Source organism: Oncorhynchus tshawytscha, linkage group LG03, assembly GCF_018296145.1.
Source record: "Oncorhynchus tshawytscha isolate Ot180627B linkage group LG03, Otsh_v2.0, whole genome shotgun sequence".
NCBI lineage: Eukaryota > Metazoa > Chordata > Actinopteri > Salmoniformes > Salmonidae > Oncorhynchus > Oncorhynchus tshawytscha.
This window is the reverse complement of record NC_056431.1, coordinates 38,466,413-38,610,591: the sequence shown is the minus strand read 5'-3', so window position 1 is coordinate 38,610,591 and position 144,179 is coordinate 38,466,413. Positions and strand designations below refer to the sequence as shown.

Genomic DNA, 144,179 nt, shown 5'->3' with positions numbered 1-144,179 from the left:
GTCTTCAGTTGTGAGGCCGGTTGGACGTACTGACAAATTCCCTAATACGACGTTGGAGGCAACAGCTCTTGTGGACATCCCTGCAGTCAGCATGCCAACTGCACAGTTTAGAGTGGCCTTTTATTGTGCCTCATGCAGCTGGACACATTTCCTTCGGATAGTGTTTATCAGGCTGTTGATTGTGGCCTGTAGAAAGTTGTGCCACTCCTCTTCAATGGCTGTGCGAAGTTGTTGGATATTGGCAGGAACATGCCATCGTCCAATTAGATCCAGAGCATCCCAAACATGTTTGCTGAGTATGCAGGCCATGGAAGAACTGGGACAATTTCAGCTTCCGGGAATTGTGTACAGATCCTTGCGACATGGGGCCGTGCATTATCATGCTGAAACATTAGGTGATGGAGGCAGATGAAGAGCATGAGAACGGGCCTCAGGATCTCATCACGGTGTCTCTGTGCGTTCAAATTGCCATTGATAAATTGCATTTGTGTTTGTCAGTAGCTTATGCCTGCCCATACCATAACCCTACCGCCACTGGAAATGTGTCCAGCTGCATGAGACAAATGGTGGTCACACCAGATACGGACAGGTTTTCTGATCCATGCCCCTAATTGTTTTAAGATATCTCTATTCCCAGTCATGTGAAAATCCATAGATTGGGCCTAATGAATTTATTGCAATTGACTGATTTCCTTATATGAACTGTAACTCAGTAAAATCTTTGAAATTGTTTCATGTTGCTTTAATATTTTGGTTAAGAATAGAAAAAGTATATATACAGTTGAAGTCGGAAGTCTACATACACTTAGGTTGGAGTCATTAAAACTTGTTTTTCAACCACTCCATACATTTCTTGTTCACAAACTATAGTTTTGGTAAGTCGGATAGAACACCTACTTTGTACATGACACAAGTAATTTTTCCAACAATTGTTTACAGACAGATTATTTCACTTATAATTCACTGTATCACAATTCCAGTGGTTCAGAAGTTTACTGTGTGTAATGATCATCTGAGGAAGAAGGAGTAGACCAAAGCGCAGCGTGGTACGTGTTCATATTTCCTTTAATTAACTGAACACTAAATACAAAAGAACAAGAGAATAAATTAAAACCGAAACAGTCCCGCATGGTGCAAACACTGAAACAGAAAACAACTACCCACAACCCATAGGGGAGAAAACAGGCTGCCTAAGTATGGTTCTCAATCAGAGACAACGATTGACAGCTGCCTCTGATTGGGAACCATACCAGGCCAAACACCTAGAAATATAACACACAGAACCAAAACATAGAATGCCCACCCCAACTCACGCCCTGACCTGTGTCTTTAAACAGCTTGGAAAATTCTAGAAAATTATGTCATGGCTTTAAAAGCTTCTGATAGACTAATTGACATCATCTGAGTGGTTTAAGGCACTGCTTCTCAGTGCTAGAGTTGTCATTACAGACCCTGATTTGATTCCAGGCTGTATCACAACTGCCTTGATTGGGAGTCCCATAGGGTGGCACACAATTGGCCCAGCGTCGTCCGAGTTTGGCTGGGGTAGGCCGTCATTGTAAATAAGAATTTGTTCTTAACTGACTTGCCTAGTTAAAGGTTAAATAAAATATATATATAAAAGAGGAGATACCATTTCTCCATTTCAGAATAGTGAGAAGGATTATTTCCTCTGTTTCCAAGGCAGCACCTCAATGAATAAATCCTTAAGACTACTAAATTAGGGGGCCTCTACTGCTACTATTACTGCTGTTTCCAGCACGCTTGGTTTATGTTCCCAAAAGAGGCTTACCCAAGCAGTCTGGCACGGGGACAGATTTAACAGAGGGGAGGAACAGGCACTCTAGGAGGATGATGATGATGATGATAGGTGTCTATATCTATCTGTTTTGTACATGTAATTAAATGAGAATGACAGTCGGTCAGACAGACAGACGAATAGCTCGACCTCCCCCTCGTGAGACAACCAGGATCATTGGTGTCAAGTGTTGGTTGGGTGATTCCTGCTGGATCATGGATGCTGAAATGGTTGGGGATCCCTGGCTGAAAGTATGTGCTCTCTCAGATCTCATTTCTTTAAGAGGATTAGCAGGCCTGGGGCAGCAGAGGGTGAAACCCAGGCCCCCAGGTCTCCAACCAGATCCATGGTGAGGGGAAATCCCTTTACATCATTAGATCACAGGATTAGTGGGGCACCACCGCCAGAGTCTCGCTCCCTCTCTCTCAACGTCCAAGGGCTAACAGGCCTGCTGATTAGAGAACCTTGGCCAAAGCCTCAAAAAGTAGTAATGTTGATTTTGTGGTCAATTTACCATTTCTTTGTGGATTTTGATTTGTTATTGGGGTCATTGTCCTGCTGGAGGATCCACTTGTGGCCCAGTTTCACCTTCCTGGTAGAGGCAACCACGTTTTTGGCTAAAATGTCCTGGTACTTGGTAGAGTTTATGACACTGTTGACCTTAACAAGGGCCCCAGGGGCCTCATTTATCAATATTGCGTGGAAACTATTCTAAAACACTACTTATAAACGGAATGTATAATGTTCATACCTCATAGAAAGTGTGATTTATCAAACAATCCTACAAGCATCACACCCACACCGGTAGAAGATAACCATTGATAAATACCATTTGTTCTCAGCCTCGATGCTCGTGCACGACCTTGGCTATTTGCATTTAGAAACACCCCTAATTAACCATATGGTCAAAATCATCACTTTAAAGCCGTACCAAAAATAACATAGCTACAAAGGGGACCATTAAGTTGCTTTAGTAATGGCACATTCTAGAGCCCTCTGGGTTCTCTATGGTGTTGTTGTTCAGGGTGTGACTAGGGGGTGTTCTAGCCTTTTCATTTCTATGTTGGTGCTCTTAGTATGGTTCCCAATTAGAGGCAGCTGGTGTTCGTTGTCTCTAATTGGGGATCATAGTTAAGGTGTGCCTGTTCCCACCTGCTTTGTGGGATATTGTTTGTGTATGTGCTTGTTCCACTATGTTACTTCACGTTTCGGTGCTTGTTTATGTTGAGAAGTTTCACTTTTAATAAAGATGTGGAACTCAGATCCCGCTGCACCGTGGTCCGTCCATTTCAACAAACGTGATAAATACTTCAAATGAGTAGGCAACCATTCTCATCCCCTGGCATGTGTTTGTCTTTTTAAAGTAGGTCGCAAATGGTTGCAAAAATTCTATAAGATTGGTTTTGGGAAACTATAGTTTATGAGCTAAACTGTACTGCAAAAAAAAGTCCCACCTGTCTCTAAAAATGCGCTCTCTGTGAAATGCAGCATGTGCCAAATCCGCAGAACAAAGCAAGATCAGCCTCATTATCTCAGTCTTTTAATAGTATTTCAACAATGGTTTCACTTTCACACATACCTCTATTTTAAGAAATTACTGTACTTTATATGGATTATTATCGTAACAAATGCACTGATGTGGTTAAATTATACGCCTGCATGAATTCATTTCAGACATTTTCAACATGTATTTTCCCCATTCTACACTTGACAAGCAGTTCCCTTATTCCATCACTTGGCACTGTGCGTACCCATGGTCATATGCACACTCTCAAGCAAATGGTCATAGCGATAAATCTCACACTTTGCGTGGAAATGATTTCATGCATGGTTTACGCACAGATTTGTGCATACACATGATTGATAAATGAGGCTCCAGGACCAGTGGAAGCAATACAGCCCCATAACTTCAAAGACGCCAAAGACCTCTGTTTTTGTCTCATCTGACCATAGCACTCAGTTCCAATCCAAGTGTTATTGCCGTTTCGCAAACTCCAGGCGTTTACATTTGTTGGAGGCTTGCTCTCTCTGGCAACCCTTCCAAAGAGCCTATTGGAGGTTTTTGTCATTTGCCAAAAGTGGCCCTTGGATTTTTCTTTCCCTCCCGAATCATCTTCCTCACTGTGTGTGGGGACAAGATACAATTGTCCTCTACCAGGAACGTTTTTACCCATTGCCTGATTTATGAAGGACGTAGGCGAGCCTATGACGCCCCACTTCTTATGTACCATTTTCACTTTGAAAGAAAACAAGAGGGTTGAGCCCTGAGCAGCTTTGGGCTGGCCTTCTAGGCAAGGTGTGTCTTTGCGTTAATCCCGACATACTCAAATGACCCTGCTACCCCGGAGCTGGAGAGGAAGTGAAAATCACTTGCAACCTAATGTTACAGCCGCCAGAAACAAACAGAGCAGCAGACAAAGCAAACAAGCATCATTCTCTGTTCTTATATCTAAATCAACTCAACCCCAAAAAAGAAAAAGAAGCGAGAAATAGACTACTAATCACCAATCCAGAAACCGGATAAACATCGGAATGAATGTTTAAAGGTGGAAGAGTGATGCCGGAATGGCCAACGTTCGCATGGACTGGTAATGTTAAGTGTTGGGTTGTGTTTTTAGCCTGCTAGCTACCTTAGCTGCTAACCTTAGTGTGTTCAGTGTTCAAGCTAACTAACATAGTAACTTAGTTACAAAGCTTGCTAGCTAACATCTTCTGTATTCTGACTGTGTTGTACTCAATAGCATCATGTAGCTACACTGAAACCCCACAAGATGCCCAATGCCTTTATTTAAACTAGCTAACATTAGCTAGCTAAATCTAGATATGCAGACTGTTGATGTGTTTCTTTTGTAGTTGATAATACTAGCTAGCTAGGTGGTCGACAGCATTTTCGGCCCAGGACCACTCGTAGCTTTAAAAATCGGTACAGTAACATCACACAAACATGTGAAAGTATCTCAGGGAGATACTGGTGGAGACTGTCTGATATTGACGGAACCTGAGGATGTACACGCTGTGGTTGTGCAAAATCCAACACTGAAAGAGAGGTAAGAAATGCTGTATGCATTTTCTATTAAGCTTTGTGATTCAATAATTATTTTGTTAGTGATTGACCAAAATAGTTAGCTATGTTTACCTCTTCAGCACATTTCCTGCCTTTCTACAGCATTGATTCCAACCTAGTGTGAACTACCCACCAGAACGAATGAATGAATGAATACTCAGAGTAATCTGTCAAGTAAACAATGGCTCATCTGCATGGCATGTTGGTGGACTATGGGAGAAAGTCATAGGATGGTCAAATTAGCATATTCCCCCTCCCCCATTTAGCTGTAGTCAACAAAGAATTAATGGTGTATTGGTTGAATACACCATTAATACACCAAAAGTATTGGTTGAATTCCTTAATGGTGCGTACATTCGCTCTATAATTTACTCATTATATACATATTATGTTATCAAAATCAACATTTATTTGACATATGCACAACATAGTGAATATGACATTGCATTGTACCGTGTACTATTGAAGTAACAATTTAAAAAGGTTTTCCCACAGTGCCAACAACCCCCACATTCAGACTCGTTCCTCCTGTCCCACTTAAGACTTAATCTTCAAGAACATCAGTGCAAAGGGCTTAGGAAACCTTTGTTCATAAAGAATGGCAGACATTTTGCACGATACCAGTATTTTGAGTATACTAGAAATTGATATACAATTACTATGGCCAGTACATTACCTACCTTCTCTCTCTCAGGTGGAACCATGGCTAGTCTGTATCTACCTCATCACTCTCAGGTGAGACCATGGCCAGTATATTACCTATACTATATATGCAAAATTAGTAGATTCGGCTACTTCAGCCACAGTCATGCAATCTCCATAGACAAAAATTGGCAGTAGAATGGCCTTACTTAAGAGCTCAATGACTTTCAACGTGACACCGTCATAGGATACCATCTTTCCAACAAGTCAGTTTGTCAAATTTCAGCCCTGCTAGAGCTACCCCGGGCAACTGTAAGTGCTGTTATTGTGAAGTGGAAATGTCTAGGAGCAACAACGGCTCAGACACGAAGTGCTAGGCCACACAAGCTCACAGAATAGGACCGCCGAGTGCTGAAACACGTAGAGCATAACAATTGTCTGTCAATTGTCTCTCAGCTGCAACACTCAATACCGAGTTCCAAACTGCCTCTGGAGGCAACGCAGCACAATAAGTTTTCGTCGGGCACTTCATGAAATGTTTTTTTTCAGGCAGCCGCATATAAGCCTAAGATCACCATGCGCAGTGCCAAGAGTCGGCTGGAGTGGTGTAAAGCTCGCCTCCATTGGACTCTGGAGCAGTGAAAACGAGTTCTCTGGAGTGGTGAATCACGCTTCACCATCTGGCAGTCTGACGGACAAATCTGGGTTTGGCGGATGCCAGGAGAACGCTACTTGCCCGAATACATAGTGCCCACTGTAAAGTTTGGTGGAGGAGGAATAATGACCTGCGGCTGTTTTTCATGGTTCGGGCTAGGCCCCTTAGTTCCAGTGAAGGGAAATCTTAACGCTACAGCATACAATGACATTCTAGACGATTCTGTGCTTCCAACTTTGTGGCAACAGTTTGGGGAAGGCCCTTTCCTGTTTCAGCATGACAATGCTCCCGTGCACAAAGCGAGGACCATAAGGAAATGGTTTGTCGAGATCGGTGTGGAAGAACTGCACGGAGCCCTGACCTCAACCCCATCGAACACCTTTGGGATGAATTGGAACGCCATCCAACAACTCCAAGCTATCCTGTGCATTGTAGGTTGACATTGGGAAAACATGAACAAAATGGTTATTTCAATAGTACATGTTACAATGCAATGTCATATTCCCATATACATCCCACTGTATCCTGTGCATATGCCAAATAAACATTGATTATAATTTGATAACATAACATTGATGGAATAGGAGTACATTTATAAATTCAACCACCTCATCTTCAATGCTCCCATAGTCCACCAATATGTCATGCAGATTAGCAATTGTTTATTTTATTGATCACACTGGGTATTCATTCACTCATTCTGGTGGGTAGTTCACACTAGGTAGGAATCACTGCTGTAGATAGACAGGAAATGTGAACAGGCGAACGTAGATAACTATTTTGGTTGATCACCAACAAAATAATTGTGGACTCAAAAAACATAACCAATCTACCTGAGAAATACAGTACAATCGGAAAGTATTTAGACCCCTTTACATTTTCCATATTTTGTTACGTTACAGCCTTATTCTAAAACGGATTAAAATGGATTCGTTTTTTTGCTCATCAATCATATACAATACCCCATAATGACAAAGCAAAAACAGGTTTAGAAATTTCTAAAACATATCAAATAAAAAACAAATATTACATTTACATAAGTATTCAGACTCTTTATTCAGTACTTTGTTGAAGCACCTTGGGCAGCAATTATAGCCTCGAGTCCTCTTGGGTATGACACTACTAGCTTCGCACGCCTGTATTTGAGGAGTTTCTCGCATTCTTCTCTGCAGATCCTCTCAAGCTGTCGGGTTGGATTTGGAGCGTCGCTGCACAACGATTTTCAGGTCTCTCCAGAGATGTTTGATCAAGTCTGGGCTCTGGCAGGGTCACTGAAGGACATTCAGAGACTTGTCCCAAAGCCACTCCTGCATTGTCTTGGCTGTGTGCTTACGGTCATTGTCCTGTCCAGTCTGAGGTCCTGAGCTCTCTGGAGCAGGTTTTGATCAAGGATCTCTCTGTACTTTGCTCCGTTCATCTTTCCCTCGATTCTGACTAGTCTCCCAATCCCTGCTGCAGAAAAACACCCCCGCAGCATGATGGTGCCACCACCATGCTTCACCGAAATTTTTTGGTAGTCTTCCCCAGATCTGTGCCTTAACACAATCTTGTATCTGAGCTCTAAGGACAATTCTGTTAACCTCATGGCTTGGTTTTCGCTCTGACATGCACTGTCAACTGTGGGACCTTATATAGACAGGTGTGCCTTTCCAAATCATGTCCAATCAATGGAATTTACCACAGGTGGACTCCAATCAAGTTGTAGAAACATCTCACGGATTATCAATGCAAACAGGATGCACTTGATCTCAATTTTGAGTCTCATAGCAAAGGGTCTGAATACCTATGTAAATAAGTTAACTTTATTTATTTTTAATACATTTGCAAAAATGTCTAAACCTGTTTTCGTTTTGTCTTTCTGGGGTATTGTGTGTAGATAGATGAGGATTTTTATTTAATCATTTTAGAACAAGGCTTTAACGGTACAAAAATTGGGTAAAGTCAAGGGTTCTGAATACTTTCCGAATGCACTGTACATGTTTGTGTGATGTTACTGTACAATTCTATATCTAGACGCATTTAACATTAGGTTGCAAGTGACTTTCACTTCTTCTCCAGCTCCGGGACAGCAGGGTGATTCAAATAGGCTGGATTAGCGCAAAGACTTACCTTGCCCAGAAGGCCAGCCAAAGGCGGCTAAGGGCTCAACCCCCTTGTCTTCATTCAAAGTGAAAACATTACACAAGGAGTGGGGCGGCATAGGGTCGCCACTGACCTGTGGAGTCCTGCTTTAAACAGGTTAACTTAAAAAAAATAGAATGTTAATACAGATTTTATTTTGTTCTATTTTTTTATTAGAATCGTTAGGGTGCCAATAATTGATGCTCTTTTTGAGAATTGTTTTTATTACTTGTTAAACAAAATATATTGCTCTGAGTAATTGTATTAGTATAAAATAATATATATATTTTTTGAATGTTTGTATAAAATATAGCTCAGTATGTGTATTTATTTCAGTCTTTTTTGCTCAGCTTTAACAAGGTTGCCAATAATTTGAGGTGACTGTACATTCCATCATATCAACAGATACGTATGTCACATTTTGGCCAGAGAAACACACAACATGCCATAAAATCTTTATGTTATGCAGTTAATTCATTCCGTTTAGTGAGAATCCTTCCCAGCTGTCTCTCTAACCATAAGGCCTGTCACCTACAGCAGCCAAAGATCTGACTCCACCTCAGGCGAGGCAAACAACTTCATTAATGGCAGCTCCTCAAACACCAGAGAGTTGACATAAGGACACCAGCGATAAAAAAGCAATATCAATCTAATTCAACTCAAGTGGGAAGAAGTTCAAAAGCGTTTGGTTTGATGTAGCACAAGATTTGACAACCTTGGTCTGCTGGTGCTGCAGGGTGTTGTTCTAACCAGGCAGTTTTCCATTGCAGAATATTTTGCTACATTGTGCACGAATTAACACGACCCAGCACTGGTCAACCAGACAAACTCTTACCTGGGCGACTGTAGGAATCAATTGTTGGGGTACCATTCCTGAGAAGACTGATGAAGAGGATGAGGAAGACGACCTCAGTACTCCTCTGGGGGGTGTAAGGTGAACACCATCGACTGTCCGGCTGGATGAACACTGCAAGGGAGAATATGATGAGGGAGGAGGGAGCGTCTCAAGGGCTCATTCTAGACGACACAGCTTTCAGGTGGTTGCAGTTGGCTTGCTTCTCCACTCCCATAAATTCAACCTGTCAAGGGCACATAAATACACAAGTTTAAATGAGGTTAGTCATATGTGGACCAAATATGCTCCCATACAATTCAAAGTTTAAGAATACTATATAGGCTACTTAACAGTGTACAAAACAGGAATTACCTTCCTAATTTTGAATTGCACCTCCTTTTGCCCTCAGAACAGACTCAATTTGTCAGGGCATGGACTCTACAAGGTGTCAAAAGCTTTCCACAGGGATGCTAGCCCATGCTGACTCCAATGCTGAAGTGGATTTCACAAGTGACATAAATCAGTGATCATATCTTTCACCTAGATTTACCTGGTCAATCTATGTAATGGAAAGGGCATGTTTTGTACACTGAGTGTATATACTATTTAGAATGTAAAAATGTATTACGTAACAAACAAATATCAACATACTAGGCCCACCCACACTGAGAATGCATCATGTAATGCACAATTGTGTTGTTTCCCACTATTCGTTCATTTTGGTACAGCCTGTCCTCATATCTGATTATCAACTGTTGTCAAAAGAAAAGGAGCTCAGATGCAATAACTGAATAACTGAATAACCAACGTTGACAGACAAGCTGTCTTCATCAGGGTATAATGACACCCACTTCCCTTGAAAAACAGTTTGCTCTACATCCAATTCAGTCGAACCAAAAGAATTTGCAAAAAACAATCAGATTTCGACAGAAATATGGCTGAGACACAAAGAAAATACAAGGAGAGGGGGTACAAAAATGGTCAGATTAATACGGCCATTGAGAAAATCCAAAACAAATCGAGACATGATCTCTTTCAAGGACAGCCTCGCAAAAAGAAGCATTCTTGCATCCTCACTACCCGTGCTCTGAACCGATTAAGGGAATCGTTCAAACATTGGCACATTCTAAGATCCATTCTAAGATCCGATGACAGTATCGGAAATGTGTTTTCGGACCCTCCCTTGGTCGTATTCTCGAAGAGGCAGAAATCTCAGAGATCAATTGGTAAACTCTGATTTACCACCCCAAAACACCCCAGCACAACATCTATTTGCGCCTCTACCGGATGGAAACTACAAGTGTACTTCTAGAAGGTTATCCCATCTTCACAGAGGAACTCTGGAGCTCTGTCAGAGTGACCACTGGGTTCTTGGTCACCTCCCTGACCAAGGTCCTTCTCACCTGATTGCTCAGAGTGGCCGGGCGGCCAGCTCTAGGAAGTCTTGGTGGTTCCAAACTTCTTACATTTAAAAAGGGTGGAGGCTACTGTGTTCTTGGGGACCTTCGATGTTGCAGACATTTTTTGGTACCCTTCCCCACATCTGTGCCTCGACACAACCCTGTCTCGGAGCTCTACGGACAATTCTTTCAACCTCATGGCTTGGTTTTTGCTCTGATATGCACTACCAACTGTGGGACCTATATATATATATATATATATATATATATATATATATATATATATATAAAATCATTTGAGGTTTGTCACTTAGTTATCATGTTTATATTACATTTTACAAACCAAACATTACAGTATATATATATATACACACACAGGTGTCTGCCTTTCCAAATCATGTCCAATCAATTGAATTTACCACAAGTGGAGTCCAATAAAGTTGTAGAAACATCTCAAGGATGATCAATGGAAACAGAATGCACCTGAGCTCAATTTTGAGTCTCATAGCAAAGGGTCACAATATTTATGAAAATAATGTATTTCTGTTTTTTTTTTATATATATACATATATATATATATATATATGCGCAAACAATTATTTTAATAATTCACTGTCAATTTGGGGTATTATGTGTAGATTGAGGTGACAAAATGTGTTATATCCATAACAAAATGGGGAAAAAGTCAAGGGAAAAAGTCTATGGTTCTGAATAATTTTCGAATGCACTGTTGGTCTGAAAAAACACTTCTCTTCCTCAATCACGTGCAGCAAATTCTACTAGATGAAATGCCGAAATGAGTATGACATCCTGGCATTTAAAGAATACTACATTTTTAAAATGTCACATATTACAAAACATTCTATTTTCGCATTCCCAATCAGCCTACTATTTAGAACGCAAGTTCAGGTTTTTGGACACAGCCACTGTCTCAATCTACCCCCTGGGCTCCACTATAATAGTCAAAACTGTCAAACAAGAAAAATAATTTAGTTGTCATCACTCATTTACACACAACACATAATTTCTACTTTTTCTGGCATGACACACAGTTTTTTCCATCCCATCCTTAACATTCTTCCAAGCAAGCTATTGTCCAATTGATTATTGATCATGTTATAAGTAAAATACTTGCTCTTTAGTCCACCTATTGAAGTCATTACCCAATGGGAAATCTACAGGTAATGATCATGTGGACAATATTTAGCTTCGCTATGCTGCTCCCCCTATTGCAGCTCCACTGAAACTCAGATTTAATTGGTCATTGGAAAAAAAGAGTCATTTTCGAGATACGTCACTTAGTTATCATGTTTATATTACATTTTACAAACCCCAAACATTACAGCACTGCTATGTGCATCCGTGCATCAACACCGGTATATGGTAAAATATGGTTTACCGCCCAGCCCTAGTCTATACTAGAGAAATGTGAAGTTTGCTAATATGGGTGATTGTTAATGGGACAACTGATGGCTACAACCATCAAACTAGTAGCAGTAGTTAAAGGATAAAAAACGTATCCTTTATTCAATTCAGACAATTTATCACAATATGTATTTTTGTCCATATTGCCCAGCTCTAGTATAGTCATATTTAACTGACAGTCCATATTAAATGGGTATTTTTTCTCCCCTCGTGCTTTAGTAAAATTGCACAGGGCAGCTGCCTTGAGCCGCTTCTTTATTTAATATATACCAATTACTTTTCTTATGCCCTATCTGGAACTCATTCTACTATATTTGCAAATAATACTACAATGTATACAGCAAGACAATCTGTTCAACAGGTACAGGAAGCTCTACAAGTGGCTTTGGGAAATATCAGGGAGTGGGTCTGTTGGAACAAACTTGCTTTGGATGCTAAGAAAACCAAAGTTATGTTGGTCTGTTTTATCAGGAAAAGGGTAGACAAAACATGGGATGTGATTAAACATGAGGCAAGAACGAATTGAGGAAGTGTCCAAAACTAAACTACCAGGGATGCAGCTATACAACTACTTATCATGCTCAGCTCAAATAACTAATCTATGCATGAAAAACAATTATGATTGTGTGCATGGTCAGAAGGATAGCTAAGTATCTTCCGTGAAATATTCTTAAGACAAACAACCCAAACATTTATTGGGAGTCAAGAGAACTACAGTTATGTGGTTGGGGGAAATGCATCAGCATGTGAGATTAGGTGGATGCAGATTGCACAGAATAAAGCAGCCAAGATTGTTCTAAAGTGGACATATGATTCTTCTGTTGTAGTCATGCACAATGTTCTTGGGTGGCCAGCAATAGACAACATAATTAAAAAGAACATGCTCACTTTATTTCACAAGAATACACCATTTAAAACAGCCAGTTGTTAAGCGACCAACATTCAGTCAATACATGGAATAGGATCTCCACCATATGTCTTACCCCAGCAGAGAAGACATATAAGGGGGTGGGGGGAAACATTACAATTCAGAAAATGTAATAGTTTATATGAGAACTTTAGGACCACTTGAAAATAATAGACTGATGTTGTTCATGACTATGGTAGATGACTGAACCAATCTCTATGTTTTCAGATTGCCAGAGTATTTATCATCATCATATTTTAGGTTTTTCTTATTTACTTTTGTATATAATATGTTTTTACATTTCAATATGTCAGTGTATATCTGTTGTTTGCAACAGTGTTATTTGTGAAAATGTAATTGTATTGTAAATTGTATTTTAAAGTTGAAAGATTAAAAGAGACCCTAATAAAATGAAAATTAAACATTGTTTTGTTCTCTCTACAATACACAATACACCCCCCTCCCCCGAAGTGTGCACTCGTTCACTCCCGTTTATGGATTTACAAGGAATGGACAGGTGTGAGCAATATGGTTAAAGTAACTCTCCAGTGAAAATATTTTAAAAGTCAATATTCTGTTAACTCATACCCAAATTACTCAGATGTGGCCAAGCAGAACATGGAGGGAAAAAATACACTTCAAAAACCCCACCTCAAACTTGCATCTCAAACAGACCGTTTCAAAAAGGCTTGCCATTTCCTCATAGAGGGGGAGCTGGCCAATTAGAGGTCTACTCGCACTAATATTTTGAATGACCGGTAAACACCCACACCATTCTGTTGTTGGGTCACACTGTCACGCCCGAACCTTAGAGCCTTTTTATTTCTCCTTTTGGTTAGGTCAGGGTGTGATTAGGATGGGCATTCTATGTTTTCTATTTCTTTGTTTTTGGCCGAGTGTGGTTACCAATCAGAGGCAGCTGTCTATCGTTGTCTCTGATTGGGATTCATACTTAGGCAGCCTTTTTCCCACCTGTTTTTTTGTGGGTAGTTATTTTCTGTTTAGTATCTGTTACCTGACAGAACTATTCACTTTCATTTTGTTACTTTGTTCGAGTGTTTCTTTGATAAATAAAATCATGAACACTTTCCACGCTGCGCTTTGGTCCACTCATTCCGACGAGAGCCGTTACACACGCACACACCATTCTAACACTGAAACCCTGCTTTTTACCTACTGAATTACAATTTTTTGGAAGGAAAACTATTTCACTCATATTGTAATTCATTCTAGGTCATATTTCATATCACTCTGGAAACACTGAACACTTACTTTAAGCCCATGCTTACACCAATCCAACTCTTTGAAATCAATGAGGGAGAGTGAACAAGTGCACACTTGGCTTAGAAGGGTAGAGTTTGTAGAGATAGAGATTAGAGATTGCAGCCCTGGAACATCTGCCATTCCGTTTCCTCAAGCAATTTTCTGTGGCAAAAGGCTTTGGTACGGTGTGCACAACTCCATTTAATACCACTCAGGAGGAACGGGTCATGTTGAGCATTTGTGAATAGACTAGGCTTCTTGACAAACAAGGTCATTATTGCACTGTAAAAAGCCAATTTGTTCTTAATGACTAACCTGGCTGAAGCAGGTTAAACAAAATGTGACACTCCAGTGTGTCATGGCAGATCATATCCAAAGACATTAATGATTGAGTGAACTAATAATGATCAATGCAAGCCTCTCCTTTCCTTCTTAATTCTTCCAGTTGTATGTCTTTTTGACTGATGGATAAGACAGACTGAACATGAACAATATACCGGTCTGAAAATGTCTCATGTCACTTGACAGAAATATGGCTTTTGCAGCACAGGGGTTCATTTCCCCAGCGCTCCAAGTGGCACCAAAAGTAATCATGTCTGCATAAAAATAACATGTGCTGGAGATTGCGAGCGGTAAACAACAATTAGGGGTGTGCGGCACGCCAAATGAATCATTGAAATGCACTTCTGGTGTTCGACAGCTGCTGCCTGCCTCTTGGGCCTAATTGACTATGAATAATTCACTCAGGGACCACGATTAACGGTAGTCTACATGCCTGCACGTGTTTATCGAAAAAATTATGCTATAGCAGATTGACACGTTACTGTGTTGTCGTTGTTTAAGTTTTTCCTCCATCTATTGACAAATGACACAACGGCCACTGCAGATCCAGAGACGCCGACTGACAAAGGCAGGCAATGTGACTCCTCCTGAATGGTTTTGTTAAGGCAAGGGTTGGGTTGTGTTGTAAAGGATCTCGGTGAGTGTTTAGTGCCCCTTGCTAAAATAATTGGGATTTCTCTATCATAAGTCTGGTCTAAACAGGCTCATTTAAAATTGAGAGCACCAGTGCACCTACAAAAACAAAACAAAATTTGCCCAAATAATTGTTGTTATGATTAGGCTGCTTGTTTCTAGCCCAAACAGTTAAAAAATGTATAACCTGGGATGCTCTGAGGTACCGGAACATACGAGAAAAAATGTGAACAATTCAGCAGAGCAGCAGACAAATCACAGGTAGGCTACTATGTTGTTGCTGAAATGTACAGCACTTTCTAAGGTGCTGATTCATTCAAAGCATTTTAGACATCACATGAAAACCTATACCAATATTAGAATTTATGCATAGAGCACAAGCCTGGGGGGAAAAAAATAATAACACAGCCTACCATATTATGCACAGCAGTACAATGTAAACATGTAAACAAGCCCATAGATTGAAGATGTCTTTGATACACAATTGCTTTACAGCAAAATTAAACAAACTCTAGTAATAGCATTTGAGTGTGGGCTGCATTATTATGCATATGGGAAGGGCATAGCCAGAAATTCCCTGGTGGTTGGACCTACAGAAATGTGGATGGCCCAATACGGGTGTGAGGGGGTTGGTGGTGAGGAGTAGTTTAAAAATAATAATAATGTATTTGATTTTGCTCAATCTGATTGAGTGTGCCTGGCAGAGACTGGCTCCCCAGTGGATGGGCCTGTGTCTGTGTCATCCCAGACCTACGCCCCTGCTGTATGGACTGTTTGGCTTATGCTAGGCTCTAAACTTCCTATCCATGAGGATGGTAGAGAACACTATAGCGATGATGTTTTCTCATTGATTGTAGTTAGAGTAGTTGATTTTGAATAGTAATAGTTCCTGTTTTCTATTGCGAACACATTACCTTACGGAATATCTCACCACCACCACCATATAAGCCAGCAGTGAGGTAGGCACCACAGCAACGGCCACTCAAAACATAGGTTACAATGCGCAAGCCATAAGCCTGGGAACGGTCAGGCTTAAATCAACTCTGACTATCAAGCTCAGGCAAAAAAAAATGTTTTAAAGTATCTTTTTCGGGAGGCAGAGGAATCAAGGAGTCAACCTGATTTTATCATTTTATATATTTTTTTAAAGAAATTATTGCAAACAATGATTATTTTTGTTCATGCCATGAGAAGTATCGGATCCTGCATGGCAAATAGATTCCGGAATGCCAAGGTATAGATTCCGGAATGCCAAGGTAGCTGCCACTCACATTAAGCCACTTACATCACAGATTTAAAAATTTAAAAAAGATAAAACAGTACATCATAACATTATTATACATATCTACAATACAAAATGTATAATATACAACAGTATTACACTGCATGTGTGTATAGAGTGCATGTGCTAGCGTGTGTGTGTGTCTGTTCCTGTGAGTGCGTGTGTGTGTGTGTCTCTTCACAGTCCCCACTGTTCCATAATGTGTAAGTCGACAAGAACAAAACATGAGCACGAATGATTTCTAGTCAAACAGATGGAAAGGGGGTCTTAGAAAATATCTGGCAGAAAAAATACAAAAGAAGAGTATTAAAAATACATCAAAACACAATAATATTTAAGTAAAGGCCCCTGCCAACTCAACATTTATATTTAGTTGTGCCGAAAGTATTTGCCTTCTGTAAATTTAAGAAATATTGCCTAGTGTCTTATCATTCTCTTACCAAAAACACACATATATTTAAGATATTTTCTCATTTCTCTCCCTCATGAGGGAGGATAAGGAAAATTCACAGAAGTAAACAAGTAAAGATTAAACTTTTTTTTTAAATCATCCATAGCCTGCACTCAAATAGCGAATGGAGATTATGTGCAGATACTTTTTTTTAAATATGCCAGTTAGGCTACATCATTTGTAAAGTGGATTAATGTGCTTAATTTTAAAGAATTGAGAAGAAAATATAGCAGCACAAGAAAGCTGGGATCCGCTTTTATTAAATAGTGTCAATGACTAGGCTTATTGTGTAATGACGACTGTGCAATGACTAGGCTTATAAGAACACGTTTCACTAGGCTTTGTCGGCCAGGGTCGGCCAGCGTCTTGGGCCTTTAGGCTACGGTTGGAGTTATTTGGCAACGTCAGTTGTGATGCAAACCTTAGAAAAACATTCAACTTAACCCATATGCCTATATGGTGACTATTATTTGAAAAAGTCGCAGAAAAAATGCATGCGCTGTGCATCATCACCAAATTCTCTAAAACAATGTTGGAGGCGGCTTATGGTAGAGAAATGAACATTCAATTATCTGGCAACAGCTCTCGTGGATATTCTTGCAGTCAGCACGCCAATTGCACGCTCAACCAAAACTTGAGACATCTGTGACATTGTGGTATCTGACAAAACTGTACATGTTAGAGTGGCCTTTTATTGTCCCCAGCACCTGTGTAATGACCATGCCATTTAATCAACTTCTTGATATGCCACAACTGTCAGATGGGTGGATATTATTAGCAATGGAGAAATCCTCACTAAGAGGGATGTAAACAAATTTGTGCACAGAATTTGAGAGATAAGCCTTTTGTGCGTATGGAAAATGACTGAGATTTCATTTCAGCTCATGAAACATAGGACCAACTCTTCACATGTTTATATTTTTCATTTATATGATCTCTCCCGCTCTCTGCTCTGATAGACGTGAGCCTGCAACTCTCTTCTCTCCAGCTTTGCACTTCACATTTATTTCCTTAAAAAATCATAGCCGCTCGGAGTGTTCTGGAGGAGCTGCAACACCCCTGATAAAATGAAATACATTTGCCAAAGTTATATAATTATTGCTGTCTGTTCAGAAAGAATTCAGAATAGTTCATAATTCATAATTCAGAATAGCCTACCACACCATGAGAAGGCCTATAATATAGCCGCAGAGGATCAATAGCTTATTTTAAAAGATTGCCTGGCCATGGGTTGTGTGTAGCCCAATAACAGGGCATATCCTACAGTAGGGAATGCACGGCAAATCTGTCAGTGAACAGTATGCAGAAATAACCGGGCTTTCGCAATATTTCAAAATAAAACTGCAAAAAAAGTTTGAACGCAAATGGCTCCTGATGAAAAGAGAAGACTAATCCATATGCTACTTTACAAAGTAAAATATTGTTTTATAAAGTAAAACAAGAGTGCATTGGCCATCACCAGCAAGTGAGCTGCGCATCATTGAGTGAGTCAGTGAAACTGGAAAGCATTTTTAGGACTATAATTTCCTCATGTTGCAGCCTACAATATGGATTCAAGACAAGGTCGTTTTTCATTGAGCTCTGATTCTCAGTTTTCAGTGTCAAAGTAGCATATCATTTTGATAATTTGTGCGATATTGAAAAAGATTCTACCAGTCTGAACTACATCCACAGGTACACCTCCAATCGACTCAAATTATGTCAATTAGCATATCAGAAGCTTCTAATGCCATGACATAATGTTCTGGAATTTTCCAAGCTGTTTAAAGGCAGTCAACTTAGTATGGGTAAACTTCTGACCCACTGGAATTGTGATACAGTGAATTATAAGTGAAATAATCTGTCTGTAAACAATTGTTGGAAAAATGACTTGTGTCATGCACAAAGTAGATGTCCTAACCGACTTGCCAAAACTATAGTTTGTTAACAAAACACACCTACTCATTCAAGGGTTTTTATATATCTGATAATAGATAACAATGACACATCAGTTATGTGTTGAGAGGTGGTGGCTTCTCAACTTCCTCTGGCTCCTTGATCTCATTCTCTTCATCCTCGTCTTCTCAGAGTAGCTCAGCATCAACGGCATCTTACTCTAAGAAGGATACACCTTCTTGGTCCTCCACATCCTGCAGGCCTTCCGGAGCACATCTGCCTTCAGTGTCCTCCACCTCATGGACATGGACTGCATCATTCCCTGGTACTGGTCTCCTCTGACCATTTCTAAAATGCAAACATAAAGAAAAACAGTTCAAATTAACATTTCAAATGTAAATTGGTGACAGCCCTTCCAAAGAATAGCCTAAAATTGACAAAAAGTTTTATTCAGAATAATCTTCCATACATAAAAAAAGGGAACCATCTATGAAAGTGGATAGCGTATCCACAAGTTATCCACAAAGTTAACTTTTTGGATAATAAAATGTTTCACTATAACATTTGAGAAAACATGTCATATAATTGCATAACTGAACTATTATGATCACGTATAAATGTAAGTAGCAAAGTCACAAACCAGCTAGACCAGGAACATTTAGTTACCAAGTTGACCACCACAAAGTCATTATTTATAAGCTATTATCATAAGGATTAGGCTATAACCTTACATTCATTCTTGCAATCAACAGCCAGAACGCTTCATATTTTATAGGAATCTCATCACAGATAAACAGACACCTAATGAGATATAGCCATGTAGTCATCAGGGAATGGCTACATGGCTATGGGGATATGACTAACTTAGCTAGTAAAATATAGCTATCCAATCCTTCACAGCACCCCTCTCGTTTGGCTGCTTAGCTATGGACAACATAATCACTAGCCAGATGTTTTTAGCTCTAATACCAACAATTGCATTTTATTTTGTACAGTTATCAAAGAAAACATTATCAAAAAAGACAAGACAAGAGTTAATCAAGTAGGCTATCTTGCTCCGTCTTGGGTGACTGACTTGACCAACACTGGCTAACAGCATAGTTACATAGGTAGCTAGAAAGCAATCTAGCTATATGGCTAACATTGAGGTTTCTAAAAAATCTCTGATTCACTTGATAACGCTCTCATGTACTTTAAAAATATCGACGTCATTTATGAGATAATATGAATTTTGACCTCAGATAGAAATTGTCAACTCACTTTCAAGTTGATTCTGCTTTTCAAGTCTACTTGACTTGGCAGCTAGTTAGCTCACCAAGCTTCAAAAGTTCTAATCTAATCAAATCGGTGAAATTACTCAAATGTTAATATTATCATGACCAACATTAAAACGAATTATGTACAGTTTCTTACCTGGATATTGTTGTCCAAATCTGAATGTTGGCGCTGAGTGTAACCTAGCTGCGGCAGCAGGGTCAAATTAAACATTATTTTCATGTTGAGTTTTTCCATTTGAGAGAAAGCCTGATGAACCAATCATATCATTAATGCCGACATTGTTACCCAAGAGGGGTTTTATGAGAAAAAAATGGTGATTGTAGCACAGAGATATTGATGTGAGAACCATCAGAAAACATGTTTCCGCTTTTTGAATGGAAAGGGTTAATGCCACCTCTACCGACACATGAGCCTCCTCACTGTAAACTGCCTTCAGTGAAGTACACATATTTTTTTATTGAAAATGTATTTAACTAGGCAAGTAAGTTAAGAACAACTTATCTACAATGACAGTCTAGGAACAGTGCCTAGGAACAACTGCCTTGTTCAGGGGAAGAACAACAGATTTTTACCTTGTCAGCTCAGGGATTCGATCTAGCAACCTTTTGGTTACCGGCCCAAAGCTCTAACCACTAGGCTACCTCCCGCCCCTATTGTACAGTAAAGAAATGTATCGTACAGTGCCTTCGGAAAGTATTTAGACCCTTTGACTTTTTCCACATTGTTACGTTCAGCCTTATTCTAAATGGATTAAATATATATATAATCCTCCCGCAATCTACACACACTACCCCATAATGGCAAAGTGAAAAAAGGTTTTTAGCATTTCTTAACACATTTATTAAAATTTTTACAAAATTGAGCTCAGATGCATCCTGTTTCCATTGATCATCCTTGAGATGTTTCTACAACTTCATTGGAGACCACCTGTGGTAAATTCAATTGATTGGACATGATTTGGAAAGGCGCACACACCTGTCTATATAAAAGGTCCCACAGTTGACAGTGCAAAACCCAAGCCATGAGATCAAAGGAATTATCCATGTCAGGATTGTGTTGAGGCACAGATCTGGGGAAAGGTACCAAAACATTTCTGCAGCATTGAAGGCCCCAAGAATACAGTGGTCTCCATCATTCTTAGATGGAAGAAGTTTGGAACCATCAAGACTCTTCCTAGAGCTGTCCGCCCGGCTAAACTGAGCAATCGGGGGAGAATGGCCTTGGTCAGGGAAGTGACAAAGAACCTAATGGTCACTCTGACAGAGCTCCTCTGTGGAGATGGGAGAACCTTCCAGAAAGACAACCATCTCTGCAGCACTCCACCAATCAGGGCTTTATGGAAGAGTGGCCAGACAGAAGCCACTCCTTAGTATAAGGCACATGACAGCCCGCTTGGAGTTTGCCAAAAGGCACCTAAAGGACTCTCAGACCATGAGAAACAAGATTCTCTGGTCTGATGATATCAAGATTGAACTCTTTGAATTGAATGCCAAGTGTCATGTCTGGAGGAGACCTGGCACCATCCCTACAGTCATGGTCAGTTGTGATACAGCCTGGAATCAAACCAGGGTCTGTAGTGATGCCTCTAGCACTGAGATGCAGTGCCTTAGACCACTGAGCCGCTCAGAAACCCTTAATTCAGGTGTGGCTTCGGAACAAGTCTCTTAATGTCCTTGGGGGGCCCAGCCAGAGCCCAGACTTGAATCTGATCGAACATCTCTGGAGAGACCTGACTATAGCTGTGCAGCGACACTCCCCATCCAACCTGACAGAGCTTGAGAGGATCTACAGATAAGAATGGGAGAAACTCCCCAATTTTGTAAAATTTTATTTCACCTTTATTTAACCAGGTAGGCCAGTTGAGAACAAGTTCTCATTTACAACTGCAACCTTGCCAAGAAAAAGCAAAGCAGTGCGGCAAAAACAACAGAGTTACACATGGGATAAACAAACGTACAGTCAATAACACAATAGAAAAATCTGGAGTGTATTACAGGTGTATCAAATATAGGTGTGCGAAGTTTGTGGCATCATATCCAATAGGCCTCGAGGCTGTAATCGCTACCAAAGGTGCTTCAACAATGTACTGAATAAAGGGTCTGAATACTTATGTAAATGTGAGTTTTTTATTTTTATTTTTAATACATTTTCAAACTTAATTTTTTTAACTGTTTTTGCATTTTCATTATGAGGTATTGTGTGTAGATTGAGGGGGAAATAAACAATTTAATTAATTTTAGAATAAGGCCCTTACGTAACAAAATGTGGAAAAAGTCAAGGGGTCAGAATACTTTCTGAATGCAGAAATCCATTCAGGTGTATTTTGTGGCTTTTGGCAAATGCGTTCTAATTATCTAAAGTCTCGCTGTTGCAACTGCACAGTCCAGTTCAAAGTGAATGATGGCAGGCCCATGTGGCAAATGGCTTGTTTGTATAAAGGTCTACTGTAGCTCTGATTGGCTATAGCGCACCGGTCTATGTGGACTCCGGTCCTGGACAAAACAGATGTTTTTAATCCGGTCTAATTGTCCAAACACACGGCCGCTTTCCCTCTCTATATTGCTATAGAATTTTCCCAAATGCCTTAGTATACATAATTCACAAACATTCTTAAGAATGTTTTTATTTTTTATTTCTTTAATTACCATATCTAAGTGGTGGCTTGTCAGAAAATGTTTTAAAGTTATCATATTCTTCCTGGGAGTATATTAACAGATTTAATGTTGCTAAAATGTTGTCAGTTCCACTTTAAATGTAACAATGTTTCACAGACAAGTTCATTTCAAAGAGATGGCTAACAGCAAGCCCGCTGCAATACAAAACACAGTTCCACTCACCAGATGGTGATAATTTGAAACATAACTTCTTGTTGAAAGGTATTCTTGAAAAGAGAGAAGCTAACAAATTAGCAACAACATCCTCTTAGCAAACTAGCTAGCTAGGCTGTGGGGAAACTACTGCTCGCTATTGTGCAGTGACCTGATGGCCTTCAAGAAGGTAGAAGTTTCCATACGTTTTTGTAAAAACGGTCCCACCTATTAATATGTCAAAATGTGATTGGTTGATTCCACTGTCAGTCCAAAATGTTGTTCTAATACAGTTGAATGGCATTTGCCTTCATCTAATGTATTTTCAGATGGCCTAGCCAATGGCTGAATTAGCTAGCTAGATTTACTGTATCTCCCAAGAGACCAGCAAAGAAAAATCCTTATTGGATATTTTTTTCTCTTCAGTGTTAACCCTTTCCAACACAAAGAGATTAAATCAGAAAATCTATGAAAATAATTATAATTCTATATATCCTTAGCCCATCTCTGAAGGTGTAGAAGGCCCATTGTTCCCCACTGTTTGGGTTAGTAATAATTTGTAGAGTTGCTCTATTTTCCCCTCAGCATTCACTTTTTTGAATGTCTAAAGAATCCATATGTTGTTCTGAAATAGGAACACAAAAATACTGGAGATTTTTTACTCTTATTATGGCGGTGATTTCACAAAATTACAATCATGTCTTGAATTGGTCTTGGTCTTGACTCGGACTCGATTTGCTCCGGTCTTGCTTCAGGTGGTCTTAAACTGAACACTGCAAAGTAGTGATCATGGAGCAACATGTTGATCTACGGACTGATTTCTGATAACAGTCCCTCTTAATTTTGGGACAGCATAACTACAACGTCAGGGTAATTTAAACAACCTAAGCAAGCTGTTTATGTCAGTAGAGCTGGCTAATAGTCAGTATGGTAGCTAGCTACAACAAGTTGGTTAAGCAGCTGGTCAGGCACTGATGAACGACATGGTTGCACATATTTTTGCCGTTTTTCAAATTATTAAGTCACTGGCACAATGTGTGTAGCTAATAATTTAGCTAGCTACTCTGCCTATTTCATACAAAGTCATGAGAGCAGAGCGATGTCATGAATTAGGAACAGTAAACACTGTTTCCACACAACCTTTTTATGTGAGTAAAGTACATGTCGAATAAAGAAATTCATGGCAGGACTGATGGAAAAATGTGTTGGTAAACTTCCTAATGTCCATAAAACAAAATACACTAGACAAGGTGGGATCTTTTTGTGTCTGTAAAATGAATTATGCGAGAAATGGCGGTGGAAGCGATTTTCTGTGCAAATATTGATATGATAACCATAATATCGAAGTAAATTGGAGTCACGCGATGACATTGTGTGGTCCTCCTACTACTATTCGGGAAAGCATGCAGTTTTTGGCTACAGATGAAATAAGTTATGATAAACGTCACAGGGTGGTGAAAATGCACAGTGATGAACTTGATGGTAATTTCCAATTAATATCGAGGGTCTTATTCTGGTGACATGATGATCGATGCTTGGCTGCCGTTTGACAAATAAAAATAATCTAGCTCTTTTGTCCATAATAATCTCATCATGTAGGCTATACCCGCACTGTATCTGCGAGCACGAGCTGTTGGCTAGAGCACACGTGCCAAGACCAGAGTGGACATATTCTCTATGCAACGCAACATTTTTGGGGGGACAAAACCATCAGTAGAGCTGTTAAATGGCTTTCCATCCTATTTTCTTGTATGTTTTAACCGAATGTATATTTTGCAAATCCGTAACACATCATACAAATTTTAATTCCTAACATATCATACGAAACAGATTGACATCCACAAATTAATACATACCATACGAAATGTAACATATCATACTAAATGGAGTGTCTTGGATTTACGTGCAGAATAATCTGAAATACTCTGAGACCATGTAGCTGCAACAAGTCAATTTGATGGATACACATCATTGGCGGGAAAATGCACATATATCCGTCACCAATTGGATGGGAACCAAGCTCATGTTTTCATTTTGAATGGCGGGTGCACAGGAATATTACAATTTTAATATGAGTTCCACGACCTACCAGACTGGTAGGTTGAGGGACGAGCATCACGTAGGAGTGACGCCACCTGTCGAAAGACAATGCCAAGCCTCAGCATTTTTTTATTTAACCTTTATTTATACAGGTTTTTCTCATTGAGATAAAAATCTATTTTTCAAGACGGACCTGGTCCAATAGCAGCAGGGGGGAACAAAGTTTCAGACAAAACAACTTACATTAACTAACAACATTGAACAAAACTAAAATGTTCAGGAGATAATTCCAGGACCTCGGAGCTGAGTAACTAAAACTATTTCTACCATGACCTGTTCTAATTCTTGGTACTGTTAAAAGCAAATGAGAATGGGACTGTAATTGATATTTCTTTTATTTAAAGAAAAGAACAGAGATAAAGTGGTATTTTACCCAGTATGGCCTTATAAATCAGTGTATACCAGTGTTTACGCCTACGCAAGGTCAATGACGACCAGCCAACGGTGCTGTAGAGATCACAATGAAACGTTTTTCACAGTTAGACGTTTTTGATTGGTAATGAACCTGAGGGCCACATCACTAAAATCTAAATCCCCCAGTAGTGTACATCGTACCAGCCCCTTCGTACCAGCTCCTTATGCCGGTAATAAAAACCTATTCTCAGCTTGAGCTTCCTTATCAAGTTCTCCACGCTTGTCATCAACCCACACACCCAAATATTTGTACACTTTTACTTGCTCTATAGTATGTCCATCCAATGTAGTAATGACATGATTAGTAACATGGCTAGCATTTGAAAATACCATGCATTTTGTTTTACCCAAATTCAGAACCAGCTTCAAATCATACAGATTATGTTGTATGGTGTTAAATGCTCTTTGGGCATTTTCAAAAGCTAAAGATAAACTACCTTCACTTAAATAAAGAACAGTATCATCTAGATAAAATGAACATCCGCTGTTTCAATATGATCCCCAATGTTGTTGATATACAAAATGAACAACGGTGGGCCCAAAATAGAACCTTGTGGAACACCTGAGCACAACTCTGTGGACTCAGATTTACAACCATCCACCATTACACATTGGTTTATAAATGACCTATCAAATTGTACACAATCTAGAGCATGACCAGTAATTCCACAACAACACAGCATGGTCCACGGTGTCAAATGCCTTTGACAAATCAATAAAGGCAGACACACAATGTTACTTCTTGTCAAGAGCACAGTGGATGTCATTTAAAACCTTCAATGTTGCTGAAACAGTGCTGTGGCCAGACCTAAAACCTGATTGCATTCCATGTAATATGTTGTTTTCTTGGAGGTAGGCCTTCAGCTGCCTACTAACTAAGGACTTCAGTACCTTTTACAGTACAGACAATTTTGATTTGGGTTGATAGTTGTCAAGTAGCGAAGGATCTCCACCTTTCAGGAAAGTCAGTACAAAAGCAGATTTCCATAACTTGGGGATTTCCTTATAACGTCAAGCGTGAGGTTAAAAATACATGTTAAAGGGGAGCAATGATGTCTGCAGCTAGGTGTAGGAGACGGGGGTCTAGATCATCAGGGCCTGGGGATTTTTTTCTATCAATTTCTTTCAGGGCTTTACGCACTTCTGAAACAGAGAAGGACGAGAAGGAGAACTTGGCCAAGGAGTGCCTAGGAGTGTCAGGTAAATTCACTGGGGGCTCATTTATACCTTTTGACCTTTTCAAATAAACTGCCTGCATTTATAAAATGCTGTGTATCTTTCCAAACCTTTCAAGCATTGAATTGTTACCATTGACAAACTTAGCTGAGGTGGTTCTCTGTAGTGGGAGCACTGACACCCCATGTTGGGCCACGGCCACAAAAAGCCTGTCTATTTTCAGCCATACAAAAAGCAGGGAGTGAACACTTTCCCTGCCATCTGCCGAGCCTTCTACATGACAGCCCTGTCAAACTTGCCCTCTCTCTCGCTCTAGCTCCATTTCACCATCACTCTGTTCTCTCTCTCTGCCCCCCTTCTTTCCTCTTCCCTCCACAACAACTCTATTAACATGTTCTCTTCCCTTCTCAAACTCACATTACCACTCACCCCATCGTTCTCCTTCCTTTTCTTCATATCACCAGTCTTTGCAGCACTCGAACAAGCAGCAGAATGAAGGAGAACGAGGCAAACTAGAGTTTACTCTGCCCTGCTGATACGCGTAGGCGTCATGTCACCTTGTCTCCGGGCCATTAATAGACCATTAGCATTCATTAGAGTGACAACATCAACAAACGACCGTTCTAATTGACAACTCTGCCTAATTGCCCATTCTTGGGGACTTTTTTTAAAGCGTCTGGAACAGGCCAAACGAACAACAGCCGGGTCGGAGTTCAAAGCAGCTCAATGGGATGCAAAACTGTCTGATAATAGGGCTAAGGGGGCAATGGGTACAAGAGGATGAAGCCAGGACAATTCTCAGAGCCCCTGGCAAAACTCTATAGGCTACCTGAATCTGAGAACCCTTCTATAGGCTACCTGAGTCACGTTCAGTAGGGACGTTTTTGTTCTGGCCGGGTGTTGCTATGGAAAATACACATCAGATGGTACAATAATTTTTTTAACTTATTTTTACATCTCTCGTAAAACATACCATACAATACATACAGCACATGCTTTGAGCAGTCCCAACATAATACAATCAAGCTACCCCCGTATCAAATGCTGTCAATGGATGCATCCTTAAACTGATGAAACTTTACTACTCCATTCAGTCCCACTCCCGAGATTGAGTCGTCACTAGTAATGTGCAGTTCGCAAACGATTTTTGATTTTTTTACTGACTCGTTCATTTTAGTAATTGATTTGGCCTGATGTTAATATACACTCCTCTGGCTCAATAAGCCCCATATGGTGAACGACATGTGAAAGAGAGGCTCGTAGAATCATGACTCTTCAGAGTTCAGTTCAACATTCACCATTAGGGGATCATGCATGCTATGGGCATTACTGACTCAAATGAATGAAATGTATCGAAAGATTAGTTATTTTGACTGAACGAGTCCAAAATATCAGCGTCATTAAAAAGAGTCGAACATCCCATCACTAGTCGTCATTAAAGATCGGCCCACTGTCAGTGCCAAATTCTTGGAAGGCTGCTCTTTTTTACAATTGATGAACGCCAGTCCTTGGGAACTGGAACATAGAAGGAATATCTATATGCTAGGAGCAAGAGCTTACTTAGATTAGAGTTAGTGTGTTTACAACTCAACTTGAGGCCTCTGGTCCCCCTCTGACCTTCTCATCCAATGATTTTGAGAAGGATGAGAGGAGAGAGGATGCGAGGAATCAAGGCAATGCTATTGAAACTCTCCCTCCGACTCCAGTTTAGCTAACCCTTATTCTCCGATTTCACCTCCTCACTTCACAAACGCACTGAAACACAGACATAGGCCTACAAAAGTACCAACACATAACCCCAATGACTCAAGTTCAACACATGCTTAAACAAACTCTGGCATGCTCTAACAAGTGAGCAAATCACTAACATAACATGATAAAGAAGGAACAGAGCCTATTCCACTTGTGTAGGCTAATGGCAACTGCTCAATCCCATTTGTATGCCATTGCAATGCAAATAGCCTGAAAAAACAAGTATTGGAATGAGGTCAAGTTAATACAATGTTGTTACAGGTTTAAGAGCAACTTAAAAGGGCAATTTAAAAGTTCAAACAACAAAGATGTCACCCTGATACTTTTTTGGTAAACAGCCGAGGGATGTGGCTGGAGAAATGTAATCACTCGTAGACAAGGCTTTGGATGCAAGGACTGACCATCCATAGTATCAACATTGTAGTTTTAACCATCTTGGCGTTTATACAGTGTTTGTTTACAATTACACTATTTACGAACAATGTAGTAAAACAAGCTCATATTTTATATTCTTCAAGAATAAGTGGGTAGATATCATTACTTTATATCTCCAAAAATGTATGTTAGCAACTGCTGATTGGCCCTTTAAAGTGCAACTGGATGTATTAACCCTTTATTACTCATCTGTAGAACCATGTCGAGTGTAAATGTCCCAAATCACACTCAAAATAATATTTGGAAATTTGAGGTTCCATTTAATTAAAAAACTAAAGCCTGACACCCATTAGTGCCATGACAGAAAACATTAGCGTGAAATGATGTGTAAATGTCAGAATCCTTAATTGCATTTGGAGCTAAGAAAATGTTATCTACATGACTGCATGTTATGGAGTAGCCTACCACAAAGCACTTTTGAAACAAATACGACATCCATGCCACAGAAAACTCAAGCAATTACTGAAGTAAACATGTCACTGCCTAGCCTAAATAGATGTGAACAGCAGGATGTGTTAAATGCAATGGTTTATATAAACCCTGGTTTGCTGATGCTACTATGTATTGACCAATGAGAGGCTTTGACGCCTCTGCTCACCATATTTGCACTCCTCAGAAAACCAGTCCTCCATAGGAATTAATGGAATTCTACAATATTTAATGTAAATGTATCAATAACAAAGTTACATGTACTTAAGTATTGTTTTGTTGTAGTGGGAACAATAACATTAGTACTTTCTAAATAGTTTACTTTAAGGGCTTTTTTTATATTTATTTGTATGTTTAGCTCACACAAAATATTTACAAGTATGCATTAAGGTGTCTGTAATATAATAAACGTGGCAAAAACAAATGTAGACATTTATAAATGCATTTCTATAGAATCCTAAATAAATATGTTTTACAATTAAATAAAGGTTCAATAAAATAAACAATGGTGGAAGAGTGCCATAATGGAGGCGCGGTGGCTTCAAAACAGCGAACCCTGTTAAGTCATCTAGTATGTATATAAATCATTGGTTAAAATTTAATGTCACCTTTGGAACCGTCGTGGGAAATCCGATATAATTAGCAACCCAGCGTTGAAAAATGTTTGTCTTTCGGATATGAGCCGTAAAATAAACGAATTCACACAAACGTCAAGTGCAATAATCTCAATTTACAACATGCATAATCAGCAACAGTAACCCAAGTATCTTATTTCATGTAGTTACAAGGTAGCTCGAACGACAACAGTATTCGTATATTCCTATGGGACTAACGTTATGCTGTATCCGATTTGACAATTGGACCACATGGAATCGCCTGTATTGCTACAATATATCGCCCGTGTATGTAATGTAGCTAACATTATGACAGTTGGACATGATCTGCTACACATCCACCAACTTTCGAAATAGAGTTATTTACTAGGCGATACTTTAAATTGAAAAAGAAAGTCCAAACCATATACAGATAAAGAGCCCGCGATAACAACTTCGCCTCCGTCTGAATAGTTGCAATTCTATCAAGTCAAGCAAACACGGTTTAAAATGTCTCATCTCGCTTGTATTAGCTTGTCATATCTGCGTTCAAAGAAAAGCTACCTGAACAAACACCCTCATGAATGTGGTGATTTCTATCCAGTCTCCGTACGAGGCAGCAGCTCCACTCTATCCAAAGTGTAAAGTTTAGGACCCGTTGGAGAAAGCACCAGTGCGAGAATCATTCACAGATTTCGCCATACTTGATTTTTGGCAGATAAATCACGTGTTGCGCGCTCCTGAATTTTTAGATGGCGGGGTCACATCATTTTGTTGGGCTGCTTGTTTGAAACTGGAGTTAACTTCACGTTTCCACAGAATGCTCATAGCATTTTTAAAGTACCTTCTAAACTGAGGGGAGTCCCCTTTCACAATATGTAACATGGCAATTGTAGTAAAACAGACACATTTCACAAATTGCTTTGTTTACAAGAATATTGATTTGATAAAGACTTTCAGGGTCTGCTCCTACTTGAGAAGCCAACCATCATGAAGTCATGGCATATTTATCAACAATGTGCAAGGGTAACACTTCCATTAAGGTGGCCTACTTAAAAATAATTTCCAAAGGGGTTTATAAGTATACTGACCAAAAATCCTAATGCAACATGCAACAATTTCATTGACTTTACTGAGTTGCAGTTCATATGAGGAAATCAGTCAATATAAATAACTTCATTGGGCCCTAATTCCATGGATTTCACATGACTGGGAATACAGATATGCATCTGTTGGTCAAAGATACCTTTAAAAAGAAATGGGCCTCACGATGGGCTTTAGGATCTCTTTACGGTATTTTTGTGCATTCAAATTGCCATTGATAAAATGCAATTGTGTTCGTTGTCTGTAGCTTATGCCTGCCCATACCATAACCCCACCACCACCATGGGGCACTCTGTTCATAATGTTGACATCAGAAAACTGCTCGCCCACACGATCCCATACGTGTGGTCTGCGATTGTCAGGTCGGTTGAACGTACTGCCATATTTCCTAAAATGACGGAGGTTGCTTATGCTAGAGAAATTAACATTACATTCTCTGCTAACAGCTCTTGTGGACATTCCTGCAATCAACATGCCAATTGCACGCTCCCTCAAAACTTGAGGCAACTGCGCGTTTTAGAGTGGCCTTTTATTGTACCGAGCACAAGGTACACCTGTGTAATGATCATGCTGTTTAATAAGATTCTTGATATGGCACACCTGTCAGGTGTATGGATTATCTCGGCAAAGGAAAAATGCTCACTAACAGGGATGTAAAGAAATGTGTGCACAAAGTGAGAGAAATAAGCTTTTTGTACATATGGAAAATGTCAGGGATATTTTATTTAAGCTCATGAAACATGGGACCAACACTTTATATGTTGCGTTTGTATTTTTGTTCAGTGTAATGTTGTTTAAAATATGTCATAAACAGTTATAATACATTGGTTGAAATTGTGCGCTTGTCATTTGGCTGCTTGCCAAATACTGATCTTAATTATGGCTGCACTGGCAATAATGACAGTAATAATCAATAACGGTGCAGTCAAACATAATAATGACAAAGTGGCTAGTAACAGTTTAAACAAATGAACCTATTCCTCTTCCTTGTTGGGGTCATTGACATCCGCCATTATCTGATGACTCGCTTCACCACTCAGAAAATGATGGAATGGCGTGGATTAACAAAAAGCACAAATTTAAAGCAGCTTTAGAATGTTCTTAATGCATGTCATAATCTCATAGAAAGCCAATGTATTTTCATGTGGTCCATGCTCACATAAACACACACACACACATTATGCCTGTGCTCTGCCTGTCTATTATTTTTCCTATTTTCCAATTGATCCCTTTCGCCCACTCTTCTTTTCTCTATCTCCTCTTTGCTTTCAAAGATGGCACGACTGCCAATAATGATACAGAACCTAAACAGCATTGCTATAAATAATGACAGGTTTGATCAACATCCAATTATGTACATATTTACTCATATAAAATAATTATAGATTTCTGCTTCATATGTTTGCAAATTAACCGCATCTGCATGATTATACATTAATATGATTTTTGCCTAATGCTGCAGAAGTATTTGAATAAAAGAAGGGGAATACCTAGTCAGTTGCCACCTGAATGCATTAAACCGAAATGTGTCTTCCACATTTAACCCAAACTCTCTGAATCTGAGAGGCTGCCTTAATCGATGTCCACGTCATCGGCGCCCGGGGAGCGGTTGTTGTTGAGGGTTAACTGCCTTGCTCAAGGGCAAAACAGCCGATTTTTCCACCTTGGGGATTTGAACGAGCAACCTTTCAGTTACTGGTCCAATACTGTTAACCGCTACGCTACCTGTCGCCTTACCATTATTTTCGGCTGGCGCTAAGGAGGCACGTGTCAGGATGGTGTATTGGAGGCGAAGTCAAGTGCAGGAGAGCAGATACAATGAACAGGCGCACTTTTATTATAGTTCCAAAAACGAGAGCACTACATGAAACAAACGCGCTCAAAAAAACGGAACATAAAAGTAGCGCGCGTAAACTAACAATACCTAACATGAAAACAATTACACACAAAACATGATGGGAAACAGAGGGTTAAATACAAGTAGATTAATTGGGGAAATGTAAACCAGGTGTGTATGGAAACAAGACAAGACAAATGGATATACAAAAAATGGAGCGGCGATGGCTAGAAAGCCGGTGACGTCGATCGCCGAACGTCGCCCGAACAAGGAGAGGGGCTGACGGGACATTTTAAGACCCGCAAAAAGCAGGTCTTACAGATAACACAGATGATTTTGGAATGGATTTTCAGTGTGGAAGCGCAGCGTATCAAGTCATGACGCACAGCGCCCATGGAAGGGGAGATTTTCCTTTTGTGCCGGTGAATCTCATATTTAGAAATACAAAAAACAAATCGCTTTCTCCTCATTTAGATTCATTTGATTAAACACCAAGCATAGGACTCATAGGACTCACCAAGCAACCCTCCCTTAATCAAGGTTGATTTAGTATTTTTATCCAGGCCATTAGCCAAAATAAGCCTCTGAATAAAGGGGTTTTAAATGGTATTTTGGAGGTTTTTGCCCTCATGCTTTTTCATTATTTACATACCTGTATTTCACTTGTTCAAGTAGGCTACCCATCCCCATTTTCAAAGAACGCCTCATCAGTTCTACTAAGCTAACATATGGAACTGTTTTAAGGTGGCCATAACAAGAATAATTTAGCTATTTGAATTTGAATTTTAGGACCCTTTTATGTATCAAAAAAGTATATATATTTTTTAAGTAATAAGGACTTATTGCTATTTGACCATAGAAATGCATTAAATAACAGATTCATAAATAGAAAAACAGATAGTCAAAAAATCTATAAGAAGAGATCAGGGTATTATATTTATTTTTGGAGACACATTTAACCCCTTTTTATGCACTAAACTACTTCCATATACAAAGTATACAAAACATTTAGAACACCTGCTCTTTCCATGACATAGACTGACCAGGTGCATCCAGATGAAAGCCATGATCACTTATTGATGTCACTTGTTAAATCCACTTCAATCAGTGTAGATGAAGGTTAGGAGACAGGTTAAAGAAGGATTTTTAAGCCTTGAGACAATTGTGTATGGATTGTGTATGATTGGATTGTGTATGATTTAAGTGCCTTTGAACAGGGTATGGAGGTACGTGCCAGGCACACCAGTTTATGTCAAGAACTGTAACGCTGCTGGGCTTTTCACGTTCAACAGTTTCCCATGTGTAACAAGAATGGTCCATCACCCAAAGGTCATCAAGCCAACTTGACACAACTGTGGAAAGCATTGGAGTCAACATGGGCCAGCATCCCTGTGGAACACTTTCGACACCTTGTAGAGTACATACCCCAACGAATTAAGGCTGTGCTGAGGGGGAAAGGGGGTACAACTCAATATTAGGAAAGTGTTCCTAATGTTTGGTATAGTCTGCATACTTCCATTAATTTCTTAAACCGGTACCAGTGTCAGCCTAGTGGTTAGAGCATTGGGACAGTAACTGAAAGGTTGCTGGTTTGACTCCCCGAGGTGGCAAAATCTGCCATTCTGCCGTTGAGCAAGGCAGCTAACCACAACTTCTCCCATGGCACCAAAGATATGGAAGTTGATTGAGGCAGCCTCCTGCACCTCTCTGATTCAGAGGGGTTGGGTTAAATTGGTGGGAGACACATTTCTGTCCCAGAGCAAAACAACTGACATGTACATAAGTGTCTCCATTTTCCATAGTGGGGTTAAATTAGTCTGTAGCCCAAACTGCTTGGTGGTACTGATGTTGGATGAGTCCTGTGATGCTTGTGTGGGGGAGCCAAATGGAGAACTCCATTGTTTTTGTTTGAGTCTCATCTTTCCATAGTAGTTTGTTGGCCAAACCGTTCAGACACAGGCATTTTCAGACCTGCGCACATTTTGCGTATCAACTACGCAATTCTCTGTCCATGTATGCAGGTACGAGATCTGAGTTAAAAGTACGCAGAGATGAATAGGGTCTCTTTTTAAAACGTTTTAATTCAAAATAAATCCACTGAGTAAATCTATCCTGATTCTCGAGCTGCAACACAGACATGTACGGAGTTTGTGTCAATGGACATGGAGATGAATACATCATTATTCGATGTAGCTACCCCGAAACTGCCCCTTCACCTGTTTGTTGTGATGCTGAGTTTGCCAACTGTCAGCTGTATGTAAACACATGGACAAATCCGTTCTCGACTCCTTGTGTTATGGAAAAGTAAACACTAATTGTTTCAAGCTAATGTTAGCGAACATAAGATGGACATTCAGTGGGCTCTAAAGTGCCAGCAGTTCACTTGCGTTTGCTAGTGAAAGAAATAAAATGCAAATATGAAAAATAACTGGTCGCCGTGTGCGAGCGTGATTTACATTTAATTCTCCATCCCATTAGTTGTATTTTCCACGTAACATTATGAGGATCACGCAACCTGATAGACTAACTGTAATTATGATCCACGTCACAAAAAGCATAACAAAAGTATAATCAAAAATAAATATTAACATCTTGGCATTAAATGGAGTCGGGAGTTTAGAAGACTGCGTGATGAAGAATGAATAAGTGTCCGGTATTAGCTATAGAGGCAATGCTTCTATAGACTCACAAACAGGGCGAGCTCGAGCGTGCGAGGGAAAGAGAACCCCAAATCGACACGTGCTCTTCGCATGAGTTGAATCTCCAATTTGCCACTTGTTTCTGGTACTCTAAAAAGTTGGACAGGTTTGGCAGGTCTGCATTTTTCATGAGAACAAAACGGATGTCTCATGGTTTGACAAACACTCTGCCACCTTTCACCACATATGCGGAAGGCCGTCATCGGCAGATGCGGTTGATTGAGACGCAGCCCATGCAAAACAGACGGATTTTGATGGAGATTCTATTATTATGCTAATTCGATTTCCACTGGGGGCGCGGACATCAACTCTAGGTTACTCAATGTGAGGGGGAGCACTGAGCTAGCCTGCAACGTCACTTCCTGGAGTAGTTCAAACTGTACATGTTATTGTCGCGTTCAGAACAACTGGGAACTTGGAAAAATACGTGGCTTATCATGACGTCGGTGATATTCAGGTCGGAAAGTCGGAGTCTTAGAAAGAGGCACAAGATTCCGAGTTGGAATTCCGAGTTGAGTGACCATTCAAATAGATTTTTCCCAGTCCGAGATAGTTTTTTTCAGACTTCCCAGTTGTTTTGAACCCGGCATATGTCTCCAAGAGACGCCAACTTAATTTGGCTTCAATGCACTTCAATTAGTTTTTTACAGAGGACTGAATGGTGTCACGTGATCATTGGCTTCAGATGTATTCAACTCTTAAATTAACCGGAGCCTGCTGGTTTTCTGTTCTAACTGATAATTAATTGCACCCACCCAATGTCCCAGGTCTAAAGTGAGTGCAGCTCTGACTCTAGGGCGAGTGCGTCCTGGAGAGCAACCGCCATGTATGACTAGGACCAATGTGATTTGCAGCGTTTAAGCTTCTGGCTAATTCTGACCCTGTAGGATAACATTTTATTTTTCTTAGTAAAACCCTCTTTGTTTGCACCACACTCCTGTCTCTTGTGCCTTCACCTTTGAGTCATTGCATATTCCCGATCCCCTAGACCAGGCGTGTCAAACTCATTCCATGGAGGGCATAGTGTCTGCTGGTTTTGGGGTTTTCCTTTCAATCAAGACCTAGACAACCAGGTGAGGGTAGTTCCTTACTAATTAGTGACCTTAATTCATCAAACAAGTACAAGGGAGAAGCAAAAACACACAGACACTAGTACCTCCATGGATTGAGTTTGGCACGGACTCCAGCCACCCAAGCCATAGACTGTTCACTCTGCTATTATCCGACCAGCAGGCTCCGAGACAGCTTCTACCCCCAAGCCATAAGACTGCGAAAATGCCACACTGCTAAATAGTCAATTGATGGTACCTGAACTATCTGCACTGATTCTATCTTGCACTGGCCCTACGCACACTCACTAGACGTTATATATACACCACATACACACTCACTCCCACACACTACACTGTCACTCCCACACAAATCCCTCACACATTCAACCACTACATATATACACACACACACACACACACACACACACACACACACACACACACACACACACACACACACACACACACACACACACACACACACACACACACACACACACACACACACACAATACACACACACACACTTTTACACTCATAATTTCCTGCTGCAACTCTGTAATTTAATTTGACTTATTATTATCTAAAACAGATGCCTAGTCACTTTACACTGCCTTCATGTACATACAATTTAATTTGGAAGTTTACATACACTGAGGTTGAAGTCATTAAAACAAATTTTTCAACCACTCCACAAATTTCTTGTAAACAAACTATAGTTTCGGCAAGTCGGTTAGGACATCTACTTTGTGAATGACACAAGTAATTTTTCAAACAATTGTTTACAGACAGATTATTTCACTTATAATTCACTGTATCACAATTCCAGTGGGTCAGAAGTTTACATACACTGAGTTGACTGTGCCTTTAAACAGCTTGGAAAAGTTCCAAAAATTATGTCACGGCTTTAGAAGCTTCTGATAGGCTAATTGACATCATTTTAGTCAAATGGGGGTGTACCTGTGGATGTATTTCAAGGACTACCTTCAAACTCAGTGACTCTTTGCTTCACATCATGGGAAAATAAAAAGAAATCAGCCAAGACCTAAGAAAAATAATTGTAGACCTTCACAAGTCTGGTTCATCCTTGGGAGCTATTTCCAAATGCCTGGAAGTACCACATTCTTCTGTACAAACAATAGAATGCAAGTATAAACGCCATGGAACCACGCAGCCGTCATACCGCTCAGGAAGGAGACGAGTTCTGTCTCCTAGAGATGAACGTACTTTGGTGCGAAAAGTGTGAATAAATCCCAGAACAACAGCAAAGGACCTTGTGAAGATGCTGGAGGAAACAGGAAGAAAAGTATCTATATCCACAGTAAAACGAGTCCTATATCGACATAACCTGAAAGGCTGCTCAGCAATGAAGAAGCCACTGCTCCAAAACCGCCATAAAAAAAGCCAGACTGCGGATTGCAACTGCACATGGGGACAAAGATCGTAATTTTGGAGAAATGTCCTCTAGTCTGATGAAACAAAAATAGAACTGTTTGGCCATAATGACCATCGTTATGTTTGGAGGGAAAAGGGGGAGGCTTGCAAGCCGAAGAACATCATCCCAAAGCATGGGGGTGGCAGCATCATGTTGTGGGGTGCTTTGCTGCAGGGGAGACTTGTGCACATCACAAAATAGATGGCATCATGAGGCAGGGAAATTATGTGGATATATTGAAGCAACATATCAAGACATCAGTTTAAGGAAGCTTGGTCGCAAATAGGTCTTCCAAATGAACAATGACCCCAAGCATACTTCCAAAGTTGTGGCAAAATCGCTTAAGGACAACAAAGTCAAGGTATTGGAGTGGCCATCACAAAGTCCTGACATCAATCCCATAGAAAATCTGTGGGCAGAACTGAAAAAGCGTGTGCGAGCAAGGTGGCCTACAAACCTGACTCAGTTACACCAGCTCTGTCAGGAGGAATGGGCCATAATTCACCCAACTTATTGTGGGAAGCTTGTGGAAGGCTATCTGAAACGTTTGACCCAAGTTAAACAATTTAAAGGCAATGCTACCAAATACTAATTGAGTGTATGTAAACTTCTGACCCACTGGGAATGTGATGAAATAAATAAAATTTGAAATAAATCATTCTCTCTACTATTATTCTGACATTTCACATTCTTAAAATAACGTGGTGATCCCAACTGACCTAAGACAGGGAGTTTTTACTCAGATTAAATGTCAGGAATTGTGAAATACTGAGTTGAAATTTATTTGGCTAAGGTGTATGTAAACTTCTGACTTCAACTGTATATACCTCAAGTACCTCTGCACATTGATCTGGTACTGGTACTCCTGTAAATAGCGCCATTCTTGTGTATTTTATTTCTCTTCTGTTAGTTACGATTAAATGTTTTATTATATATATTTTTTAACTCTGCATCATTGAACAAGGTTCGTAAGCAAGCACTGTAAAGTCTGTGCAGGCTGTATTTGGCCCATATGGACCACTCATATGTTCACTTTGGAATCAACATTGATTGACAATAAATTGCACATGCTGTTGTGCAAATGGAATAGACAACAGGTGGAAATTATAGGCAATTAGCAAGACACCCCCAATAAAGTAGTGGTTCTGCAGGTGGTGACCACAGACCACTTCTCAGTTCCTATGCTTCCTGGCTGATGTTTTGGTCACTTTTGAATGCTGGCGGTGCTTTCACTCTAGTGGTAGCATGAGACGGAGTCTACAATCCACACAAGTGGCTCAGGTAGTGCAGCTCATCCAGGACGACACACCAATGCGAGCTGTGGCAAGAAGATTTGCTGTGTCTGTCAGCGTAGTGTCCAGAGCATGGAGGTGCTATCAGGAGACAGGCCAGTACATCAGGAGACGTGGAGGAGGCCGTAGGAGGGCAACGAACCACCAGCAGAACCGCTACCTCCGCCTTTGTGCAAGGAGGAGCACTGCCAGAGCCCTGCAAAATGACCTCCAGCAGGCCACAAATGTGCATGTGTCTGCTCAAACGGTCAGAAACAGACACCATGAGGGTGGTATGAGGGCCCAACGTCCACAGGTGGGGGTTGTGCTTACAGCCCAACACCGTGCAGGACGTTTGGCATTTGCCAGAGAACACCAAGATTGGCAAATTCTCCACTGTCGCCCTGTGCTCTTCACAGATGAAAGCAGGTTCACACTGAGCACGTGACAGACGTGACAGAGTCTGGAGACGCCGTGGAGAACGTTCTGCTTCCTGCAACATCCTCCAGCATGACCGGTTTGGCGGTGGGTCAGTCATGGTGTGGGGTGGCATTTCTTTGGGGGGCCGCATAGCCCTCCATGTGCTCGCCAGAGGTAGCCTGACTGCCATTAGGTACCGAGATGAGATCCTCAGACCCCTTGTGAGTTATATTCTGGTGCGGTTGGCCCTGGGTTCCTCCTAATGCAAGACAATGCTAGACCTCATGTGGCTGGAGTGTGTCAGCAGTTCCTGCAAGAGGAAGGCATTGATGCTATGGACTGGCCTGTCCGTTTCCCAGACCTGAATCCAATTGAGCACATCTGGGACATCATGTCTCGCTCCATCCACCAACGCCACGTTGCACCACAGACTGTCCAGGAGTTGGCGGATGCTTTAGTTGAGGTCTGGGAGGAGATCCCTCAGGAGACCATCCGCCACCTCATCAGGAGCATGCCCAGGCGTTGTAGGGAGGTCATACAGGCACGTGGAGGCCACACACACACTACTGAGCCTCATTTTGACTTGTTTTAAGGACATTACAAATCAAATCAAATCAAATTTTATTTGTCACATACACATGGTTAGCAGATGTTAATGCGAGTGTAGCGAAATGCTTGTGCTTCTAGTTCCGACAATGCAGTAATAACGAACAAGTAATCTAACTAACAATTCCAAAAAAACTACTGTTTTATACACAGTGTAAGGGGATAAAGAATATGTACATAAGGATATATGAATGAGTGATGGTACAGAGCAGCATAGGCAAGATACAGTAGATGATATTGAGTACAGTATATACATATGAGATGAGTATGTAAACCAACATCAATGTTGGATCAGCCTGTAGGTTGGTTTTCCACTTTAATTTTGAGTGTGACTCCAAATCCAGACCTCCATGGCTTGATAAATTTGATTTCCATTGATAATTTGTGTGTGATTTTGTTGTCAGCACATTCAACTATGTAAAGAAAAAAGTATGTAATAAGAATATTTCATTCATTCAGATCTAGGATGTGTTATTTTAGTGTTCCCTTTGTTTTTTTGAGCAGTGTATTTATTTAAAAAAATCTCAGTATACATTGGAGCGTTATGTTCAGTAGTTCCAAAAACATTTTGCAGAGACCCACATTTAATTTACAAAAATACTCATAATACATTTTTATTAAAATACAAGTGTTATGCATGGAACTGTAGATACACTTTTCCTTAATGCAACCGCTGTGTCAGATTTCAAAAAAGCTTTTTGGAAAAAGCAAACCATGCAATAATCTGAGTACGGCGCTCAGAGACCAAACAAGCCAAAAAGATATCCACCATATTGTGCAGTCAACAGAAGTCAGAAATTACATTATAAATATTCACTTACCTTTAAAAAAAAATGTACCCCCTTTTTCTCCCCAATTTCGTGGTATCCAATTGTTAGTAGCTACTATCTTGTCTCAATGCTGCAACTCCCGTACGGGCTCGGGAGACACGAAGGTTGAAAGTCATGCGTCCTCCGATACACAACCCAACCAAGCCGCACTGCTTCTTAACACAGCGCGCATCCAACCCGGAAGCCAGCCACACCAATGTGTCGGAGGAAACACCATGCACCTGGCAACCTTGGTTAGCGTGCACTGCGACTGGCCTGCCACAGGAGTCGCTGGTGTGCGATGAGACAAGGATATCCCTACCGGCCAAACCCTCCCTAACCCGGACGACGCTATGCCAATTGTGCGTCGCCCCACAGACCTCCCGGTCGCGTCCGGTTATGACAGAGCCTGGGCGCGAACCCAGAATCTCTGGTAGTACAGCACCCTTAACCACTGCACCACCCAGGAGGCCCCATATTCACTTACCTTTGATCTTCATCAGAATGCGCTCCCAGGAATCCCATCAAATAGCTACTTTTGTTAGCACGTTCTATAAACAAATCCAATCTCACGAAGCGCATTCACTAGGAGCAGACGAAATGTCAAAAAGTTCCGTTACAGTCCTTTGAAATATGTCAAACGATGTATAGAATCAATCTTTAGAATGTTTTTAACACAAATCTTCAATAATGTTCCGACCGGAGAATTCCTTTTTCTTTAGAAAAGCAATGGAACGCGAGCTACCTCTCACGTGAACGAGCTTGTGCCACTCTGCCAGACCACTAACTCAAAGAGCCCTTACGAGTCCCTCCTTTACAGTATAAGCATCAAACAAGGTTCTGAAGACTGTTGACATCTAGTGGAAGCCTTAGGAAGTGCAACATGACCAATATCCCACTGTATCTTCAATAGGGAATGATTTGAAAAACGACCAACCTCAGATTTCCCACTTCCTGGTTGGATTTTTCTCAGGTTTTTGCCTGCCATATGAGTTATGTTATACTCACAGACATCACTCAAACAGTTTTAGAATCTTCAGAGTGTTTTCTATCCAAATATACTAATAATATGCATATATTAGCAACTGGGACTGAGTAGCAGGCAGTTTACTCTGGGCACCTTATTCATCCAAGCTACTCAATACTGCCCCCAGCCATAAGAAGTTTTAAGAACTAGGCTATAACAGACTAACATTCAAATTGGAGTTGATGAAAATGCAATATACCAAAGACCATAAATACACAACTTGAAGCAACCACATATTTAGCCATGGAGCACATTTTGATTGACCAGTGAGACAACTTGTTTATTCATCAAAACCCGGCCCTTTCGCGCCCCCGCCAGCTAATGCGCCCATAATTCCAGGTTATGAACATATTAAATACTTCTGACAAACCGCCTACCGCCTGCGCTAAGATGTACCATTATGCTAGGTTTGTTAAAATAGAGCCCAATGTCCAATAAACTGTTTGATTTCTCGAATCACAAGTCAAGAAACAACACATTCAAACTCCTCTCAAGATGATGGGAAGTACTCAGTTTTGCTCTATGCATGAAAGAACCAGTTAATCCTTCAGTGTATTGCTCAGTGAATGCACATCACTGCGACGATATTAAGCTCTCAGAGATTCAAAGGAGCACAGCATCAAACATTAAGCTTCTCTGTTTTGGCAATGGATGAATAAAGAGATGGATGTCACTGAAGGGAATGGAGGCATGTTGAGATCTGAAAGCGAGGCCTATTATCTTGGTCTCATTTGGAGCAAGAGATGAGGATTTTTTTCCCCCTGTGAGGCTTCTGCTTTCTCTACCAGGGATACTATGCCACACAGGCCTCCCATCCACTAACAGTCCTTCCAAAGCAGTTGGGTTGAGTGCACACAGCAGCTTCATATGCCTTGCTCCAGCCATAAAAACAATGGCTTGTGTTCTCTTGTCAAGTCCTCTCACAGATCATGGCTTCTCACAGATCGTGTTGAACAACATTGACAAAAATCTGTTTCATGTCAGAGATTTACATTCAATTTACAGTGTTTTGACAGTAATCTGAGACATGTAGCTATAGGCCTACATGAGATGTGTCTGCCCTGATGGACTTGTCTGGACAGACATTTCTGTTGCTACTGTGAGCATTTATCATGGCTGTATGGCAATCCCGCTAATTGAATAAACTCTCCTCACAGCAGGAGCAGTAGTGACACCGGCGGACTGAATTGTAAAGACAACACTGAGAATATAACAGATGGGCACGATACCGTTATCAGCTCAAACAACAAAACTATCCTGGGGAAAATTAGCTTAATTAAGCTAACTGAAAAGGGCACAGAGCTGTGAATATTTTCCTTTTTCCTAAATGCTTTCTTGGCAAGTTGTTTTTCATCAAGAGAGTTCCAAACGCACTCAATAATAGAAGAAAACATTCTGCGGAGCTGATAAAAGGGATTGGACTGTTGTGTTGATAAAGCTGGACTCTTTCATCATCAAAGCAGAGCGACATAATGCAGACCACCTTCTAGACAAAGGAGAACAGAAATGAGAAGAGAGCGAGGGACTGTGACTTGGTGACATACTGTCCCTCAGGTTAGAGCACACTGCCATTTATTGGGCAACTGGAGATTCTCTACCAGACATAGTATGAGCACACCATGAAACCTAAAGTATGCTGTAGCACTCATCAGACAGAGACTTAATTTAATTAAATCCTGTGTATTAGGACAGACAAATCTGCTTTAGATTACATGCCAGCTTTATTTGGGTAGGTGGTTCCATAAAGTCAGCGAGTTTCAGCTAGGTAGAAACAGAGGGTCGGGGTAGTGGAAGGTACAGAGAAACACCATTCACAACCTGTCTTTTTTTAACTCACTAGGACTAAATATCCCCAGCATCTACCCGATCTCTTCCAACCCCAAAGTTGCTATGGTATTATGCCAGGCTTGGCTTGGCTCAGTGTGAAACAGTTATTGGTGGTCTGGGTATAATGCTAACTAGGCTGCCTAAATATGGGGCCATAAGTTAGTTACGAAGACTATGACAAAGGCTTCCAATAAAGCGTTGACTGTAAATGTATGGGAAGAATTTCAACATGAAATTCGTGAAAAACTCTCTCAGCCTGCCTGCCTGCCTCCCTTCCGCATTCTTTTCTTTTAAATGCTATCAATCAAATGTACTGACGGCATTGCTTTAGATGGGTCAGTTAGCATGAGTCAAGATCGTAATTAGCCGACAGGTACAAACAGACAAATGGAAGAAGGACAAAAGGTTTCTTACAAGCCAATACAAAAACACTGGAACACCATTCAATGGAGACAGTCTCGGCAGTTACAGGGATTGTGAATCCATAAATGAATTAATAGAATACAAGAAGATGCCGCTTTTGGTCTCCTTTTGAACAGTGTGGTTCTACCATATTAGTGCCCAGTCAGTATATTCCCCCCTCTAGCCTAGAGGTTAGAAAGGTGTGCCAGTAGACAGAAGGTTGCTGATTCAACCCACTGGACCCACCATGTCATTTCAACGTGGAGAATTGGGTAATATTTGGTAAATATGTTGATCAATGACATTACAACCTATTTTTCACCCACTCAAAAATACTTTGTTGAATTCCCAATGTGTTTCCGCAATGATTTGAACTATCTAAAAAGCAAAACCAAATTCCAATGGAAAATCAATGTCTGATTTTTGGTTTAGTTACATAAATGAGTTTATATATATAAAAAAAATATCCCACAAAATGGATGATGTAGTACACAAAAAATGGGGACCTGTTTTGGCTCGTTGTAACGATTTTCATTGGTGGAAGGAGAGGAGGACCAAAGTGCAGCATGGTACGTATCCATAATACTTTTAATCAAGAATGAATACACAAACAAAAACGATAAACGAACAGTTCTGACAGGTGCAACAAACACTAACCAGAAAATAACTACCCACAACCCATAGTGGGAAAACAGGCTGCCTAAGTATGGTTCTCAATCAGAGACAACGATTGTCAGCTGCCTCTGATTGGGAACCATACCAGGCCAAACACATAGAAATAGAAAACATAGAACAAAAACAGAATGCCCACCCCAACTCACGCCCTGACCAAACTAAAACAGAGACATAAAAAAGGAACTAAGGTCAGGACGTGACACTCGTGAGCATCACCTTCAAAACTACTGGCTGAAATGATGCAAAGGTTCCGGAGCATCCCTTTAATGTGTTCTCACTGTGCTTCAACTAATAGAACAACCAAATGATCTGGAATGAAGTTGAGATTACATTCAAATGCCGTTCGGGATTCTGTGCAGATTATTATAGCAAATGTGAAGATTTCCACAGACCTGCAGCCTTTGCATGCTATCTTGAACATGCACAGTTTATATGATTACATAAGCAGACATTTATTTTTACATTAACCTCAAAGTGTGTCCATGGATGTATTACTCACTTTAAGGTTGAATAAATACTGTTAAATGTGTTTTTAAAATATCCTTAACTTATTTACTGTATTGCAAAAGTGATAGTGAATTGTGTTTCGTTGTCAAAACAACCAAACATCAACATTTGAAGAAGTTGTATCTGCTTGGATAGTTCCATCTGTGCCCTGAGTCTGGCATTAATTCCAATTTGACTACAAATTAATAATTGATATGTTGGATTCATGTCCCTATTTCAACCAAAAATCTAAGGTAAGGCCAGGCTCATCAGACTGAAACTTTACCAATTGAAAGTATACATATATACAATATATTATTGTATTACAAGTTTTATTTATTTTAAAATTAAAATATGCAAATGAGTCAAACCCCCCTTAAATATGTGCTAATTTGCATATGACGAGAATCTGATTTTCAACACATTGCTTCAAGGCAGAATGTTTTTTTAGTTGTTTTATTGTGATAAGACACTCAATGGTCAGACAAATCAGTTCATCAAAATATTGTAATTTCATGGAATTATTTAAAAAAACACTATTCACGTGTAAGATGGATGCATATTTTGCATATATTTACACATAAAATGACACTTAAAATCAAAACAACACAAGATATTTAAAAAGGCCTCTGTAAAAGTCTGCCTGTAAGAACTAAGAACCTGTGTGTGGAATAGTGGGAATGTACGTCCTTTGCAGACTGAGAAAAATGAATTGGCGCACCGGTAACATGTCATTTTGAGAAACTGGCCGATAAAGATAGGCTAATGCAATTAAAATGTACTTTCCATAAATATGTCCATATGTCACATTAATTAAACTCTTATACATAAACCACTTCTAAACTGACAAATAAACATCAATCACCACATTCTTATTGGCAGACTCAACAGCCTTGGTTTCTCAAATGACTGCCTCGCCTGGTTCACCAACTACTTCTCAGACAGAGTTAAGTGTGTCAAATCGGAGGGCCTGTTGTCCGTACCTCTGACATTTTCTATGGGTGTGCCACAGGGTTCAATCCTCTGACCGACTCTTTTCTCTGTATACATCAGTGATGTCGCTCTTGCTGCTGGTGATTCTCTGATCCACCTCTACGCAGACGACACCATACTGTATACTTCTGGCCCTTCTTTGGACACGGTTAACTAACCACCAGACAAGCTTCAATGCCATACAACTCTCCTTCTGTGGCCTCCAACTGCTCTTAAATGCAAGTAAAACTAAATGCATGCTCTTCAACAGAACGCTGCCCACACCTGCCCCCCGTCCAGCATCACTACTCTGGATGGTTCTGACTTATGTGGACAACTACAAATACCTAGGTGTCTGGTTAGACTGTAAACTCTCCTTCCAGACTCACATTAAGCATCTCCATTCTAAAATTAAAACTAGAATCGGCTTCCTATTTTGCAACAAAGCATCCTTCACTCATGCTGCCAAACATACCCTCGTAAAACTGACTATCCTACTGATCCTTAACTTCAGCAATGTAATTTACAAAATAGCCTCCAACACTCTACTCAGCAAATTGGATGCAGTCTATCACAGTGCCATCCGTTTTGTCACCAAAGCCCCATATACTACCCACCACTGTGACCTGTATGCTCTCGTTGGATGGCCCTCGCTTCACATTCGTCGCCAAACCCACTGGCTCCAGGTCATCTATAAGTCTTTACTAGGTAAAGCCCTGCCTTATCTCAGCTCACTGGTCACCATAGCAGCACTCACCCGTAGCATTCACTCCAGCAGGTATATTTCACTGGTCACCCCCAAAGCCAATTCCCCCTTTGGCCGTCTTTCCTTCCAGTTCTCTGCTGCCAATGACTGGAACAAACTGCAAAAATCACTGAAGCTGGAGACTCATATCTCCCTCACTAGCTTTAAGCACCAGCTGTCACAGATCACTGCACCTGTACATAGCCCATCTGTAAATAGCCTATCCAACTATCTTATCCCCATACTGTTATTTATTTGATTTATTTTGCTCCTTTGCACCCCAGTATCTCTACTTGCACACTCATCTTCTGCACTTCTATCACTCGAGTGTTTAATTGCTATAGTAATTATTTCGCCACTATGGCCTATTTGTTGCCTTACCTCTGTTATCCTACCTCATTTGCACACACTGTATATAGACTTTTTCCATTGTATTATTGACTGTGCGTTTGTTTATTCCATGTGTAACTCTGTGTTGTTGTTTGCGTCACACTGCTTTGCATTTATCTTGGCCAGGTCGCAGTTGTAAATGAGAACCTGTTCTCAACTAGCCTACGTGGTTAAATAAAGGTGAAATTAAAAAATAAGCATAAGTGAAATCCTAGATGAAGCCCTGGCTCAGTCTGCTTTCCAATACTGAGAGACAAATGTATCTTTCAGCAGGACAATCACCTTAAACACATGGCCAAATATACACTGGAGTTGCTTACCAAGATGACGTTGAATGTTCCTGATTGGCCTAGTTACAGTTTTGACTTAAAACGTCTTTAAATCTATGGCAAGACTTAAAAATGACTGTCTAGCAATGATCAACAACCAACTTGACAAAGGTCAAATATCATTTTTTTATAATAATGTGCAAATGTTGTACAATCCAGTTAACTAGGCAAGTCAGTTAAGAACCCATTCTTATTTGCAATGACGGCCTATCCTGGCCAAACCCAGACGATGCTGGGCCAATTATGCGCCGCCCTATGGGACTCCCAATCTCAGCCGGATGTGATACAGCTTGGAATTGAACCAAGGACTACAGTGACGCCTCTTGCACTGAGATGCAGTTCCTTAGTCCGCTGAGCCACTCGGGAGCCAAAATCTTAGAGACTTACCCAGAAAAACTGTAATTGCTGCGAAAGATGATTCTAACATGTATTGACTCAGGTGGTTGAATACTTACCTAATAAAGATATATTAGTGTTATTTTTATTTATTCGTTATTTATTTATAAATGTTAGCATTGATATCCCAGAGTAGTTTATGTAGATCGTTGACAAAAATTACAATTAAATCCATTTTAATCCCGCTTTGTAACAACAAGCAGTGTAAATATTTTCTGAAGCCACTGTATACATTATGATTGATGAAGTATTGTTTCATTTAATTTGCTCTGTTAAATCTACTCTTTGGAATGACTTCAATAGCAACAATTAATCGATTAAGTGGAGATTTCTCTACAGTCATTCTCACGACATCACATTGGTAATAGTCAGTGACAGACATCAAAGCAAAACATGGCTGGGCTTGGTTACATTGTTATCAAATTCTTCTCAGACATGCCACTATGAATATCGTATGCTATTTTTGTGTGCATTGATGAGGCAAGCTCACTCAGAAGCCCAGGTCGAGTCCTTTGAGAACATTAAAAGAGACCAAAAAAAGCAGGTGAGTGCATAGCCAACAAAGTCCCACGAGAGCGTTTCCACACCAAAGCACACACACAATACCCACAATATCTTTCTAATTCATTTCGACAACAGCAATGCTTCCTGGCAGGACCAGGAAGAGGGCTTTTGTGGTGCGAGTGAGGGCTTAGATTTGCACCTTCCATGCAGCATAAACTATAAATCAGTTGGGAGTGCCGTCTCCATGGTAACATAGGATTATTATCTTTTACATAACAACAGTTGGCCATCTAAACTCCCTGGATAAACCACAGCAGTCAGTGCACTGTTTTTTTAACCAAGATGCGTGTGTTCAAGGCATCAGTGGTGAAAGTACTGTTAGTAAGCAAATGTATAGGCTTTGTCAATAGCAAAGACATGATGGCACTCTGGTATTTAAGTGATGTTATTTTTCAATCATGGACTTCTAGACTGGCAACATCAAACTGGTCAAATGTAATCACCTATCATCTGAATCTAATCCCGTTGAGCGTCAGACGGAAAAAGATTGGTCTCGTCACCGACTGCAGTGCTAATCTTGACACTACAAATCCTGACATAAACACTTTGGAAAACCACCATGGCTTTTACAAAACTATCTAGAAACTAAGGGGCATCTAAAGGTATAGTTCACCAAAACAACAATCCCATGTGCCTCCTTTGAACAACTCTAAACAAAACATGTTACTCCCAGTACCTGTGACAGCATCTAAAACCATGTTATTGTCACATCTGCTCCTGCTATGCCCTCTTGTGTTCATCCGGTGTCTTCTTGACCTGCAGTTACTTCCCCAGTACACTCTTTCTCTCTCTGTGTGAATTTGTGGTTGGAGACAGGTGTGCTGGAGTCAGAGCAGATCTCTACCAGCTGCAACTCGTTCCATAATCAAGACCTCTACAAATACTCAGTCCTGCCACTTCCACTCTGCCAGACTGTAATCTCTGCACAGTCAGTTTATGCTTCTAGCTATTTATGATTATTCAAGATCCTGTTACTCTGCTGTGCCTGTTTCCCTGCCTGACGCTGTTTATCCTCTCATCACAGTTTATCGATCTGTCTCTGGCTCCTGTCTCCTACCCTGTTCTGGATTTAGCTCACCACCACTACCTTGGATTCCCCTCCGGACCCGTTTATCCGGTTCTACCCAGCTCACTCCAACGTCAGTCTCCACATCTGGTTTTCTACAACTCATTCGAGCTTCCCCGGATCTGCACTCCATATCTCCCTGTGTTCCAATAAATATCTTGGTTCATTCATCCCTGTTTCTTGGGTTCCCCTGTGTCGCGCCGCCTAACAGTAATACAATAATACTCTAATTAAAACTTGATGTATTATTTTACACTGTCAAAATGTAGCATCCTGAATATGTGAGGTGTATGTATTAAACCGTAAATTAAGTGTGATATTCATTTAGCAGTACTTCAGAAAGTGTAGTGTAAACATCTACTACCACAGTGGTAAGAAATATCAAAGGTTCACAACCTTAATTTGAGGGCTGCGTAGCTATAACAGCTTTAAAAATCATATTTTTTTCTGAGCAAAGCACTTAGACTTTAATCTGCATATTTCCAGTTTTATGAAAACAGTAAGTCCTACAATATCAAACATTCCAAGCAGAGTTGAGGAAGACCGCAGTCTTCCCCATCAAGAATGCAAGAGTTAATCTACCAGTTGCTCACTTGCAAATGTGTTGATTAACATAGAACGGTCTAACTGACATATTCAGCTGTGGAGTGTAAAATCCTCCCGTCCTCAAATCCGGCATTTGATGAAACCACAGCAAATTTCCATGTAATCAAGTTTCTGGTAATCCCAGTATTTCAAATGGTCAAATATCTAGACCTCTGGTAGGAGTTGGCTCTTCATGCTTGAATAAAGACGTCTTTACTTTCCTCACTTAAAGGAGAAGACCAGATATCTGAGGTATCATCGCCCTGGCTCCCAAGCCAACACTCTCACCAACTGCAACCTTCAACCTGGCTCGCCTCTGTCACATCACTCCTCCAGGTCATCAGGCCTCTAATGCCAAGATGGCTACCTTCCTCCCCTCCTCCCTGTAATTTAAATTAAACTAAAATAGGGTTCATGAATAAAAAAGTAAAAAAGTGCACTGTGAAAAACAAATTCTGAAAGGTTGGTGTTGTCATCCACTAAGTGCATACCATTCAGTGTTCCCTTCAGCTATGTCCTCCTCCTAATTGTGGAAATCATTTGAGTGCAATTAGTGGACTCACTGTGGTATTGGATATGCTCACGCTCAGAGAGCGAATTATATCGTGACATTAGGGGTCTCTATTAGTAAAGTTAAAATGTATGACCTTTTAATTTGGCATGAACACAACCAATCATGATGTTTTCATCTCATTGTCAAACAAATCACTTCAGAAAGAAGTTTACCTGCACATGTTCGTCCACTCCAAAATAATAAACAGTCCACTGTGCACTCTTTCCATTTGATGAATGGAAAGAGACATCTCCCACTGGGCACGTACTTGTTGAATCAACGTTGTTTCCACGTAATTTCAATTAAATGACGTTGAACCAATGTGGAATGGACATTGAATTGACGTCTGTGACCTGTGGGCTGTTTACAAAACACCAAAAAGTGTAATGACATTCAGCGATTGTCATTGGGTCTACACACTTGTAGCCTGAATTAACCTATGTGTCTTGCTAACAAAAGTATATATTTTTTTTTGGGAGACAGAAAAGTTGGGACACCTGAAGAGGGGCTGAGATACGGGACTGTCCTGGGATGACAAGAGCAGCCACAGGGGGAGTAAATTGTTTAAACCATGACACAGAGGTGGGGGTGTTCATTTACTTGACACCCCGCATCATGACACGTCATAACACAGTCATAGCCATGTCATAATATGTCGTAACAACTGACATAACTTGTCATAATCTGTTATAATATGGTCATAACACTGTCACAACACATATTTTAATTGGCCATATTATTGTCATTGTAATTGCTCACACATTGATGTCAGACATGTACCTACTCCAATCTTCTGTTGCTGATGACATTGGATGAATGCAGGAGCAGATTTCAGGAGCAGGACAAGACACCATCTTTTTGACTGATGACTGACAAAAGGGCATTTACGTGACAGGCCTGTCTGATTTATAGGATTATTATGGTCAGAATGTTTCGTGACAGTGTGTCACAGGGCGTAATTGGTGGCAGAGAAGTCAAGCCCAGGAGAGCAGAACTGGGTGATAACCGGAGATTTATTATGCAAAACCAATGGCATCCAGAACAACAAGATAAATAGGCACAAAAATAACCCGTCGTGCACTCACGGGGAACGTGCACAAGCACTACAATACAAATCCCACACTAAGACATGGGGGAACAGAGGGTTAAATATATAACAAGTAATTGAGGGAATTGAAACCAGGTGTGAGGAAAAACAAGACAAAACACATGGAAAATGAAAAGTGGATCGATGATGGATAGAAGACCGGCGACGCCAACCAACGCCGAACAAGGAGAGGACCAGACTTCGGCGGAAGTCGTGATATAAACTCGATGGAGCAGCCCAAAAAATTATTCCAGCCAATGGGAAAACCAACACAAACGCATTGTCTTTTCCTCTTCAATCTGAGCCAGGTTGACAGTGCTCTGATCCATTGAGAATGGGAGTGCAAAACAACTAACTTCCTGCATTTCAACACATTTTGACACAGGGCAGAGGGAAGATTTTGTAGTTTTGAAATTCATTTCCTGCAATTCTGAACATTTTGCCATGGGGCAGAGAGAAAAACAAGCTGTTTTATAGCTCATATCATGCTATTCTTCACATTTTGCCATGATGATGAGAGGAAATTCTGCAATTTAAAAGCTCATTTCCGTCAACTCTATACATTTTGCCATTGATTATGACGTGTTCTATCTGGGGGGGGGCAATTTATTGATTTGAAATAAATTATTGTAGGGGACGAATCAACCTGTTTTGAATAACATGCCTATGGCATGCATCCAATGGCAATGTTCGCTTTAGGTGTAATGCGAAGAGCCACTTGTGGATTTGACAGCTCTAATGGAGTTCCACCTAAGGTCCGACGCCACCAGAACAACCGCTATGCAAATGTTGGCTAAAGCTGATCTGATTTAATACAGCCCTTAGTCTTTATTTCAGCAAAACCAGACTAGATTTACACATTCCCCAGCATATCCCTTTGATCCGCATCCTGTATCAAAAGGTTGGCTGGACATCGCTAATGACCTGTAGATCTCCCTTTTGGTTTACCAGGCCCTACTTCATAAACTTACGTCTTATCTACATTTGCTATTGAAGTATAGACATTTGAGTTGCCTTATCTGTTCACAGGATTGGCTCTTGAGGTTTCTAGGGTCTCCGCCGAGCTAGGTAAATATGTTTGTATATAATCTGCCTGTATATAAAACATTAATGAACACATTTTACCCAATATAGAGTACCAGTGAAAAGTTTAGACAGACCGACCAGGGTTTTTCTTTATTTTTACTATTTTATACATTGTAGAATAATAGTGAAGACATCACAACTATAAAATAACACATATGGAATCATGTAGTAATCAAAAAACTGTCAAACAAATTCAAATATATTGAATATTTTAGATTATTTAAAGTAGCCACCCTTTGCTTTGATGACAGCTTTGCACAGCTTTGCATTTTTTCAACCAGTTTCATGAGGTAGTCGCCTGGAATGCTTTTCCAACAGTCTTGAAGGAGTTCCCACATATGCTGAGCACTTGTTGGATACTTTTCCTTCACTCTGAGGTCCAACTCATCCCACCAAGCAGATCCTTCACTCTGTGGTCCAACAAGCAGATTTACCTGGCTCACCAGCAAAGCACCCCCACACCATCACACCTCCTACTCCGTGATTAACGGTGGGAACCACACATGTGGAGATCATCCGTTAATCTAGTCTGCGTCTCACAAAGACACAGCAGGTAGAACCAAAAATCTCTAATTTGGACAGATTTACACCGGTCATGTCTATTCTTCTTATTGGTGTCTTTTAGTAGTGGTTTCTTTGTAGCAATTTGACCATGAAAGCCTGATTCACACAGTCTCCTCTGAACAGTTGATGTTGAGATGTGTTTGTTACTTGAACTCTGTGAAGCATTTTTAGGGGGCAAAAATCTGATTTGCAGTTAACGCTAATGAACTTATCCTCTCCAGCGGCGGTCCTCATGAGAGTCAGTTTCATCAAAGTGCTTGATGTGGTTTTTGCCTGCACTTGAACAAACTTTAAAAGTTCTTGAAATTTTCCACAATGACTGAACTTTATGTTCTAAAGTAATGATGGACTCATTTCTCTTTGCTTATTTGAGTTGTTCTTGCCATAATATGGACTTGGTCTTTTACCAAATAAGGCTATATTCTGTGTAACAACCCTACCTTGTCACAACACATTGTCAAGATGGCACTGACAGAGAGGGCTGCCTCGCTTCTAGTTCTTAGGAAACTATTTATTTTTTAATGTATTATTTCTTAAAAATTGTTCGCCCAGAAAATTGTATGGTGTTATTACATACAGCCGGTAAGAACTATTGAATATCAGAGCGGAGGTAACTCACCAGCACTACCAGCATTACGACCAGGAATACTTTCCCAAAGCAGATCCTTTGTTCGCGCCACCCATCGCTATTGAACTGATTCCAGAGGCCGACCCAAAACAATGCCAGCAAAAAATGAGCACTCGGAGCGGTCTTCTAGTCCGACTTAGGACTAGAAGACCGATTTAGGACTAGCACACCACCTACTGCTTCCGAGTATAGTACTTGATGATAACAAAGTTGATGAGATCAGGGTAAGGGTTTCTTTCCAGAGAGACATCAGGAATTGGAACATACTCTTTCGCGGAAACATAGCTCTCTCAGGATATACTGTCGGAGTCGGTCCAGCCATCTGAATTCTCAGTTCATTGCGCCGACAGGAAGAAGGAGGTCTGGGGTGTATGTTTCACGATTAACAACTCATGGTGTAATTGTGATAACATACAGGAACTCAAGTCCTTTTGTTCACCCAACCTAGAATACCTTACACTCAAATGCTGACCATATTATTTCCCAAGAGATTATAGTCACAGGTGTGCATATCCCCCCTCAAGCCAATACCACGATGGCCCACAAGGAACTTCACTGGATTTTATGCGAACTAGAAGCCATATATCCTGAGGCTGCATTTATTGCAGCTGGGGATTTTAACAAAGCAAATTTGAAGAAAAGGCCGCCTAAATTCTATCAATATATCGACTGTAGTACTCACACTGCTAAAACTCTAGACCACTGTTACTCCAACTTCCGGGTTGTTTGCAAGGCCCTCCCCTGTCCTACTTTCGACAAGTCTGACCATAACTCCATTTTGCTCCTCCCTTCCTAAAGGCAGAAAATCAAACAGGAAGTACCAGTGCTAAGGCTATTCAACGCTGGTCTGATCAATCGGAATCCACGCTTCAAGATTGTTTTGATCACGCAGACTGGCATATGATCCGGATAGCTTCCGAGAATAATATTGATGAATATACCGAAACAGTAACTGATTTTATCAGGAAGTGTATAGGAGATGTGTGTGACTATCAAAACCTACCCTAACCAGAAATTGTGGATACATGGCAGCATTCGGGCAAAACTGAAAGCGCGAACCACCGCATTTAACCAGGACAAGGTGACTGGGAATATAGCAGAATACAAAAGGGGTGGTAGGGTAGCCTAGTGGTTAGAGCATTGGGCTAGTAACCGGAAGGTTGCAAGTTCAAATCCCTGAGCAGACAAGGTACAAATCTGTCGTTCTGCCCCTGAACAGGCAGTTAACCCACTGGGCCGTCATTGAAGATAAGAATTTCTTCTTAATAACTAACTTGCCTAGTTAAATAAAGGTAAAAGCTAAATTCCATCTGCATTCCAAACAGGCAAAACATCAGTATAGAGACAAAGTGGAGTGTATATGTTGGATACACACCTCAATCAAAAATAAAAGTTAAAAGAATAGTATTAAGCCAAAAATCTATGGAACTATCCAAACATTAGATATCTTCGTTAAGTGTTGATATTTGGTTGCGTTGTCAAACAAAATTAATAATACAGTAAATATCCTAAAGTTAAGGTTATCTTACAAACTAATGTAACACTATTTATTCAACCTTAAAATTAGTAACTCATCCATGGACACACAAACTGAGGAAGAAAACATGTGAGAGGAGAGTCTAGCAAGCAAGTTGTGAGAAAGCTAACAGGGCTGCAGTCATCAGAACAAATTAAATGACTCACTGTCACGATCGTCGTATGGAGTAGACCAAAGCGCAGAGTGGTTAGAATGCATTCTTTTTTAATGAAGAACACAAACACAAAACAACACAACAAACGTGACGCTAATGATAACGAGTGCTGACACAGGCAACTACACATAGACAATAACCCACAAAATACCCAAAGAATATGGCTACCTAAATATGGTTCCCAATCAGAGACAACGATAAACACCTGCCTCTAATTGAGAACCAATCTAGGCAACCATAGACCTACATAAACAACTAGATGGAAACAACCCCATAAACCTACAAAAAACCCTAGATAGTAGAAACACCCTAGATGAGACAAAAACACATATCACCCATGTCACACCCTGACCTAACCAAAATAAAAAATAAAACAAAGAATACTAAGGTCAATGCATGACAATACCACAAAGGTGCGGACTCCAGCCGCAAAACCTAATCTAAAGGGGAGGGTCCGGGTGGGCCTCTTTCACGGTGGCGGCTAGGGTGCTGGACATGGACCCCACTCCACCATAGTCTTAGTCTGCTTTTGTGGCCTCCTAGGAACGGCGACGCTCGCCGCCAACCTAGGACTGGCAACCCTACTAAAGGGCCCCACTGGACTGAGGGGCAGCTCCGGACTGAGGGGTAGCTCCTGGCTGGCTGACGGCTCTGGCAGCTCCTGGCTGGCTGACGGCTCTGGCAGCTCCTGGCTGGCTGACGGCTCTGGCAGCTCCTGGCTGGCTGACGGCTCTGGCAGGTCCTGGCTGGCTGATGGCTCTGGCAGGTCCTGGCTGGCTGACGGCTCTGGCAGGTCCTGGCTGGCTGCTGGCTCAGGACAGACGGGAGACTCTGGCGGCTCAGGACAGACGGGAGACTCGGGCGGCTCAGGACAGACGGGAGACTCGGGCGGCTCAGGACAGACGGGAGACTCGGGCGGCTCAGGACAGACGGGAGACTCGGGCGGCTCAGGACAGACGGGAGACTCGGGCGGCTCAGGACAGATGGGAGACTCGGGCGGCTCAGGACAGACGGGAGACTCTGGCGGCTCAGGACAGACGGGATACTCTGGCGGCTCAGGACAGACGGGAGACTCGGGCGGCTCAGGACAGACGGGAGACTCGGGCGGCTCAGGACAGACGGAGACTCTGGCGGCTCAGGACAGACGGGATACTCTGGCGGCTCAGGACAGACGAGGTGCACTGTAGGCCTGGTGCGTGGTGCCGGCACTGTAGGCCTGGTGCGTGGTGCCGGCACTGGTGGTACTGAGCCGAGGACACGCACCTCAGGGCGAGTGCGGGGAGGAGGAACAGGTAGAACTGGGCTCTGGCGACGCACAGGAAGCCCGGTGCGGGGGGCTGCCACCGGAGGGCTGGTGCGTGGTGATGGCACCAGATAGACCGGACCGAGAAGGCGCACTGGAGATCTGGAGCACCGAGCCTGCCCAACCTTAACTGGTTGAATGCTCCCAGTAGCCAGGCCAGTGCGGCGAAGTGGAATAGCCCGCAATGGGCTGTGCAGGCGAACCAGGGACACCATGCGTAAGGCTGGTGCCATGTATGTCGGCCCGAGCAGACGCACTGGAGACCAGATGCGTAGAACCGGCTTCATGGCACGTGGCTCGATGCCCACTCTAGCCCGGTACAAGGAGCTGGAATGTACCACACCGGGCTATGCACACCCTCTCTCTCCACGGTAAGCACAGGGAGCTGGCGCAAGTCTCCTACCTGACTTCGCCACACTCCCCATGTGCCCTACCCCAAGACATTTTTGGGGCTGCCACTCGGGCTTCCAGCCGCGCCGCCGTCGCCGTGCTGCCTCCTCATACCGGCGCCTCTCTGCTTTCGCTGCCTCCAGCTCTGCTTTGGGAAGGTGATATTCCCCTGGCTGTGCTCAGGGTCTTTTGCCGTGCAGAATCTCCTCCCAAATCCAGAAGTCCTTTGATTGCTGCTGTTGTCTGTTACCACGCTGCTTGGTCCATTGTTGGTGGGTTATTCTGTCACGATCGTCGTATGGAGTAGACCAAAGCGCAGCGTGGTTAGAATACATTCTTCTTTATTAATGAAGAACAAAAACAGAAACAACAACACGAACGTGCCGCTAATGATAACGAGTGCTGACACAGGCAACTACACATAGACAATAACCCACCAAATACCCAAATAATATGGCTGCCAATCAGAGACAACGATAAACACCTGCCTCTAATTGAGAAACAATCTAGGCAACCATAGACCTACATAAACACCTAGATGGAAACAACCCCATAAATCTACAAAAAACCCTAGATAGTACAAACATCCTAGATGAGACAAAAACACACATATCACCCATGTCACACACTGACCTAACCAAAATAACAAAGAAAACAAAGAATACTAAGGTCAGGGCGTGACACTCAAACCTTTCTGAAAATACTGTAGCTCTCTGCTGAAAGTGAAATGAAATTTGAATTCAGCAGAGAGTAACGGAGCCTGTGTATGGATGAAGGATTTACAAGTTGTGCTTCGAACAGTGGTAGAGTTTTGAGAAGATCTGATTACACATGATATCACAATTCCTATTTTGTTTGCCTACACTTCTCAAGTCAAGTCCAGTTTTGTGTGATGTGGCTAATGGCCACAAACTGCACAGTTGGCACTTAAATATTAGGTATAAACAGGGTCTTAGATAAAGCATCAGCTTTATAGAACACCTCAGGTCACTGTTCCCTTTACGCTCCCCAATCAGTGCCTCTACTGAGTCTTGCAAAAATGTACACACAGCATCAAGCTGCCCAACCTGGATTCCCACATCAAACGTTGCTATGGATACCAGACACAACAATGTTACAACTAACATTTACAAGCTGAATTCGTTTGAGATGCTTAGAAGAAAACATTTAACCTTACAATTCAAGCTACATTTGTTTCAAACTTTTCAGTGGCGATTTTAGCGGGGCAAACCAAGTTTTTTTTAACATGCCAGAAAAGCCACTACACAACACAACACTAAACAATACATCAACTGCACTTTAATGGTGACAAACTATCCCAACAAACTGTTAGGGCCTACAAAAAGCTCTCCCAAGAGCAGAGCTTCATTTTCAGTACCATGGAGTGAATCCTTACCACTGCTACACCTGGCTACACCTGGCTATCAGCGGAGCCTTGTCTGGCAGTGAAATAGTTCACTCAGCCTTTTGAAAAAACATTGCTGATATGGCTGACTAGCTTAAACAAATGTGGTTTCTACTGACAATTGAGATGTACAAACTATGGCATAAGGGGACGATGAGTGGATAAGAGGCAATCCGTCATTTTGATTAAGACATTCATGAGCAAGCGAGGACAGACGTAGTCAATATTACTATTTGTTCAGCATTTTTTAAATGTACAGTGACAGAATTCAGACAATGTCCGTTCTTACAGTATTCTTCCTGTACACCAAGTCAGAACCGTAAGATAAATAAAGGGGGCTATCACAACTTCCGCCAAAGTCTCTCCTTGTTCGGGTGGTGTTCGGCGGTCGGCGTCACTGACCTTCTAGACATTTTTTATTTTCCATTGGTTTTGTCTTGTTTTCCTTCACACCTGGTTCCAATCCCATCAATTACATGTTATGTAATTACAGTGCCTTGCGAAAGTATTCGGCCCCCTTGAACTTTGCGACCTTTTGCCACATTTCAGGCTTCAAACATAAAGATATAAAACTGTATTTTTTTGTGAAGAATCAACACCAAGTGGGACACAATCATGAAGTGGAACGACATTTATTGGATATTTCAAACTTTTTTAACAAATCAAAAACTGAAAAATTGGGCGTGCAAAATTATTCAGCCCCCTTAAGTTAATACTTTGTAGCGCCACCTTTTGCTGCGATTACAGCTGTAAGTCGCTTGGGGTATGTCTCTATCAGTTTTGCACATCAAGAGACTGAAATTTTTTCCCATTCCTCCTTGCAAAACAGCTCGAGCTCAGTGAGATTGGATGGAGAGCATTTGTGAACAGCAGTTTTCAGTTCTTTCCACAGATTCTCGATTGGATTCAGGTCTGGACTTTGACTTGGCCATTCTAACACCTGGATATGTTTATTTTTGAACCATTCCATTGTAGATTTTGCTTTATGTTTTGGATCATTGTCTTGTTGGAAGACAAATCTCCGTCCCAGTCTCAGGTCTTTTGCAGACTCCATCAGGTTTTCTTCCAGAATGGTCCTGTATTTGGCTCCATCCATCTTCCCATCAATTTTAACCATCTTCCCTGTCCCTGCTGAAGAAAAGCAGGCCCAAACCATGATGCTGCCACCACCATGTTTGACAGTGGGGATGTTGTGTTCAGGGTGATGAGCTGTGTTGCTTTTACGCCAAACATAACGTTTTGCATTGTTGCCAAAAAGTTCAATTTTGGTTTCATCTGACCAGAGCACCTTCTTCCACATGTTTGGTGTGTCTCCCAGGTGGCTTGTGGCAAACTTTAAACGACACTTTTTATGGATATCTTTAAGAAATGGCATTCTTCTTGCCACTCTTCCATAAAGGCCAGATTTGTGCAATATACGACTGATTGTTGTCCTATGGACAGAGTTTATTGGATATTTCCCACCTCAGCTGTAGATCTCTGCAGTTCATCCAGAGTGATCATGGGCCTCTTGGCTGCATCTCTGATCAGTCTTCTCCTTGTATGAGCTGAAAGTTTAGAGGGACGGCCAGGTCTTGGTAGATTTGCAGTGGTCTGATACTCCTTCCATTTCAATATTATCGCTTGCACAGTGCTCCTTGGGATGTTTAAAGCTTGGGAAAACTTTTTGTATCCAAATCCGGCTTTAAACTTCTTCACAACAGTATCTCGGACCTGCCTGGTGTGTTCCTTGTTCTTCATGATGCTCTCTGCGCTTTTAACGGACCTCTGAGACTATCACAGTGCAGGTGCATTTATACGGAGACTTGATTACACACAGGTGGATTGTATTTATCATCATTAGTCATTTAGGTCAACATTGGATCATTCAGAGATCCTCACTGAACTTCTGGAGAGAGTTTGCTGCACTGAAAGAAAAGGGTCTGAATAATTTTGCACGCCCAATTTTTCAGTTTTTGATTTGTTAAAAAAGTTTGAAATATCCAATAAATGTCGTTCCACTTCATGATTGTGTCCCACTTGTTGGTGATTCTTCACAAAAAAATACAGTTTTATATCTTTATGTTTGAAGCCTGAAATGTGGCAAAAGGTCGCAAAGTTCAAGGGGGCCGAATACTTTCGCAAGGCACTGTAACCCTCTGTTTCCCCTCATGTCCTTGTCGGTGATTGTTTGAATGTATGTTATGTGCAAGTTATGTTCTGGTGTGTGACTGGTTTTGTACCCACTTTTATTATTTTGTATATTTTGGTTTTCTGAGTTTTGTGAGCACTTATTAAATGACTCCGTTTATACCAAGTTCGTTCTCCTACGCCTGACTTCCATGCCACCAGCACGCACCCATTACAGGGGCATATAAGCAGATAATGAAACCTCCTACAATATTTGATGATTACATTTCTCTGAAACAGGCTATAGGCTACATGTGCACCACCAAGTCAAAACAGTAGTTATGATTATTGGGGTGAGGCACATGGGCTACTAACAGCTTACTACACAACATACACTTAGTATTACTTTCTTAGCTACAGTATACATATCTCCCTGCCATATTACATCATTTATGCAGCAGCATACAATACATTTTTTGAATCACCTTGTTGTGCTGTGCTCACTTGAACAGGAATGTGGCACGGCGGTTCTTCTTGTGGGCAAATGTTGTTGTCAAACTTTGTCATCGAAGTCTGTCATTCTCTGGATTTATGGTGCTTTCAAGACAACTGGGAACTCTAAGAAAAAAACAAGGTTGAGTCATGACGTCAGTGATCTTCAGGTCGGAGCTCTAAGAGCCCAGGGTTCCTGACTTGGAGTTGGATAACTGTTCAAAATGTATTTTCCCAGTCGGAGCTCACTGATGTCTGAATTTCCTAGTTTCAAGTTGTTTCGAACACGGCAGAAGTCATGCTGGATTGGGAGCATGGCCAATGTATTCAAACTTTTCTGGCCCATGGTGTTGAATGTTTATCATTTTAAGCTTGGAAAAGAGTCCCCTAAACCCAGACTTGGACCACACACCCACTCCACTGAATAGCAGGCTAGTGATAGCTTTGCAACGCTTGCAGTTAGCCACTGATTCCTACCAAACCACTCATTGTTGAATTTGCGATTTCCAACATGTTGTGTATTGTTCATGTCCAACGGACAATTAGCACACAATACGTTTTATCTATAAATTCTCTCCATATGACAAAGATTGAAAAAAATGTCCATTAATTATAATCCACATAATAATTCACATTTCCTGTTGCTGCAGGATTATTTTCCTGCTGTAGCAAACTGGCTCAAATTAAGATCCCACATCTGTAGCCTAAAGGATCTCTGTTTTGATCGCCCTGCCCCAGCTGGAAACATTCTTCCAGTATCATGTTGCCATTAATGAAGTGAAAATATTCCTGAGGCTCTCATTCCATGTCCCACCCCACACCATTCCTTTACAATAATGTTTTCCTGCTCTAGCATTTCAAGTGGGAAGACATCGGCCTCTTTCCTGGAAAGGGTGTGTGTGAGACATTCAACTCGGTACAGGGAGCAAAAATGATCTGCGCTGCACACTTGTCTTAGAGCGATTGTATAAAATATCTAGCACAACTATACAACTTTTTTTTCCTTACAGCCTACAATGCAATAAGAAAAACAGTGTGCTTTGTGTACTTGTGAAGCAGCTTCAAAGAGAAGTGCCAACTAGGGAGTGATGCTGGCATGTGGCATTTTGCAATCACCATCACTCTATCTCTGTGGCAGAGAGGGGCCACTTACACCCACTGAGTATTTGATTAAAACCACAAAACAAGCTATTGTTATCTTCCTAGTTGATGCAGGTGTCACCCTTGGGGTAGAAGAATGGTGGCAGGGTTTTTGTGTACAATTGCCATGTGTGGCTGCCCTACTGATTTTACATTGTGTTATTGAAGAGCATTTATGTTCTCAGCAAAATATACTGACCAATCGAAATGCAAAAAAAATGTCAGTGGCATGAATCTATTATATGAGCAACAGGGATATCAAGATTTTCCGAGACATATCAAAATAATTAGGTAAATGTTCAATGTGACTTTACAGGAAGAAATACACCTGCGATTCTCCCCTATACACACACCACTTCCTTACCATGGACTTCCATGTCACATCAAGTAAGAGTACACCCAATGTTTTCCAAAGGCAACCTGATGAAGAGGTGATTTGCATCTCCCTTGAGCTATGGTGTGTGCAGTATCTGAGCCTTTCCAATCCACAGCACAGAATAACTGATGTGGCACTGCCACTTACTGGATGACTGATGACAATGACCATAGAAGTGAAAAATGCTACAAAGCTTAGCCTTTACATCTCATGATACAAACCCACTAGGCACAGACGTCAGTTCAACGTCTAGTTTTGATTTACATTTGTTGAAATTAGAAAAAAATCACCATGTCATTGGATTAGGTTTAAATGTTTGGTGAAAAAAGCCTGGAATTCCCTTACGTTATGATTTTTTTCGAATCCAATAATATTTCTACTTTGATTCAACATCATCATCAACGTTTTGTTGAAATTATGTGGAAACAATGTTGATTCAAGCAGTTTTTGCTCAGTGGGCAGTGACAGTGCTGCACTACAGATATTTGGAATTCTTAGCCACCATGTCAATTATTTTTCTATTTAAAAAAACTACTTTATTTGTAAGTTTTCAAATTTGAGAACATGGAGCCATTGATATCAATACAACATCCCCAGTCCTTTATCCCCCCATACCCACCCACTCCACTATGTCAATTCTTAATCAAACTTCTTATTACAGGGATATTCTTCTCAAAATTCAATCTAACATGATTTTATTGTGGTTTAATCACCCAACCTGCTTTTTGGTACATATTTCCTTAACTTAGATATTTAGTGGCCTTATTTTTTGTTGATTTGTTAAAAAAAAACATGTATAAAACCCAATTCAACATGACAGCATCCTCTTCTGAAGACAATGGTAGGGTTGCATTATATTTCTAACAAAGTACATTTCCTATACTATATCACTTATGCATTTAGTTGTTTTTGTGTATCACAACAACACCATACAAAAACAACTTTTCTGACTCAAAGTTTAACTCCACTAGAGATTTTATTGAATTAAAAACAACAAAATGTTTTAAGTGAGAAATAGTAATTGGTCTGAAGCCGTAAAAGAAGCCTCTACGATGCCTATTCCACCCATGCGCTACCAAGGTTTTCCAGCACAAAGCTTTGACCTACTACAGTAGCTAAGTTGGTCTATTGTACTTCAAACAATGTGTATGAAGATCACTTAGGATTCAAACCTTCTCAAACAGCCTAATTCATACTCTTAGCGGAGGTGCTCCCACAATAATGTGATTTTTAGTATTGGATTCTTCACACACCTCACTAATCCCATTCCCATACCTTTTCAAGCTTTTTATTATATGAAAGCAAGGTTTTCTTGTATACTTACAAGACCATCATGCTTGATTGCCAGAACTCAAATTCCTTGGTCATGTGGTTAATGCTGAAGGTATCCATGCAGATCCAGCCAAAGCTGCAGCAGTGCAGGAATTCCCAAATCTCTCAAGGCTGTTCAGTGATTCCTGGGCATGTCTGGATGGTACCACAGGTTTGTGCCTGACTTTTCTTAAAGATCACAGCACCACTCAACCACCTTAAGATGAAGGGGGTTAAATTCCAATGGACCACTGCATGCATAAGTGCATTTGAAGCACTTAAAAACAGTCTCATCACTCCTCCAGTGCTTAGACATCCTAACCTGAATGCTTTGACTTGCATTTGTGTACACCAGGCCTGGGCAACTCCAGTGTTCGGGGCCTGATATGGTGTCACACTTTTGCCGCAGTTAACACACCTGACTCCAATAATCAACTAATCATGATCTCAGTTAAAAAGGCAATAAGTTTAAATCAGGTGTGTTTGCTAGGGATGGGGACTGGAGACTGGAATTGCCCAGGGCCGGTGTACACGAATGCAAGTCAAACAGGACTTGGAGCTGTCTTGGCTCAACAAACAGGACCTGGAACAGAAGAAGTTCTTGCCTATGCAAGTCGTACCCTTAATTCAGCCGAGATGAATTATTCAACAACTGAAAGGGAGTGCCTCGCGGTGGTCTGGGCTTTGGAAAAATGAAGCGACTCCTTGGAGGAGAAGGTGGGTTCTGGCACCAGGCAAGACCAACAGCCGTCTTATTCGCTGGTCTAACAGACTGCAGAGGTTTGACTTCACCATTGAGTATCGCAAGGAAAACTGAATATTGTAACAGATGCCCTTTCTCGGATTACAGAGACTGACATTGTTTGTCCTACATTGTGCAGCATTTACACTACCACTAAGAATCTGGATGATTCCTTCCCTCTGGATGATGAGTGTGTGGAGAGCACAGCAGAAGGATGCCACCATCATGGTGATCCACAAGAGTCTGTCTGAAGAAGACTCGAAGAGTCGCTTCAATGAGAAGTTCAGCATAATTCAGGAAAAAGTGTATTGAAAAACTCCAAGAGGATGTGGAACAAACAGCACCCATTACCGCATCTTCATCCCCTCTACATTGAGTGACCAGATGATCCAACTTAACATACCAACCCCATGAGTGGCCATCTTGGAGTTTTTAAAACTTACCGAAGATTACAAAAGGTGGCTTACTGGCCAGGCATGTGGGTCAATACCAAAAAGTTAGTACAGCAGTGTGAAGTCTGACAGAAATACAAACCAGACATTGGCAGACCTGCCAGGAAACTGCAGCAGACCGTAGTGAACCATCCCAATTAAATGCTGGGAATTTTCCTCCCAGCCGGGGGACCCGGAATTCATTTTTATTGGTGGTAGTGGAGTTGTTTCAACTGCAAAGCCACTGCATCTGCCATTGAGGTCTTCAGTTCATATCAGGAATCTACAAAGAGCTCTGTACCTACTGGGGTGTAGTTGCCAAGCTGACCATGGCCTACCATCCTCAGACCAACCTGACCGAGAGGGTAAACCGAACCCTGAAGGGAATTATTGATTCATTCGTGGAGGATCAGCACACAAGGTGTGATCAGCAGCTTCCTGAGTTTTGCTTGGCGCTGAACTCTGCGGTCCAGGAGACTTCTGGGGTCACTCCTGCCGAACTCCATCTGGGAAGACCACTAAAAGGTCAGATGAACAGAGTCTTGCAAAGTTCCAATGTTTCACCTAACTTCCCAGCGCTTGATGCAGTCCAACACCACCACACCTTGCTAGCCAGAGTGGGGCCAGCAGAATCAAGCCAAACAACGGCTGCTCAAACTATGACAGACATAGACGAGACGTGTGTTTCCCATCCAAGTCTTGTGTCTGGGTCCGTTCTCATCATCTATCAAAGGCATCCAAGCAGTTCACTGCCAAGCTAGCTTTGAGATGTAAATGTCCATATCATGTGGTGCAGCAATTGGGGCCGGTGAACTACTTGGCCTGTTTGGAGGACACAGGGGAAGATGTCAGGACAGTCCATGCTGTTGACCTAAAGCCCTGCAACCCTACGGCAGAAGAGCTGGTTCACAGGCAAAAGCAACACCTGCAGGAACTCTTCTTGGAGGACTCTGATGATGAGGACTTCCCTGGTTTTGTGTAGTAGAAACATTAAATTGCCAAAGCCTGCAACCTCTGTTTCTTCAGGCTTAACTTTTTCATGGGGCGAGGAGTGTGGCAAAATCCTGCACGGAGCCTCACCGTGCGCTGCCACTTTAAGAGCGCATCAGCAGTAAGAAAGGAGGAAATAAAGATAGCTCTTCCGGCTCTCTGGAATGAACTCTCGGGAGGCGCGGCAGTTTGATAGTATGTGCAACGCTGCAGAAGTCTTGTTTATTTACAGAGTGCTTAGTTTGTAAAGTCTTGAACTCGATCACCGGTGTTACCGCTCTAGGTCGTAGTTATCTTTTGGGACCGCACCCAGTTATTGATGCATGGATTAGTAGCAACATTGTTGCGAAGCTTTGACATACAATGGACATACAAACCATCAGACGGACAGACAACTGCAACTGCAAGCCTGAAGTCAACAGCTAAGACCATCTCTCTCTCTATCGCTCCAGTGCTTTTCACTGCAGCAGAATGTATTTTATTTCAATACGCTTCCCTTTGATGATCAGTGTCACTGGCCTATTATTGCCCTGCCAGACGTATTTGGGTTGACATTTTATTTAAAGGGAGGCTGCTTGCGAGTTTGTGTATTGTTATTTGAACTGTATTGATGTGGTGTGGTACTATTGACATGTGGCCGAGAAGATTGGACATTTTAAGGCCGTTTTGTCTATGAACACTATCAAAGCATCTCTCCATCTCTCTACTGTAATGTCAATTCTAGTGCTTGTAAGGAAGTCGCACCAATCTAAACCGGTTACAGCCAGTTGGCTCTGGACTTGCCAGGGAGATTTGTAGCCATGTTTGAGCTTGGCCTGGCCATTGACAAACGTAAAGTGCTTCACATCAGGTACACTCAACATCAGGGCACTTTCTCAGCTAGCCCAAAGGGTTGTGCTGCAGAAGGGTCATAAACTTTCCCATCTGGGCATTCCCCAAGAAGGGGTGAATCTGGGCACACAAAGATACCACAAGTTTTGATCAAGACATTAAATAATTCAGAGTAGTTCTGTAGAACCTCTGGCTCAAACTGAAGACTCTTCTCATAGCTTCAGTTTTTGGTCACCTTTAAACAGTCTCATGGATAAGGCCTAGCTAGATGACTTCCCACATGTGGCATGCATCCCTAAACCGGCTAGCAGTCACACATGGTTTCCTCATTTCCGTCCATAGTGGACAGGCAGACTGCTCGACCGTGTCGTTCTCAATAGCAGATGGCAATGCTGGTGACACCTTTATGCTCTCCAAGTGGCAAAACTGAGTGGAAGTAAGGACAAATTTAAAATGACTGTGCAATTGAGTTTCTTTTACTGGGATTTGAGGGAATGCATGCATATCTGGATGATGTAGAATCTCTCTGGTGACAGTTGGGGGAGACTGATATGACAGCACTGACCCGCAGGGCACTGGACCAAAATCTAGAATCAGAGTCATTTCTTCCAGTCCATGCAGCACATTGGCCATGGCAGGCTGTGGTCTCATGCTCCATAAACTTGGTCCAGCAGATGTCACCATCATGTCAGGAAGGGGCCTTGAAAAACATAAAGCAGAATAGACGAGGAATGAATGTCAGCCAAGATTGCAAAACTCTAGTCCAATAAATGTCAACACACAAGTGAAGGCAACGTGTGAGTATAATGGGGACAGCCTAGGGATGCCAGCTTGTTTAAAGAGAATTGCACCTCACCAGAGAATGCTTGGTAAATAGTGGATTGTATGCCACTCCTGCTTGATGTCCTTGGCTTCCTCTCAACCATTTCATCATTGAGCTCTGATCGAATCCCCTGGTTTAAAAAAAATCATACAAAAGATTCAGGATGAATGTAAAACAGTGTGCAGCAATATGAGTTCACAAAAATGCAAAATGTGTGTTCTCTATGATTTTAATATGAAAAATGTTCCATTTCAAAACTTACCTGTCCTTGGCCTGTGCCATGACGACAGTACCCCTGTGCAAGGCAATGGTGGTGGCACAGTCTTCAACCCCATTGTGGTGTAATGTGCTGTCTGGAAGAGTAGAGTCACCAGATGATTGCACAAAGCTCTCCCAGCTGCACATGAACAGAAGAAGCGGTTTATAATGATGGGTTCCTTGGGTGCTCGCAATTTGATCTAAATGATGTAAGGGGTTGGGGGGGGGGATCATCACATAGTTGTCATGACTGTCCTGTTCAGGTCAGGTTAACATGGACCACAATCCTACAGAGACATCTTTCACACCCACCAGAGAGGAAGAGATCGAGAGGTATGGAGGTGGGAGAGGGGGGTTTATAACACCTCACGCCCATTGTAAATCACAAGGCAGCAGACAAAATCCCTTTGTCCTCTCACTATGGAGGAATGGGATGCATGATGGGCCTATGAATAACCTGCCTCAGAACATTAACATGCAATAAATGGACTTTAGGACAATATGTTTCGTCAGCCAAAATGATAACAGTGACGAGAGATGGAATATGAAAATTAATGTTGTTTTTGTTATGTTACGCCCAGAGAATTGCCCTGAAGGCGTAAATGCCCATTTCTGAGGGTATAAAACATGTGAGTTAAGAATTAATATATCAGACTTAGTGACCCTGAGCTGCAGCCAAGGTCTGAGTGGTCAGCAAACCCAAAACGCAACACGAGGTTGAAGAAGACAAAGGAACCTTTTTACAACCTATGCTAGAGGTGAGTAGCTGTTTCTAAGGGGGTGAATTCAAGCAGGACCATCCGGTCACCACTCCAAGGAATCGTGTGTCTACACTGTTTTCATTCCCACGCTGGAACCATCCACACGGCTGATTAGCCCACCTCCAAAGACCCCTTTTCAAAGCAAGGGCGAGGAAACAGACCACTCAGAGAAAAGACACTGACATTGTGAGGATAAACAGAGTTACACCCGGTAACCGAAGACGAACCATCATCAGAGAAGTCTGAGTCCGGTCCACACAGAGACACCCCATCGGAGACCTTCAACACATAATTACATCATTATATTCTAACCCATAAGAGCGGCAGTTTGGGGCAAGGTTAGGGTTAAAATAAGCATAGATGAGAAATGCACGCAAGTGTGTTTTTCTCTCGTGCACTCTCTCTTTTGAAATCCCCATTTGTTGGAAAATCAATATTCTGATATTCTTTGAGTTAATTTGGGAAATAATAACTTTTCCATGGCGCCCCAGGTTAATGAGTTAATAATTACCTGGTTCATTTAGTCACGTAATTATAAACCGTTAATCATTCGATGAGCAGCAGTCGTCACATTAATCAATACAATGTCAAGACATAGTCGTCATACTGTCCTTGATTATCTGTGGCATGAAAGTCATGATTCCTCTTCAATTCTCAGATTAAAACATAACAAATTAACTGTAAAAGGTTACTACACTACATTTGAATGTGATCCTGCTTTAGATTTACAGTAATTACAAAGGAACTAGGCCTTCTGCATGTCCAGAGACATGAGAACAGATACAACCGAGTTTTTGATTATTTTGAACATATGAACAAAACACAGGTAAACTGCAACCGCAGCAACACTAAGAACTAAACTACCTTTCATTTCTCGTAACCTGCAGTGAATGGGACTCCTCATTCTTCCTCATTGACCTGTGGTACCTTGCCCTTACTACCACTGCCTCCTCCTGGTCTACTATGGTTTTTCAATGCACATTCACAACAGAGAAAGAAAGAAGAATATTTGGTGACAACATTAAATTGACATATGCTAGTAAGTTACCATTGCTACGCTTAACATTACTGAGAGTGGCTGGCCAAATAATTAACGTTAATTAGTTAGCTATCTAAGTCTGACAAATATTAAGTAACATTAGCTGGCTAACTCATGTGAGCACTAACCAATTTGGTAACGTCTTAGCTACCGTTAGGTAGCTAGCTAAGTTGGCTAGTTAGCTAGCTATTTCAACTGGTTTCTTCAAGTACTAACTTACCTTGATAGTTGAAGATACTGTATAGTGTTCGTGGAAAATTGGCAAATTGAGCAGTGACTGGGGAAGACTACAGACGACAACCGGATATCGTCATACACCACTTGGTGTGGGAGGAGGTTTAAAAAGGCTGCTAAAATTAGTAATTTCCACTTTTTAGAGACTTGATTTGTCCTAACAAAATATTTATTAACCCCTGCAAAAATGTCCATTAAAGTGGAAGTTGACCATTTTTACATTTGACGTTTTTCAACTTTCTGTGCATGTAGTAATAATATATTGTTTCGTTAGAGAAAATTGGTAGACATATTTTTGCTGATTCATCACTTCCCATTATCTACAATGCATGATGAAAACATGTCTAAAGAATGCTAGAAAATGCTACAACACTCCAAACCAACTCTTATTACATCGGAATCCCATTCTGAATGTCTCTGCACTTATTATTTTAATGTTCCACTGTCCCATAAATACATATTTGCATATTTTGCTGTTGTAAACAGCTTCATTCAAACATGGATTTATGGCACAGTGGAATTGTTGTTAAGAAAAATGTGTACAGTGACATTCAGATTTGGAATAGAATGTATTGAAAAACTATATATATTAAAAAAATGGGTTTGGGGATCAAACACAGGAAGATTGAAAATAAGCCCACATGTGGAAAAAAACTCCCCTTTAATTATCCACATAATAATTCAAATTTCTTGTTGCAGTTGGATTATTTTCCTGTGAGAAACTGGTGAAATTAAGGTAGGTAGGTAGAACTATTCATACTGGGATAGCCTTCACATTCTAGCCACCCTCGTGGTTTCCACAGTGCCTCCATTTGACTATTTTCTTTCTCCCGAGGAAGCCCCAGGTCATACCAATGGCTCTAACTGTGGCCATAATGGTGAGAGAGAAGATGACATAGAGAGCCACCTCAGCATTGCCAGGTGAGATCTCCCGGGATGCTCACACTCTGGACTGGCATGGGAGGAGGAGGAAGGGTGGTAGGTGTCATTCTGTTTCTTCAGGAATAAATCCAAGACACAGAGTTTGGAATTCAATCATTGTACAAAATAGGCATCTATTACATTTTTGCATTGTTTACTAATTAAATCTGCATCAAGAACAGATGCCTTCTCATTTTAAAATCCCATTTATTGGGGCTTTTCGTGCATACTGTTTAGAGGGCAGAAAAATATAACAAAGTAAAGAGTAAGGTTCACTCTAGCATCAGCGTCAGGATTCAAACACTTTTGAGGCCCCAGTGCAGGGTCAGGGAAGCCATTACACTTTTTGATGGTGGTATAGCGCGCTGCAGAGCTCTTGGGTATACGTGGAAGGTTGGGGTCAGAGTGGTTCACATAGACCATGCCAAAACTTTCGGAATAGTCCGCAGCCCACTCAAAATGGTCCCTTAGAGACCACGCTGTGTAACTTTGAAGATCCAGCAAAAGTGCTGAAAAGGGAGGAGAAACCGTAGTTACTAAGGGCTCTATTGTGACTGGGAAAACAAACTGGAATAAAGATCGACAGTTACACATAAAATACAAATTACATATTGGACATAACATTTAAATATTAAAATATATATAATATATTTATTATGAACTTAACAACTCAGGAATATTGGCAATAAATGAAAAATGATGGCTAAATTTGAAAAATAATCTGTGTATTAGCAAAATTATCATTCATAGGACATTTCAGTTCTATAACTGATTAGATGAATGTGTTATTGTGCTGTACCTTTAAGGGCCTGGTTAAAAGGGAAGTTTACCCCTTTTGTTTGTCAGCACCCCAGACAGTTTTTAGGGCCTGAGAATTTAGATGTAGGTAATAAACTGATTCTATCCCCGCCTTCCCAATAGAAACCCCATGCAACATCAAAGTACATCATAAATCCCTCCCAAACACACCGCTCTGGCCTCCCATGACTACAGTAATCCTCGTAATGACTTTCTCTGCACAATTTTTCAGATAACTTATTTCATTTGGCAGAGTTTTACCAATATATTTGTTTTTTTCCGTATTGAAATCCCGGAAGTAGATTCATGTGTGCCACTGGTTGGGAATTCGAGGTTGGCGTGGTTGAAGGACGTAATCAATTTTATGTTCTCACACCCTCACAGTATTTGTCAGATGGAGAACGAAAAGGAAATTGGAGACCTGCCTAATTTTCAGAATGGTACAGTTGTGCCATATCGGGGCCGAGTTGTTCCATTTCGGGATTGACCGAGAGAAAAAGAGCTAGAGAGAGACAGGACTGAGCAGATGAGGAGGAAACTCAGGCTCTTCCCAGAATGCATGGTGAGTGGTGGTGCTGTTGTGGGATGCCTACCTCTACCAACAGACAGTGAAAATCTACTCAGGTTCTTCCCAGAATGCATGGTGAGTGGTGGTGCTGTTGTGGGAGATGCCTACCTCAACCAACAGACAGTGAGCGTCTTGGTTGTTGAGAATGGGACCAGCTTATTCCGATAATGGAGAAGGTAGAACATCAGACCGAAGATGGCGTGTGTGTAACTAAACACTCAGATTTCTTGTCGCTCATCAATCCTGGTGTGTTGTAGACTTTCTTCAGAATGCCCAGGATCAACTGGAGACAACGTGCCACACCTGACGATGATGAAGCCGGTGACTGAGGTGGTATACTCCTCAATGCCATTGGATGAATCCCAGAGCATATTCCAGTCTGTGCTAGCAAAACAGTGCTGTAGCATAGCATCCGCATCATCTGACAACTTCTGTATTGAGCAAGTCACTGGTACTTCCTGCTTTAGTGTTTACTTGTAAGCAAGAATCAGGAGGATAGAATTATGGTCAGATTTGCAAAAATGGAATGGCGAGGGAGAGCTTTGTATGCCTTTCTGTGTCGGGAGTAAAGGCTGTCTAGAGTTTGTTTTTTCTCTGGTTGCACATGTGACATGCTGGTTGAAATGAGGTAAAAAGGATTTAAGTTTGCCTGCATTAAAGTCCCCGGCCACTAGGAGTGTCGTTTCTGGGTGAGCATTTTTCTTGTTTGCTTATGGCCTTATACAGCTGGTTGATTGAGGTCTTTGTGCCAGCATCGGTTTGTGGTGGTAAATAGATAGCTACGACTAATATGTGAATTCTCTTGGTAGATAGTGTGGTCTACAGCTTATAAGGAGGTATTCTACCTCAGGCGAGCAATACCTCGAGGCTTCATTAATAATAGATATCACGCAGCAGCAGTTATTGACAAATAGACACACACCCCGCCCCTCATCTTACCAGATGTAGCTGCTTTGTCCTGCCGAAAAACGGAGAAGCCAGCCAGCTCTTGATAATCTGTGTCGTTGTTCAGCCAAGTCTCAGTGAAACATAAGATATTACAGTTTTAATGTCCCGTTGGTAGGATATTCTTAATCGTAGATCGTCCAGTTTGTTTTCCAATGATTGCACGTTGGCCAATAATACCGAGGGTTGTGGTGGTTTACTCACTTGCCGACGAATTCTCACAAGCACCCAGACCTCCTTCCCTTGTATTTCTGTATGTTCTTCACGCAAATGATGGGGAGGAGGGCCTGTTCTCTGGGAAGCAGTATATCATTCGCGTCAGACTATTTGAAGAAAACATCTTCGTCCAGTTTGAGGTGAGTAATCGCTGTTCTGGTGCTAGGACTTTATATGCGTGTGGCAGGATGACATGCTAGTGTTATACCCAAAGAGTGTCCTTTGTCAGACACTTATTGACATTAGTATGGCATCATGTCACTTGCTGTGAAAAGAACACAACCTCTCCCTCATTTTGCATTCTCCACACACAATCACCAGCCAGGTGCATCTTCAGGACATCAAAAACCTTACTGGGCACATCATGTCATATCAAAGATTCTAAAAGGTTGCTCGTTTACTTCTCACACAAAAGTGTCATCACTGCACTTTCTCCCAGCACAACAAAGTTGAAATGGGAAAACGTCAGATTTTATTGTGTGCTTGAATAAATAATATTTTTTACATTTGTTTATTTTTCTGGATATAAAGTTTCAAAGGTAAAAAATGTACACATTTTAGACATTTATCTGTATTGAAAATTGGTTACCATTGATAATAATCATACGGTTCAAATGTCACCCTCAAAACAACAGTTAACGCCAATTACTTGTGCCAGGTCTATGCAGGTAAATGATAACTTACTCCAAGCCTTGATATTCAATGAGACATGGGATGCCCAGTGAAATAAGACAGAGGCATGCAATTATTAGGTTACGGTACTGATATTCCAGAGGAGTTTTCAATTGGGATATAAAAACACAACTACCCCCTGCATGAACATCCGTGAGAGAGTTAGAATGTAAACAGCAGAGTAGTCAGCTGCTTGGTAGTCGTAGATAAACAGTTGTGGTTGCAGGGAGAAAGTTTTTTTTCTTCAATGTTCTACTGAAGCATCATCATTAGTATTGGATCTATATCAACTCGACCCGAAAAGAGAGGTGAGAAAGAGGTAAGTGTTGGGTTTCGTTCAAAATGAAATAACAAAAGAAGAGGTGCGCCCTGGGGATCGCAGACGACTTGCTGATTCCAGCTTTAAGGACTTAAGATACAATGTGAACATGATCAAGCGCAAGATAACGCTTAGCAACCGAGAAAAATGGTCAACTGATAAAAGGCTAAAACAGAAACCTGAATATAACCAGATCAAAAACACAGAATATCCAGAACCTTGTGTCAATTGTCACCTAACGAGAAATAAAAGATTTGTGTTCGAGCCCAGACATAATATACACCCCTAGAGGCAGGTAGAGCCCCAAGAACACAGGGAGGGGAGGATTAGAGGGTATAGAGGCCAACAATATCTGTTAATAGATCTATGGCTGACAAGTGGTCCGGGTAAGACGTAGCAGCATAGGTGGATCAATGGATTTAGCTGTTTAAAGACCTCTATAGACTTACAGTTCTTTCCAATTGCTAACACACTAAAATGACATGCAATTCAAAATGGCACTTTTTAAATGCACTGCACACGGTTCTCTGCAAAAGACACAACTATCTGACATAAAGGGACATGCTTGCCATTTAAAAACACTGCCATTCAAAATGACACTACATGAGCTATTTGGCCAATACATGTGCTACCTGGCCAAACACCTCAATGGTTAAATGTTACCACTTCAATCAGGAAGTAAGCACTATGAAAAGACCACAGGTGAGCACCTACAACATCAATGGAAGCAGTTGCAGAGAGAGGAAGAGGATGGGTGAGAATGAGAGGGGGAGGAAGAGTGAGAGGTAGGGGTAGTGCTGGTAGGGGAGTTCATGGCCAAAGACGACAACAACTTTCAAAGGAAATCAGAGCAACCTTAGTTGATCATGTCATCAACCATGGGCTGACAATGCGAGAGGCTGGACAGAGAGTGCAGCCCAACTTGAGCCATTTTCCTGTCGCCTGTGTCATCCAGACATTTAGACTGGAGTACAGGTATGTAACCAACATTTCTTTCACACTATGTAGTACACCCCATGTCATAGTGTATCAGTTGGGTGACACCTGTTTACTTCATGAATGGCTGATGTCATACACTAACTGCACAAATTTCCTGTAGAATTTACTCTACTGTGGGGGAAATATCTTTAGGCTGCATTCTCCAAGCCCTATATTTGTGTTTTTTTTGTTTTTCTAAAGGACTGAGAGACGCAAGCATGGTGGAGGAAGGGGCCAAATGTTCACCGGGGTACAGGAAGCTGCCATTGTAAACTTGGTTTTGGAAAATAATGAAATCAGATTACGAGAAATTCAAAGCCACATCATCCAAGACAACACCATATTCAACAACATTCAATGAGTCAGTCTGTCCACATTGGCTCGCATTCTCAAGCGAAACCAAATCAGAATGAAACAACTTTATAAGGTGCCGCTTGAGAGAAACTCTCAAAGAAACAAAGAGGTCAGACGAGCATATGTGGATGTAAGTACAATATTGACTGCAGTACACTACACGCAACATTGTTTCCCAGTGTACTGTATAACACCATATTGACTGCTTTTGTTCTTTGTTTTCAGGGAGTACTGGAAATGGATGCTCATGCAATCCCACATGAGTTCATCTTTATAGATGATGCTGGGTTCAACCTAGCAAAGACCAGAAGAAGGGGGAGAAACGTAATTGGCCACAGAGCCATTATAGATATTCCTGGCCAACGTGGTGGGAACATCACAATGTGCGCTGCCATCTCCAATACGCATGGTGTCCTCCACATCATGTGTTGGAGAATAATCAGAATGAGTTGGTAACATAGGTAAGATGCTTTATATTCATCTTATGTTTGTAAGTTACTTCTCATCAGAATGTTTTTGTATAATACTGTGGCGGGGTTTGCAGTCATCTGGTCTCTGTCAAGACTAAGTTACGTGGGCTGGAGAGAGGTCAAGCGTGGATTTCTTGGCTCCACAATGTCTGTGTGCCAGTAAATGTGTCTCTGTGATCTTGTCAAGATAGGATGGATTTGATATATGGCTGTTGATATGGAGGATTTGTTTATGGTTCTGAGTTTGAGAAAATAACATAGTTTAGGAGACAAAGCTGAACAATAAATTATAATTTTTTTATTTTTTATTTCACCTTTATTTAACCAGGTAGGCTAGTTGAGAACAAGTTCTCATTTGCAACTGCGACCTGGCCAAGATAAAGCATAGCAGTGTGAGCAGACAACACAGTTACACATGGAGTAAACAATTAACAAGTCAATAACACAGTAGAAAAAAAGAGAGTCTATATACATTGTGTGCAAAGGCATGAGGAGGTAGGCGAATAATTACAATTTTGCAGATTAACACTGGAGTGATAAATGATCAGATGGTCATGTACAGGTAGAGATATGGTGTGCAAAAGAGCAGAAAAGTAAATAAATAAAAACAGTATGGGGATGAGGTAGGTAAAAATGGGTGGGCTATTTACCGATAGACTATGTACAGCTGCAGCGATCGGTTAGCTGCTCAGATACCAGATGTTTGAAGTTGGTGAGGGAGATAAAAGTCTCCAACTTCAGCGATTTTTGCAATTCATCCAGTCACAGGCAGCAGAGAACTGGAACGAAAGGTGGCCAAATGAGGTGTTGGCTTTAGGGATGATCCGTGAGATACACCTGCTGGAGCGCGTGCTACGGATGGGTGTTGCCATCGTGACCAGTGAACTGAGATAAGGCGGAGCTTTACCTAGCATGGACTTGTAGATGACCTGGAGCCAGTGGGTCTGGCGACGAATATGTAGCGAGGGCCAGCCGACTAGAGCATACAAGTCGCAGTGGTGGGTGGTATAAGGTGCTTTAGTGATAAAACGGATGGCACTGTGATAAACTGCATCCAGTTTGCTGAGTAGAGTGTTGGAAGCAATTTTGTAGATGACATCGCGGAAGTCGAGGATCGGTAGGATAGTCAGTTTTACTAGGGTAAGTTTGGCGGCGTGAGTGAAGGAGGCTTTGTTGCGGAATAGAAAGCCGACTCTTGATGTGATTTTCGATTGGAGATGTTTGATATGAGTCTGGAAGGAGAGTTTACAGTCTAGCCAGACACCTAGGTACTTATAGATGTCCACATATTCAAGGTCGGAACCATCCAGGGTGGTGATGCTGGTCAGGAGTGCGGGTGCAGGCAGCAAACGGTTGAAAAGCATGCATTTGGTTTTACTAGCGTTTAAGAGCAGTTGGAGGCCACGGAAGGAGTGTTGTATGGCATTGAAGCTCGTTTGGAGGTTAGATAGCACAGATAGCACAGCACAAGGACGGGCCGGAAGTATATAGAATGGTGTCGTCTGCGTAGAGGTGGATCAGGGAATCGCCCGCAGCAAGAGCGACATCATTGATATATACAGAGAAAAGAGTCGGCCCGAGGATTGAACCCTGTGGCACCCCCATAGAGACTGCCAGAGGACCGGACAGCATGCCCTCCGATTTGACACACTGAACTCTGTCTGCAAAGTAATTGGTGAACCAGGCAAGGCAGTAATCTGAAAAACCGAGGCTACTGAGTCTGCTGATAAGAATATGGTGATTGACAGAGTCGAAAGCCTTGGCAAGGTCGATGAAGACGGCTGCACAGTACTGTCTTTTATCGATGGCGGTTATGATATCGTTTAGTACCTTGAGCGTGGCTGAGGTGCACCCGTGACCGGCTCGGAAACCAGATTGCACAGCGGAGAAGGTACGGTGGGATTTGAGATGGTCAGTGACCTGTTTGTTGACTTGGCTTTCGAAGACCTTAGATAGGCAGGGCAGGATGGATATAGGTCTGTAACAGTTTGGGTCCAGGGTGTCTCCCCCTTTGAAGAGGGGGATGACTGCGGCAGCTTTCCAGTCCTTGGCGATCTCAGACGATATGAGAGGTTGAACAGGCTGGTAATAGGGGTTGCGACAATGGCGGCAGATAGTTTCAGAAATAGAGGGTCCAGATTGTCAAGCCCAGCTGATTTGTACGGGTCCAGGTTTTGCAAGCTCTTTCAGTTTTTGATAAGTTTTTGATAATCATGGATTTATCGGTGGTGACCGTGTTACCTAGCCTCAGTGCAGTGGGCAGCTGGGAGGAGGTGCTCTTGTTCTCCATGGACTTCACAGTGTCCCAGAACTTTTTAGAGTTGGAGCTACAGGATGCAAACTTCTGCCTGAAGAAGCTGGCCTTAGCTTTCCTGAGTGACTGCGTGTATTGGTTCCTGACTTCCCTGAAGTGTTGCATATCGCGGGGACTATTCGATGCCAATGCTGTCTGGCTATGTGTGTCTTTGCTATAAAGGATCTCAGTTGCAATGTGTAAGGGACTCTCAGAGAATTCATTGATAGACACTGAATTCATCTGAGAGTCACAGGGTTGTGATGGAGCTCATATAATTAAAGATGGAGTTTGTGATAACTAACTCTGACTTGTGTGTGGTTTGCTCTCATGATTTGGTAAATAGAGGAAATTTCCACGACACATGCCAACCTTGGACCATACAACACAGCCCATATTCTCACATTTCTGGACAGACTCCACAACATTCTCATACCACCAGAGCGTATGAATGATGCAGACCATCAAAAAACCCGGTATGTTGTAGTATGGGACAACGTGAGCTTTCATCGTGCAGCACCAGTCCAAAACTGGTTTGCTGACCACCCACCATTTCTCGTGCAATATCTCCCACCATACTCACCATTTCTGAACCCCATAGAAGAGGTAATTTCGGCATGGCGGTGGAAGGTGTACGACCGGCAGCCCCTTGTGCGCATGCCTCTTGTGCAGGCTATGGAAGAGGCATGTGATGAGATTGATGTGGGTGCGATTCAGGGATGGATAAGGCACTTCTTCCCTCGATGTCTGGCAAGGGAGGATATTGCCTGTGATGTGCACGAGGCGTTGTGGTCAGACCCAGCTGTGCGGCAAGATGCTGCCTAATTATTTTTCTTGCCTCTTTTTTTCTATATATTTTTTCTGCTATTTCTTTTTCAGTTTACTGTTTTTTTGTGAGCATATTTTTGTTCAGTCCAATGTAAATATATCTGCTGTGCATATGTTGCAGTGACTTGTTTGATGAAAAATAAAATGTTTCAACAGCATGTGTGTGTATCTGCAAATATTTCTGTGCATCTGAAGAATTTTCTACAATTTGAACTATTTTAGTATTATGGCAAAGCATACTAAAGATGAGTGCTTTTCATTATGCCCAACAGTGTGTAGTTGGTTAGACAAATCTGGTAATATGAATGAAGTGTGTGCCATTTCGTGCAAACGTTTGATTTTGATAATGCTATATGTAGTTTTGGTTGCAGTGCTTCATTTTGCAGGATATAGGAGTTATTTTGAAGTTTGGGTTTGTGAATTATGTTAAGTATTTTGATAAAACCAGCCGAGTTTGCAAAATTGTGTTTTAGCAATTGGGAAAAACTGTAATCTGAACTAAAGGCCCACATGATCACCCCATTCAAATGACCTCACGTGTACCCCACCGATCACAATCTAAATCAAAATAGAGTGCAGCAAGGGGTTTCAAAAGGCTAGAATCACGTTGTCACTCTTATTTTGTCTTCTAAACCAATGATTATTTTGCAAGTTGGGATTTTTCAAAGAGCCTTTTAGGAGGAGCTGCTTGGCAAATTGAATGGGTGATCATGTGACAACTGTGGGCCTTTTTAATGAAGTAAAGTACTCTCAAAAGTAAGGCCATGTTTACAGAACAAAGTAAACCTAAGAAAATGGTCTGGCACTGTAGGCCCTCTGCACAGCCTAAGGATATCAATATCAATCCTAATTTCATCCCATTCCTTCACTATGCCAGTCAGCCATAGAGTTTAAGCTGTCCATGTGTGTGTGTTCCTGTCATCAGTCTCTGTGTGTGGCCTGGTACATGGAAAAAGTGCTGCATCAGTTTTGGGGTCGGGACTGGGAGGAAGGCAGGGAGGTCTCCTGTTAGTTGCTTGATAGTGGAGGCTTCACAGGGGTCTTGGTCCATCAGGTCCTTCACTGTCAATCTTGATGTATTCCAACAGAAGTCAGAAAACATTGAATTGTTACTATGTGGGGCAAAGAATTCTGTAGGGCAAAAACTAAATGAAGCCACTTCTTTCAAATTCGGTTATTGTAATGTACTTGGTGTAAAACAGTTTGCATGTACTGTATGTGGGTTACTACCTGGGTTTCTCACAGGGTTGGAGGAGGAGGTTTCTGGTATCCCTGCATGGTCTCGAGGTTCACCCAACCCTAGGGGGGAGGGGAAGAATGAGGAATGTGGAGGTTAAGTGTACCGATAATGTGAACTTAGAAAAAGACAACTAGTCATTGATTTCATAGGTATCATCTACAGGCTTTGTTATAACTCACTCTGAGGTCTGATGCAATTCAATCTAATATTCCTGCCTTAAGTTTTTTTTACCTACCTAGGCCTCTTCTCACTTGTGATTGCACAAGTTCCTCAGTTGTTGGGTGGGTGAATAGGGGGTAGGCTTCTTTTCCTTGGCATCCCCGCCACCAGATTCCAATCGCTTCCTCAAAATCTTGCAATGAAGGTCCGGAATGTACCTTTAATCTGTGCTGTCTAGGTACGATAACATTTCCAACACAAGAGCAACATCTTCACATCATAAAACCCCAAAAATATATACTGGAATATCTATCATTACATACTCACTGCATGGATTTTCTTGGCCAGGTTCTTGGCTCCATGCCACATATGGAGATACTGCTGTCTTTATATTTTTGTTTCACTGAGTCTGAAAAAAACATTATATATTTTTCTAAAGCGATTCAATCTTGCAAAATAAACATTTGATGTGCATGTTCATAACCAAACGTAATCAATAGAGCAGAAATCTGTACATGTGCGTCTGTGCAGATTTATTTTGGCGGAATCTCCGTAATCAGCTGATCCATGGTCCTAATGAATGCTCCTCTCCATGATGACAGAGTTTCTCTGGGTCTCCCTCTTGTCAATGTTCACTATGGAGATGTCTATGGAGTCATTCGCCAATGTAGTGGAGGTGCAATACTGTGCACAGTAGCCTGGCCAGTCCACGTGGCCATCAGCTGAAATCGAAAGAGACATGAAGTAATAAATAAAAAAGCAGGACATCCATGTTAAATGCTTGTGGTGTACTGTAAGCACGGAAACAATTAACTTTTACCTAGTTCTACCACAATGTCTTTAATTTGCAGACGGTCAATGACACACAGCCCTTCCAGAACAAATGTATTAAGTCCACACAGTACCAGTCTTGAATATTGAAAAAGGTGCCACTGGAAACCATCCCCATGTTCATGAATTAGAAAAGGTAATTATTCCCAGACGGGAAAATGTTTGTGGCCAATAAAAAGTCATCTGTCAGCATCCCATGTTTCACTGTGGGCTGAGACTTCCGGGAATATGACTGGGAATAGTTCATGTCTCCCAGTATTCCAAATGTTTTACAGTTATGAATATACTACATGCTTGGAGTATAACCTACTGTCTTTTTCTAAAGGAGGGATGAGTTTCTGAAATAGCCTGGAGAGGTTGAGCTAGGTGGGAGCACCATGGAGGCAACAGAAGGCGCAAAAAAAAAGTTGGTGCAGCCTGTTTTCGCCTTCTGTTGCCTCCATGGTGCTTCCATGGTGCTCCATGGCAAACATTTTGAATACTGGAGAGAGAGAGACATGACAGTACCAGAGATACGCCCCCACATAGCCTGCTCAAAGAAGGCCGGCACAAACAGAGGGACACAAAAACGTGTCTCACACAAGAAAGATCTCACTACTCATTAGCCATCATTGAATGGCATAGGAAAAAGGTATTTATCTATTCTCCTAATGAAATTAAGCATGTGTTCTCACCTATCTGACAGTGTGGTGCTTCAAGGCTTGATAAAGCAGGCAGAGGTAACACTTTCCTTGGAGTGAATTGTGGTGGGGCCTTTTCCTAACTAGAAGTTGATTAATTACATTTTGAGCATGTCCCATTATTATATCTAGCTAGCTAGCTTGCTAATGTGTGTCACAAAACCTAACAAGTGAGCTTGCTCGTCAACTTTCTACCAAGCTACATAATGTTAGCTAGCTAACATTGTTTCAGTAATGTTCTGTAAGAATATGTCACTTGGAAGTCTCAAAAAGGTGAGGCAACTATACTGCCAAGCACCATTGCAGCTGCTAAGGTTACAGCCGAGCACCATTACAGTTCGATCACTCTCAAACAGAGAAATGCACATGAAACGTTAGCTAGCCGCCAATGCAAAATGTACGTAGGTTCTAAATGATCATTATGCTCAAAAACACATGCTTATGTCAATATCCTCACTGGTTTGACATTCCATTCACAAACATCACAGATAACATTAGCTAGCTACTGTAGCTGGCACAACGTCTTGGTAATGTTACCTGTCAAGCAGAAAACAGGCCATCTCTGCATCAGGCCCCCCAAATTTACTCATTTTTCCCACAAGCCTTATCATTTAGTCGTTTTGCTGAACTTCTTTTTTTTTGGTCCCTGTATCCACAACCAGTGGGGCTGGACGCTTGCCTAAAATCTGACATTGTTGATTGCGCTCGGGAAGAAGATGACCACGACTCCGAGTGACCCTGCTCAAAGAGGGAGGCTGCAGCCCTCCAACTCGAAAACAAGAGATGCACTGACTTGATGACCAATGGGAAAACTGAAAATCTCAACTCAATTTTGTAAAAGGCCAAAAGCATTAAAAAAAACAAAATAGTGTAACACTATCATTCCACTATTAATGCAGATATATTATGGACATTATAATGCAAAAATTCTACATAATGCTCCTTTAAGGTCCATGAGTAGGACACAGCCCTAGCCAGAGCCATAAACTGAACAAAAATATAAACGCAACATGCAACAATTTCATTGATTTTACGGAGTTACAGTTTCTATGAGGAAATCAGTCAATTGAAATAAATTCATTAGGCCATAATCTATGGATTTCACATGACTGGGAATGCAGATATAAATCTGTTGGTCACAGACGCCTTAAAAAAAATGAGCCTCACGGCATTTTTTGTGAATTCCAATTGCCATCGATAAAATGCAATTGTGTTCATTGTCCATAGCTTATGTCTGCACATACCACAACCCCACCGCCACCATGGGGCACTCTGTTCACAATGTTGACATCAGCAAGCCGCTCGCCCACGCGACGCCGTACACATGGTCTGCGGTTGTGAGGCCGGTTGGACGTACTACCAAATTCTCTAAAACAACGTTGGTAGAGAAATTAAGATTCAATGCTCTGGCAACAGCTCTGGTGGGCATTCCTGCAGTCAGCATGCCAAATGCACGCTCCTTCAAAACTTGAGACACAGGTGCACCTGTGTAATGATCATGCTGTTTAATCAGCGTCTTGATACGTGGCGTACCTGTCAGATGGATGAATTATCTTGGCAAAGGATAAATGCTCACTAACAGGGATATAAACAAATTTGTGCACAAATGTTTTTTTTGTGGGTATGGAACATTTCTGGGATCTCTTATTGCTGCTCATGAAACATGGGACTAACACCTTGCATGTTGTGTTTATAGTTTTGTTCAGTGTACTTTGCACCTTGCAAATAAATAGCATTATAAATGTTCATATTATGTACTGTTAACATCCTGAGTATGACACATCTGTCATCTCTATGAATTCTAAAATGTGATAAAAGACAATAGGCAATACATGTTGGCCCTGTGTCCTCCATGCACTCTTTAAATATTCAGCTCTTACCTTTGTAGCAGGACAATGCAGACTGAATGGGCTGGCTGGGGTCACATGTGGGCAAAAGTAGCCAAGGCCGCAGATAGTGGGCGCTAGATCTGCAATATTGTCTAGGATAGATGTGCCCAACCAGTAATACACTCATGTCCCCTGTGGACCGTCTCGTACATAAAGCATCCTCCATTCAGGCTGAAAAAGCATGGTGGTGGTGGAAAATTGTGTTTTAATAAGACAGTACATATTTTTCCAGTTGTTTTTCAGACGGACCGCCATTAAAGCTAGTTGAGGGAAGTTATGCCTTCGCAGCCTAACGGCAAATGCTTTATGTATGAGCCACTCCAAGGGGGACACAAGTGTATTACCAGCTGGGCACATCAATCCTAGACGATGGTGCAGATCTAGCACCCACTATCAGCTGCCTAGGCTAGGGCTAAAGGTGTTCCTAGGATAGGGACACTTTAACGTGAGTTACCCAGGTACTGGAAGTAGGCCCTGGAGCCCACAGGAAGGGGATGACTGCAGTCAAAGGCATCAATCCCTGATTGAATGGCTAAAGGCTTGGTGCTCAGGTCCCTTACTAAGTGATTGGTCAGGGGTCCTGCAAGAAGCATGAAGTCTTGTTGGTCATCTTCCACTTGACATTGGCAGCCATAGAGACACAGCAGATACAGAGACGGAATCCTCCCTAGGGATCTCATCTTGGTTATAGTGGAAGTCCACACAGTGCTCGCCTTTTATAATGGTGTTTTTTTGCTAACTTGAACTCTGACACACACACGGCTCGCTACATAATCATTACATGTAGCAGTTCTCCAATGATGCAATGGTTTATGGTGCTTGTAATGATAGTTGCAACCTTGAGTGGCTCTGAAGGGCCTCAGAAGTAAATATATTTGTGTAGGGCAACCCGACCCCTGAAGTGACTCTTCTTACCAACTGTATGCAATAATTTCCTCTGTGTTGTTTTAGGAATCATATAACTAATATCTGATTGGAGGTTAACTTTACAGTAATACTATTGGTCAACAACTCAGATTTTGAATCCAAACAACCCAGATGCTTATGCCCTATTCGTCATTGTAAATAAGAATTTGTTCTTAACTGACTTGCCTAGTTAAATTAAAAATAAATTTAAAAAGGGTATTGGATTCATTGTTGTTTCTTATTTTTCTTCCTGATCTGCTATGGTGAGAGACTCTTTCTCTCCACTACCCCTTTCTTTTGGTGCATGGCCTTTCAGGCTATGATTTCTCTCTTTCTCTCTCTGATCATGCCTTGCTTTGTTATTGTAATTAGTGCCTTGTAACTTAAGCTTCATGTCTTATGTGAATCCATTCATTTTACAAAGTAATTAAATTAACGTATTTACAATTCCATTGTCAGATATTTATTGATTGCCTATTACTGTAACTCAACTTTATGGCATCAGATACAAATTTGAATAGGCCTTGTGTCTTATTTTTTAAATGTATTATTTATTTTATTAGACTATTTTTACCACCTTTTTCTCCCCAATTTCGTAGTATCCAATAGTTAGTAGTTACTGTCTTGTCTCATCCCTACAACTTCCGTACAAGCTCGGGAGAGGCGAAGGTTGAGAGCCATGCGTCCTCCGAAACACAACCCAACCAAGCCGCACTGCTTCTTAATACAGCGCGCATCCAACCCGGAAGCCAGCTACACCAATGTGTCGGAGGAAACCCCAGCATGCACTGCGCCCGGCCCGCCACAGGAGTCGCTAGTGCGCGATGAGACAAAGATATCCCTTGCCGGCCAAACCCTCCCTAACCCGGACGACGCTAGGCCAAGGCCTTGTGTCTTATTACGAGTCGCATGCGAGGTATTTATAATATCATATATACTGTATATACACATGTCAAATATTACTGCCCTCTACATTTGCAGAGGTCGAAATAATAGACTTGCAGCGCTACTACAGTGTAAACACATATTCTGTATGCATGCTCGCACGTACACAACTGGAACTCTGAACCCAATTAGGAGGGATAAACACAGTTTAGGTTGGAAATATCCCCAAACAAGGGTATGCCAAGTACAAGTATCAGTGACAAAATTGATAATGAGCTTAATAGCATGAGTCACTTTGGTAATACCTTGGCAACAAACATTAATTAATAATTTATTAAATTATTAATAAACTATTAATAATATAATAAACTATTAATAATAAGTATTTTGGAACATTTATACAATTTAATTTGAACTTTTAGCATTTATAATAATGTCTTAAGCATTTAAACATTTATACGTATTTATAATGGTTTATTCATTAAATGTATTTTTAGTATTACAGATTATTTTAAAAGACATTATTCTAGATGCTTTCTTTAATGCGGCCAATTTCAAGACAATACCCTCGGTTTTACAATCATCATTATTTACATCATGTATACCTTGTATACCATTTTCAAGTATGGAAATATTTAATATCCTCCCTAGGGATCTCATCATACACAATTTTTTGTTAGTATACAAACAGAGCTTATCACTTATCACTTTCCCAGAGATATTGTGGTGATTTAGTACATTTACATACGTATTCACTCTCTTTACTCAGTACCTTGTTGAAGCACAGTACTTTGTTACAGCCTCGAGTCTTCTTGGGTATGATGCTACAAGCTTGGCAAACATTTATTTGGGGAGTTTCTCCCATTCTTCTCTGCAGATCCTCTCAAGCTCTGTCACGTTGGATGGGGAGCATCGCTGCACAGCTATTTTCAGGTCTCTCCAGAGATGTTTGATCGGGTTCAAGTCTGGGCTCTGGTTGGGCCACTCAAGGATATTCAGAGACTTGTCCCAAAGTCACTCCTGCGTTGTCTTGGCTGAATGCTTCGGGTCATTGTCCTTCACCCCAGTCTGAAGTCTTGAGTGCTCTGGAGCAGATTTTTATCAAGGATCTCTTTGTACTTTGCTCCGTTCATCATGAACTCAATCCTGACTAGTCTCCCAGTCCCTGCTGTTGAAAAACATCCCAACAGCATGATGCTGCCACCACCATGCTTCACCATAGGGTGGCAGGTTTCCTCCAAACGTGACGCTGGCATTCGGGCCAAAGAGTTCAATCTTGGTTTCATCAGACCAGAGAATCTTGTTTCTCATGGTCTGAGTGTGTTTTGGCTCCCGGTTGGCAAACTCCAAGCGGGCTGTGATGTGTCTTTTACTGAGGAGTGGCTTCCGTCTGGCCACTCTACCACCTGGTGGAGGGCTGCAGAGATGGTTGTCCTTCTGGAAGGCTCTCCCATCTCCACAGAGGAACTCTGGATTCTGTCAGAGTGACCATCGGGTTCTTGGTCACTTCCCTGACCAAGGCCCTTCTCCCCCGATTGCTCAGTTTGGCTGGGCAGCCAGCTCTAGAAAGACTCTTCGTGGTTCCAAATGTCTTCTATTTAAGAATGATGGAGACCACTGCGTTCTTGGGAAACCTTCAATGCTGCAGAAATGTTTGGGTACCCTTCCCTAGATCTGTGCCTCGACACAATCCTGTCTGACCTTTAAATTATGGTTTAGCTGTTTAGTTGCTTGACTAATAAATATATTTTGTAGACATCAATTACTACATTTTTTGCATTGCACCTTTATTGGTGTTGGGAGGGGGACCTGGGACTTTGTAGAATGTTACTGACTAAAATGCCTTCTGATTTTGTTGATGAAATCGAGTATATACATTAAAGGAGGAATAACTGTATTATAAACACCCAATCTAATCTAAAGACCAGAGAATCTGATAAAACAGCGTCCTCTATTGGACGACTGATGATAATGACCATAGACTGGAAATGCTTCAAAAGTTAGTCCTTTATTTCTTAAAATAACAAGTGAAGGCAACGTTTGGTGCAGACACTAATGATTCATCAGATATATAAGCAACAACTAATTTTCCTATACCACAAATAGGCAGGCACTTTTCAGGTTGAGTATTGACAGATTATTTTAAAAACAGAGACAATGAGACATTTATGTTGGATGGGGCAGAGCCTTCTCGCACTCTTTATGTGTTCAGAGTGTCTCCATCCTCATAGATTCCACAGAGGATCTATCTGACTTCCGGTACAGATAGGTTACAGTGATGACTGAGAGGACACCCGTAATGGAGAGAGCAAAGATGCTGTAGAGGGCTACCTCAGCACTGCCCGATGACAGCTCCATACCGAGGAAGCTCACGTTCTCGACTGATAAGATAGGCGAGGTGGTGGAGGGTGCACTCGTTCCTGGGGTAAGAGAATAAATTCATTGAAATTAATCAGACAACATGTTCAGGTGTAAGGTGGTAAGATTGACAATCAAGAGCATTTCCCCATTCTGAACTTACTTGTAAACAAAAAAAGGGCGTCATTACTTTTATGAAAACGGCATCACAACACGACGAGGAAACATTTAAGGAGATATTCCTTTTGTTGCAAAACAAATACTTTATTTATTGTCGCATACACGGGATAGGTGCTGTCAAATGTGTTGTTTTACAGGGTCAGCCATAGTAGTACAGCACCCCTGGAGCAAATTTAGGGTTAGGACAAAAATAAATAAAAATTGTATATGTCACATGCGCCGAATACAACAGACCTTGTCGTGAAATGCTTACTTAAGGTTGTTGCTTAACCTGTTGTATCCAGGGGTGCTGTACTACTATGGCTGACCCTGTAAAACAATGTGTTCAAGGGCACATTGACAGATTTTCACCTCATTAGCCTGTGTATTTGAACCAGTGACCTTTTTGTTACTGGCCCAACACTGTTAGGCTACCTGCTGCCCCTGATATCAGTGCATACAGTGCCTTGCAAAACTATTCATCCCCTTTGGCATTTTTCCTATTTTGTTGCATTGCAACCTGTAATTTAAATGGATTTTTATTTGGATTTCATGTAATGGACATACACAAAATAGTCCAAATTTGTGAAGTGAAATGAAAGAAATAACTTGTTTAAAAAATATATATATATATAAATGGAAAAGTGGTGCGTGTACACAGTATGTGTTCACCCCCTTTGCTATGAAGCCCCATAATAAGATCTGGTGCAACCAATTACCTTCAGAAATCACATAATTAGTTAAATAAAGTTCACTTGTGTGCAATCTAAGTGTAACGATCTGTCACATGAGCTCGGTATATTTGCACCTGTTCTGAAAGGCACCAAGCAAGCGGCACCATGAAGACCAAGGAGCTCTCCAAACAGGTCAGGGACAAAGTTGTGGAGAAGTACAGATCAGGGTTGGGTTACAAAAAAATATCTGAAACTTTGAACATCCCACGGAACACCATTAAATCCATTATTAAGAAATGGAATATGCCCCCACAACAAACCCACCAAAACTCACGGACCAGGCAAGGAGGGCATCAATCAGAGAGGCAACAAAGAGACCAAAGATAACACAGAAGGAGATGTAAAGCTCCACAGCGGAGTTTGGAGTATCTGTCCATCGGACCACTTTAAGCTGTATACTCCACAGAGTTGGGCTTTACGGAAGAGTGGCCAGAAAAAAGCAATTGATTAAAGAAAAATATGAGCAAACACATTTGGTGTTCACCAAAATGCATGTGGGAGACTCCCCAAACATATGGAAGAAGGTACTCTGGTCAGATGAGACTAAAATTGATCTTTTTGGCCATTAAGGAAAAAGCTACTGTTGAAGTCAAAAGTTTACAAACACTTTGGTTGGAGTCATTAAAACTCATTTTTCAACCACTCCACAAATGTCTTGTTTAACAAGCTATAGTTTTGGCAGGTTGGTTAGGACATCTACTTTGTGCATGACAAGTAATTTTTCCAATGATTGTTTACAGAGATTATTTTACTTACAATTCACTGTATCACAATTCCAGTGGGTCAGAAGTTTACATACACTAAGTTGACTGTGCCTTTAAACAGCTTGGAAAATTTCAGAAAATTATGTCATGGCTTTAGAAGCTTCTGATAGGGTAAGGACATCATTTGAGTCAATTAAGGTCACAGGTATGAAAACATAGGACACGAAAAAGAGGCCTTTCTACTGGCTCTGAAAAAACACCAAAAGAAAGATGCCCAGGGTCATCTGCGTGAACGTGCCTTAGGCATGCTGCAAGGAGGCATGAGGACTGCAGATGCGGCCAGGGCCTAAGAGAGTGCTACAGGGAGACAGGATGAACAGCTGATCGTCCTCGGAGTGACAGACCATGTGCAACAACACCTGCACAGGATCGGTACATCTGAACATCACACCTGCAACAACAACTGCCCGAGTTACACCAGGTACGCACTATCTCTCCATCAGTGCTCAGACTGTCCGCAATAGGCTGAGAGAGGCTGGACTGAGGGTTTGTAGGCTTGTTGTAAGGCAGGTCCTCACCAGACATCAACGGCAACAACGTTGCCTATGGGCACAAACCCACAGTCGCTGGACCAGACAGGACTGGCAAAAAGTGCACTTCACTGACAAGTCGCGGTTTTGTCTCACCAGGGGTCGTGGTCAGATTCACGTTTATCATCGAAGGAATGAGGGTTACACAGAGACCTGTACTCTGGAGCAGGATAGATTTGGAGGTGGAGGGTCTGTCATGGTCTGGGGCGGTGTGTGACAGCATCATCAGACTGAGCTTGTTGTCATTGCAGGCAATCTCAACGCTGTGCATTACAGGGAAAACATTCTCCTCCCTCATGTGGTACCCTTCCTGCAGGCTCATCCTGACATGACCCTGTAGAGCATGACAACGCCACCAGCCATACTGCTTGTTTTGTGCATGATTTCCTGCAAGACAGGAATGTCAGTGTTCTGCCATGGCCATCCGACTATGACGTAACTTCGGCAGCTGCATTGGGTCCTGATCGACCCGCACTGCGTTCCTGTGATCACCCTCTACGCCCTCGAGGCGTAGAGTCTGGATCTCAATCCCATTGAGCATGACTGGGACCTGTTGCAACTTGCAGGTGCCTTGGTGGAAGAGTGGAGAATCATCTCACAGCAAGAACAGGCAAATCTGGTGCAGTCCATGAGGAAGAGATGCACTGCAGTAGTTAATGCAGCTAGTGGCCACACCAGATACCGACCGCTACTTTTGATTTTGACCCCCCCCCCCTTTGTTCAGGGACACATTATTCAATTTATGTTAGTCACATATCTGTGGAACTTGTTCAGTTTATGTCTCAGTTGTTGAATCTTATTATGTTAATACAAATATTTACACATGAAAATAAACACAGTTGACAGTGAGAGGACATTTCTTTTTTTGCTGAGTTTACAATTACTAATCACTGGGAATAGCGGCCAGGTGTGCATTATGAAAGTTCCAGAGGAATCCGTGACAGTACTACACCAACAGCGCAACGACACCGGCCTCGAGGGTGATCACAGGAACGCAGTGCGGGTCGATCAGGACCCAATGCAGCTGCCGAAGTTACGTCATAGTCGGATGGACCAGTTTCCGCTGCCGAAGTTTCGGCGGCATCAAACGGACCAGTAGCAGTGGCGTTGGACGGACCGGTTGTGGCGGCGTCGGATGGGCCAATCACTCGGACGGGCCATTCCCGCTGTCTCCCTTAATGGTTGATTATTCTGTCACGTTGGTATAAATAATTCGGGAGACGGGCGCAGGAATGCATAATAGGGTTTTTTAATTTACCCAAATTACGGCGTGCCGTGTAAAGACACGTGAACAAAGACCAAACAAACACTATACAAAAACACAGGGTTGAAACCCAAACAAAAGAGAGAGGAGTACCTTGAATAAATAACACACGCGCACAATGATTAACACATGTGACGAGACCCGTAATCATCTGCACAATCCACAATGGCACAAAAGCCAAAACACACAGCACAGGTACTCACACGCACCAACGGACATAGTAACAATAATTGACCGGACACTGGTAAACCAAGGGCACACTTATACAATTACTAATCACTGGGAATAGAGGCCAGGTGTGCGTAATGAAAGTTCTGGAGGGATCCTTGACAAGATTGCTGCACACCAGCGCAACCCATCCAACTTGAAGGAGCTGGGGCAGTTTTGCCTTGAAGAATGGGCAACAATCCCAGGGGCTAGATGTGCCAAGCTTATAGAGACATACCCCAAGAGACTTGCAGCTTTAATTGCTGCAAAAGGTGGCTCTACAAAGTATTGACTTTTGGGGGGTGAATAGTTATGCACGCTCAAGTTTTCTGTTTTTTTGTCTTATTTCTTGTTTGTTTCACAATAAAAAATGTTTTGCAATCTTCAAAGTGGTAGGCATGTTGTGTAAATCAAATGATACAACCCCACCAAAAATCTATTTTAATTCCAGGTCGTAAGGCAACAAAATAGGAAAAATGCCAAGGGGGTTGAATACCTTCGCAAGCCACTGTTTATCTATTAATCTCGGGACTACTTTCTCTATGGGAATAGAGTAGTAAATACTTTAAGTTTTCTGACACACAAAAAAAATATACCAGATATGAACATAAAACATATGTCATGCCCTGATCTGTTTCACCTGTTCCTGTGATTGTCTCCGCCCCCGCCAGGTGTGGCTTATTTCCCCCAGTGTATTTATTCCTGTGTTTCCGGTCTCTCTGTGCCAGTTCGTCTTGTATGTTTAGTCATGTCAACCAGCGTGTTTTTCCCGTACTCCTTTTTGCTATTCTCCTTTTTCTAGTCCACCTGGTTTTGACCCATGCCTGTTTCTGGACTCTGTACCTGCCTGCCTGACCACTCTGCCTGCCTTGACCACGAGCCTGTCTGCCACTCTGTACCTCTCCTTGTGCTTTGATAACATAATGGCATCCTTTTGTTTACAATGACCACTGCACTTAAGCAGTGCAAAGTTCAAAATGGGTAAACTCCTCTTTAAAAAAACTTTTAAGGAGTTTATAAAAATCCTTCTAATCACTTTCTGTCTTTTTTTAATATTGTGTGATAACTTTTATGGTTCGCAGGTATGGTGTGTGTGTAAAACATACAGAATTATCAATCACTTTAAATGTGCTTTTTCCAACTGAAATGCACTGTGTGCAACAGTGTTGCATCCACTGAGATAGACAATGTTGTCACTCTACCTTCGGGCTCGGGATTCAAACACTCGTGAGGCCCCAGAGTGGGGTCAGGGAATCCATTGCAGGTGATGATGGTGGCATAGCGGGCAACAGAGTTCTTGGCTACTCGTGTAAGTTTGGAGTCAGAACGGTTCACATAGAACAGGCCGAATCTCTCTGAGAAGCCAGTGGCCCACTCTAGATTGTCCATCAGAGACCAGGCTGTGTAGCCTCGAATATCCACCCCATCCAGCAAATATGCTGAAAAGAGAGGAGAAAACCCAAATTTGGCTCTATAAAGGTTCACATAACATTTCATTAGGTTGTGGGAATGTTTTCCAAAACATTAAAGATGGTGTTTCACTTGTAAATTATATTTCATACTGTCAATATATAAATAGTGAATTGCTATTGTGGCATATTACCTTTGAGGACCTGATTGATGTAATTCTCATAGTAGTGAATCCTGTGGACATCGTTCAGATCCACTGGCCCTCGCGCCGAGATCCCATTCTCTGTGATGATGATGGGTGGGTCGCCATACTCCTCCTTGATGAAGTTGAGGATCTTGCGGAATCCAAATGGGGAAACCTTCAGCCAGCCAGAGCCAGAGTCCAGCCAGGTGCGATCAGCAATCGTTCCAGCGCCCCTAATACACACAGTAAAATGACAGAATATTTAATTGAACTAAATATGGGTTTGGAAATGGAACAGGACTTCAATTTGAAACAAGGACATACAGAAGAACTATAATAGATTCATAAATGATAGATAGCCCTTACAGGTTGACTTCATGTAGTTATATACACATCTCCAGTTGTTGATCTAACCATGAATACATATTTTCAGTCATGTCCTGTATAGTGTAGGCTCTTGTGGCTGATTTCTCACCTGTCTGCATCATAGTGCTGTAGGTTCCCATACTCAACAGGGAATGCCAGGACAGTTGTGTAGTGGTTGAACCCAAAGTAATCATATGTACCTTTGACCCTCTGAATCTCTGCAGGGGAAAACTCAGGAAGCCTGTAAAAAAAAGAAGTTCATAGCCAGTTGACCATATGTGTATCATATAGCCAGTCATATAGCCAGTTCAGAGCATTTTATCTGTGAATCACTAATTATTTATTTTATATTTAGGGTTTGAGTCATATAATTTCCTCAGAATGAATGCAAATTCTTCTATGGCTTTTTAAAATTAGCGCTACTAATAAACATTTATCTTGCCGTGATTTAGATAGGCCTGATGCTAGGCTCCTCTCTCGAATGATTGTCTTCATTGTATCACTGTAGTCTCCATTGAATATAGGGTGAGCAAACCAGCCGATATAGAACTGCAACAGGAGAAAGGAACCAATAGTGTTACTGAATAAGAACATTGAGGCTTTAAAGCTGGGAAACGATAGAAAAATAATGTGGTCACTCTTCATGTAACTCTTTATTTAGTATGATGTTTGTTTGTACCATTATTGAAGCCTTTTGTGCCAAATATGCTAAATGTGGTACATGCTGTACAGGAACTCTACATACACGATTATGTTTTACACAGGATACTAAAGTTTCACTGATGTAGTGGAGAGAACTTTGATGACTGATGCAATGTGAGGCATTAGACTGTACCTGAACAACGCGTCGTGCAGCTTCTACGTCCTCCTGCTTGTAGGGGTTCCGTGGCTCTGACCAATCTGAGTTGATGGTGATGGAGATAATGCCTCCCTGCTTGGTGCGGTAGTTATCGTTGTACAGGTGCCAGGCTTCGGCATGGGCTTGGATGAGGTTGTGGCCCACTATGTAGGGCAGTGTGCCAGGTCTGAAGCTGATGCCTGGCCATAGAAGGATTATTGTTTTAACTGCATCCTGAAGACACTTAAATAAATACGATCTCTTTCTACAGTTCTTTTAAGAGGTCTAAATGATTTTTTTTTAGCTTTAGAATCTCTTTTTAAAGCTATTGTATTTCGAAGCTATTTAGGATATCAACGATACGATTGTTTCCTGTTACTACAGACACACGCTGAAAACAGTCAACAATTGTTCAGCAAATACAAGCCAAAGTCTGAATTAAAGAGGTAGTACCTGGGGCAGCAGCTCCATAGCCGTGGCCAATATTGGCAATATTGTAAGGCTCATTGATGGTGATCCAGAACTTCACTTTGTCTCCAAGGTGAGTGAAGATAAAATCAGCATATTCTCTGAATCGGTCAATGATGCTGTCGTTCTCCCAGCCCCCCACATCCTGCAGAGCCTGAGGGAGGTCCCAGTGGTAGAGGGTAATCTGGAGAGAGGAACATTCATTTATTTACCTCAGGGGTTTAATGTGTCAATTCAGGTTTTTCAAAGTGCATGTGTAATTAATTCCCTTTGATATAGTAAATTACATATTATCCCAGTCATGAGCATGTCTTCATGGCCAGCAAACTCACATGAGGCTGTATGTTGGCAATGAGAAGTGCGTCAACCAGTCTACGGTAGTAGTTGAGGCCAGCCTCGTTGATGTTTTTGGTGGTGCCATCGGGGAGCACCCTGGACCAGGATATAGAGAAGCGGTAGTGGGTCACCTTCAGCCTCCTCAGCATAGCCACATCCTCCTCCACCTTATGATAACTATCACAGGCAATATCTCCTGTGTCATCATTGAACACTCTAAGAGGAGTGTGGGCAAACTTATCCCAGATACTGAGGCCCTTTCCATCTGCTCTCCAGCCCCCCTCAATCTGGACAAGAGATATAAAATGACACGGTAAACATATCGTGGTGATTTTATTGGCACTTGACTTTTCGGAATTGTTTTCAGTGAGCAGTCACCTGGTAAGATGCTGTCGCTGTGCTCCAGATGAAATCTTTACGGAAGTTTCCATAAACGGGTGTACCATCCTCCGATTGAGGGAAACCGTTGTCCCTCACGACTTGATAGTAGTAGTGGGCTGAACGTTTGGGCGTCCTGGGTCGGCTTGGGTGAGTAAAGTCCACATGGTGGAGACCCAAGCCCACTGTGTACCCATTGAGCCACTCAAAAGAGTCCATAAGAGACGAGACACTGTAACCCCTCATCTTCACACCATCCAGGTCATGGGCTAAGGGGACAAGAGAGAAGATTTACTTTTGGAAGATTACCTTTTTTAAAAACATTTTTTCACAGCAAATGTCGGAAATCCCTAGCAAAGTAAGTTGCATTTGCTTCCCCTTGGTGTTCTGCTCAGTCTGTACTATTTTCTCAATGCAATTAGAAGGCATTATAGTCAGTGACATAGTACAACGCCAATGTTAATGGGATTTATCTGTTAATTGAATGATTAGAATATTCCACCCTGAAACCATATAATTGTATGGAATTGATTAGATTGTATAAAATTATAATCAATACATGTGTAGATCTAGTCAGAATTAGGGTAAAACAATATAGCTAATGTTTATGTCTTTATGGTATTTTAAACACAGATAAGATTTTTGAGCAAAATTCGGTGCCGACCTGACTAGAGATTTGGGAAAGGACAGGGAGTACATCTCAAGGTCCCAAGGTCTCCCTAATCTTTGTCGGCTGGGTTGTGGGACAGTATGTGCGTAGGATACATACTGTTGTGTGTGTATGTATGTGCGTAGGCTGTTTGTGTGTGAAAGTATGTGCGTAAGAAGCCAGTATAAATATGAATGGTTTTGTACAAAAGACCAGCACTCTCGTGAATAAACCTTTTTGACTATTTTAGCTGGGCCTCTGTCTGTTTCATTTCAATCCGTATCTTACAAATCCTGATGAGCAGACTGAGTAGTTAAATTGAATTGGTTTATGAACATTGAGAACACAATTCTCTTAACAGAAATATATCATTAGATCTTACCTTTCAAAGCCTCGTCAATGTAGGTTTTGTAGTAGAATATTCTGTCAGTGTCATCCACTGTGGTCTTTGGAGCCGTTGGAACTCCATTCTCTGTGACATAAATCTCTGGATCTCCGTACTCCTCCTTGATCCAGTTGAGGAGTCTCCGTAAGCCCCATGCTACAGCCCTCTGCCCTTTGATGGCAGTTGTGGGGGAATCACCCTCCTCCTCCTCTCCAACGTCCTGGTCGTTATAATAGGACTGAGGACTAAGCCTGGCAGTTACTTGACGTATCACCTTAGTGGTATAAGCATTTAGACAGAAGACATCAGCAGTACCTCTGATGTAGGCCTTATCATCATTGGTGAACGTGGGGAGCCTGGAACCTGGCAGGCCTTGGAGCTCACTCTTGTTGCCCACCTGCCACTTCATGGCGTCGGGGTAATCACCGGTTTTGAAGATTGGGTGAGCGAACCAGCCAAGCTGAAACTGCAGGGCACGGTCTGCAGCCATGACTTCCCGGGGCTGGTTGACATCTTTGGGCTCAGCCCAGTCTGCGTTGAGGGCGATGGAGACCAGACCGCCTTGGGATTTGCGGTATTTCTTGTCATAGGTGTGGTACACCGTGGCATGTGCCTTTAGAAGGTTATGAGCGACTCTATATGGTGCATCCCCAGGCTTCCTGACATTTGGTGGGATCTGCCCCAGACCATATCCTGACCAGGCAATTGTATAGGGTTGGTTGAAGGTCAACCAAAACTTTACTCGCTCCCCAAAGGTGGAAAAGCAGAAGTCACAGAAGTCGTTAAAGATCTCAACCATCTGGATGTTGTCCCAGCCATCAAGGTCCTGCAGGGCCTGAGGGAGGTCCCAGTGGTAGAGTGTCACCATGGGGGTTATGTTATAAGCTAGTAGGCCGTTAATGAGCCTGTTGTAGTAGTTAACACCCTTCTGGTTCAAGGAATTGCGCCGACCATCGGGAAAGATCCTGGACCAGGACAGGGAGAATCGGTAGGTCTTAACCCTTAGGGCCCTTATCATGTACAGGTCTTCCTCTAGTCGGTGGTAACTGTCACAGGCTATGTCACCATTGGCATCTTCGGTAGTACTGCCAGGCTTGTGGGTGAAGGTATCCCATACACTTGCACCCTTTCCGTCAACATTCCAGCCACCTTCTATTTGATAGGCTGAGGACGTCACTCCCCATTGGAAGCCCTTTGGAAAGGTGCCGTAGTGGTAGAGCTTCCTCTGGAAATTGGACTGACTGGAGAACTTCTCCCAGACAACCTTGGATCTGGAGGGAACCTCAGACGGGGGCAGAGTGGGTTGCCGCACAATGGTTTGAAACTTTGGTTCTTGTTGTGGACTTCTTTCTCTTGTATCAGAAAACCCATTTCTCTTGATAATATCAGAGTAGAAATAGGCTGACTGCTTTGGGGTTCTGGGCCTGTTAGGGTCTTCAAAGTTGACATAGTGCAAACCAAACCTTTGGCTGTAGCCCTTTGGCCCCTCGAACCCATCCATCAGTGACTGCACAGTGAAACGCTGCACGTCCACTCCATCCAGATGGATTGCTGTTGAAAGTCAACCAAAATCATCCTGGTAAACAATACTTATAAATAATCGTTCTTACAAACAGTCTCAAAACACTCCTTCTGTACAGGGCTAGGTGACCCCTGGTCTAACACATTCCAGATATTTACCTTTCAGCGCTTCGTTGATGTAGCCCTTTAAGTACTCTGTACGCTCCGTGTCATTGATAGTGTCCCCGCTGTACCCCGTGGGTATCCCATTTCCAGTTATGTAGACGGGCACCTTAGTGACATTCAGATACTCTGCAGAAACATAGTTGAGCAGCCTACGGAGGCCCCAGGGTGCAGAGTGTATCGAGTCAGACTCCGTAGAAGGCCAGGCATGGTCCACATGAGCTTTGAAGTCTCCCACCCCCTCTGGTCCAGGCACGCAGCCACCATCACTGGCGTTGACCAGGCGAGAGGTGTAGTGGTTGAGCCCCAGGAAATCTGCCGTTCCACGAATTCGCTTACTCTCTGCTGCAGTGAAGAACGGGAGTATGGCAGGCACAGAGAGGGAACAATTACGCCTTTTCTGCTCAATCTGAGACTTTAGCAAGGGTGGATAGTCCCCATCCACAAAAATGGGATGGGCGAACCATCCCAGCATGAACTGCAGGTAGCGGTCTGCAGCCACTACATCTTCAGGCTTGGAAGAGGAGCTTGGAGGCTCAGCCCAGTTGGAGTCCAGGGCAATGCCTACTTTGCCTCCCTGGTCCTTCCGGTACTTGTCGTTGTAAACATGCCATGCTTCAGCGTGGGACTTGAGCATGTTGTGAGTCACCTTTTTTGGGGGGGCACACAAAGGATCAAAATCATCAAATAAATGATAATTACAATTCACAAAGTCAACAAAGGGCTATAGGGAAAGGAGTGATGCTAGTTCTCTCACCTGGTAGGAGGCAACCACATAGTTCTTTATTCCAGGGGGATGCTGACCGGTACCGTACCCAGCATGGCTAATCACCCAGGGGCTACTGAAAGTGTTCCAGGTCCTAACCCTATCTCCAAACCTGAAGAAGCAGAAGTCGGCATAGTCTTTAAAGGCTTCTGAAATGGAAACATTGGTCCAGCCTCCATAGTCCTGGAGTGCCTGGGGAAGATCCCAGTGGTGCAGGGTCACAGCAGGTTCTATACCCGCCTCTATCAGCGCGTTGATCATGCTGTCATAGTAAAGCGCACCTTTCTCAGAGTGGCTCCCCCTGTGGCCAGAGGGGAAAATGCGGGCCCAGGAGATAGAGAACTGGTAGGTTTTGACAAGTAGACCTCTCAGGAGATAGACGTCATAGTCGACTTTATGGTAACTGTCACAAGCCAGGTCTGCAGTCTGATTCTCAAAGGCTTGGTGCTCATGGCCAAAGCGGTCCCAAATGGTCTCACCCTTCCCATGCTCAGACCAGCCACCCTCGACTTTAAAGGACTCACTGGAAGTGGCCCACTGGAAGCCATCAGGAAAAGACTCATTCAGGAAGATGTCCCGCTCGGAAATGGTCTGAGTTCCAAACTTATCCCACACTCTCTGGTAGTTTACTGACAGTGCATCCCCAGTGTGATCTGAAAGACTAGCCGAGCAAGAGAGGTGAAGGGCAACATTAAATACAGTGCCGTTAAGAAAGTATTCACACCCCTTGACTTTTTCCACATTTTGTTTTGTTACAAAGTGGGATTAAAATGGATTTGCCATTTTTTTGTCAACAATCTACACAAAATACTCTTATGTCAAAGTGGTAAATAAAATACTAATATATCTTGATTAGATAAGTATTCAACCCCCTGAGTCAATACATGTTAGAATCGCCTTTGGCAGCAATTACAGTTGTGAATCTTTCTGGGTAACTCTATAAGAGCTGGATTGTACAATATTTGCCCATTTATTCTTTAAAACATTATTCGAGCTCTGTCAAGTTGGTTGTTGATCGTTACTAGACAGCTATTTTCAAGTCTTGCCATAGATTCTCAAGCAAATTTAAGTCAAATACATAACTTGGCCAATCTAACATTCAATGTCATCTTGGTAAGCAACTCCAGTGTATATTTGACCTTGTTTAAGGTAATTGTCCTGCTGAAAGGTGAATTTGTCTCCCAGTGTCTGTTGGAAAAGAGACTGAACCAAGTTTTCCTCTTGGATTTTGCCTGTGCTTAGCTCAAACTCCTTAAGTCCTTGCCAATGACAAGCATACCCATAACATGATGCAGCCACCACCATGCTTGAAGATTTGCCCAAAATATAACGTTTTGTATTCATGACCAAAAATTACTTTCTTTGCCACATTTTTTGCAGTATTACTTTAGTGCCTTGTTGAAAACAGGATGCATGCTGTGGAATATTTTATATTCTGTATAGGCTTCCTACAATTTGCTCTCTCACTTTTGTTAATATTGTGGAGTAACTCCTGTGTCGTTGATCCATTCTCAGTTATCTCTGTCATTCTGCCCCTGAGCAAGACATTTAACACACTGTTCCCCGGGTGCCAAAGACGTGGATGTCGATTAAGGCAGCCCCCCACACCTCTCTGATGCAGAAGACACATTTCAGTTGAAAGCATTCAGTTGTACAACTAGGTATCCCCTTTCCCTTTCCTTTTATCACAGCCATTAAACTCTGTAACTGTTTTAAAATCACCATTGGCCTCATGGTGAAATCCCTGAGCGGGTTCCTTCCTCTTCGGCAACTGAGGTAGGAAGGGCGCCTGTATCTTTGTAGTGACTGGGTGTATTGATACACCATTCAAAGTGTAATTCTACCAATAGGTGCCCTTCTTTGCTAACCATTTGAAATAAAACACAAAAAAACAGCGTCCTCTCTGGACAGCTTTAAAAATAAAGTTATAATGTGTTTGATGTCTTCTGTGCCCATATGAATAACCCCTACATTGCCATACTGTTTTTGATCTTGTCTAGCCATCTTGTCTCAAGAGGACCACAATGGAAATAAGTCCCAGACTTTATTGTGTGTTATCCTAGATGATTTTATTAATGTGCATGTATGGCTTTTAAGTTTTATGTGTTCTTGTTTTTTTAAAATGGTTGAATTAATAAACTAAACTAAACTGAGGGACCTTACAGATAATTGTATGTGTGGGGTTCGGAGATGGGGTGCTCATTTAAAAATCATATTAACCAATATTTTTGCACACAGAGTGATTCCGTGCTATTTATTATGTGACTTGTTAAGCACATTTTTACTCCTGAACGTAACTTGCCATAATTAAAGGGTTGAATACTTATTGACTCAAGCCATTTAAACTATTCATGTTCTATTAATTTGTAAGCATTTTCACTTTGACATTATGAGGTATTGTGTGTAGATCAGTGACACAAAATCTCAATTTAATACATTTTACATTCCGGCTGTAACACAACAAAATGTGGAAAAGGTCAAGTGGTGTGAATACTTTCTGAAGGCACTGCAGATACTGTACATACAGAGGTATGAATTCACACTAAAATACAAAAAAGACAAAAGGTTAATTCAGACGTTTTATATTCCATTATGCTAATAGTAGACTATTTGATCTATGACTACATTTCCAAATAGTGCATGTAAACAACAAGTGGATTTGTACCTATTCAGAGTGTCCACCAAATCCAGCTCCTCAAACAAGTCAACCATGTCACATCCCAGAATTTGCAGGTCCCCATTTCGCAGAACTGTAATGATTTTAGACCACACACAGGGGGTTGTTCTTCAAATTCCTCAAAAAATGATTTGATATGAACATCGGGTTACATTCTATATGATCTATATTTACAAAATCCATAAAGGATATATTAATTATAAAGAGTATGCTCACAGTTTTTAAGTGAGATGGTAATTAAGACAGCTAGACTGGAGGTGGAGGGTTTGAACACTGTATAGCCTCAAACATTAAACTGAACTGTAATTTGATCTCATCTGTGGTCGATTCTTGCATGCATAGTAGTTACATTTAGTAGTTACATTTCTCCAGTCATATACCTGAGCTGTTTACCAAAGAAGTGGTGGGATAACCACTTTGTTGTTGTTCCAATACCAGATTGCCCTTTAACTAGCTAGCACTTTGCAGCGTACTCCGGACCATGATAACAACAAGTCAGAATTGCATAATGCCTTTACAATCAAATTGGACTATGACATTTTATATTGGATAACATCTTCGTGGAGATAACATCAATAAAATGATGGTCTCTGGCACTGTAACTACTACAAATCACTCGCTTGATTTGAATCCAACATCTGGTTTTTGAGATGTCATCACCAACATGTTTATTTGACAGTGTAGAGATGTCTATAATGTGACACTAGACTTGAGTATGGGTGAACTGTCTGTAAGCAAATGCAATTTTAACCATTGTACTGAGGTTGAATGGTATGATCATACAAGACACCAGTGATTAATCTGATGGTCTACAAAGCATGCGTGTGTACATTTATGCAGCTTCATATGATTTACCTTGCAGGATGTTACCGAGTGGCTGGAATTGACTGAAGGAACAGCCTTTGATATTCATCTTGTAAATCACAATGGGTATCTGCCTATTGGCTTTCTAAAACATGACAAAGGGATCGTCATTCAGGGGCTGGCTTTTATGAGACAATTATGAGTTGCAGATGAATGGTTGTGTGTTTTCATCTAATTTAGAGAAATCATATTAGGACATTCTGTATTCAGCCTCTTCAACCTTCAAACTGTATATACAAAATCTCACATTATTCACAGTTTTCCATTTTGGGGTAAAACATTATGAGTTTCACACACAAGGTTTACAGTAACTTACAAGGATATTGGCAATTAGACATTTAATAAGTGATGGTAAGATAAGACAGTAATAAAATACACTTTCATGTGGAGGCTCTCTTCTTCCTTTCATTAAGACACACTTTATCAGAGAATGGAAGAGTAAACTACCTGTAATCTTCTCAGCTCCTCTGCCAGGTTTGATTTAGAGGTGCAGTTGTACTCAATTTGCACTGACAGGAAATCTAGGGACTCCTGAATGGGAAATATGTTATCACCATCACAGCAATACGCTGGGTGCCTTGGGAAAAGTATAAACCCTGTGCAGGTTTCACATTTGCTTTGGAGTCTGACATTGTGACACATTCAATTGTCCAAATGTCAAAGGTACTGTACCCATACCTTAATGGCAGCCTCGCTTTGGTAAAGGATGGAAACATCACTGGCCCTTACGCCAATCGACACATGGCCACCTGAGAGGAGAGCACAGAATAGAGGGCTGATGTGTTATAAAAACAGTGACAATGTTAGCAATCCAGTTCCATGGGAGGACCATCCTCCTCAGTGAAATTTAATAAAAAATTAAAATAGTGAAATATTAAAAAAGTTATGTTAATTATATAAAAATGATTCAAATACACTGTTTTGCAATGAAGGTCTACAGGAATTTCAACAACACTGTCCGGGGTAGCACCATGGTTTAGCCGGAGGACAGCCATCTTCCATCCTCTGGCTACATTGACCTTTCATAGACATACATGGTAATTATGACGTCTTCCAACCAATCAAAACTTTTGCAGTATAAACTGACATGTTCTCCATCCAATCATAGAATTAGGATCAGAGAATGAACCTTGTGAGTTGTATTGGGATTGTGCCACAGAGCATTATGGGGGCTCTATGTGTTGAGAAGCTTGGTGACATTGTTGGATAGAGATTAAGAGTAAAAAGTAATAGTTGAGCTTTTTAAAAATATATTACTCAATTCAAAATAGTTTTTTTCAATTTACAGGAGACGGAGGAAGTATATTATAAATTGATTTCTCGGTTTTAGAACTTTATGTTGTGTCCAGTTAGTGAAATGTATTTAAATTTGCCTTGCTAACTTCAGTAGCTAGCTAGCTACCAGCGCGAATGTGGAGATTTCTCCGCCAGAATGGTAGAATGGCCAACGCTGCCGACAATGTTGTCGACTTTTTGTTGAAGAACCCCTTTCATTCTCTGGGGTACACGGTGCGAATTAAAAGTGAGGGTCGACCTCTGCCTGAGATCAGTTTCATGAAGAAGGATGAAAAGGTGAGGGCGTTCAATACCAACTGGTATCAAAAGTATAGCTGGTTAACAAGGAGTCTTTCACCAAGCCAGCTGTATTCCTGGCCTGGCCTGCTTTTTGGAAAGTCTGAGCCTTGGCTTAGGTGATAGATGGGTACAGTGACCTGAAGAACATCGATCGTTCAGCAGGCAGCATATAAATGCCCACATCAGATTCAAGCTTCTGGGAAAAAGCTGGATCGATCATGATGAAGGTCTGCGTATTCAACGAGAAAGTTAGAAGAAACAGGGATGTTCTCAAAGCGGCTTAAACACCACTGTGTTTTTGGGCATGCAATAATTTGCTTTTAGAGGACACTACGAGAGGGAAAGTTCTGCCGACAAGGAAAACTAAAATCAGCTTGCAGAGGTAATTGTGCACATAACAATACTTTACTTGCTGAACTTATAGAACCTTCGACTGTCTTCTCTGGGATGTCGAAATCAATTTCTGAATGATTTGATAGCTTCCATCGCATCATCCATTAACAGGGATTAAAGAGAGGTTGACTCAGCGTATTTTTTCACGTGTGCTCAAGTAGGTTTTCCACTTTCCTCCGGAATTTATTTAGCAAAGATGAAAACACAATCACTCCGGACAGACAAAAGCAAAAACTCATGATTTAAATGATGCAGCACCCTAGGCTACACCTAAACATTAGAGATCTGACATGCTGTATGGGATGAAAACGAGACAATTTTTCAGTCTGATTAACCATATGCTACTAATAAGAGCAGATGCATACAGCCTATGTGCGCTGTCCATTTGGTCAGGGTAACTAATTTGATAACGTTATGTATTTATAGTCCATTTGTGTGTCAGGCGAAAACGTGAATGTTGTCAAATTTGGTTAAAATTCTAAATTGTGCTGGCTAGGCTGCATATAAGTTTTCAATCCAAAAGTAACTGGAATTAATCATTCAACCTAATAGTGACGACAGATGAGTACATTTTTTACAAGGCCTAAAGTTGCATAGAACTGCATGATGCAAACATGCATAAAGCAAGCTCAGCCCTGTGAGTTCTATTGTCTACCAGTTGTTGTCTCTGTGTCTGGTTAGAGGAAATTCCCTTCCTAATCTAGTCTAAATATAATTAATATGAACAAGTATAAGGTTGCTGCAGTTTGACAGGGTTTTCACCCTCAACTCATGCCTCATACCCTCTTTCAATCACTGCTGTGATCCCTTCCAAACACTGTGTAAGTAGCCCTCATTCCCCATACTATTGTACTATACATGTCTTTATTAAATGCTTTAGGTTAAAATAATTACTCTTGACTATTTTTGAAACACATTTAGACATCTCTGCATTCAGTGCCTATGAGAGAGAGAAAGAGAGAGAGAGACCATGCAGTATTTCACTTTTCCCCAGATCCTAACCTTTGGTATCTAATGGCATTCACAACACTTGGCCAGAAATAATCTCTTCTGATAAGGAAAACAATATACATGCAAACATGAATGATAGTACGAGAAAAGTCAAGGATGGGACATAATTGAGACACAGTCACTGACCTCTTTCACATCCGGTTGACCGATATTTTGTGAAACAATTTTTACAAAATCTGTCTAAACCTAACGCCGCTTTGCTATGAAAACTTGTCGGTTCCAAACACCTTGTAGCACTAAAGATCTCCATAAGAACCCACATACTGTAGGAGTATTTATTGCAGGCGACAGGTGCAACACACCACTGCATTCTTTACCAGAAAGTAGGCTGGCCCTCTTTTATTTATAAAGCTATCTTAAAAAAAAAAAAACTCCCACGGTACCTAACAGCGTTAATAACCTTTAGATTTATGAGTTGGCATACCCTGTCTAAGGGATGGCTAACTCTGGAAATCCATTCAGTCTCCTCAGTTAGGTAATTCAGCTTTTAGTTTCTTTACACCCCATTGTGCCATACATGTGCAGAGTTTAGTACAACTGGATGTACTAGTGCCTCTCGGGCAGTTCAAAATGTTGACCTCTTTGCTGAGGAACGTGATTGTTTTTCTTAACTGTGTTTGTGATTTTGTGTCTGGATGTTATTGTATTTTGTAAATTGTGTGCATGCAGAGCTCCCTTGCAATTGGACTCTTTTAAAAAATAAAGGTAAATTCATTGTTCTCTGTAAACTGTTCCCCAAAACCCTGTGAATAATGTACATCTTCTACCACATGCTAATTAAGGGTTTACCTTGTCCAGGAAACAGGTGATGGTAGAGGTGGTACACGTCGGCGTGGGCATGGAGAGCGTGTTTTAGCTGCAGATTCACCTCATCCCTCAGCTCTTCGATGTGGCTCAGTGTCACCCAAGAGTGTGCCAGTTCTCCATACGCCAGAAAAACAAATTCAGCATATTGCTGAAATACATCTGGCAGCTCTGCGCTTTCCCAGCCCCCATACCTGGATCTCAGGGCCTCTGGTAAAGCAGAGCGATGCAAGACAACAAGTGGTTTGAGTCCTACTTCCACTAGCTGTTCCAAGAAGTTCCGGTAGCAAGACAATGCAGGCTGACTGGGCTGGCTGGGGTCACCTGTGGGCAAAAGTTGAGCCCAGGACAGGGGAACTTTGAAGTGAGTTACTCCCCGACTCTGGAGATACTGGAAGTAGGCCCTGGAGCCCAAGGGAAGGGGATGACTGCAGTCAAAGGCATCAATGGGTTTGGTGCTCAAGTCCATCCTCAAGTGGTTGGTGAGAGGGCCTGCTAGAAGCATAAAGTCCTGTGGGTCATCTTCCTGACACAGACAGCCATAGAGGCACATCAGGTACAGATAGAGAACCCGTACCAGGTTCTTCATCTTGGTGGTGGAAGGTGAACTGCACAGTAAGCCTTTTATAGCAATGCTGTTTACTGTATTGAACTCTTGTATCGTTTATGTAATCATGCTAGATAACACGTCAGTTATATTGCAGTTGTGTTTATAACTTCTGGGGCTTTGGCTCAATTGCAAATAAATATTTGTTTCCTCCCCTTCATCTGCACTATTTGGACAGTACTTGACAGATATACTGGAAGCTCAGACAATCTGGATCAAACCCTCATAAGGTGTAATTTGCCATCATCCCCGAAACGTTTGCTTCATTCATGCGACCGACCAATACCTCACGAGGCTTCTTCTCTAAGCTGAAACCTTGAAACGGATATCCATTTCTCAAAACCAGGTTCTGGCCGTACTGCCAAATACTGGTGATTCATTCAGTCGCTTGCATGAACACAGAAATGTGTTAAAGGAAAAGCACAAACAATACAATTTTCCATCACAGGAGACATGGATTTATTAGGAAAAGTTTATTTAAGAAATTGAGCACAAAAATACTATTCATACAAAAGTATTTAAACAAATTGTTTGAGATGACAGTTGACACTTAATGGCACTGCTGATATAATGTGTGCACTGATGGCATCATAAGATCACATTCAAGGCATTGGGTCGTTTCAACCATAAAAAGATAACAATGAAAACATTTACAACAGTCACTGAGACTGCAGCATGGGGGTCATTATTAACAGCTTGAAGGCTTTTGAATGGTACTTGCATCAATGCCTCAATAATGAACACTGAACCGAGCATAAATTTTGAATTGCATAGAGAAGTAACACAGAGCCACAAATCCCAATTTCAGGAGAAAACACTGAAAACAATATAGAAAAATAACCCTGAATTGTGGGGGTCTTGAATTACTTTCTGAAAATGCTATTCGACAGAGTAAATGCGTCATTTGTATATATATTTTTTGTAAATCTTGAGTCTCTGGTTCATGTTCAGTAGGCACAAAACAGGACGGGAGAGGTACTACAGGAACTTATCCTATAAGAAGGATTAATTACATTTTCCCTTTCAAAACATTGCTATGTTGTGCCCTACTGAACCAGACCCAGAGTTCAACTGGTGTATGGCATAGATACGTTACCCACAAATCGTGGATGGTCCTCAATAATGGAAAATAACTCCAAATCTGTTGAGTCCCTCAGTTAATGTAGAAATCCCAAAAAGACAACAGTAAACTTCATAGTTACAATTTGGCCATCCTGACCTTAAAGGTTTAATCTTGCAATGTCATCCAAACACTTTCCATGTTACACTAACAAAATGGAAGAAAATCAGTATCAAAAGCATGTTTAACATTACCAGACAAGATAACAATTTACATGAATTCAAGCATTACCCAGGTTTTTAAAAAATCCTTTGGACAAAGGTGCCAAAATAGGCTTCCAGTTCCCAGACTTGGCAACAGTCAGATTTATGGGAAGGGGGAGGTTCATGATGAAAGTAGGTTAGTTCTCTTTCTGCAAACTACATATTGCTGTGCTACAACTCAAATGTAACTGTTGTTTCTGGTGGTTGACCCAAAATAGTTAAACATTTGCTCATTGTAAGCTGTTGCACATGGAAGACAGTTATTCACTCCATAATATCACTTCTAACACCAACTATTACCATACCAGTTAACATCCCCAAACACCGACTCACCGTGGTTCCCTATCCTCACAGAACACACACACACACAATTTTGTTTTTACACATTGACATGGTTTTGCGACACGCTTGGGTTGCCCATACCTTAGAATGGCTGAACTGTAAACTCCAGTTTTAGGTTGAAGGCAAACTTAAGATTGACCTCTTAACTCCAGCAGAGGGAAAAACTACAAACAAGAGGAAACACTAGTATTCCCCCCAAAAAACTGCACAGCTACCCTGAGACGAATAGGAATGTTCTGAAAACTAGTTTGTGGACACTTTGGATCTTCAGATGTGCTCAAGTATAGCTGGGTAGGAAGGCGCTGCTCGTTAAATTTGTCATGTTTCCCTTGAACGTTCACTGGCCTCAACACTGAAAGAATGATGGATTCATCCTCCTCAAGTCACATACACACCTGTCCCCACACAATGCTCCCTGGTACCCCTACTGTCCCAGATGCAAGAATCTATCCTGAGAGGGCCAGGTGGGCCAATGACGAAGTTATGCTCGTAAACCTGAAGGCAAGGGGAAAAATGTTAAATGTCAGTTTGAAGTATAGAGTAAAATAGTCTACATAACATCCATTCATTCGATTCCATCCACTATAAAAATGTAAACATAGATATGCCATGCAAATTACTACTGAAGATGTACTTCTTGTGACGCGTGGCACAGCCTACTCACCTTTCTCGCAGGTGCTGCTTTGCTTCTCCTGGGCAAAGTTGAGACGGTTCTCCTCCACGGCGGTCCCGTTGGACTCGGGGCTGTTGCTCCTCGAAGTGCTGCCGTTGTCCTCATTCTGGTAGGCCAGGTCCAGGTGCTGCTGGGCCAGCTTTAGGTGCCGCCTTAGCCTCTCCAGCTCCCGCTGTGACGCCTCATCCCCAAACGACTCACGGCCCGAGTCGCCCAGGTTGTAATCCAATCGCATACCTTTTGGGTCCTTCTTCAGCACTGTGTTGTAGCCTGGAGGAGCTGTGGGCACCTGGCGGCCACATAGTGAGGGATGCTGGCTGGCCAGTTGGTGGGGGGTTGGGGGGCGAGGACGAGGGCGGCAGAAACAGTCCCGTATGCCGCTATAACCCAGGTGGAGGATCTCCAGCACAGTGAAAAGCAGACAGAGGGCACTCACCGCATACATAATGAACAGGAAGATGGTTTTCTCCGTGGGACGCGACACGAAGCAGTCCACTGTGTGTGGGCAGGGCGAGCGCATGCACACGTACGAGGGAGACACCTCCAGGCCGTAGAGAATGTACTGGCCGAACAGAAAGGAGACCTCAAAAGCAGCACGCGACAGCAGCTGAAACACGTACACCTTCATGAGGCCGTCGCGCTTGATGCGCCGGCGTCCATCGTGCTTCTTGCTAGGCTTCTCCTTCTTCTCCAACTCGATTTCCTCTGAGATCATGGGGTCCTCCTCTCCATTGTCCTCCGCCTCCTCGTAGTTCCGGTTGGTCCCTAAGCTCACCAACGGCATCCTCTTCCCGCGGGGCTTGTACTCATCGTCGTCCATGCGAGCGATTTTGTGCATGGCGAAGCCCAGGTACAGAATAGTGGGGGTGGTGATCATGATCACCTGGAACACCCAGAAGCGGATGTGCGAGAGTGGTGCAAAGGCGTCGTAGCACACATTCTCGCAACCGGGTTGGTGGGTATTGCACACAAACTTGCTCTGTTCATCGTAGTAGATGGACTCGCCTCCCACAGCAGTCAACACAATGCGGAAGACGATAAGCAGTGTGAGCCAGATCTTGCCCACAAAGGTAGAGTGGTTGGAGATCTCGTCCAGGAGACGCGTCAGGAAACTCCAGCTCATGGTGCCTCCAGAGTGGGGGGAGAGAGACTTTCAGATCTATATGGGGGAAAGAGGGTGAATTAAAAGGGAAAATTAGCAAAAATAGACTATTGTAATAGGAGCACCTGAAAGTGAGGCACTATCTAGAATCAATATTCAAATATTAGATTTCTCAAGAAATGTCTAACCAGGCTCTATAATGACATCAGCCTCAACTACCAGAAGTGTGCAGCACATTGCTGAAGAATGATGAGGGGTTCCTCCTCAGTACGAGAGTTTGCAACAGTATGAGAGCCAAAGATAAAAATCAGATTCAGTGCCCACAAATATTACAATATGGAAACTGCCTAAATAATATGAAGATAAGACATTTTGCCTGTAGGGGAGCAGTACATTAACTACACCAACATACTGAAGTGTGTAGATGTATTATACACCTGCATGTACCAATAAAATGTGTCTCCGGTGATGAAGGCCTTTATCTGTTTGACAGTGTAGGCCTCTTTCTATGTAAGAGGACAAAAATGTGGTGATCCATCAGCAAGATATCAGTAATGTCCACCAGGTGGCATTAACAATGTGTCTCAAAGGCCGCTCAGTGTGGATAACAGAAGTTCCCTCTTGAGAAGGCACATGTTCGGGCAAGGATCTCATGCAATAAGGCCTATATCATTAGGCCCAGCTGGAATGTCTTATCTCATTAAAACACCTGTAAGACTAAATCATGTACCAGCTTCCAAGCCATCTAGGACTACAAACACAAATTATGTCACATGCGCTGAATGGAACGGTAGACCTTACCGTGAAGTGCTTACTTACAAGCCCTTAACCAACAATGCAATTAAGACAATATTTACTAAATAAAGTTATATATATGCTATATATAGGGGGTACCGGTACAGAGTCAGTGTTTGGGGGTACAGGTTAGTCAAGGTAATTTGTAACAGCAGTGTAAAAACAAAGTTAATTGTCCAGCAGTCTTATGGCTTGGGGGGGTGGATGCTTTTAAAAAGGACCTTTTGGACCTTGACTTGGTTCTCACTCCCTTGTTATCAAAGGCAGCGCAGCCCAATTCTGATATATTTTTTAGAACAATCCCATTAGATATTTTCACCACAGATATTTTTCAGAGCTGATCGTTTGATTTATTGGGATCTCCATTAGCATGTACTGTGTGTGCATTAATCAGTTACACATATATGTCAGTACATACACACACACACAAGTGGGTGCTCTATGTGTTGAGAAGCTTGGTGACATCGTTGGATAGAGATTAAGAGTAAAAAGTAATAGTTGAGCTTTTTAAAAATATATTACTCAATTCAAAATAGTTTTTTCAATTTACAGGAGACGGAGGAAGTATATTATAAATTGATTTCTCGGTTTTAGAACTTTATGTTGTGTCCAGTTAGTGAAATGTATTTAAATTTGCCTTGCTAACTTCAGTAGCTAGCTAGCTACCAGCGAATGTGGAGATTTCTCCGCCAGAATGGTAGAATGGCCAACGCTGCCGACAATGTTGTCGACTTTTTGTTGAAGAACCCCTTTCATTCTCTGGGGTACACGGTGCGAATTAAAAGTGAGGGTCGACCTCTGCCTGAGATCAGTTTCATGAAGAAGGATGAAAAGGTGAGGGCGTTCAATACCAACTGGTATCAAAAGTATAGCTGGTTAACAAGGAGTCTTTCACCAAGCCAGCTGTATTCCTGGCCTGGCCTGCTTTTTGGAAAGTCTGAGCCTTGGCTTAGGTGATAGATGGGTACAGTGACCTGAAGAACATCGATCGTTCAGCAGGCAGCATATAAATGCCCACATCAGATTCAAGCTTCTGGGAAAAAGCTGGATCGATCATGATGAAGGTCTGCGTATTCAACGAGAAAGTTAGAAGAAACAGGGATGTTCTCAAAGCGGCTTAAACACCACTGTGTTTTTGGGCATGCAATAATTTGCTTTTAGAGGACACTACGAGAGGGAAAGTTCTGCCGACAAGGAAAACTAAAATCAGCTTGCAGAGGTAATTGTGCACATAACAATACTTTACTTGCTGAACTTATAGAACCTTCGACTGTCTTCTCTGGGATGTCGAAATCAATTTCTGAATGATTTGATAGCTTCCATCGCATCATCCATTAACAGGGATTAAAGAGAGGTTGACTCAGCGTATTTTTCACGTGTGCTCAAGTAGGTTTTCCACTTTCCTCCGGAATTTATTTAGCAAAGATGAAAACACAATCACTCCGGACAGACAAAAGCAAAAACTCATGATTTAAATGATGCAGCACCCTAGGCTACACCTAAACATTAGAGATCTGACATGCTGTATGGGATGAAAACGAGACAATTTTTCAGTCTGATTAACCATATGCTACTAATAAGAGCAGATGCATACAGCCTATGTGCGCTGTCCATTTGGTCAGGGTAACTAATTTGATAACGTTATGTATTTATAGTCCATTTGTGTGTCAGGCGAAAACGTGAATGTTGTCAAATTTGGTTAAAATTCTAAATTGTGCTGGCTAGGCTGCATATAAGTTTTCAATCCAAAAGTAACTGGAATTAATCATTCAACCTAATAGTGACGACAGATGAGTACATTTTTTACAAGGCCTAAAGTTGCATAGAACTGCATGATGCAAACATGCATAAAGCAAGCTCAGCCCTGTGAGTTCTATTGTCTACCAGTTGTTGTCTCTGTGTCTGGTTAGAGGAAATTCCCTTCCTAATCTAGTCTAAATATAATTAATATGAACAAGTATAAGGTTGCTGCAGTTTGACAGGGTTTTCACCCTCAACTCATGCCTCATACCCTCTTTCAATCACTGCTGTGATCCCTTCCAAACACTGTGTAAGTAGCCCTCATTCCCCATACTATTGTACTATACATGTCTTTATTAAATGCTTTAGGTTAAAATAATTACTCTTGACTATTTTTGAAACACATTTAGACATCTCTGCATTCAGTGCCTATGAGAGAGAGAAAGAGAGAGAGAGACCATGCAGTATTTCACTTTTCCCCAGATCCTAACCTTTGGTATCTAATGGCATTCACAACACTTGGCCAGAAATAATCTCTTCTGATAAGGAAAACAATATACATGCAAACATGAATGATAGTACGAGAAAAGTCAAGGATGGGACATAATTGAGACACAGTCACTGACCTCTTTCACATCCGGTTGACCGATATTTTGTGAAACAATTTTTACAAAATCTGTCTAAACCTAACGCCGCTTTGCTATGAAAACTTGTCGGTTCCAAACACCTTGTAGCACTAAAGATCTCCATAAGAACCCACATACTGTAGGAGTATTTATTGCAGGCGACAGGTGCAACACACCACTGCATTCTTTACCAGAAAGTAGGCTGGCCCTCTTTTATTTATAAAGCTATCTTTAAAAAAAAAACTCCCACGGTACCTAACAGCGTTAATAACCTTTAGATTTATGAGTTGGCATACCCTGTCTAAGGGATGGCTAACTCTGGAAATCCATTCAGTCTCCTCAGTTAGGTAATTCAGCTTTTAGTTTCTTTACACCCCATTGTGCCATACATGTGCAGAGTTTAGTACAACTGGATGTACTAGTGCCTCTCGGGCAGTTCAAAATGTTGACCTCTTTGCTGAGGAACGTGATTGTTTTTCTTAACTGTGTTTGTGATTGTGTCTGTATGTTATTGTATTTTGTAAATTGTGTGCATGCAGGGCTCCCTTGCAATTGGACTCTTTTAAAAAATAAAGGTAAATTAATTGTTCTCTGTAAACTGTTCCCCAAAACCCTGTGAATAATGTACATCTTCTACCACATGCTAATTAAGGGTTTACCTTGTCCAGGAAACAGGTGATGGTAGAGGTGGTACACGTCGGCGTGGGCATGGAGAGCGTGTTTTAGCTGCAGATTCACCTCATCCCTCAGCTCTTCGATGTGGCTCAGTGTCACCCAAGAGTGTGCCAGTTCTCCATACGCCAGAAAAACAAATTCAGCATATTGCTGAAATACATCTGGCAGCTCTGCGCTTTCCCAGCCCCCATACCTGGATCTCAGGGCCTCTGGTAAAGCAGAGCGATGCAAGACAACAAGTGGTTTGAGTCCTACTTCCACTAGCTGTTCCAAGAAGTTCCGGTAGCAAGACAATGCAGGCTGACTGGGCTGGCTGGGGTCACCTGTGGGCAAAAGTTGAGCCCAGGACAGGGGAACTTTGAAGTGAGTTACCCCGACTCTGGAGATACTGGAAGTAGGCCCTGGAGCCCAAGGGAAGGGGATGACTGCAGTCAAAGGCATCAATGGGTTTGGTGCTCAAGTCCATCCTCAAGTGGTTGGTGAGAGGGCCTGCTAGAAGCATAAAGTCCTGTGGGTCATCTTCCTGACACAGACAGCCATAGAGGCACATCAGGTACAGATAGAGAACCCGTACCAGGTTCTTCATCTTGGTGGTGGAAGGTGAACTGCACAGTAAGCCTTTTATAGCAATGCTGTTTACTGTATTGAACTCTTGTATCGTTTATGTAATCATGCTAGATAACACGTCAGTTATATTGCAGTTGTGTTTATAACTTCTGGGGCTTTGGCTCAATTGCAAATAAATATTTGTTTCCTCCCCTTCATCTGCACTATTTGGACAGTACTTGACAGATATACTGGAAGCTCAGACAATCTGGATCAAACCCTCATAAGGTGTAATTTGCCATCATCCCCGAAACGTTTGCTTCATTCATGCGACCGACCAATACCTCACGAGGCTTCTTCTCTAAGCTGAAACCTTGAAACGGATATCCATTTCTCAAAACCAGGTTCTGGCCGTACTGCCAAATACTGGTGATTCATTCAGTCGCTTGCATGAACACAGAAATGTGTTAAAGGAAAAGCACAAACAATACAATTTTCCATCACAGGAGACATGGATTTATTAGGAAAAGTTTATTTAAGAAATTGAGCACAAAAATACTATTCATACAAAAGTATTTAAACAAATTGTTTGAGATGACAGTTGACACTTAATGGCACTGCTGATATAATGTGTGCACTGATGGCATCATAAGATCACATTCAAGGCATTGGGTCGTTTCAACCATAAAAAGATAACAATGAAAACATTTACAACAGTCACTGAGACTGCAGCATGGGGGTCATTATTAACAGCTTGAAGGCTTTTGAATGGTACTTGCATCAATGCCTCAATAATGAACACTGAACCGAGCATAAATTTTGAATTGCATAGAGAAGTAACACAGAGCCACAAATCCCAATTTCAGGAGAAAACACTGAAAACAATATAGAAAAATAACCCTGAATTGTGGGGGTCTTGAATTACTTTCTGAAAATGCTATTCGACAGAGTAAATGCGTCATTTGTATATATATTTTTTGTAAATCTTGAGTCTCTGGTTCATGTTCAGTAGGCACAAAACAGGACGGGAGAGGTACTACAGGAACTTATCCTATAAGAAGGATTAATTACATTTTCCCTTTCAAAACATTGCTATGTTGTGCCCTACTGAACCAGACCCAGAGTTCAACTGGTGTATGGCATAGATACGTTACCCACAAATCGTGGATGGTCCTCAATAATGGAAAATAACTCCAAATCTGTTGAGTCCCTCAGTTAATGTAGAAATCCCAAAAAGACAACAGTAAACTTCATAGTTACAATTTGGCCATCCTGACCTTAAAGGTTTAATCTTGCAATGTCATCCAAACACTTTCCATGTTACACTAACAAAATGGAAGAAAATCAGTATCAAAAGCATGTTTAACATTACCAGACAAGATAACAATTTACATGAATTCAAGCATTACCCAGGTTTTTAAAAAATCCTTTGGACAAAGGTGCCAAAATAGGCTTCCAGTTCCCAGACTTGGCAACAGTCAGATTTATGGGAAGGGGGAGGTTCATGATGAAAGTAGGTTAGTTCTCTTTCTGCAAACTACATATTGCTGTGCTACAACTCAAATGTAACTGTTGTTTCTGGTGGTTGACCCAAAATAGTTAAACATTTGCTCATTGTAAGCTGTTGCACATGGAAGACAGTTATTCACTCCATAATATCACTTCTAACACCAACTATTACCATACCAGTTAACATCCCCAAACACCGACTCACCGTGGTTCCCTATCCTCACAGAACACACACACACACAATTTTGTTTTTACACATTGACATGGTTTTGCGACACGCTTGGGTTGCCCATACCTTAGAATGGCTGAACTGTAAACTCCAGTTTTAGGTTGAAGGCAAACTTAAGATTGACCTCTTAACTCCAGCAGAGGGAAAAACTACAAACAAGAGGAAACACTAGTATTCCCCCCCAAAAAACAGCACAGCTACCCTGAGACGAATAGGAATGTTCTGAAAACTAGTTTGTGGACACTTTGGATCTTCAGATGTGCTCAAGTATAGCTGGGTAGGAAGGCGCTGCTCGTTAAATTTGTCATGTTTCCCTTGAACGTTCACTGGCCTCAACACTGAAAGAATGATGGATTCATCCTCCTCAAGTCACATACACACCTGTCCCCACACAATGCTCCCTGGTACCCCTACTGTCCCAGATGCAAGAATCTATCCTGAGAGGGCCAGGTGGGCCAATGACGAAGTTATGCTCGTAAACCTGAAGGCAAGGGGAAAAATGTTAAATGTCAGTTTGAAGTATAGAGTAAAATAGTCTACATAACATCCATTCATTCGATTCCATCCACTATAAAAATGTAAACATAGATATGCCATGCAAATTACTACTGAAGATGTACTTCTTGTGACGCGTGGCACAGCCTACTCACCTTTCTCGCAGGTGCTGCTTTGCTTCTCCTGGGCAAAGTTGAGACGGTTCTCCTCCACGGCCGTCCCGTTGGACTCGGGGCTGTTGCTCCTCGAAGTGCTGCCGTTGTCCTCATTCTGGTAGGCCAGGTCCAGGTGCTGCTGGGCCAGCTTTAGGTGCCGCCTTAGCCTCTCCAGCTCCCGCTGTGACGCCTCATCCCCAAACGACTCACGGCCCGAGTCGCCCAGGTTGTAATCCAATCGCATACCTTTTGGGTCCTTCTTCAGCACTGTGTTGTAGCCTGGAGGAGCTGTGGGCACCTGGTGGCCACATAGTGAGGGATGCTGGCTGGCCAGTTGGTGGGGGTTGGGGGGCGAGGACGAGGGCGGCAGAAACAGTCCCGTATGCCGCTATAACCCAGGTGGAGGATCTCCAGCACAGTGAAAAGCAGACAGAGGGCACTCACCGCATACATAATGAACAGGAAGATGGTTTTCTCCGTGGGACGCGACACGAAGCAGTCCACTGTGTGTGGGCAGGGCGAGCGCATGCACACGTACGAGGGAGACACCTCCAGGCCGTAGAGAATGTACTGGCCGAACAGAAAGGAGACCTCAAAAGCAGCACGCGACAGCAGCTGAAACACGTACACCTTCATGAGGCCGTCGCGCTTGATGCGCCGGCGTCCATCGTGCTTCTTGCTAGGCTTCTCCTTCTTCTCCAACTCGATTTCCTCTGAGATCATGGGGTCCTCCTCTCCATTGTCCTCCGCCTCCTCGTAGTTCCGGTTGGTCCCTAAGCTCACCATCGGCATCCTCTTCCCGCGGGGCTTGTACTCATCGTCGTCCATGCGAGCGATTTTGTGCATGGCGAAGCCCAGGTACAGAATAGTGGGGGTGGTGATCATGATCACCTGGAACACCCAGAAGCGGATGTGCGAGAGTGGTGCAAAGGCGTCGTAGCACACATTCTCGCAACCGGGTTGGTGGGTATTGCACACAAACTTGCTCTGTTCATCGTAGTAGATGGACTCGCCTCCCACAGCAGTCAACACAATGCGGAAGACGATAAGCAGTGTGAGCCAGATCTTGCCCACAAAGGTAGAGTGGTTGGAGATCTCGTCCAGGAGACGCGTCAGGAAACTCCAGCTCATGGTGCCTCCAGAGTGGGGGGAGAGAGACTTTCAGATCTATATGGGGGAAAGAGGGTGAATTAAAAGGGAAAATTAGCAAAAATAGACTATTGTAATAGGAGCACCTGAAAGTGAGGCACTATCTAGAATCAATATTCAAATATTAGATTTCTCAAGAAATGTCTAACCAGGCTCTATAATGACATCAGCCTCAACTACCAGAAGTGTGCAGCACATTGCTGAAGAATGATGAGGGGTTCCTCCTCAGTACGAGAGTTTGCAACAGTATGAGAGCCAAAGATAAAAATCAGATTCAGTGCCCACAAATATTACAATATGGAAACTGCCTAAATAATATGAAGATAAGACATTTTGCCTGTAGGGGAGCAGTACATTAACTACACCAACATACTGAAGTGTGTAGATGTATTATAAACCTGCATGTACCAATAAAATGTGTCTCCGGTGATGAAGGCCTTTATCTGTTTGACAGTGTAGGCCTCTTTCTATGTAAGAGGACAAAAATGTGGTGATCCATCAGCAAGATATCAGTAATGTCCACCAGGTGGCATTAACAATGTGTCTCAAAGGCCGCTCAGTGTGGATAACAGAAGTTCCCTCTTGAGAAGGCACATGTTCGGGCAAGGATCTCATGCAATAAGGCCTATATCATTAGGCCCAGCTGGAATGTCTTATCTCATTAAAACACCTGTAAGACTAAATCATGTACCAGCTTCCAAGCCATCTAGGACTACAAACACAAATTATGTCACATGCGCTGAATGGAACGGTAGACCTTACCGTGAAGTGCTTACTTACAAGCCCTTAACCAACAATGCAATTAAGACAATATTTACTAAATAAAGTTATATATATATGCTATATATAGGGGTACCGGTACAGAGTCAGTGTTTGGGGGTACAGGTTAGTCAAGGTAATTTGTAACAGCAGTGTAAAAACAAAGTTAATTGTCCAGCAGTCTTATGGCTTGGGGGTGGATGCTTTAAAAAGGACCTTTTGGACCTTGACTTGGTTCTCACTCCCTTGTTATCAAAGGCAGCGCAGCCCAATTCTGATATATTTTTTTAGAACAATCCCATTAGATATTTTCACCACAGATATTTTTCAGAGCTGATCGTTTGATTTATTGGAATCTCCATTAGCATGTACTGTGTGTGCATTAATCAGTTACACATATATGTCAGTACATACACACACACAAGTAGGTCACATGAGGGAGAGGTGTTGTGAGGTGTTGCTTTATTATTTTTATTTAAACCGGGTTTGCTGTTCACTTGCGCTATATAAGATTGGAGTTCCATGCACTCATGGTTCTGTAGAACACTGTACATTTCCTAGAAACGTCTTTAGAACCATTGAATCTACACCGAACAAAAATAAACACAACATGTAAGGTTTTGGTCCCATATGCCGAAATAAAACATTCCAGAAATGTTTCATACACACAAAAATCTTATTTTGCTCAAATTTTGGGCCCAAATTTGTTTACATCCCTGTAGGTGAGCGTTTTTCCTTTGCCAAGATAATCCATCCACAAAGCCCTTTTGTTGGGAAAAACTAATTCTGACTGGCTGGGCTTGGCTCCCCAGTGGGTGAGCCTATACCCTCCAAGGCACCCCTGCCCAGCCATGTGAAATCCATAGATTAGGGCCTAATGAATTTGGACTGAGTAAATGAACTGTAACTCAGTAAAATCTTTGAAATGGTTGCATTTATTTTTATATTCAATGTATGTATTTGAAAAATGTTAAAAGGTATACTTCACCCAAATTACAATTGGTTTCCTTACCCTGTAAGCAGTCTATGAACAAGGTATGACAGTAGGCAGGTTTTCCATTGATCCAGGTTTATTTGACAAAAGCAAAATCATTGCGACATGTACAGAGCACGCAGAAAGTATTCAGGCCCCTTGACTTTTTCCACTTTGTTACGTTACAGCCTTATTCTAAAATGGAGACGCAAAATTGAGCTCAGGTGTATCCTGTTTCCATTGATCAACCTTGATGTTTCTACAGTCGTGGCCAAACGTTTTGAGAATGACACAAATATTTCAAAGTCTGCTGCCTCAGTTTGTTTGGCAATTTGCATATACTCCAGAATGTTATGAAGAGTGATCAGATGAATTGCAATTCATTGCAAAGTCCCTCTTTGCCATGCAAATGAACTGAATCCCCAAAAAAACATTTCCACTGCATTTCAGCCCTGCCACAAAAGGACGAGCTGACATCATGTCAATGGTGCTCTGGTTTACACGGGTGTAAGTGTTGACGAGGACAAGGCTCGAGATCACTCTGTCATGCTGATTGAGTTTGAATAAAAGACTGGAAGCTTCAAAAGGAGTGTGGTGCTTGGAATCATTGTTCTTCCTCTGTCAACCATGGTTACCTGCAAGGAAACATGTGCAGTCATCATTGCTTTGCACAAAAAGGGCTTCACAGGAAAGGATATTGCTGCCAGTAAGATTGCACCTAAATCAACCATTTATCAGATCATCAAGAACTTCAAGGAGAGCGGTTCAATTGTTGTAAAGGTTTCAGGGCGCCCAAGAAAGTCCAGCAAGCGCCAGGACCGTCTCCTAAAGTTGATTCAGCTGCGGGATCGGGGCACCACCAGTACAGAGCTTGCTCAGGAATGGCAGCATGCAGGTTTGAGTGCATCTGCACGCACAATGAGGCGAAGATTTTGAGGATGGTGTCAAGAAGGGCAGCAAAGAAGCCATTTCTCTCTAGGAAAAACATCAGGGACAGACTGATATTCTGCAAAAGGTACAGGGTTGGACTGCTGAGGACTGGGGAAAAGTCATTTTCTCTGATGAATCCCCTTTCCGATTGTTTGGGGCATCCGGAAAAAAGCTTGTCCGGAGAAGACAAGGTGAGCGCTACCATCAGTCCTGTGTAATGCCAACAGTAAAACATTGAGACCATTCATGTGTGGGGTTGCTTCTCAGGCAAGGGAGTGGGCTCACTCACAATTTTGCCTGAGAACACAGCCATGAATAAAGAATGGTACCAACACATCCTCCGAGAGCAACTTCTCCCAACCATCCAGGAACAGTTTGGTGAAGAACAAAGCCTTTTCCAGCATGATGGAGCACCTTGCCATAAGGCAAAAGTGATAACTAAGTGGCTCAGGGAACAAAACATTGATATTTTGGGTCCATGGCCAGGAAACTCCCCAGACCTTAATCCCATTGAGAACTTGTGATCAATCCTCAAGAGGGTGGGTAAATAAACCCCCACAAATTCTGACAGTCCAAGCATTGATTATGCAAGAATGGGCTGCCATCAGTCAGGATGTGGCCCCGAAGTTAATTGACAGCATGCCAGGGTGGATTGCGGAGATCTTGAAAAAAAAAGGCTCAACACTGCAAATATTGACTCTTTGCATCAACTTCATGTAATTGTCAATAAAAGCCTTCGGCACTTATGAAACGCATGTAATTATACTTCAGTATTCCATAGTAACATTTGACAAAAATATCTGAAGACACTGAAGCAGCAAACTTTGTGAAAATGAATGTGTCATTTTCAACTTTTGGCCAGAACTGTACAACTTGACTGGAGTCCATTTGTGGTAAATTCAATTTGGGATGATTTGGAAAGGCACACCTGTCTATATAAGGTCCCACAGTTGACATTGCATGTCAGAGCAAACACCAAGCCATGAGGTCAAAGGAATTGTCCGTAGAGCTCAGGGACAGGATTGTGTCGAGGCACAGATTTGGGGAAGGGTGCCAAAACATTTCTGCAGCATTGAATGTCCCCAAGAACACAGTGGCCTCCATCATTCTTAAAAGGAAAAAGTTTTGAACCACCAAGACTCTTGCTTGAGTTGGCCACCCAGCCAAACTGAGCAATACATTTGCAAGAATTTCTCAAAGCAAGATTTTTGCTTTGTCATTATGGGGTATTGTGTGTAGATTGATTTAATAAAATATGTTATAATAAAGGCTGTAATGTAACCAAATGTGGAAAAAGGCAAGGGGTCTGAATACTTTCTGACTGCAGTGTGTAGATGTGTGTGTAGTGTGTGTGTAGATATATAAAATACACGGACATTGCTCAAATCTAATATTTCTAAATTAGATTTTACTTTTTAGATGCATGTGTATTGTTAGATATTACTCCACTGTTGGAGTTAGGAACACAAGCATTTTGCAACAACCATAATAACATATGCTAAAAATGTGTATGCGACCAATAAAATTTTAATTTGACTTTTGCCACACTGCTCAAAGACCAAACCATGTTTACCTGACACACCATCTACTACTTTTTCCTTCAGGTGAATACATCTCAATTTTCCATGTATTGCACTTGCAGTTTGTGGGCTATTAGCATTAGCTGCAGCGTTCTCCTCTACCCTGGCAGTCTCTCTGTCACAGTCTCTCTGTCACAGTCTCATTTGCAGATGGGTTAAAGAACCCTAGCAGTGTTCATTGTGTTAATTGACTGGTCATTGTTTATTTTGGCTAGCCATTCCATTCAGTCAAGATTTTCCCTTTTAAAATTCCTGTGGATTAAAACGTAACCCAGCAACGAAAATGCCACTGACAGCTACTCCTGCCACACACACACACACCCTTGCCGCACTGTCTGCAGACAGGCAGAGAGAAAGCTTATAGTTTGGACCGTTTGGAGGATGGATGAGATGTTTCTGATAATCACAGCGAGTCTAATTAAATTTGGAACTTAAAATTGAATGCCATTACTGAAACAAATAAAAACAGATTCTCCCTTCAAGTTGATTCTGACCGGATCAAAGAAATTACAAGACTGCTAGGTAGGCTGTTTATATTTGTTTACAGTCTTTGATTTGTAGCCGCCCATTCTTGGTGGTTAATTATGAATAGGGGATTCAGCACCTCGTAAAAAAACTCCTCGAAATTCCCTCTAGCATTATTATTTTTAGCACACGGGTAGTACCCGCTCTTTTTAAGCAAGCCAAAGCTTTCAATGAATTGGCCACTGAATCCTGTGATGCGCTTACTTCTTAGGGATAGCGTCCTTTTTCCAATTTTCACCTAAAATTACATACACAAATCTAACTGCCTGTAGCTCAGGCCCTGAAGCAAGGATATGCATATTCTTGGTACCATTTGAAAATAAACATTGAAGTTTGTGGAAATGTCAATTGAATGTAGGAGAATGACACAATAGATCTGGTAGAAGAAAATACGAGGGAGAAAAACAGTTTCTTTTGTATTTTTTTTCTACCACCATCTTTGAAATGCATCAGAAAGGTTGTAATACTGATGGTGTCCACAAGAGGGCAGCAGTGTATGTGCAAAGTTTCAGACTAATAACTTGAAGTATGAGCAAGATATGACAATTCGTGTGAAGTCACCCAGGTGGCCTTCACGATTTGCCAAAATGTACATTTAGATTAAATTTTTCTGCAAGAATATTGTCAAATCTGTATACTTGGACATTGATTTAGCTTTTCCAGTATTAGTAGCCATATTGTAAGTTTTCATAACTCTCCATATTCTTGTCCAAAAGGAAAAGGCTTGCAAAATTGTGCGACAGATACAGGGTTTCCACATACTCCCGTAAAGCCAAGCTCATTGACTATCTAGCTAGCTTGGTTTGTTCGACCCCGATTGGTGCTTATTTGACAAAGTAACAGTCTAAACAAGTGAACACCGCCCGTGTCATCGGCGCGCCATAAAGGATTCGCTCTCTGACCAAATTTGGTGTCATATAGGATATACTACACTCCTAATGATATAGTGAAGTCTAGTTACGTTCTAGGATCTCTGAGGAATAAATACAAATGTAATTTGACCGGTTGAAACAACGTTTAGGGTTAGATTTTCACAGATTCCTTTCTTTGCAAATTGAACAAGTGGAAATACAAAATCAAATCGTGCATGCTATATGGACCTTTTTTAGGATATGAAAAAGGATTTTATCTAACAAAGCGACACTTCATGTCATCTCTGGGACTATTGGGATGATAAATCAGAGCAAGATTTTATATGTTATTAATATTGGATAGAAAACACTCTGAAGTTTCTAAAACTGTTTGAATGATGTCTGTGTATAACATGTCAGGAAAACCCTGAGAAAAAAATCCAAACAGGAAGTGGGAAATCTGAGGATCGTAGTTTTTGAACTCAGCTCCTATTGAATACACGGTGGGATATGGGTCATTTTGCACTTCCTAAGGCTTCCACTAGACGTCAACCATCTTTAGAACGTTGTTTCAGGCTTCTACTGTGAAGGGGGCCGTATGAGAGGGGATTGAGTCAGCGGTCTGGCAGCAGCCTCGATCTCAGTCACACGCATTTCACATGAGGTAGCTCTCGTTCCATTGCTTTTCTACAGACATTGGAATTCTCCGGTTGGAACATTATTGAACATTGATAAAAACATCCTAAAGATTGATTCTATACTTAGTTTGACAAGTTTCTACGTCCTTTAATAATATAACTTTTTGAACTTTTCAGTCGACGTTCGGCTGGACCTGAACGCGCTTATGGATTTGTTTACCAAACGCCCTGACAAAAGAAGCTATTTGGACATAAATGATGGACTTCATGGAACAAATCAAACATTTGTCGAACTGGAATTCCTGGGAATTCATTCTGATGAAAATCATCAAAAGTGAATATTCATAATGCTATTTCTGACTGATGTTGACTGCGCAACATGGTGAATATTTCTTTTGGCCGCTTTGGGCTCTGAGCACCGTACTCAGATAATGCTTTTTCCCGCAACATTTTTTTTTAACGACACATTTCTCTTGGAACTACCCATCCCAGATCCGGGAGAATTGTCATCAAGTCCTTGCGGAGCCCCGCAAAACTGCGGTACACCACTGCCTCCAGTGGCACAAAGTCAATTTCTGCAGCATGAGACGAGCAGAATTAAATGTAAAAGGTTTTGAAAATAAAAAGCTTGCGTACGCTCAATGCCCTGTTGACATGTCACACTTCAAAAAAGAAAAAGGAACTTCGCATTAATATGAACAGCGAATACAAAAACAGTGCTGCCAACTCACGCATATTGAGTGAGTCAACTTTTCAACTGTGCCTCCAAATCTTTTTGAAAATCAGAGCATATATGTGCCTGAAATTTTACATCAAACATTGTAACCGTAGCGGCTTCACCCGGGACATCCATAATCTTTCTGCCACAGCACTGTGAACCGCAGCAGATTGAAGCTTGTGATTTGTTTAATAAGGGACCGGGACCAAGGCGATTGGATGCGTTCGTAAAGAAATGCCCCTTATGATTAGAGTGGACTGCAGCCACGGCAGACTGGACAGGCACGTTCATTCATCAAAGACTATGAACTCAAAATATCAGCATGGCAACTTGAAAGCTGTTTTGTAAACATAAACGTCAAGAAATACATTTGCGTTCACACCTGTCCCAAAATGCTTCCTCATGACAGCATGTGATAATAGTCTGTCACATACTGATTTAATATAGGGTTGGGCGATATCCAGATGTTCATATTGTCCTTGTCTCATGCCGGGATTTATGGTATTATTGGCTTTGTACACAAGTGGGCGTCCCCCAAAAAGGGGAAATTAGGTGTCTACCAGAATGCTACCCAATGTAGCACAAGTAATAGCAAATTTCCATTGAGCCTGCTATCAAAATATGTTAAAGACCTAAAATGATTTAACGAATTGCAAAGACAGGCAATCCAGCTTACCGAATGTAATTTTTGGTGAGTTACAAGCAAATGTGAACGAGAGACATTGTGCAAATGAACAAAGTTGAGACACATGCTTGTCTGAAGGAAGAACAGTACCTGCTCTGGAGCAGCATATGTACAAAGCTGTGTCTGTGTGGAGTCTAGAGTTGCTAGGGCAACTGGCCTGCCTGCTGTGCATGGAGAAGATGGGGGAGAAGCAGACCAGCCAAGAACTGAGAGGAGAATATTGGGGAGGAGCAGACAGGGCGAGAACAGAGAGAGAAAAAACCTCTAGGAAATCAAAAGATAGCAGTGGCAGCTGTAAAGATAACTCATCCAAAGGGCGTTGACTTCGAAAACATGGCAGAAAGCTAACACAATATGATGCCCCATCACCTTATTAATTCAGCCACTTACTACATAACTAGCAAGTTAAACTTAGGGGTAGCGTTAACGCAGAATTCTTCAATCAGATGAGAATTTGCGACGATGCTCTGACTGATGTACTTTTCTCCCGTGCTTTTCTCGGGGTAGCCAACATACATCTCTCTGATAAAATGCAAGATTAACTTTAAGAAAAACATTAGGAAATGTAGCTTGCTACATTCTTTCTATGAAGTATGATGGCCACGCATCGTTTTTGCAGCAACAAAAATACATTGCTTTTTAATTGTATGCTCACTTGTGTGGCTGCCAGCCAAATAGCGTTGCACTTCTGTCGTCATCTGATAAAAAATAACATTTCTGCCGAATGTGTTGCACTAATGTATTTTCTGTGAATGGAAACTATAGTTGCACGTCCCCGATCACCATTTAACCAACAACAAAAAAAACATGACCCCTGTCAATACACCGCTAGACTCACCTGCTCCTGCTTTCTCCCTTTGTGCTATTTACAAACAAACAAGTGACCTGCTGAACTGCTCTGGGGAACTACGGTAAACTTTCATAATACAAAATAATGTGACAGGTAAAATTTAGAACGCAATATGCAAGTATTTACTTAAAGTATTACAAATATGAAAATCTATTGAAAAACCATCACTTGGCCATTTCCAAATACCCTGGTATAGAATGTACACCACCCAAGTCGAATTGAATCCACCACTCTCATTAGCCCAGATCCATAAGCTACATTAAATTCACCTTGTTTCGACATTGGCAATTTAGCACTAGGTTAATTAGGCTGTAACACTGAAAAGGCGCATTTAGCATGAATTTTGGGAGGGTGACCTGATAATACAGTTATCAACATTATTTTGCCCAAACAGATTGTAAACCCAAATGTGTAACTGATTCTAGTGTTTTATTTATTTACTGCTATTTTACCAGGTAAGTTGACTGAGAACACATTCTCATTTACAGCAACAACCTTGGGAATTGTGATAGGGGAGAGGAGGGGGATGAATGAGCCGATTGTGAGTCGGGATGATTAGGTGACCAGTGTAGGGACAATACACAGAAATATATATACACACAAACAGTTGAAGTCAGAAGTTTACATACACCTTTGTCAAATACATTTAAACTCAGTTTTTCAAAATGTAATCCTAGTAAAATATCCCCTGTTTTCGGTCAGTTAGGATCACCACTTTATTTTAAGAATGTGAAATGTCAGAATAATAGTAGTGATTTATTTCAAGTTTTATTTCTTTCATCACATTTCCAGTGGGTCAGAAGTTTACATACACTCAATTAGCATTTGGTAGCATTGCCTTTAAATTGTTGAACTTGGGTCAAACGTTTGTTAGCCTTCCACAAGCTTCCCACAATAAATTGGGTGAATTTTGGCCCATTCCTCCTGACAGAGCTGGTGTAACTGAGTCAGGTTTGTAGGCCTCCTTGCTCGCACATGCCTTTTCAGTTCTGCCCACAAATGTTCTATAGGATTGAAGTCAGGGCTTTGTGATGACCACTCCAATACCTTGACTATATTGTTATTAAGCCATTTTTGCCACAACTTTGGAAGTATGCTTGGGGTCATTGTCCATTTGGAAGACCCATTTGTGACCAAGCTTTCACTTCCTGACTGATGTCTTGAGATGTTGCTTCAATACAGTGGGGCAAAAAAGTATTTAGTCAGCCACCAATTGTGCAAGTTCTCCCACTTAAAAAGATGAGAGGCCTGTAATTTTAATCATAGGTACACTTCAACTATGACAGACAAAATGAAAAAAAATAATAATAATCCAGAAAAATCACATTGTAGGATTTTAAATTTATTTATTTGCAATTTATGGTGGAAAATAAGTATTGTACTTTATACCCATTTCCTCCAGCATCTTCACAAGGTCCTTTGCTGTTGTTCTGGGATTGATTTGCACTTTTCGCACCAAGGTACGTTCATCTCTAGGAGACAGAACGAGTCTCCTTCCTGAGTGGTATGATGGCTGCGATTTCCACTGTGTTTACTTGCGTATTATTGTTTGTACAGATGAACGTAGTACCTTCAGGCATTTGGAAATAGCTCCCAAGGATGAACCAGACTTGTGGAGGTCTACAATGTTCTGAGGTCTTGGCTGAATTCTTTGGATTTTCCCATGATGTCAAGAAAGAGGCACGGAGTTTGAAGGTAGGCCTTGAAATATATCCACAAATACACCTCCAATTGACTCAAATTATGTAAATTAGCCTATGACTTAATTTTCCAAGCTGTTTAAAGGCACAGTCAACTTAGTGTCTGTAAACGTCTGAACCCCTGGAATTGTGATACAGACAGATTACTTCACTTATAATTCAATGTAAATAATTGTTGGGAAAATTACTTGTGCCATGCACAATGTAGATGTCCTAACCGACTTGCCAAAACTATAGCTTGTTAACAAGACATTTGTGGAATGGTTGAAAAACGAGTTAATGACTCCACCCACACACCCCTTCAAATGAGTGTATTTGGCTATTTCAGACACACCCGTTACTGACAGCTGTATAAAATTGAGCACACATACATGCAATCTCCATAGACAAACAGTGGCAGTAGACCACTCTTCCTGAAGAGCTCAGTGACTCAATGTGGCACCGTCATAGGATGCCACCTTTCCAACAAGTCAGTGTGTCAAATTTCTGCTCTGCTTGAGCTGCCCTGGTCAACTGTTAGTGCTATTATTGTGAAGTGGAAATGTTTAGGAGCTCAGCCACAGTTTGTTTCAGCACCCTGCAGATAAGGGGGGGGGGTTGATCTTGACAAAACATTTATGTATAGAGCTCGCTTTGTGCACGGGGGCATCGTCATGCTGAAACCGGAATCGTAGCATTAAGATTTCCCTTCACTGGAACAAAGTTGCCTAGCCCGAACCATGAAATACATCCTCATACCATTATTCTTCCCCCATCCAATTTTACAGTTGTATTCGGGCAGGTAGTGTTCTTCTGGCATGCACTAAACCCAGATTCGTCCATCAAACTGCCATTTGGTGAAGCACGATTCATCACTCCAGAAAACACATCTCCACTGCTCCAAAGTACAATGGCGGTGAGCTTTACACCACTCCAGCCGACACTTGGCATTGAATATGAAGATCTTAGGCTTGTGTGCGGCTCCTCGGCCATGGAAACCAATTTCATGAAGCTCCCAACAAACAGTTGTTGTGCTGACGTTGCTTCCAGAGATAGTTTGGAACTCAGTAGTGAGTGTTGCAACAGAAGACAGACGATTTTTACGCGCTACAGCACTCGGTGGTCCCGGTCTGTGAGCTTTTTGAAATTAAGAATTTGTTCTTAACTGACTTGCCTAGTTTAATAAAGTTTTTTGTGTGCAAATGAACAAGGGGAGATTAATATTGGCATTTTCTAACTAATTCATTTCCCCCAGTTGCCATTCTCTAAATTTCATGCACACAAAAAAATATCCTAGTAACTTCAAACCAAGTTGTTGAGTTGTGTTTATTCAACTGTAAAATAAATCTTAAATACACCTGACCTGTGGATTTTAAACATTTCTATTCCTCCCTTGTGCCTAAAACCCCCGCTAGGGGTGACAGCATTGACAATCGCGATAGGAAACCTCAGTTCTCTAAAGGTTGGCACAACCCTGCTAAAATATGAAAATATTATTTGTCATGTCTCAAAATCGATATCCATCTTACCTCATTGTTTTATTTGATATGAAAGGTGACGATTTCAATGGTAGGTCAAACCTGTGTGTAGCCTTAATTCTCGCAGAGTATCCAGACTAGGCGACGCGATTTTCTAGTTTTTTCGACCACATTTTTCTTGCCTCCATTGATTTAGTCTCCCTAATTTTGACCATCCTACAAGGCTTAAAACCCCAATACATTTCTTACGTATTATAACGTGAGATTTTGACCGTTGGTTTTCTTAGAGGATTATCCCAATTAACATGATTTTTTTTTTACACCTTGTTCAAAATATGCGTTTCTGATTGGACACCGCGTGGGTTAGATCAAACTCAACTCTGGACCTCGATGCCAGTTCCATTGCATTTTTTTGTTGTTGTTGCATTGTTCCCCCTACAAATCAGCGATTTGATTTAGACCTGGTATACCAGGCGTGTGCAATTCAGATAGAACTGAAAATCAGCAGGCTGCGGACCTCGGAGGGTAAGAGTTGAGTACCTCTGCCCTAGGTGATGAAATCCGCGTTCAGTTGCTTCCGTCACTTTCACACAATGAAGGAACAAACTACTGTCCATTCAAGACAATGTAAATTGGTTAGCTTGCTATTTAGCGAGATACCTCTAGTAGCACGAATCAAACAATATACCAATGTACTAGCTAGCTACTTATCAATATCACATGTTAAACGCAGTACATTTGGAGAAAAATAAAATTGCTTCAAGAGATGTATACAACTAACCTAGCTAAGCGCACAACATTCGTAAATTGGAAAAACAGTCTGGACACATTAACGCTCCGTTTTGTTGCTTGATAAACGTGTATTAATCTTACCTTGAAGCCGACTGCGTTTCTCAATTCTTTGAATTCAGCCTGTGTTCGAAACCCCCTTCAAAAAAATCGGAACACTTTTCCCTCTTTCTCACCACAATATACCAAAGTCTCACTAGTTACACCATGGTATTGGATATAGCATGTGACTGTCTCTCCTCCGTCGCGGTTAAAACATTTTTTTTATACGGGACACACAAAGAACATCCCCAAATCCACCTCCCCCGTGCGCACCCCACCCCCCTATTCAGGACCTTCTTGTGAAATCTGAGACAAGGAAGGTCGACACTCTTCATTCATCCTTACCTTAGTCATAGCTTCGAGTTTTTCAGATACACTTTGATACATAGTGCCACCGAAACAGATTTAGCCGTGCGAGTAGCCGTTTACTTTGCAACTAAACGACAGCAGTGCAATTTCTCAATAAATAATGTTCCCCTCCAGAGTTCATAGCCTGTGGCTAGCCTGGAAGTAAGAGAATGATTTATGATCTCAAACTATGTACACTATCAATAGGAATCTTCTAACTATCATATATCCAAAATGTAGAATTTGTACACATTGGTCATAATGAAATGTATTCACCCCTATGATAGAGATTTAAGAAAAAATAATGGCAATTTCATTTTTTGTGAGTTTTCCGTTAGACCTGCTGTGACAACTGCCTAGTCATGGTATGATAAATTCCTAATGATTAAAGTCAGCTGAGTTTTGCATGCATGCTGGTGATGTGGGCATTTGAAATGGGCTACAATCCTCATTGTTGTGGGATGTACAGCAACAAGCCCTCAGCTGTTATGTTGCACATAGCCTTCCTGTTGGAGTGGGCATTCGGGAGTAGTTGTTATTTGAGACCATTCCTCCTTCACACTGTCTTTGACAAGACAGGGGAGGGAATACTTCCATATAACCTTTAAAATCTCCAGTGTCATCAGATGGCACACTCAGGAAGTAAATCATATGTATTTCACAGTCTTCTGTGAGGTGGAGATGCTGATTCCTGGGTATTTCCATCCACACAATGACATCATCAACTAGACAGAAATTCCTTTGATTTCTTCTAGATTGGGAACATTCTGTATATTTCCCTCCTAAATTATTTCAGCAATTTAACAGGGGAGCCTACCATTTGGTCGCCAACCAGTCAGTCAATTATCATGGTATTTGTTGTTCCTCTATTCACAGAACGCAAGCCGACAAGGCACAGTATTGCACATCGCTCTGTAGGCAATTGCAAAGTAAGCAGATGTATTGTGTTCAATAAATTGCTTGCTGAAAGGACTTCATGACTGTGGATGTCAGTTTTGATGTCTGGCCAAGGCGGTTTGGCGCTCAAAGCCCATCATAATGGTCTTCATTGTTTCATATGTGCTGCAAACAGGTCAGAGATGGAATGTGTCCCCCTTCTTAGGGAGATTTCACAAGTGTGCTTTCATTCATGGACTTCAATGTGAGGTCCCCTCGTTAACTATAGTACAAGCCCCCTTTTCACCACAGAGGCAGAAACTGGATAGCAGGAACAAAGAACTGAGGTTTTCAAGTTGCTTGCCGATAATGTGTAGACCCTGGATTGCAGCTTGCTCTGAGTTTACTCTCATGCATTTCTCCAGATTGGAGTGTCCCAACTGCAAATGTTAAAATACTTAAGTATAGCACTAGGTAGAAGTTCTTTGACCAACAGTTGCTTGTTCCACGTGTGCCACTGCGCATAACCTGTGTAGGCTAGTTGTTGAATCATCCCCTCGTGATGTGTCTTCCTCAATGCCACACACACACCCTGTGTTTGTGAAAGACTTTCACTGGCTTGTGCCTGAGCACTTGTGCAATTTCTGCCATGAGTTTCCCCATTAGGGAGCTGTAGATAGCTATTTTGCCAATGTAATCGGCTGAGAATGAAGGAATTGGGGAGTGAGTGGCAGAGAATAAGAAATGAGTCCCAGAGATAACATAACACTGGAGCTGCAAAAAAAATATTACAGAGAACAAACTTCATTGAGGAGAAAATCCCCCTGAGAATTAAGCTACATTGCAAACCGATTTTCACTGGAAGAATTCTGTTTCCAGGTGTTTCCCACCAATTCCACCCCTTGATGACTTAAACATTTGAACTACTCACTGTCACTGAACTTACTAGATATACACTTTAAGTATTCTGGTCAAGGGAGATGAAACTCACACCTACTTGTGTTCCAACAGCATTAATACAAAATCCATCCCTGCCATTTTCTCAAGAAAAGGTGCTCTAAACCTGTTTTAGTCACTGGGCAACACATCTGTGGAATTGGAATTGCACTACACTCCCCTCAGCACAGCAACTCTATAGCCTTTCTCTGTCCTAGCCCTTAGTCATGCTGAGGTGCTTTGAGGCAGTTGAATTATTAGAGCCTGGCACACTCCCCTGCCTGATGTAATGTGCCCCTCACATTCTTGAGGTGATCTCCATACCAACACACTAGCTGACGTTATACCATACAATTTGCAAGACGTTGGATCAATTGTTGTGCAACATCAATGGTTAGCGAGACTCCTTACACTTACAGATTCAGCAATAACGGACATACACTTGACGCTACTGTGTCCGGTCGAGATTTGGAGGCTGCTGAGGGGAGAATGGCTCATAATAATTGCTGGAACGAGGGCGGATGGAATGGCATCAAACCATGTGTTTGATGTATTTGATACCATTCCACTTATTTCGCTCCAGCCATTACCACAAGCCCATCCTCTCCAACCACTTGTGTTTGGCATGCATGGTTTAGGTTTCCGGTCCAAAACAAACATGTTTTAGGTTGAGTTCCAGTTGAATAATGAAATGAATATAATCAATTGTATGCCTTGTATAACAAATTCTTTGGAAGAATGAGTTACATGTCAGAGTGGCACAAGACAGACGGTTCATGTTGCAAGATCAAGGCATGATTCAGCAAAAGCTTTGTGGTGCCCTTCACCATCACTACACAGAATATACCCCTGACTCATGCTTGCAACTACTGTCCATGTGTTTTTGATCATGTCTGTTTTCTGTGTTGTTCTATAATATGGTCTTTGATGTTGTGATGATGGTTGATGTTTATGGGCTGTGAAAATCATTTGCCTATTTGAGGACAATAAAATATGTGTTGACGTTTCAGGGTTCCAGCACACCTATTAGTGTTGCTTTCAATAAACATCTTTTTCATCCACATGGTCAAGGAAGCCATGTGTTTAATACCGTTCATAACAATTCCACTCCAGCTATTACGACGAGCCCGTCTTCCCCAATTAATGTGCCGGGGAGGGATTATTTATTTAACCTTTATTTAAGAAAAGAACAAATTCTTGTTTACAATGACAGCCTACCGCAGCCAAACCCAGACGATGCTGGGCCAATTGTGTGCCGCCCTATGGGACTCCCAATCACGGTTAGATGTGATTCAGCCTGGATTCGAACCAGGGACTGTAGTGTCACCTCTTGCAGTGAGATGCAGTGCCTTAGACCACTGCGCCACTCGGGAGCCCAGATGTCAGTTGCAACTTTTGGTTTTTGGCAGTTCCATCACTGAACATCCTACAGTAATTAAGTACAGCATTCAACTTTCCCAGCATAATTACTCTTTCATTCACAGTTCTATGAGGAAGTGAAGCCAGGTGCCTGTGTTTGTGGGTCAATGTTGTCTACTGTAGTACCTTGGAGTTCAGTTTCAAAGAGCTGCATTCGGTTTATAACTGATTGAAGCAAATGGACTCTTAAAGACACACTCCAGCTATTTTTTAAAAACTTTTCCTGTTGAAAAACAATTTCCCACGTACAGTAATGTACACATACTTATGGCTAAACAAATATGTTTTGCTCAACAACAAAACATTTGGGACACAAGTGCAAACTTCATGACGTAGGCCTTACAAGGAGTTGGTCTGATTGGTTCCCTCTGTCATCAGCCTCCCCCACTTGTGCCATGTCATGAGGATACATGGACGACCTATTGAGATGTGCTTTTGTTAAGTAAATCAGGTGATAAATGAGCTAAAAAGGAGACTGGAGTAGGACCTTAAAACAGTTGCACACTGCCATTAAGACCTAAGGTCATCCCTATGAGTTGCAAATTAACATATGTAAAACACAATGGTTGGGAGGAACAGTTGCTTAAGGCAATGTCATAGAAATGCAAACTGCCATCCTGCACTGAAGTTGTTATTTTGGGGAGGCTACTTTGTATGTTTGGACTAAACTAATCTTCTTTTTGACATGTGTATTTTCTCTGGTTGTTGTATGGTTATGAATGGAACAGTACAGTCTGTTTTGGAGGGCTCTTCTAAGGTAAAACAAACTTTATGATACAATCAGATGTGTTCAAATGTGGACATATGTCCTTTACTGCCCTGCAATCATTCACGCACCACTGCTCGGGGGATAAGGCAACAGATTCCCGCCTAGTAGCACCTCAAGCTTAGTGTATTGGGTCAAGGGGGGGACGGCACACATTGCCCTGGCGGGCTGTTAGGGGTTAAGGGGGATGGGTGGGTGCCTGGGCGGGCTTTGTGAGGGGGGATAGGGGCGTTGGAGGTAGTCAGCAGGGCGGTTGATGATTCTCCTATTTCAGTCCAGGTCCCTTTGCATCGTCACCTTGCGCGCGCACGCAGGCAGGCACGCACAAACCAAATATGGTCGGGTTACAGTTGCAATTGTGCATGGTGGGGCACACAAAAGAGCCCACAACCCATTAAGGGAAGAGGGGTACTGCGTTGCCATGGAAACAGAGAGCTCTATCCCTAGAACAGATGGTAGGGGGTTAGGGTGGTTTAAGCGGCGGCAGCCAAAGATGATTATCACTTAAGTTTCCCTCCTAAACTAGAGCTTCTATACAGTGTGCCCTTCAAAAACATACACTAGTCATAAGCCCTATTCGCACGGGACTGGTATTACTATAGAACTTTGGTTATGTAAATATTACCCCCAGCATGTCGATCCGAACCGGATTAGTTTTACCAAACTGCCCCCTGTCATTCTTTGTTTTTCTCATTCAATATTGATCGTTATGATGGAAGCCTGGGCGTGAAGATATTTAAATTAGTCTAAGGATAGCCTGATATTGACTTTCAGTTCAAAGAAAGTCCAAATAATATCAATAAGAAGCATGAACTGTATACAGACATTTAATTAACTGACATATTTGACAATTGTTCAATTCATTGGCACAATATCATCCACTTCATCTTTTTAAAGAGAAATAGGCACTGGGAAAGATGATATATGACAAAACAGATCATTCATCTGTGGGCTACGTGCATAGCCCTTTGTTTTAAGCATCAATTTGTTCCCATGTTCTTAACCAAACTGTGTGCCGCACCTGTTAAACTGTAATATCAGTTTCTCAAAACACAGGTTTGTCGATTCGCATGGGATGTATTATCAGAGGACCTGGGAGTTTGCCGAAAAACAGTACGTTTTTGGGGCTGGAATAATAACCATATTAAAATGACAAATCACGGATGTGGTGTTTTGTGCTCGTGAACGTAATTACGTTACCCGGCCTTCCCAATAAAACTAATCCCGTCCGAATAGGGTTATAGTTCACTCAAATGACAAGATGTTGTTAATCCATGACAATCCTAATTGCCAATTGTTGATTGACACAGGCAGCTTTTCAGTGCATATGTCACTTGAGAATTAAGTGTCCTGACTCCTGACCCTAATACGGAAGTATTGCAAGTGACATGGACACTTGGCAATTCCATATTGGCTAGAATGCTAGATACTCTACCTGCACAGTGGAGCATCAGTTTGTGCAGAAGATACCGTTATTGAACGCAGCACGGAAGACTAGCCATACTGAAAGGGACTTATTCCTTGTCTGCATATTCAGCTTGGGTGTGTTACTTTTTTGTGTGCGTCTTACCTACCCGACTTCTTGTTGCTCCTCCTTGACTGCCCCTGCGCTGTCCTGTTGTTATTGAGGACAGGACAGCTGATACAGTATATCTGTCCCCAACCCACTCCGACGTCAGACCACCATGAATCGCTGACTGTCTCCATTGCCCTATCAACTGTAGCTGCCACCTGCCTGACAATGCTCTCTAGTCCTGTAAAAAAGACAGACAAAATATAATTTTTGTGGGTACATATTACTTCTTGAACTTTGCATGAGCTACTTCTCCATTTGCACCCGTTGCATCTTCTCTGCTGCTTGACCTTGATTGGATCTTGGGGTTGCAAATGTATTTAACTGGGATGCCCTATAACATATCAGTATGTCAACCTCACTTCCAAGCATGACTGTTTTTGTTTATCCTACCCTATGCTCTGACAAACTGTATAGCCCCCCCCTAATGACTGTACATTATTTTGGGGGTGTAAAAAATGTTATTTGTTCTCCCATCAACCTATTGTATGTCTTTATTTCAACTCACCATCAAAACAAACAAGGACAGCTATTAATCAAATCAAATATATTTTTAGAGCCCTTATACCATCAGCAGATGTCACAAAGTGCTTATACAGAAGCCCAGCATAAAACCCCAAACAGCAAGCACTGCAGATCTAGAAGCACAGTGGCTAGGAAAAATTATTGAGAAAGAAATCGAGAGAGAAACCAAGCTGAGGGGTGGCCAGTCCTCTTCTGGCTGTGCCTGGTGGAGATTATAATAGTATCTGGCCATTAAGGACAGATACTATTGGAATGGATTAGACTACACTTCAAGGCTCAGGAAACTTCGGGCAATAAAAGATGACCTGGTGCCCCCTACCCCCTCTATATCCCATCTGGGCTTAGCTGAGTAGATTCACCCTTCTCCCAGTAACTACTTCCACAGAAACTACACTGAACAAAAATATAAACGCAACATGTAGTGTTTGTCCCATGTCTCATGAGCTGAAATAAAACATTCCAGAAATGTTCCATATGCACAAAAAAATGATTTTTTTCTAAAATGTTGTGCACAAATTTGTTTACATCCCTGTTAGTGAGCATTTCTCCGTTGCCAAGATAATCCATCCACCTGACAGGTGTAGCATGTTAAGAAGCTGATTAAACAGCATGATCATTACACAGTTGCAGGTGCTGGGAACAATAAAAGGCCACGCTAATTTCTCTACCGTATGCCACCTCCAACGTCATGTTTGGAATTTGGCAGTACGTCCACCAGGCCTCACAACCGCAGACCACGTGTATGGTGTCATGTGGGCGAGCGGTTTGCTGATGTCAACATTATGAACTGAGTGCCCCATGGTGGTGGTGGGGTTATGGTATGGGCAGGCATAAGCTACAGACAACTAACACAATTGCTTTTTATCAATGGCAATTTGAATGCACAGAAATACTGTAACGAGATCCTCAATCCCATTGTGAGGCCTATTTCTTTTAAGGTATCTGTGTCCAACAGATGCCTATCTGTATTCCCAGTCATGTGAAATCCATAGATTAGGGCTTAATTTATTTATTTCAATCTCCTGATTTCTTCATTTGAACTGTAACTCAGTAAAATCAATCAAATTGTTTTGTGTTGCATTTATATTTATGTTCAGTATAGTTTGTGTACTTTCTAATGTTTGCTTCCTCCTCTTTCGACAGTCATTCCTTCATAGGGCGGAAACCTAACTTTAGACCTGTGTTTAATTTATACTTTTCACATACACTTAGTCTACAAAACATAAAGAACACATTCCTAATATTGAGTTGCACCTCCCCACAACTAGAAAATGTGTCTGTCTGCTTTGCTTAATACAAGGAATTTAAAAATGATTTTACTTTTGATACTTGTGTTGTGAAATTAAGAATATTACTTGTTGGATATTGCTGCAAAAAAATGTATATTTGATTATTAACCAATGATATTAGGCCACTCTTGGCCATGATTACAGACACCTGTGTCTTTTGACACTATATAAACGAGTCATCCTGCAGTGTTTGTGATTATACCCTGATGAAGACAGCTTGGCTGTCGAAACGTTGGGAATTACATTTTTGCATCTGAGCTCCTGGAGTGTGCGGCTCTCTTTTATTTTCAAGTTTTCTACTCCGCTAGCCAGCACCTCATCTTAATAGGTGTGCTTTTCTTTTTCTTCTAAACAAGTGTATGTGACCAATAAAATTTGTTTTGTGAAATTGAGAGCATGGCAAACAAATAGTATCACAGTATCAAATATCAATCAGGGCTGGCTTGAGGGTACTGTGTGTGTTAGTGATTCGAAGTGATGTTTTCTATCCTGCAGCTGGCGTGTGTTTATTCCATCTGGGCGGTCCCCTCATGCCTAGTCAGTGATATCAACAATTTAATCCCAGAGGAGAGGCTGGTTGGAGAGGCCCATAGAAGGTTCTCATTACACCACAGTCATATGTCTAAACCTTTGACCCAGAAGCTCCAAAAACACAATACTCAAATCAAAACAGTTTAAAAGCATTTTTTTGTGTGTGTGTGAGTTAACTTAGAGGGGTAGCAATGTCATCTAAAACAAATGAGATGGAAGTCATAGTCGTGTTTTTCATATGTACTTCGGAGTAGCAAATGTCTCAGGATGCCTTGGAGATAGAGAGAGCATGACTGGGTGTGTTTGTGTGGAAACATTGATGGTTTCCATCTGGCCCATGACGGGTGGGAGAGGGCCTTTGGGCTGGGGTTGGATACTACTCGTGTGGTTTTAAACGAGTGGTTTACCAGTGCAAGTAGGAATGACGACTGAGACAACCAGAAGCGACTGTATCAATTTATGTTTTATATTTTAAAACATAAAAGCTGGGCATACATTTTTTTTTTTTGCTATATTATTTGGGTGCAATTAAATACCAAACAAATATTGTATTGCTTATTCTTACAAGTTGCTTGATTTCTCATCTCATCAGCGGACATACTGTAGATGTGCATCAACTACAGGTCCTGGGTCTTGTTTTGCAATAAAAAACAAAATTGTTGATAACGGTACTGTGGAGTTAAAACCAGCACACCTGGACCCCACAAATATTGTAATGCGAAACCAAATACAGCGTTAGTTAACATTATATGGGAACCTGTAGTGTGGTTTTATTTGATCTGCCTTTTACGAGTCATATCATGAAAGAGTGAACAAACTGATAGCTGCTCTTCATTAAACGGTTTGAAAGTGAAATGCACTCATACATTTAGAGGTTGCTTGTACACTGCAGTTGCAGAGTATCAATTGGTTATGTTAAATGTTCAGCCGAACTGGTCGCATTGTGCAAAAGTCCTCCCTTTTCAGTGTGCTCGCCTGGCAGAAGACAGCCATCCGGTCATTTCTGAGAAGACCCAAATGCTCTCCCTGACATTGGATATAAAAAAAACATGTCAGTACAATAGGGCTGTAACGGTCCTGGAATTTTGGATGACGGTTAATGGTCATCTAAATGACTGCGGTCATTGTAATAACAGTTAACAAAAATTCAAGATGCACATTTCCTTCTCTCCACCACTCCTGACTGCATGTGCTTCTGCTGCAGAGGGAGGGGTCATTGTCTAGGCAACCAAAGCCTTACAACACTGTGCTTGTTTTAGCAAGGAACAAAACAAAGTTTCTCCACATTGTAGAGCCCATATTACTGTAGAGCCCATGTTACAGCAGTGCAGAAACAGACTCAACTGCACGAATGCCCGGCTGTCCAGTCTTCAGTGAGCTGTTCTTGCCCCCAAAAAATGTTTTATACAATTTTACAGCCTTCATAAACATTGGTTACACAGTTGTACAGTAAATTGTGTCAGCCCTACGTGTACAGTGCTTTTGTGTACGAGGGTTTCCACTCAGGACCACCACCCCCCCATTCCTTGTCACCCCATCCCATTAGATAATGGTACTTTCACAAGACAAGAGTATGTGGTAGAGCTTGACAAGGAGGATCCAGAGTCTCAATCGGAGGCCATTTGGGGAATGGGAGTGGGGACTTGACCCCAACAAAGCCTTCAATGGAGGTCAACCCTGCCCTACAGCTCCAAACCCCCATCTTCACAGCACCATCTGCAACAGCACCAAGAGATACTTCAGGTCAACGATTTGATATGAACAGAATCTCATTATGAGACTGTCCCACTGACCTACCTGATAGGGTCCTTAACACTATCCTAAATCACATTAAGGACAAGTTGTCTCAAGCTGTAAACAAATGTGTGGTCTGTGCCAAAGGCCACGTCAGGAGAGTGTGACATACAATGCAAGACGTTGTGTAAAGTGTCTACTGCTTTGTTTAGATGGCGGCTGCCAGGGATTTCAACTCATTGTGCCTCCCATATTGACATGGGAACCGCTCTAAAAACTGTGGCGTGAATACATTCCTTCTGACGCAACTCAAAGTTGTATTGCTCAATCTGGGGACAATTGACTGGAACAGATGGGTAAAGCTAATGGAGCTGCTTGGCTGTGCCTCCGTAACAGTGACAGTGTGGTTGTTCTCCATTGGCTGCCTCTGTAGAACTGGTGCAGCAACATGCAGATGTGCCACCTGTCACAAAAAGAGGCCTGGGAACAAAACTGTCACAAAAGGACGAGGAACTTTACTCATCTCATTGTGGAACAGCTGATTACTTTAATTAGCTAAAGAACATGATTACGCTTGGTGTTTGCAATTTAGGGAGATTGGAAATGATACTATGTGCCAGGCAAACCAAAAAATATTGCAGTAGTTATGTATTTGACCCAGGTATAGTATTGTACAATGACAGTTGTTAAAAGATCTTACTTGTAATACTACCTCTCAACTCTTCCTTATATGAATTTCTCAAGCATTCAAATTACACAATGTTCTTCAATCTTTTGAGTGGGCGTGAGTTGTGTCATAATGGCTGAAGATAGTTGGTCCATACATGTCTTTGCCAGTGTGAAAGAATTACGGCACGACACTTAGGAAAACAAATCAAAACAGATGCCTAAACTGTGTCCATTTGAGATTGCACGCAGAGCGGAAACTTTTCTGGTAAGCCTTGTATGCCAGATAGTGACAGGCTGAACTTGCGTCTAATGATTTGGCTGGCAGCTGCATGAGGGAGTGTGTGCACCATCAGAAAAGGATGCTTCCTGCCTAACAGCTTTCCTCATGGTACTGGAATCTTAACTGCACAGACCAGTAGCACCCAACAGTAGTAGGCCTATTGCGCCATGTCCTTATTGGTCCCACTTTAAAGAAAATTACAATTTTTTAAAGGCTTTACATAGCATAGTCTTCATAAGCACTCCCTAATGGACATACTGTAAATAGTAAGGTTCACTCACAGCAACATAGTGTTACCTAAAAAAAAAAAAGGTTCTCCCAGCAACTACAATGGAAACTCAGTTTGACTTGCAAGTCAATATGTTGTAGGTATAATGTAAAACATGTATGCCACAGGCTCACTGTATCATGGACGTAACACTGTTGCATCAAACATGAGTGATTTGATGGTTTATGACAAGTTTATGGCATTGATGAAGGTAAGCCGTCATGTGACAAGAGCAACTGTCGAGGGAGATGGGAGTGTGACCTCAATGAGAAAAGTCAGACAAATGTAATGAAACAGGAACCAGTTAGGGGCGAGGGCATAAGTCATAACGGTCGCGCTCCTCTGCTCAAACATTGCCGACACGTCAGAACTTTCGATCAATATGGATAGGTCATTTATGTATCAGCTTACCACGTTATAGCAAACTGGTGCCCGACAGCAGTCGATGTGGCACGCAACCATCGGTTGATGAACGTGACGTCTGAGCGTTCCTCTGAAACCATTCTTATTGTTACTCACACGTTTCTTTTGTACATCACCCTAAGCATGATGGGATGTTAAATGCTTACTTAACTCAGGAACCACACCGGTAGAAAAACCTGCTTTCAATACTTTGTATCCCTCATTTACTGAAGTGTTTATTATTTTGGCAGTTACCTGTACATCACACGAGTGCTTGAATACACCGCCCCCATGTGGAACTCCCCTGTCACTACAACCATTTGCTCAGTGGGCAGGACCAGCTCTTCAATGCTGTGATGTTACTCAAATTCAGAAAACAGTGTGCCATTACAACCAATTTCCATAACAATACCCTACCTATAATTATTAAAGGTCACAAGTGCACTAATACTTAGTCCTGTGTTGATACATTTTGTGCCTATAACGGAAAGGGCTCCATAAATATACTTTTAAAAAAAAGTTTTTAAACGGTATACAAATGGGAAGAGTTTGCCAACAGTGTGGGTGTATATTTTTTATTTTTTTTAAATTGGCCAGTAGAGGAGGAAAATAATGCAAATCAATGTACAGTGCTGCATACTCATATCAAAGAGAATCTACAGTAAAAATCCACATCTGCTGTGAGGAAAGGAATGCAAGGGCTGTCCTCAGAACGGTATGAGCCCAC

The 144,179-nt window shown here is 41.7% G+C and overlaps 4 protein-coding genes across 5 annotated transcripts in view; all 4 read right to left on the bottom strand.

Annotated features, from left to right (window-relative positions):
• Positions 1-88,557: 88,557 nt before the first annotated feature.
• LOC112235127 (lactase-phlorizin hydrolase) lies at positions 88,558-107,995 on the bottom strand. Its single transcript, XM_024403520.2, has 17 exons — positions 107,359-107,995; positions 104,269-104,339; positions 104,038-104,121; positions 103,582-103,675; positions 102,715-102,799; positions 100,041-100,710; positions 99,281-99,932; positions 97,598-99,151; positions 96,567-96,835; positions 96,185-96,475; positions 95,838-96,036; positions 95,382-95,584; positions 94,989-95,095; positions 94,656-94,787; positions 94,190-94,413; positions 93,789-94,025; positions 88,558-88,990 (listed from the first exon to the last, which is right to left on the bottom strand). Exons 1-17 carry the CDS (start codon positions 107,960-107,962, stop codon positions 88,779-88,781), a joined length of 5,688 nt encoding a protein of 1,895 aa, XP_024259288.1. The 5' UTR covers positions 107,963-107,995; the 3' UTR covers positions 88,558-88,778.
• A 439-nt stretch (positions 107,996-108,434) lies between these two features.
• LOC121844889 (gap junction gamma-1 protein-like) lies at positions 108,435-112,195 on the bottom strand. Its single transcript, XM_042315365.1, has 2 exons — positions 110,310-112,195; positions 108,435-110,140 (listed from the first exon to the last, which is right to left on the bottom strand). Exons 1-2 carry the CDS (start codon positions 111,439-111,441, stop codon positions 110,127-110,129), a joined length of 1,146 nt encoding a protein of 381 aa, XP_042171299.1. The 5' UTR covers positions 111,442-112,195; the 3' UTR covers positions 108,435-110,126.
• Positions 112,196-116,314: 4,119 nt separating this feature from the next.
• On the bottom strand, positions 116,315-132,081 carry LOC112235105 (gap junction gamma-1 protein). Its single transcript, XM_024403499.2, is given in 4 exon segments — positions 116,315-118,021; positions 118,191-118,508; positions 118,511-119,357; positions 131,879-132,081. Coding segments are annotated over 3 exon segments (1,143 nt in total). The 5' UTR covers positions 119,322-119,357; positions 131,879-132,081; the 3' UTR covers positions 116,315-118,007.
• Positions 132,082-144,011: 11,930 nt separating this feature from the next.
• The window catches only part of ddx18 (DEAD (Asp-Glu-Ala-Asp) box polypeptide 18), a 12,579-nt gene continuing 12,411 nt past the window's right edge, over positions 144,012-144,179 (bottom strand). For both annotated transcript variants that reach the window (XM_024403483.2, XM_042315362.1), the window contains exon 14: positions 144,012-144,179. This exon is cut by the window's right edge and continues 548 nt beyond it. The gene's annotated coding sequence lies outside the window, so the exon portion shown is untranslated.

Coding starts and splice junctions, on each gene's coding strand:
- LOC112235127 (XM_024403520.2), bottom strand. CDS start 107,962: ATGAAGAACCTGGTACGGGTTCTCTATCTGTACCTGATGTGCCTCTAT. Junction 102,800..103,581: donor ACTCGGTAACATCCTGCAAG/GTAAATCATATG, acceptor AAATCATTACAG/TTCTGCGAAATGGGGACCTG. Junction 94,788..94,988: donor TCAGGCCTATCTAAATCACG/GCAAGATAAATG, acceptor TTTTTTTTACAG/GCTTCCTGAGTTTTCCCCTG.
- LOC121844889 (XM_042315365.1), bottom strand. CDS start 111,441: ATGAGCTGGAGTTTCCTGACGCGTCTCCTGGACGAGATCTCCAACCAC.